Raw genomic sequence first — 144,179 nt, forward strand, 5'->3', positions numbered from 1 at the left:
AGCCTTCCCGGGCAGACGGTTATAACAAAATTCAGGCCATTTCAATAACAAATATTGTTAAAATAACAGAAAGTGTTATGGAATCTTCATGAAAAAATCATTTTTGCATACGGGTTTAATAACAGTTTATGTTATCATAACAAAATTTGTTATTGGTCTGATATTGGTTGAAATTTCAAAGTTTTTTTGGCAAAAAATAATAACAAAGATTACTAAAAATGTTATTAGTCTGTTATTAGTCTATTATTACAATAACAATCCAATAACAAAGAATTCACAACGACGAATGACAAATCTTGTTCTAAAAAAAATGAAATGTTATTGGCCTAGTATTTTCAAATATCAAAAAATGTTATTCCAAAGCTATTTCCGTCTGCTCGGGTTGGTTTGTTGAACTATTTGCTTTAAAAAAAAACCAGGGCTGTGGAGTCGGAGTCGGAGTCGGAGCCGGAGTCGGTGGAGTCGGGTCTTTTTGGAGACCTGGAGTCGGAGTCGGAGTCGGAGTCGTCAAAACTCGAACAGCTGGAGTCGGAGTCGGAGCCGGAGTCGGCTAAATTTTAAGAGCTGGAGTCGGAGTCGGAGTCGGAGCCGAAGATTTCTGATTACCCGGAGTCGGAGTCGGAGCCGGAGTTATCTTAAATTTAACAAAAAAACATGTTTTTTTTTTATTGTTCAGTATTTCCTATAGAACAGCTCAATTTACAAAACATCTTATATTTTTAATTGATTTATCAGATGACATTATGTTTTTGAAACTTTTTATTGTGATTGAAAAGCTCTAATTGTGTTATTACACTATAATCACTAAATGATAACCTCTTACCCAAGTTTGTAGTATCATAATTTAAAAAAAATATTAAAAATATTGGTTATGTTGTCAGTTTTTGAATGCTTCCTTTTGCCTATATTAATGTGCCTTTTCAATTCAAATTTGACAAAATTTCATCCAGTTATTTCTGAAAAAGTACACTCACAGTCATCTTTTACCCCGATAGCATGTGTCTTGGAAGTTTTAAGTTAAATCATTTTTTAGGAAAAAATTACGAGGTACATAAAAAGATTAAAAATAGTAATCACTCGAAAAAAGTCACTGACAGTTTAACTTTTGTAACAAATAATCAACGATAATAACAATCTCTTACTTGGAACTCAAAATGCACATTTTGTTTATAACTGAGTACAAGAAAATCAAAGTGTTGCATTTAAAACAATTGAAAGTAACAAAAAATATCAAAACAAGTCGCAACAAATTTTGAAATAATCATTGATTGTTGATGACCGAGCCACGTAGCCCAGTGGTAACGCTTCCGCCTCGTAAGCGGTAGATCGGGGTTCAAATCCCGGCTCGGACCAACACAACTGGTGATCTTTTCCCTTCTGGAATCGATTGCTTAGTAACGGGAAGGTAGTGTATCGTCACAAACTGGACCTTATCACGACATCTTAGGAAGACGACCTATGGAATGTTAACATCAACCTTAACATGTTAACATTAAGTTGATTAATAAACTGTCACTGAATCCGCTTTGTAAATCCCGGCCCCGATACTCTTCAAGGGTGTTCCCCTCAGGAACTGGGAAAGATTTACTATTGATTGTTGATGTTGATGTTGATTTTAGGTAAACTATTTTGATATCGTTGCAAATTATCGTTGAAAAAATCTCAAGAATTCAGTACAAAAATGAACTAATAAAAATGTGTAGAACAAATTATAGGTTTTTAATTTATTTTTCAAATATTATAAAAAAAAAACAAAATCAAAATAATTTTCTCATACTGTTTGTCACACGCCAATATGACGGAAGGTGATAATCATTGCATATCAATGTACCTGAAAAAATGAAATATTTGTGACCTAGAAAATATTTTAATTGAGGATATTTGTTTTTTATTATATTTTATGTTTTTTCATATATTTTGATGGAGGCGCAAGATCACTCATAAAGCTTCGTTTTAGGTGAAGATTCACGAAGTATCGTGCGCTTCCTTTTTAAAGTATAAAAAATTTAAAAATTAAAATAAATTAAAAATTTCCAGAGTAAAATATTTTCCATGTCACAGATATTTGAAAAGGACATCTTAAGCGTCCTTTCCACGAAGAAATTGTTTAGATACATTGATTTGCAATAATAATCTCCTTCAGCCATGGCATGATGTCCATTTACGTCTTAAAAAAAACAAAAAAAAATGTTTCGTTTAAAATTGACATTTTAAAACAACGTGCCTGTCACTGTGCTTCTAAAAAATGTCAGCCTGAAAGTGAGCAAATTGAATTTCAATTAGCCTTGAAATTTTTTTTTTCAAATTTGAGGTTAAGCAAATAAATCCAAATTTACTTACAAAACTGTTCTTCTCAAAATGCCTCTAAAACTGAAGATATTTTTCGATTTCTGTTTCCATAACGTATAAAACTTGTAACCTAGAAACTTTTTTCCGTTTATTTACTTTACTTCACTTTTACTTAACTTATTTTTCTTGAGAAAAACATGACACTTAGAGAGTATTTAAATAATCCTATTTATCAATGTTTTAAAAATAATTAACTAATAATAGTTAACTAACTTTTGAAACATTTAAAAATATATGGAGTCGGAGTTGGAGTCGGAGCCAACCATTTGTTGAAAGCTGGAGTCGGAGTCGGAGTCGGAGTCGGCTAGAGTTGGTAGGCCGGAGTCGGAGTCGGAGTCGGAGCCAACCATTTGTTGAAAGCCGGAGCCGGAGTCGGAGTCGGAGTCGGCTAATCTGAGAAAGCCGGAGTCGGAGTCGGAGTCGGAGTCGTTTGAAATATGACCCGACTCCGCAGCCCTGAAAAAAACAATGTAAAAAATGAATAAGTTATCAAATTGAATAACCTTAGCGCAAACAATTTCCAAAATAATTCAAAAACATTTTAAAATCGCAAAAGTGGTATAAAAATGTATGAAATTTATTCATCCGAAAAATGAACATGTTAAACTCCCAAAGACCCAACCCCATCTCTATAGAAATTTTTCACCAATTTAACTACATAATTTGAAATCTTCAAAAATCATTCGCAAGGAAAACTCTTTTTTATGACCCAGACCCAATGTCTCCCCTGATCAAGGTATGCAGAAACTTTAGTAATGTACCGATTTTATTTTTTTCACAGAGATTGTTCCGACTTGAAGCTTATGGTATAATTTTAACGGAGCACAAAACTTTTGTTTCAGACATTTTAGTATCTTCAAAACAACGGGAACTACCGATATGATTATTTGGTTCTAAAATTTTGGAATGAGACGACAACAATTTACTCAACAAAACTAAATCAAAAAAATTAGAAAAATACCCAAAACATCTTGAAAAATGGCTGGGAAATTAGGCTAATACAAATTTTATTAAAAGTTTTTGTCTCCCCCCCTTCAAAGGTGGCCCGAAAAATAAGGGGGCAAAATTTTTTTTTTCAAAGACCTTCAAAATTTCAATGGAAATTTAAGCGCAATCAGCTGAAATCAATTTTAAATGCATTCCTCTGCATTATGAATCGTTTTAAGCATGTTTGGGTTGATTTAAAGATCTTTAGAATTTTTGATGTTTAATATCGCAAAAAGTTTTTTTTCGTTAAATTTTTTGTTTTCGTCAAATCTTACATTTTTTGGAAACTAATGATTGTAAAACAACTGAACTAGTGTAAAATGCGTTTTAAAACGGTTTGTACATGCAAGTGTTAATACTTTGGCTTGTTATTTTAATATTTTTATTTTATTTTTTTGCCCCCCCCCCCTCGACCCCAGCCGGAGCCGAGGGACAAAAACTTTGAAATTTTTTTGCATCGGCCTTATGAAAAAAAAACAACAATCATTCAAAAGATAATGGTTGTAGATTGTAGAATAGGCCTGCTCAAATTAATACAAAAACAAGAGAAATGAAGTTTTTTGTACAAAAATGCTTGAAATGATAAGGAGGTCATACGGGAAAAATAAATAAAAAATCGGAAAAAGTTGCTGTGAGTTCCAGATGAAACTTAACTTTTAAATCAGCTTAATTTTTTTAATTCAAATAATTTTGTTATAACAAAAGTTATTTTATTTAGATGACAACAAAAATTCAAATTATCTATTATCTTCATTTAAGTCACTCCCGCCAACTGAGTAAAATCAAGACTACGTTCTTAATAAATACAGATTTCACAGCATTTAAGTTTAAAAATCAGTGTGTTAAATTAGTTATCATGTTCCTGTTTGAACCGAAATCAATGGAAAAATACTAAAACATTGTATAAAAGTCATTAAAATTGTCTAGATTCACCCGGTAACTAAGGTAAAAAAATGTTTGAACATTCGTTCCGAATTAAAAAATAAAATAAAACGTTAATACAATACCCCATTTTTTTTCAATGAATTAAGCCCAAAAATAAATATTTCACTGATCCACTATTTTCACAACAAAATCTTCAAATTCATACTAGAACGTGTATTTTTTTTTTCAATTTCGGGAAAAAACGGAACAAAATATTTAAAAAAATCGGGATCGGGAAATTTCAGGGAATTTGTCCGGGGAAATCTGAAAAACGACACAATTTTTTTTTTTGAATTTTTGATGCAGTGAACCGTTTTGAAGTTGCAGTCACGTTAAGGATAAAATTTTCATTAAATTTAACATTTTTTAAATATTTGAAAAAAAATTCCTATATTTTGTGGAAAATTTGACAATAAGTTTAAGGTCCACAAAAAATGTTGATTCGATGAAAACGAGTTTTTTTTAAGTGTCACCTAGTTAGCCAGTGATTTTCAACTGACAATATCTCTGAAACTATTAGTTCGAATTTCAGTGTTAAAAAACAAAATGTTGTGAAATTTCTGATCTGTTTTAAAAAAATAAAATAAAATTTTGAAATTATTTATACTGAAAGGATCAGAATCTGACCAGCCCGCAAAATTGTAAAGGAAAAACTAATGATGCTTCTTTTTTTTGACTGAAAGAATGTAGAGATATTAAAATGTTTAAAATCGGGAAATAATTTGCTAAATTCTAGAGAACTACTAAAAGGAGTTTTTTTTTTGAGTTCAGAAGCTGGAAAACTAGTAATTTTGAACAAAGGTTTTTGCAAGGCCTTTAAAATGATCAAAACATAAAATTTGACAACCCTTCTAAAAAGTTGATAGGTGCCTTATGGTGGATTAGTTAGAAAATGATCAACAAAATTGACACATTTCTGGAGTTGTTTTTAAAGGTCCAATAAACCAAATTTTGCAGTTTCTGCTTTTTGGGTGTTCTTGAAACCGCCTTGAGTCAGGGGTATTAAAAAACACCCAAAAAGCAAAAACTGAAAATTTGGTTTATTGGAACTTTTTAAAAAAAAAAACTCTAGAACTCCATGTTTAACTCCAATTAGGCCAATACAAAACAAAGTGAAAAAATTAAATTACTAGACATGGTTTATTTACTTCAAGAGCTATAAAAACAGCTATAACACCAGACCTGCTGTCTTGCAATTTTTAAGGGTTTGCAATCGTTTGCATAAGTTACTTTTTTATATTCATAGATGGATTTTATGCACATTATATTTCAAGTTTGCTAAATATAAACTCAACCAAAAAAAAAATAACTAAGCTCAACAAAATTTGCTACGGATGAAGCCAAACTTGTGCATTTCAACTTTTTAGCCGAAGCCGAAATGCAAAGATTGGAGCAGCAAACGTACAAAGGGAAACCTCTCCAAAATACATTTTTTTGCTGGAAGGTTGTGGTTTATTCAACCGTGTACTGGCAAAAGTCGTTTCTTTAATAAGAGTAAATTTTTTTCAAGAAATATACTCTAAAAAAATGGGAAAAAAGTAAACGAGAAATCAAATTCAATAACATAAAATGTAGCTGGTGTTTCGAAGGTTAAGACGTTTACTTTCACACAAGTGCCAACTTACTTCAACGAATCGCTTGAAATTCCTGATGGAAAATTCCACCTCCACCACCGAACCGCTACATCGTTGCACTTTGCACTCGGGGAAATTCTCCCACGTTTGCCTTAACTTTGGCTGGTGCCAATATATCGATATTCAGGTCAAACTGATTTCAAGTTTTGATTGGATTTTCCGCTTTCGCCAACAAAGTCACCACCACCACCATTATGAGAGAAGGTGTGTTGTTCTTTCCCGAACTTGGTTCATTTTCGTCGAGTTTTAAAGCTTTTGCTTAACTTATTTTGTTTGAAAATGAAAGAAAAAAAAGCGCACGCAATTCCCAGTGCACTTTTGCTTCGCGAGGAAGCAAATTTTCCGAAGTTGGTGGCTCACGCGAACGTCAGATTTAATAATATTTTGCTTTTGGGGGGAGCTTGATGTTATTTTGCTTCCCAAGAAGAAACTTTTTTTCTTTTTTTTTCTTTTTCTCGGAGGAGGACGTCCTCGTCGTCACCGGCATACACTCACTGCATAATAACGAAATTATGTTTTCGTCGTTGATTTATTGCCCCTTGTGGAATACGAGCCATGTTTGTGTGTGTGTGCGTGTGTGCTCAACTTGAGAGTGTGTTTATGCATGGAAAGTTTTTTTTACTGAGCTCATCTTATCTGGTGTGTAGGTGGTGGTGGTGGTGGTGGCACAGCCCAAGTAAACCAAAGTCTAGGCAGTCCTTCGTATCAAAACAGTTCTCCATTTTTTTACATCGTTTTTTTTGTTACAAGATGACTTACTTCATTCTCCGTTGCCACCATCATTTCATTCTGGCATTTGTTTGTTTGTTTGTTTTTTTTTTTTGACAAGTTGCTATACAGGAAAACTTCTGGGTTATTGGTTTTTTAAGTGAATAAAAAAGAACTATATAAAAAAGAAAACATGCATTCATGTTGCTCTGCATAAATACATAACATACTTAAAATACTTAAAAAAACTTAAAATACTTAAAATACTTAAAAAACTTAAAATACTTAAAATACTTAAAATACTTAAAATACTTAAAAAACTTAAAATACTTAAAATACTTAAAATACTTAAAATACTTAAAATACTTAAAATACTTAAAATACTTAAAATACTTAAAATACTTAAAATACTTAAAAAACTTAAAATACTTAAAATACTTAAAATACTTAAAATACTTAAAATACTTAAAATACTAAAAATACTTAAAATACTTAAAATACTAAAAATACTTAAAATACTTAAAATACTTCAAATACTTAAAATACTTAAAATACTAAAAATACTAAAAATACTAAAAATACTAAAAATACTTAAAATACTTAAAATACTTAAAATACTTAAAATACTTAAAATACTTAAAATACTTAAAATACTTAAAATACTTAAAATACTTAAAATACTTAAAATACTTAAAATACTTAAAATACTTAAAATACTTAAAATACTTAAAATACTTAAAATACTTAAAATACTTAAAATACTTAAAATACTTAAAATACTTAAAATACTTAAAATACTTAAAATACTTAAAATACTTAAAATACTTAAAATACTTAAAATACTTAAAATACTTAAAATACTTAAAATACTTAAAATACTTAAAATACTTAAAATACTTAAAATACTTAAAATACTTAAAATACTTAAAATACTTAAAATACTTAAAATACTTAAAATACTTAAAATACTTAAAATACTTAAAATACTTAAAATACTTAAAATACTTAAAATACTTAAAATCCTTAAAATACTTAAAATACTTAAAATACTTAAAATACTTAAAATACTTAAAATACTTAAAATACTTAAAATACTCAAAATACTTAAAATACTTAAAATACTTAAAATACTTAAAATACTTAAAATACTTAAAATACTTAAAATACTTAAAATACTTAAAATACTTAAAATACTTAAAAAACTTAAAATACTTAAAATACTTAAAATACTTAAAATACTTAAAATACTTAAAATACTTAAAATACTTAAAATACTTAAAATACTTAAAATACTTAAAATACTTAAAATACTTAAAATACTTAAAATACTTAAACTACTTAAAATACTAAAATACTAAAATACTAAAATACTAAAATACTAAAATACTTAAATACTAAAATACTAAAATACTAAAATACTAAAATACTAAAATACTAAAATACTAAAATACTAAAATACTAAAATACTAAAATACTAAAATACTTAAAAACTGAAATACTACTACTCAAGTACAATTTATTTTTAACTTTCCTAAAATATATTATTTATGAGCTTTAAAAAAAATATGGAGGTGTTGAAAAAACTTCAAAAAATTATAATGAATAAATTAAAAAAAATCTCTGAATAAAACAAACAATAAAATCCATACTCCTCGTCCGCCTGACTGTGGCAGCATGTGAGCAGCAGCAGCAGCAAAAAAGTGGCACGTGGTCGGCTCATCTTTCGAGATGATTTACTCTGATTTGCCAGTTTGTCGGTGCCCGGATCCTTCCACTCCGCTCCCCACACACACACACTCACAGTACCCAAGATTGACGGGTTGGATGGGAAAATCAGACATTGAGCCTGTCTGCTGTCAACGAATTTTTCATCTCGGGTCTTGTTTTTTTGAAGAACACTTTTTTTTTCTTGTTAACTTTGCTGTTGGTCGGATGATGGAGGATTGAAGTAATGGTTTTTTGTTTCGAAGATGATTTTTTGTTTTGCTGGAATTGAGACATGAGCTGATTATGCGCAAGATGAGATGACGATTGATGGTTGATGAGAATTTCTGGTCTGCAGCGATTTTGAGATGGTTACTTGTGATCTATTGTTCGAAGTAGAAGAAGCTTTCTAGCTACGTTTTTTTGGATGTTTTGGTACTCCACATTCCAAAACGCGAGTACGAATTCCAATCAAACATTTTCTCGTACACCTTAATCTTCGTCAGCTACACCGTTCTTTAGCGGTGTTAATTTCTCCGAACGTACCAAACAACAGCTTCTGCCCCAGCATCGCAACAGCCAAGAAGGAGTCACTTAGTGTGAAAAGCTCACGCCGGAAAGCTCCCACTCGAAGAAAATCTATTTCCGTTCGCTGGCTTTATTTGAAGCACTATGTTATTGGCAGCAACCCCGTACATATCCATTAGCTGGTGGATCCTGTAATCAGGAATTTTCATCCTGGCCACCCACGTACATACCAAACCAAACGTACTAAATACAGAAGGGGAGGAAAAGCTTTCTGTAAGCGCGCAAGAAGTTCTTCACTTGTTTCAATCGTATGAATGTGAGGTTGGAGAAGTCCTTCAGGGATTGATTGCTCTTGAGCGATATGTTACCTAGAGTTTCCATATCAGTTTTTATTTAATATTATTTTTTAACTTAACTTTCCACACCTGTACAAAAAATAGCAAGTCTCACCTTGAAATTTTATTTCTGAAAATAAATTTTGTATCATCAAATATCTTGGTCACCCTACTAGCAAAGTGCTCTCTGTACATCTGCTATCGATACCGTATACATTTCCTCCGAAGATTGAGCAGATATGTGAAAATCAATAACACTCCACCAACCAGTCCCAGCTCCAATTCTAGAGGTCTTAGAGAGTCAGAAGTACCAAGCAATTGCGCGATTCAATGTGGAATTAAATCAACCCCAGCGAAGATTAGCGAGCACGCGAGCGCTGGCTGACATTTCACTCCCCAGCAAAAAGTAGATTGATGTGGCAAATTATCCTTCACCTGGAGCTTGTCTCCTCTCTCTTTGGGTTATGGTTCAGGACGATGACTGAAGACGAGCTATAGCAGCTGTAAGTGGGATTAACCCAATCGAAATGGGAGCAAGCGATAAGATACATGATGTCGTCGTTGGGTGACAGGTTTTGGATCGATTTGATGGTTGATATTCGACATGGTTGAAGTTGATGTCAGTAAACGCTTTAGTATCGTCAAGGTATGATAGATTTGGGCTCCCTTAACACGCTTCAATAGACAACATTGAATTTCAGTGAATTTCCGGTGAAACAATAAAGTTGTAAAATTAGGATATAAATGCTATAAAATCATAATAAAAAACCAGGCGTCTCCATTGAATTACTCTTTCTTAGAATGAAATCACCATCATATCAATTCTATTCAAAATTTACAACTTTATCCTCTTGCAAGAAATTCACTAAAAATTAATTCTGTTGAAATGAGCCTCTTCAGGAAGCCCAAATCGACCATACCTTGATGAAACTGAAGCGTTTATAATCAACTTCAAAAATGTCGAGTTGTGTTTTTTTTTTCATCAAAATTTTAAAAATTGTCAAGATTATTAAAATTATCAAAATCATCAAAATTAACAAAATTATCAAAATTATCTAAATTATCAAAATTATCAAAATTATCAAAATTATCAAAATTATCAAAATTATCAAAATTATCAAAATTATCAATATTATAAAAATTATCAAAATTATCAAAATTATCAAAATTATCAAAATTATCAAAATTATCAAAATTATCAAAATTATCAAAATTATCAAAATTATCAAAATTATCAAAATTATCAAAATTATCAAAATTATCAAAATTATCAAAATCATCTAAAATATCAAAATTATCAAAATTCTGGAGCAACATTTGAAAGGGGTGGTACGACATTGCTCTTACGGCCTTTGATTACACGCGTTTAAATGGGACGAAAGGCCGTAAGAGCAATGTCGTACCGCCCCTTTCAAATGTTGCTCCAGAATTATCAAAATTATCAAAATTATCAAAATTATCAAAATTATCAAAATTATCAAAATTATCAAAATTATCAAAATTATCAAAATTATCAAAATTATCAAAATTATCAAAATTATCAAAATTATCAAAATTATCAAAATTATCAAAATTATCAAAATTATCAAAATTATCAAAATTATCAAAATTATCAAAATTATCAAAATTATCAAAATTATCAAAATTATCAAAATCATCTAAAATATCAAAATTATCAAAATTCTGGAGCAACATTTGAAAGGGGTGGTACGACATTGCTCTTACGGCCTTTGATTACACGCGTTTAAATGGGACGAAAGGCCGTAAGAGCAATGTCGTACCGCCCCTTTCAAATGTTGCTCCAGAATTATCAAAATTATCAAAATTATCAAAATTATCAAAATTATCAAAATTATCAAAATTATCAAAATTATCAAAATTATCAAAATTATCAAAATTATCAAAATTATCAAAATTATCAAAATTATCAAAATTATCAAAATTATCAAAATTATCAAAATTATCAAAATTATCAAAATTATCAAAATTATCAAAATTATCAAAATTATCAAAATTATCAAAATTATCAAAATTATCAAAATTATCAAAATTATCAAAATTATCAAAATTATCAAAATTATCAAAATTATCAAAATTATCAAAATTATCAAAATTATCAAAATTATCAAAATTATCAAAATTATCAAAATTATCAAAATTATCAAAATTATCAAAATTATCAAAATTATCAAAATTATCAAAATTATCAAAATTATCAAAATTATCAAAATTATCAAAATTATCAATTCAATTCAATTCAATTCGGTTTTATTGGTGAATAATCAAGATACAATGAGTTATTTTGAAGTGCATAACAGAGTTTTGGAGTTCCTTACAGCTGTGTGTTGCATCATAATCCATTTAGGAAAAATTATTTCTTTAACTAAGGCACTAGCAAGAGTAAGAAAAAACTATAAAAAAAAACTTACAGAAATTGCAAAGGAAAGGGGATAGAGGAAGAGAAAGCTTATATCTAGATCACAGATAATTTATCCTTTGTAGATGTGTTTGATCATCAGTTCCCCAAGGGCCAGGAATTGTTCTGCCTTGTTCCGGCAGCTCCGAAACCGCGTCATCATCTCTCCCGCGAGAGCAAAGAACTCCGGCAGGGTGAAGAGATCTTCCCCGGTGACTTCTTGCTGGGCCGTACTGCCGCTACCGGCAGCGACCACGCTGGCGAACGAACGCCCCCAACCAGGAGGGAACGTTGAGTTTTCCGCTGGAACCGTAAGCTGTCCAGCTGCAGGAACGGCTGCGCTCGTACTTCGCTGAGGAGAGTGGGACGCTGCTGCTTTCTTCTTTCTCTTTTCCTGCTCCTCGAGGTAGGCCTTGCGCGCGATGCATCCGCGGTAATTGCCGGTATGGTTACCGTCACAGTTCGCGCACTTTACGCGCGGCTTGGTTTGTTCTGCCTTGTCCCCCAAGTCCGCCTTTCGTGGCAGTGCGCACGCCTCCGAGAGGTGTGACTCACCGCACTTCACGCAGCGGGGCCGGAGGTTGCAGTTCCGCGAGCCGTGGCCGAATTTCTGGCAACGGTGGCATTGCGCTACGTCCGTCGGGTTCTTGGTGTAAAACCGCCAGTTTACCCAAAAACCGTCCAACGTCTTAGTCCGCCGCAGGTCTTGGATCTTGACGGTGCCGCGGTCGAAGTACAACAGGTACAGTGTGTGTGTACCTGTTACCGTTGTCTTGCGCGAGAGCACTTTAATCTCCCGCGGTTTTATTCCGGCGTCCGAAAGGTGACCCTTCAGGTCGGAGATCGGACGGTCTTGATAACCCTGCAAGACGATCTTAACAGGGGGCTTCTCGGGGTTGAATGTGTAGAAGTTGAAGTTGCTACGCTTCAATTCTTCAAACACCTGGTCGAAGCTCTTTTTATTCAGTGTGATCACTTGCACTGCCGACTTACCGATTTTCAGACAATATCCGAGGCCTTCCAGCAACTCGTCAACATCGTCCGCCAACGTGTCCAAAACAAAAATTGGAGGTGGTCTTCGTTCCGTTGGAGAATTATTCTTTTTTGGCGTCGGCACTTTTTTCCGTGCACGAACATCGTCATCGTCGTCGTCGGTAGTGGTGCTACCGTCGGTGTTGTTGTTGTTTTCTTCGTCGTCGCTCAGCATCTGGAACTCGTTCCTGATGGGAATGTTGGCGGATGTTGATGTGCCACTGGTCGTGGCACCGGAGGTACCCGAACGGGTTCGCACTGGTGATCTTGGAACATATCCGGGGTGTAGTAACTTTTTGTCGATTCCTTCTGCGCTCACGCTCCCCTGCGCGATGGCAGTCGACACGGCGTTGGTTTGTTTACCTTTTTGCACACGGCCGGTAGACGAACTTCGCGGGTTTTTCGAGGCCGCACTCGAACTGCCACGGCCACGGCCGGCCTTTGGCATGCTGGAGAAGCAAACTCGCGGGTAACCACAATCAATTACGGCGAAAAAAATCGAAAAAACGATGGAGCACTGAGCACTAGCTGCATGCTCTCGTGCGTACACGGAGGGAGCTGATCAAAATTATCAAAATTATCAAAATTATCAAAATTATCAAAATTATCAAAATTATCAAAATTATCAAACATAAAACATAAAACATAAAACATAAAACATAAAACATAAAACATAAAACATAAAACATAAAACATAAAACATAAAACATAAAACATAAAACATAAAACATAAAACATAAAACATAAAACATAAAACATAAAACATAAAACATAAAACATAAAACATAAAACATAAAACATAAAACATAAAACATAAAACATAAAACATAAAACATAAAACATAAAACATAAAACATAAAACATAAAACATAAAACATAAAACATAAAACATAAAACATAAAACATAAAACATAAAACATAAAACATAAAACATAAAACATAAAACATAAAACATAAAACATAAAACATAAAACATAAAACATAAAACATAAAACATAAAACATAAAACATAAAACATAAAACATAAAACATAAAACATAAAACATAAAACATAAAACATAAAACATAAAACATAAAACATAAAACATAAAACATAAAACATAAAACATAAAACATAAAACATAAAACATAAAACATAAAACATAAAACATAAAACATAAAACATAAAACATAAAACATAAAACATAAAACATAAAACATAAAACATAAAACATAAAACATAAAACATAAAACATAAAACATAAAACATAAAACATAAAACATAAAACATAAAACATAAAACATAAAACATAAAACATAAAACATAAAACATAAAACATAAAACATAAAACATAAAACATAAAACATAAAACATTAAACATAAAACATTAAACATTAAACATTAAACATTAAACATAAAACATAAAACATAAAACATAAAACATAAAACATTAAACATAAAACATAAAACATAAAACATAAAACATAAAACATAAAACATAAAACATAAAACATAAAACATAAAACATAAAACATAAAACATAAAACATTAAACATAAAACATAAAACATAAAACACTAACTCCTCAAGCCAAATTTTTTATGTTTTTTTTTCTTTTTTCCATGTAATTTTGTGTAATTTTATGCAACTTTTGTTTTACGAAAACATTGACTTCTTTTGTTTTGTGTTTCTCTTGTTTCATTTCTAGCATTTTTATTTGCATTTTTCTTGTTTTAGTTTCGGTTAGTATTTGGCTTTTCCTATCATCTCATAACATTGCCTTTTGCATTTTAAGGATTTTCTTTTTTGCTTTTTTTTCTCATTTTTTTCCATTGAATGCGTAGAGGCATAGTCTGGAACAATAAAAAAAAAATCTTTGCATTCTTATTTTTACATATAATATAGAATATTTTGACGTAAAACACAGCCAAAGTTGACCCCAGAAAAATCAAATTTTTAAAAACATTGGCAAGTCACATTAAACATGTTTCAATTCCAACCCTAGAAATTTTCTTAAATTTTAAGAGTTATTCTTTCCTATTCTTTTTAAAGATCAAAAGCTCGTTAAAAATATATTTTTGGCGAATTTTTCTATCAAAGCCTGCCTAGAGGCGGTACATCTGGTTTCTGAAAATTCTGTTTTTTGTTTACTGGAAAATTTCAAGCATCATGCTAAAGTTTTTTAAAAATATTTTTGGCCGTTGCAAATATTTTTTGAAGTTTATGTCCCTCAACTCTGGCCAAAGTCGAAGCGGGGGCAAAAAAAATAAAAATTGAAAAATTGAAATTTGCACCTGCCCAGTTGTTTTGCAATCATGAGTTTTCAAATCTACGTATTGAGGATTTTTTTTTTTCGCAAAAAAAAACAACTTTTTGTGGTACTGTACAACGGAATTTAACAAAAAATCAAAATATTTTTTATCGATCCTAGATGATTTTAAACGCTAGTAAAGGCATTTCAAACTGTTTTCAGTTGATTAGACTTTTATTTCCATTAAAATTTAGTTGTTTTTAGAGTAAAAAAAATCTTTTGGCCTCCAAATTTTCAGACCGATTTTGAACAGGGGAATAAACATAAACATTTTAAAATATTGTTTTGAATGAATTAAAAAATTAAAAAAAAACAGAAAAAAGTCAACTTTTATTTTTAAATAGGGCCGTTGCAAACATTTTTCAAAGTTTATGTCACCCCCCCCCCTTCCCCCCCCTTCCTTCAAAGTTGGCCTGAATAATCAGGGGGCAAAAAAAATATTTTTTCGAAAAACTTCAAAATTTTTATGAAAATTAAAGTTTAATCAACTGAAAACCAGTTAAAATGCATTTTCTCGCGTTTATAATCATATATAGCATGTTTGAACTGCTTTAAAACATTTTAAATTTTCATGAAAGACTAATGCACAGTCCCACGAAAAGTTTTTTTTTTTGCGAAAAAAAAATTTCGTCAGTACCTCGATATTTTCAAAGCTAATGATTGGAAAGCAACTGCACGCCTGTAAAATGCATTTTAAAACACTTTTTTCATCCAAATGTTGAAACCTAGGCTTCTAATTTCAATTTTTATATTTTTTTTATTTTTGCCCACCCCTCGACTTTGGTCAGAGCCGAGGGATATAAACTTCAAAAAATATTTGCAACGGCCTAATTATAATTATTTTACCAAAAGAAAATGTGTTAAAATGTGAAAATCAACAAAAACTCATATAAATTTTACCAGTTCCTGATGCAAAATTTCACGAAATATTTCACTTATCTTGTATGCAGGGGAGTGTGGGGTATTTTGGACACCCTAAGGAAATTGCTCTGCCACGGGCTGTATGGATATTTTAAAGGAATGTGGATGGCACCAGAGGATAATATAGACCATATTTTATGGAAAAATGTCATTTATTTCGATAAATTTTGATAAAAGCCCATTTTTATCGCAAAAAATAAAAAGGTGTCCAAATTACCCCCACATTTTTGTGTGGGGGTAATATGAACAACCCTATGGGGTAATTTGGACATGCCTTGTGGGGTAATTTGGACATGCCTTGTGGGGTAATATGGACATACTTTGTGGGGTAATATGGACACCTTTGTTGGGGTAATTTGGACACATGTTGAAGAATAAGTTTAACGTTTGATTTTTTGAGCATGTTTTATATTCATCAACCTGGTTTTGTAATTGCTTTATATTTTAAAGTGTTTTTTTGCTCACAATATTTCATCAAAAGTTTAAATACCGTAATCTAGGGTGAATCGGGACTACAGTCTGAATAGGGACAGCAGTTTTTAGAGCACTTAAAGCTTTTAAATTTGGAAATAGATGTACACATTTTGTTGGACTGAGTCTGCTCTAACCGAAACCAACCAGAAAAATCAAAATATTGTGCTCCAACATGGTTAAAACTGCTGTCCCAATTCGCCCCATGTGTCCCGATTGACCCCAGTTTACGGTAATGATTTTGTGATAGAACTATAATTCAATGGGATGATAACAAATAGTTCGGTGTATAATTTAATCATTCATTCTGATATGATTTAAACATTGATTCTGGATTAGGCACAAGTATAGTTTTTAGTGATTGAGGTATCATTTAGATTTATCCAAACCAATCTTTATATCAAACTAATTAACCTGAAACTTTCATTTTTTTTTAATTTCACATTCCGTAGCACTTCAATTTTAAATATTATTGTTATCCAGCATAAAGAAATTATAAATGTCAAGTAAATTAATTAAAAACAATAAACATTAGAGTTTAGTTGAACGCTAAATTTGCAGTAGCTAGATTTTCATCCATTCAAATATTGAAATAAATTTATCTAAATTAAAAAATAGGGGTTTTGTGAAAGTCTCATTGCTAACATATCTTTTTGAGTGTTTTGACATTTAAAATCCCTCTAAATTTAATTAAATCCCTTTAAAAACTCAACCGACCATGAAAGTTACTTTTTTTTGCCTGACAGGTAGACTTTCAGGTATGTCCAAATTACCCCACAAGCCATGTCCAAATTACCCCCATAGCATGTTCTATCAAAAATTGCAATTTTTGATGATAAAAATTGATAAAATGCACAATATTTATATATATATATATATATATATATATATATATATATATATATATATATATATATATATATATATATATATATATATATATATATATATATACAGCAATTCCCCACGAAAACAGCATGGAAAAAAACAAAAGTGCTCGGATCGGGCTCAAAATTTTTCTGGGGGTTCCCTGGCCGAAATAATTAGACCCGTATTTTTTTGTTTGGCCATTAGGGTGACCTACGGCGTGTTAGGGTGGTCTGAAAAATGGCCATTTTCGTCGATTTTCGCAAAAACCACTTTTTTCGAAAAATCATAACTCCTCGCCATTTTAACCGATTTCAATTGTCTTATACGCAAATGAAAGGTGATAAGTTGGCCTTTCAAAGAAAAATAGTAAGAAGTTTCAAAAATCTAGCCTAACATATGAAAAGGGCGTATGAAACTTTAAAATGCCGTTTTGACGGTGTCTGGACCAAAGAGCCTATGTCTGGAAATATTTTTATCGGATTCCCCGGACATTTTTACATAACATACTAAAAAATGGGAGGAGTTCATTAACAGGATTCCGAGATATAATTTTTTGAAAATAAAATCCGTGTTTTTTGACGCGCCGCGCGCAAAAACCGGAGAATGACGAAATTGGCAAAAAATCAACTTTTTTCACTAAAACTGCGATAACTTCAAAATTTCAGCGATGACCTATACATGTCTGGGTACCAAAAGTTGCGTCTTTTAATTACAAAAATTTTGGTACCCAAACATCTATAGGTCATCGCTGAAATTTTAAAGTTATCGCAGTTTTAGTGAAAAAAGTTGATTTTTTGCCAATTTCGTCATTCTCCGGTTTTTGCGCGCGGCGCGTCAAAAAACACGGATTTTATTTTCAAAAAATCATATCTCGGAATCCTGTTAATGAACTCCTCCCATTTTTTAATATGTTATGTAAAAATGTTCGGGGAATCCGATAAAAATATTTCCAGACATAGGCTCTTTGGTCCAGACACCGTCAAAACGGCATTTTAAAGTTTCATACGCCCTTTTCATATGTTAGGCTAGATTTTTGAAACTTCTTACTATTTTTCTTTGAAAGGCCAACTTATCACCTTTCATTTGCGTATAAGACAATTGAAATCGGTTAAAATGGCGAGGAGTTATGATTTTTCGAAAAAAGTGGTTTTTGCGAAAATCGACGAAAATGGCCATTTTTCAGACCACCCTAACACGCCGTAGGTCACCCTAATGGCCAAACAAAAAAATACGGGTCTAATTATTTCGGCCAGGGAACCCCCAGAAAAATTTTGAGCCCGATCCGAGCACTTTTGTTTTTTTCCATGCTGTTTTCGTGGGGAATTGCTGTATATATATATATATATATATATATATATATATATATATATATATATATATATATATATATATATATATATATATATATATATATATATATATATATATATATATATATATATATATATATATATATATATATATATATATACGTACATATCTCAGGCATCGTCCAATCAACCCCCTTAAACAAAAATTGACCACTTTTTTGCAATATAATTCCTGCAAAACCTTATTTCCCAACCCTCAAAAATTAGAACTTAAGGCAGTGCCAGCCGGCCTTTGGAAACATTTACATATTATTACAAAACTACTCAACTTATTCCAACTTTTTTGGCTTTTCCATTCTCCTAGGCCATTACTAGTACTAGCCTTATCACTTAAATTGCCGTTTTCACTTTATATCAGAAGAAAAGGTGATTTTTAAGGGGGTGTCCAAATTACCCCCACTGTCCATATTACCCCAAACTCCCCTAATATTATCATCATTTTTTCTGTATATCGGAGCAAAAAATTGAACACTCTACATTCGATTATCACCACAAATTGATGGAAAAACAAACATTATTCAAAATTGATAGCTGTCATTCACAAGGTCAACCGGTTCAATTAAAACATAATTTCAATCAGCAATCGTATTGCATACCAAAAATTTGATTTAATTTTTAGGTTTAAGCTCATTTTATTGCTGCATTTTTAATCATCCCAATAAAAACGTTAAAAATCATTGCATCCTCGAGTTTTAACATCCTTCGACAACCACACCCCCAAGGCCACAGTGTATAATTTGAAACTTAAAATCATAAATATTCATACTGATTCTCAGACACTTGAAAACAACTTGTCGTTTGTCAACTTTGGTCAGCACCCGGTGGTGCCTCATCAGGACTAGGAGGTTGAGGAGGTTGTAAATATTGTGATGCTCTGTTTTGCCACAAATTTGCATCTATTTTTGCTAGCCCATCCAAAAGAAAACACATAAACACAATATTCTAATGGTAATTTATTTCCTCGTTTTGTCTATTTTCAGCAGAACACCCCCCAGAAAGGCCTCTGAAGCATCCTTTGCTGAGGTGGTCTGGTCCAAGTGAATTTTGAAACATCTCTGTGCTGAAGCTTTTGTGCACTTTTTCAAGGACTTGAAGCTTGAAGGGTCATGAGATAATAATAATAACATCTAGCTAAAAAAAAGGAAGCAGGTGAACAAGTCTCGGTGGTCGGCTAGAGGTCCTTCTCCCCTAAGGGGTCAACGAGAAAAACCCGAGGAAAAACCAGAAAAAATCACCACCCATTAGTCACAATAAACTCCAAAGGCTGAAGTTGAAGCTTTTGCTGCTGCTGATGTTGGAAGGTGGTGGTGAAAACAAGGAATATCAAGTGTTTACCGGTTGAATGAGTGGAGGAAGAAAAAAAAACTTGAGTCACCTTGCCCACCTGGTCAAAGAGGGGGTGGGGCAAAGTTCGCAGAGGAAAATTGTGATTTATTTTATATCTGTGGAAAAGTGTTCCGTTTTTTTCTTCTTTTCATTTTCTTTTTGGCCTTCGGCCTCCACGACAAATGAGTTTTAAAAAGTGGGGCCATTGAAGAAAGGGCCAAGGGGCGCAACGAAAAAAAATTGCCAAGAAAGACGCGTGAAAATATATATCATTATTAATGCCACTTTTTATTTTGCCTAATTTGTTACCGGTCCCCCACGTAGAACCCTCTTCGTCCCTAATGAGGGCCATAAATTGACGCGAGCGGTGCTGGAGGAAAAACCGCGCGCCGGGGAAAAACAGTGTCGCGTGTCGCTGGGGGTGGAAAACAACTGCGAAACAATGACGTCGGCGCCCTAACGAAGTCACATTTATCACACTTTTTTTCTGAGGAAGGAAGAGAAATTAACAGTATTCAAATCAAAGAAAGTTTGAAAAAAGTTTCCCGAAAAAAACAACTCAGAAGAAAAGCAAAAATGAACAAAAACAAATCGCAACCCGGAAATCCGGCCAAGAGGACACTGGAGCTCGGGGGCGGCCCCCGACCAGCCCGGCCAAGTCTCCCGGTGGGCCTGCTCCTCCTGGTGATACTCAACGTAAACTGCAACTGGGGGGGTGCCCTCATGGTACGGGCGGACCCCTCGTCACGAACTGGAATTGATCATTCAGCAGCCGGCACCGCCGGAAGAGGCCCAGATGAGCACGAGCAACGAGTGCATCATTACGGTAAGTGATGCTTCTGCGCGAGATGATGAAGGGTTGGCGTTGACAAGATGGTTTGTACAGGGCAGGTTTTTTTTTCTGCAGGTCTTTAATTTCTTAATTGAGAACACTACACGGGGAGAACGGGCGTGAAGCTTGAAGTGTGCACTCTTTTTTTAAGACGGACGGTAATGGATTGGGTTGAAAGTTGCAGAAAATAAGCATGTAGAAATGCAATGAATTTCAACCAAACTTTAACTTACACCATTTCTTTTCGGGTAATCCTTCGTTAACTCACACGGAATTGGAAAAAGTGGACCCGACACTTCTTCAATTTGCGTGAAACTTTGTCCTAAGGGATAACTGTTGTCCCTGATCAAGAAACCGAAGTCCGTTTTTAGATATCGCGTGACGGAGGGGCGGTACGACCCCTTTGATTTTTGAACATGCGAAAAAGAGGTGTTTTTCAATAATTTGCAGCCTGAAACGGTGATGTTACGAAAAAAAACTTATTTTTTATCGAAAAAAAAAAACACAAAAAAATAAAAGCTCTGCCATCTTCCGTTACTAAAATGTTGAAAAAAAATTGGAACATGTAATTGTAAGGGAAATTTTATTTACTTTTCCAATCTACATTAACCCAGAAGGGTCATTTTTTTATTTAGAACAAAAAATTTCATTTTAACGTTCCGTGTTTTTTCTAACTTTGCAGGATTATTTTTTAAGAGTGTAATAGAATTCTACAAAATTGTAGAGAAATTTAAAAAAGTTTGACATTTAAGGGGTTTACTTTCTATCATCTCAAGTTAACGCGATTTTTAGAAAAAAAAAAGTTTCGAAAAAGTTGGTTGTGTCAATCCGTGCAGTGCCAATGCATGTCTGATTTTCAGAAATGGTCACTCATGGTCACTATTTTTTAAAATCAAAAAATTGCTAATATTTCGCTCAAATCAAACTATCGGTGGCTATATCTTGGAAATGGAGCCCTTTATAAAAAAATCTGTAAAGTTTTTGCATGAAACCTCGATTTTTTTCCAAAAATCACTTTTTTTTTCAAAAATTCATAACTCAGCGGCAGATTTTTTGACCATGTTTCTCTATGGCTCAAAAGTTGCAGATTTTTGTCCCCTAAAACATATCAAAAAATCTCGAAAATCAAAAAATACGTATTTTGGGAAATTGAGTTTTAGTGAAAAAAAAGTTGATAAAAATATTTACAATTTTTTTCCGTGAACCTATTTCTTTCAAAAGTCTTCAACAATATCTACAACTTTGCCGATGATAACAAATTGATCAGAAAATTCATTCAAAAGTTACATCTGTTTGAATATTTACATTTACATTTACAGCAGCCAAAATTGTATGGAGATTTGTATGGATGAACCAATCATACAAAATAGTTTATTTGGTCATAGGAAAGGCCCCCACAAAGTTTGAGACAAATCAAAAAATACAAATAAAATCCATTTCTGGTTTTGGTAAAGAATTGCTCTTATGTTATAATCCATTTTTTTTTGTAATTGTCTGCTCTATAACTTTGTTGAACATTGTTACACTCTAAAAAAATAATCCTGCAAATTTAAAACAAGCACTCTAAAAAAATAATCCTGCAAATTTAAAACAAGCTCAAAAATAAAAAAATGTTGATCTAATAGAAAAAGACCCTTCAGATTCGAAATGTACATCACAATTATCTTAAAATGACATGTTCCAAAATAGCAGAGTTCTAAAAACTTTTTGTTGGTTTTTCGATGAAAAATACGTTTTTTGAGAATTTTGAGTAAGCCATAAAATCGGGAATGCATTTTTAAGTTCCTTTGACACCAAATTTTTCATCACATCGCCATTTCAGGCTGCAAATTATTAAGAAACACGTCTTTTTTCCAAATGTTCAAAAATTGAAGGGGTTGTTCCACCCCTCCGTCACGAGATATCGAAAAATGGAGCTTGGGCTCGTCGTCAGGGACAAAAAGTATCTCTTAGGCCCTAGTTTCACGCGTATCGTAAAGGGGTCGGGGCATTTTTTTCCAATTTCGTGTGAGTTAGTGGAGAATTATCCAGGTATCAAATGATCGTATTTTATGCATATCTACATTTTAATAATTAGTATGCGTTTTTAAAATTACTCAATATTTTCACAAAAAAAATAAATAAATAAAAATAATAATAATTAATAAATGACTCTTTTTTAATTTTTCAGTCAATCGAAAAGTGCGCGAGAACGTTTTTAATGTTTTAGTAAACATGCTTGCTGACATCGTAATCTATCATTTGAGTAGTGAAAAGTCCTAATCACCTACAACTTTTCTGAAAAATACTCAAAATTTCACACACATTTTCCCACATTTCTATAATAATTACTTAGATCTTCAAAAAATACTATTTTTTTCAAAATAGGTTTTAAATGATTGGGAAATTCCTAAGTTTCGATAATTTTTTTTGTAAATGCTCAAAATTTTCACAAAAATACTAAAAATTTCAGTTTTTAACAACAAAAAATCCGATTATATACCCATATAACGAAAAAAAAAAAATTTTGTATGTTTTTTCAATGCACGTATTTCTGTAAAAAATTTGAGTAAAAAAGTTAAATCGAATTTAATGAAAAATTTACAACATTGTATTCCCATTTTGAAAAAAAAATCAAAATTTTAGTATTTAAACAAAAATACGTGGTTTAGTGAACATTTTGAGTATTTCATAAAAAAAATATTTTTATTATATTATATGCAAAATCCCGATCATTGCAAAAAAATTAATAAATTTGATTTATTTTTTTAAAAATACGTATTTTGTGAAAATTTTGGGTATTTGAAAAAAATGGTGTTATTACTTTCAAATGTCTGAAAAAAAAACCTGGTTTATTTGATACCCATATTGTAAACAACTGAAATTTTGAGCATTTTTCCGAAAATACGTAGTTATGTGATTTTTTTTTGTATTTTCTAAACTGTCCGTTTCAACCTTCGAAATGTATGAAAAATCCCGATCATTTGATACCCATGTAGCTAAAACAAAAATTTCGAGTATTTTTTCGAAAAATGCATTTTTAAAGTACAAGAAAAAAATAATTATGAGTATAATAAGTATATGAAAAGTATTTTTGTAAAAAATTTGTGTTAGTAAGTTCATAATTGCAATGGATAACTGACATCATCCCGATTCTAAAACACTATAATTTTTTAATGTTTGGATGATTTTTCATATGATTCTAGCCAACTGTCTCCCATATGGCAAATATTCCATAAGCTTTGTGCCTCGGTGTTGCATCCTCCAACAAAATTTACTGGACCTAATTTCTGTGAAAAATGAATGAATTGATACGCCAAAACCAAATGAATTAAATTTAAAAAATATCTAATCTTGGAATCCTGTTGACAGATGTTCTCATTATTTTATATGATACGTAAAACATTCTAAAATTATTTAACAATTATTGTCAGGCTCGTTGGTCACAAGACCTGCAAATCAGCAAATCAAGTTGGGTAATTCTCTACCAACTCACACGAAATCGGGAAAAGTTGCCCCGACCCCTCTTCGATTTGCGTGAAACTTTGTCCTAAGGGGTAACTTTTGTCCCTGATCACGAAACCGAGGTCCGTTTTTTGATATCTCGTGACGGAGGGGCGGTACGACCCCTTCCATTTTTGAACATGCGAAAAAAGAGGTGTTTTTCAATAATTTGCAGCCTGAAACGGTGATGAGATAGAAATTTGGTGTCAAAGGGACTTTTATGTAAAATTAGACGCCCGATTTGATGGCGTACTCAGAATTCCGAATAAACGTATTTTGCATCGAAAAAAACACTAAAAAAGTTTTAAAAATTCTCCCATTTTCCGTTACTCGACTGTAAAAAATTTTGGAACATGTCATTTTATGGGAAATTTAATGTACTTTTCGAATCTACATTGTCCCAGAAGGGTCATTTTTTCATTTAGAACAAAATTTTTCATTTTAAAATTTCGTGTTTTTTCTAACTTTGCAGGGTTATTTTTTAGAGTGTAACAATGTTCTACAAAGTTGTAGAGCAGACAATTACAAAAATTTTGATATATAAACATAAGGGGTTTGCTTATAAACATCACGAGTTATCGCGATTTTACGAAAAAAAGTTTTGAAAAAGTTGGTCGTCATCGATCATGGCCATCCATGGTCACCCGCGACAGACACGGACGACGAAACAAAGAGAAACGCAAAAAGTAACTTTTTCAAAACTTTTTTTCGTAAAATCGCGATAACTCGTGATGTTTATAAGCAAACCCCTTATGTCTATATATCAAAATTTTTGTAATTGTCTACTCTACAACTTTGTAGAACATTGTTACACTCTAAAAAATAACCCTGCAAAGTTAGAAAAAACACGAAATTTTAAAATGAAAAATTTTGTTCTAAATGAAAAAATGACCCTTCTGGGACAATGTAGATTCGAAAAGTACATTAAATTTCCCATAAAATGACATGTTCCAACATTTTTTACAGTCGAGTAACGGAAAATGGGATAATTTTTAAAACTTTTTTAGTGTTTTTTTCGATGCAAAATACGTTTATTCGGAATTCTGAGTACGCCATCAAATCGGGCGTCTAATTTTACACAAAAGTCCCTTTGACACCAAATTTCTATCTCATCACCGTTTCAGGCTGCAAATTATTGAAAAACACCTCTTTTTTCACATGTTCAAAAATGGAAGGGGTCGTACCGCCCCTCCGTCACGAGATATCAAAAAACGGACCTCGGTTTCGTGATCAGGGACAAAAGTTACCCCTTAGGACAAAGTTTCACGCAAATCGAAGAGGGGTCGGGGCAACTGCTGTGTGAGTTGGCGGAGAATTACCCAGTTGTTATTTGACCTTCATGTAAATTAATCTATTATCTATGAGCCAAATCTAAGCCAAATTTGAGCCAAATTTAAGCAAATTTGATTTGGATTTTGCTACCCGAGCAGATGGAAATAACCTGGGAAAACATTTTTCGATATTTGAAAATACTAAGCCAATAACATTTTAAGTTATTTAAAACACAATTTGCTATTCGCCGTAATGATTTTTTGTTATTGGATTGTTTTTATAAGAAAATACTAATAACATTTTTGTTAGTTTTCGAGCAAATCTTTGTTATTATTTTTTGATATTTTAACAACTAATCCGATCATCCCAATAATAGAGGGAGGTATTCTTCCACAACAAAAAATGTTGTACCAAAGTTGTTTTGACTTTCAACCAATATTAAACCAATTACAAATTATGTTATGATAGCATAACTGTTATTAAACCCTTATGAAAAAAAGTTTTTTTCAAGAAGATTTCATAATACTTTTTGTTATTTTAACAGTATTTGTTATTGAAATGGCATGAATTTTGTTATTACAGTCGCCCGGATCTGAATTTCAATGTGTGCAATAACGATGATTGATAGTGCAATCAGTATTCTACTGAAAATTCATGCTCTTTGTTCAAGATCATGCAATATCTTGCTGAATCATTGTGATTATCAATGGTAGAACTAAACTGGAGCTTAAGTATAATTACAGTTTCATTTTCTAAGATTTTCCAGAAGCCTTTCCTTCGTCTTAAGAACCTCTTCAATCGCTCTTCTGACTTTCCGAACGGCATCAAGAGCCAGAAGTAATTAATTTGCAAGTGGGTTGGGCTTTAGCCGTCCATCGGTTTATACAAAGAAAGCTATTCAATTTGAGACAAATGCTCTCGAGAAGACAGCAGATAATACCTGCTTGTTTTTAAAGTACGACATTGCGCAAAACTGTGTGTTTTGAAATACGATCTCAGACTGCCAGCAGCGACGGCGTCGAGCATCCAATTCCAGCTCCCATCAATATGCGTGCCATTCCACGGGAATAAACAAAATTGATAGCGACACTTTGGTTATTTATTGGTAAACTTTGTTCCGCCTTTGCCAAAGGTGATACGTGTTATCGTTCTCCATACGAAGCTCGGGGCTCGGGGAGCTATCCCACGTGAAGGGGGTTGTGGGAGCACCAGCATGCGAGGGTAAACATAATCACCTCTGCAAAGCGAGAAAGGATAACACCCACCCACATCCACCCCGAATGGTTTTCTTTTGTCTCCACGAGGGAAAATATGCTCGGCATCAATATCTCACCTTGCTGGATGGAAACCCGGGTTTGCTGGCAACACTGGGTTGGGTGCCGTGCACTTGAGAAAATTTGGAATGCTGTTTGATCAGTTTCCCGAGCACGTGAAGATAACTGGAAGATTTTATGTTTTATTACAACCAGAAGATTTATTAGGAAAATTCAGAAAATAATGAAAGTTTTAATATAACATAAATTTTGTCATTTCAACTTGCTCGGGACGTGTGTGATTTTGGAGAGTCCTTCCGAACGGGGACTTTGGGGAGCAGTTCAATTAGAATCAATTGTGTTTTATCACCATCTACACCAGAACTGTGCTCTTCTCCTGAGTTGGAAGAGAGCTGGATTTGGTATTCATTTCACGTTCGAGTGTTCCATTGAACGACTGGCACGACTGGAGTCCAGGTAGATAGAGCACAGATCATGGCGAGAAGAGGTACTTCATTTGTGTTCTGAGCACTCGTTAGAATCGGTGCTCATCAGGATCACCTCCACAATTATGCTCCTCTTGTGGAACAGAAATTAAATTTCACCAGTTTCGGATCCAACGCGAATAATTTTCCACCGGTATTGAAGTTAAAGTTCACGAACGTGATTCCAAACCCAAGAACTCAACTCCCAAGGATATTACCTCGGGCAAACATTTGCGGAAAGCCTAATCAAACATAGCGGCTAACTAGTTGCAATCGGAAACCCAGATCAAACTTCCGGGCTCGACCGGCAGCTGGCCAATTTTCAAGCACGCTCCGCCCCGCCTCAATGTAAATTGGCCAAAATTATGGGCGAGTAATTCAAAAAACAAACAACCACCACTTTTACCCTCCTCGCTTGCACCCTCCCCCGGCAGGGTGACATTTCCCGTCCTGGACGTTGCGAGACCCGGGGACATTACCCGGTGGCCTTGGCTGCTCCTACTTTGACTTTGTTTGACACGGAAATGAGAGGAAATCAACGGCAATTTGGAGAGGGGGGGCTGTTGGGACGGGGAGTGAAATCTAGTACAGCAGGGACAATTTTTGGTTTGGATAGTGGGATTCCTGAGAAAATTTTGGAAAAAATGTCATTCAATTTGAAAGTGTATTTGTGTGTATTTTAAAGTAATCTTCGGGCTGACAATAAATTGAACAAAGTGATTCTGTCTTAAAAAACAGAGCAAATTAGTTTATCGACTATCGCTCTCTTTTGCTGAAATTCTCAAAAAATAGAAGAAAATTTGACAATTGATGAATATTGCAATATTGCAAATCAAAAAATTTCCTAAAAAAAGATGTTGTTTAAAAGGCATTTAAATTCCAATTTTTTTTTTATTAAAGCTATTCACAATTTATTGAATCTAACCCTTTTTTTTTGTTTGTCCATTGTTTAGAAAATATTACTTCAAATATTTAAAAAAAATCAAATCACTACCGGATCTAAGACAAGAAAACAAATGTATTTCAAAGGGAAACCATTTGATCTGGACGAGCAAAAAGTATCACAAAATACTAAAAAAAACAACATTTATGTTAGTGTCAACTAGAGGTGGGCAAAATCGCTCTTTTTTAGGAGCCGCTCATTTTCGTTCGCTCATTAAAAAGAGCCGATCTTTTGAACGGCTCTTTCGCTCTTTTTAAAAATTTGGATGAAAAGGTTTTTTTTTAAGAATCGTGTGATTTTATAACACATTGGACTTCCATAAATTATTTGATAAAAAAAAAATAAACTGAAAACGAGAAGATGTCCTTGAAAACCATAAGTCTTGGTTGTCTTCATGTCAAGATTTCTACTCGACTAAACATTCGAGTAATAGAATGGCATAAAAACTTAAATCTAGCATGCCGGAAAAATTGCTTGTAATTTTAAAATTGTATTAATTTCTACATGAATTAAAATAATGCTAATATTTTATTTGTAGAAAATATTTTGTGAACTTTTTCTACATTCTGATTGAATCGATAAAATATTCAGTATTCAGTTCATTTTTGGTAAGATTTTAACAAATCATTTACTTTTGGGATTAATTTTTATAAGCATTGATATTTTGAAATTGCATTTCCAATTCTCAAAAACAAATTTAATACTGTTTTTTTTCGAAAATTCAATAAATTATATTTATATCAAAAATCATGCCATCTTGAAACAGTTCTTTCAAAAGACCGGAGATAAAAAAGAACCGCGGTTCTTTTTTTGTGAGCCACGGTTCGTTCGCTCTTTTCAGTGAATCGGCTCTTTGAGCGGCTCGCTCTTTTTTTGCCCACCTCTAGTGTCAACAATTTTGAAATATCTTTAGTTTTTTTTTCAAATTTATTTTAGAAGAATTCTGAAATTCTAGGAATTTTAAATCTCATCAGTTAATTTTTGAAATTATAACAACTGTTTGTCAAATTTTAATAAGAAAAGATTTATTTTTAGAACTTGGCAATTCTTTCGGGATTTTTTATTTAGTATTATTTTAGTTTTTACGATTTTGTTTCCATGTATTTATCAAATAAACTTTTCGCATCATTAGCTCATCCATACAAGTCTTCATATTAATTTGTAGCATGTTAAGATTTCTTACAATTTTCTTTTAAGATTTTGCTGGCTGGATAACTGGATGTTGAGATATAGCCTAAAAAAAATGATTTGGGAATGATGAGTTTTCTTCAGTTTATCTAATTTGCCTTATTTTTTCAACTGACGACATCTAAGGAACTTATGGTCCATCTATCTATGCCATAAAATAAAGCTTGCTTATGTAGAGTTTTCTGTAGTTTTTAAAATATTTTTTTATTTTCAATTCAAAAAAAGAGCCAAATTCTCAAAAAAGTTAAGATTTTTGTTTGAAGTCCTAATGATATGTTTCGCATGATTCTTAAATATTAATTTGAATTAAATTGAAAACAGCATGGATAAACCCAGGGATGTCTACGCCGTTAATTTTTTTTATCGATTTCATAGGGTGTTTATTGTAACTAATATTACAAAAGGGCGTTATATTAAATATTGGACCATTTTTGAAATGTTGGAGTTGATGAAAAAGATTCAAAAATATTTTTTCCTGGAAATCTGAAAAATATTTCAAAATTTGTGTTATTATTATTATTATTTTTGAAAATACTACAAGTTTTCAAAAAACATTTGGAAATACTAAATACTAAAAAAAATACTAAAAAATCAGTATTTTACAACATGGGTATCAAATGATAAGGAATTTTGGATACATTTTGAAAATTAGAACTCATGTTTTTTTTGAACAGTCAATTTTTTTTGAAAATACTCAAAATTTTCAAAAATACTCCAAATTTTAGTTTTTCACAATATGAGTATCAAATGATCGGGATTTTTCGATTCTTTTCGAAAGTAATAACAAAAAAAAAAGAAATTACTCAAAATTTTCACAAAACTATGAAGTTTCGAAAAAAAAGTACTGAAAATTTCAGGTTTTTTAAAACACATTTTTTTAAAATACCCATATTATCAAAAACAAAAAAATTAGTGTATTTTCCAAAAACACTCAGTTCTGTCAAAATGTTGAGTATTTTTAGAAAATTGTGCTTATGCTTTCGAAATGTATCTAAAAATCCCGATCATTTAATACCCATATTGTAACAAAACTGAGATTTGGAGTATTATTCGAAAATACGTAGTTTTGTAAAAATTTTGAGTATTTTTAAAAAAAATGTCATTGAAATGTTAGCAAAAATTCCGATCATTTGATACCCATATTGTAAAAACTGAAATTTTAGGTGTTTTTTTTTTCGAAAAAATTTAGTCCCATAAGCTCCGTGCTTCAGTAAAGCACGAATCCAAACCGGGGCATGACTGTACATATTTTTCTATGGCTCGAAAATTGAGGTTTTTTGTTCCCTAAAAATAACAAACAAAATTTAAAATTTAGAAAATACGGATTTTGGAAATTTAAGTTTTTGTTAAAAAAAAGTCATTGAAAAATTGTCAAAAAGATTTTTTTCCATCTATAATTTTTTTCTTGGTAGTCATCTATGCCTATATTTTTTCGAAGACACCACATTATTACAAAATTCCTCCAAAAGAAACATATTTTCGAATATTAATGTGAGCAACTCTCTACGAAATCAGCCGATTTCGACCATTTTTATTTTTTGTATTTTTTATTTGACTCAAACTTTGTGACCAAATAAGCTATTTTGCGTCATTGGTTCACCCATACAAGTCTCCATACAATTTTGGCTGCTGTCCATACAAAAATGGTATGTAAATATTCAAACAGCTGTAACTTTTGAGTGAATTTTCTGATCATTTTTGTGTCTTCGGCAAAATTGTAGGTATTGTTGAGGACTTTTGAGAAAAAAATAGGTACACGGAAAAAAAATTTGCAGATTTTTTTTATCAACATTTTTTTTACTAAAACTCAATTTCTCAAAATACGTATTTTTTGATTTTCGAGATTTTTTGATATGTTTTAGGGGACAAAAATCCGCAACTTTTGAGCCATAGAGAAACATGGCCAAAAAATCTGCCGCCGAGTTATGAATTTTTGAAAAAATAGTGATTTTTGGAAAAAAATTGAAGTTTCATGCAAAAACAAGTTTGACATTACTTTTTAATGCAAAATTGAATTTGCAATCGAAAAGTACTGTAAAGATTTTTTGATAAAGGGCTCCGTTTTCAAGATATAGCCACCGAAAGTTTGATTTTAGCGAAATATTTGCAGTTTTTCAATTTTTAAAAATAGTGACCATGAGTGACCATTTCTAAAAATATTTCTTTTTGAAAAGTTCAGAAAATTTGCTATAAAATTGTCTAGGAGACATTGAAGATTGGACCTCGGGTTGCTGAGATAGAGCCGCTTTAAGAAAAAGAAACACGAAAATTGAAGTTTTCTAAATCTCACCAAAACAACCCACCTTTTTCTAATGACGATATCTCAGCAATTAATGGTCCGTTTTTCAATGTTAATATATGTTACATTCGTGAAATTTTCCGATCTTTTCGAAAAAAATATTTTGAATTTTTTTAAATCAAGACTAGCATTTAAAATGCTAGTCTTGATTAAAAAAATTATATATATAGTTTTGATTTGTGTGTTAAAGCTTTTTTATATGTTTTGTTTGATTAATTAATGTATATAGAGGTCGTTGCTAATATTTTTCGAAATTCATGTCAATTTGATGTTTTTTTTAATATCTCATGTATTTTTTTGTGATTGTTAAAAAAAAGCTTTATATTTTTTTTTTAATTTTAAGGGCTTTTTGCAAAGCTCTTTATCATAGTAGAGCAATGCTCTGAGATTTTGTTCATTCGATTTTTTTTTGTATTTTTTAATCCGGCTGAAACTTTTTTGGTGCCTTCGGTTTGTCCGTATAATTTTCCATACAAATTTGGCAGCTGTGCATACAAAAATGATCGATGAAAATTCAAAAATCTGTATCTTTGGAAGGAATTTATTGTTCAATTTGGTGTCTTCGGCAAAGTTGTAGGTATGGATGCGGACTACACTGGAAAAAAATATACACGGTAAAAAAAATGTTGGTGATTTCAATAATTTGCAGCCTGAAAAGGTGATGCCATGGAAATGTTGTGTCAAAGGGACTCTTACGCCCAATTTGATGGCGTACTCAAAATTTTGAAAAAAAAAATAATTTTTCATCGAAAAAAACATTGAAAAGTTTTAAAAACACAAATGGCAGAGTTAATCAACTGTACAAAAATGGAACATGTAACTTGCAGGGAAATTTAATGTACTTTTCGAATCTACATTAACCCAGAATCAGAATGGTAATTTTTTGATTAGATCAAAATTTCGTGTTCTTTTTGTACTTTTGCAGGGTAATTTTTTAGAGTGTAGTAATGTCGTTCAAATAAGTATTCTTTATTATTCAATAATTCCAGAATTCTTCGAAGCATTTTTTTTTTAAATTATTGAATAGTGAATGATTAAATGTAAAAATTAAAAAAATATTAAAAATTCTCATTTAAACCACTGTCCCGCCCCGCTGATGACTACCGACGACGACCTACTGCTGGTAGCTAGGACCAGGGCACTCTCGGCTAAGGTGCCACCACCGCCAACGAGGTCGAGAAATGTTCGAAAATGGAGGAGAGCCCTCGCGCCGTTAGTCTCGTGCCGTTTGCGTGAAATGTCACACCTTGTGGGTGAAGGAGGCGGCTCGTGGAGGTGCCGTGAATTGCTCATTAAGAAGCGGAGATGACTCATAAGGTGGGTAATTGACGAGACGACACTCACACACGCACGCCCCATAAACTTGACTTGAGAGAGGGCGGCCAAACAAACAAGATGTTATTAAATGTGCTCGTTCTTCTTGAGCTGCCGCTACGAGGCGCTTGGATTTAATTTTAGAGGAAATAAGGAGCAGGGGAGGTTCCTTGCCATACTACCTTCAGGTGCAAAAACCAACAGCCGGAGCAAATTGTGTGAGTGATTTCAATCTGGAACGGCGCCATTTCACAACAACCAATGTGCGGGAATGATGGGTCGTTTTGGGGGTGTGTGTGTGTGTGAAGCAAGGTTTATTGTGTTTGTGCTTGGAACATTTTTGGCACCACACAACAGGAGCGTGCAAGAAGCTGTAACGTGGCCGGATAATTGCTGACGACACGCAGCAGCAGCAGCCTAGATTCCAAACGTGTGATACCGAGCTTATGGCTTGAAATTGCCGGAACAATCTACCGGAACCGAAATTGGGGGAATTAACCCGGTGGGACGGCGTAATGGTTTTTGATGACAATGTCGTAAACAATGTCTTTTGATGTTTAAGAAAGGAAAAAAGGTTTGAACTTCACAACCCAAATTTTCATAATTTTAACTATTTGCATTTTTTTAATAGATATTCTGAACCTATTGAAAATGCTTTATTTTTTAAACTGAGCATTGAAAAATAACAAATTTCCGACTGCAAAGTGCAGCACGAAGAGCTGCGAACAATTTCCATACTATTAACACTCCAATCAAATTCATAATTGAATTGCACTCGCTCTCGAATCTTCCCGCTCAACGATTCAATCAAATCAAGCTTCTATCAGCGTCAGCTCGCCAGAGACAGGAAAAAAACTGTTCCCGAAAAAAAACAATCCTTCCAATTTAAATTCCTCCCTTCAACCGCAAAACGCAATACCGAGGCTGCCCGGTTTTTCCCTTTTTTTTCTTTTTTTTGCAACACTTTTCCTCAGCACACAAGGGAGTTGCAGTCCAACTTTGATAACCTAATTATATCTGATGACCTAGTTTTTTTTTTTGCACTCTCTACAAACCGCACCAAATTGCGAAAGCTCGTCCCGAAAGTGCTGCACTCGCTGACTGAAACGGGCTAGTGTTGCCACTGGCAACACTGCTTTTTTCATATTTATTTCGCCAGCGATTTAAAATCTACAAAGTCAGCACCAAAACAGGTTCGTTTGCCCTTTCAACTGCGGTTGGAAGCTCTAAGTACCGGGGTATAACGCAACTGTTTGCCCTGGCAACCTCGCGCGGAAAAAATAGCTACGCAATCTTCAACTTCAAACGGTTCGTCGTCCATCTCTCGTTAGTTTGCGCCAACGTAACTAACTAGTTAAATAAATTGTAAAGTTTCACTTTGTGGATTAACAACAGTGAACGTTCCCTCGAAACACAAATGAGTAAAAATTCTGGAAAGGCAAATGGCAAATGTCGAAAAAAAAGCAAAACGGGGTTGACACTTTAGTTACTCGAGATATTGTGGCATCCGTAACTAAAATTCCAGTCATCAAATTCTAACCCACCTCAGTGACTGATGCTTTAATCACAAAACGAATTGCACAAGCTTTCTGTTTGTATTTATTACGCCTAAATGAATGCAAAAGTTAGGATTTTGCCTTCCTCACCTGAGGTAGGTGAGGAGGTCTTCAGAAACGTCATAGACCCACCTTCATGTTTACCTAGCGACTCAGAATCGAAGACTTAGCAAATGTCTGTGTCAGTTGGCATTACCGATTTTTTTTCAGACAGGTCGTATTCGACTCGGTTTAGTACGTCACAATTGAATGATTTGAAGTTTTGATAAGTACTTCAATAGTTATGTATAAAAATGCGTTTTCACAATTAACATTCAATTTCACATTGACTATCTGGCAACCCTGCCTTGAGTTATGACCACTTTAGTGATATTTGTGTACTTTTTTTTTATTCTGGATCAAAAAATGTAGATGAAATTTATGTCTAAATGTGTAAAGAGTGAGGAAGGCACCAGCCACATAGTTTATCAAGCTAAACTTATTATTTCAGTGGGTTTTTGCAGTCTTTACCCGAGCAGACGGAAATAACTTTGGAATAACATTTTTTGTTATTTGGAAATACTAGGGAGCAATTCTCTACCAAAACCGGAAATGGATTTTATTTGTATTTTTTGATTGGGTCAAACTTTGTGGGGGCCTTCCCTATGACCAAATAAGCTATTTTGTGTCATTGGTTCACCCATACAAGTCTCCATACAATTTTGGCTGCTGTCCATACAAAAATGGTATGTAAATATTCAAACAGCTGTAACTATTGAGTGAATTTTCTGATCAATTTGGTGTCTTCGGCAAAGTTGTAGGTATTGTTGAAAACTATATAGAAAAAATTAGGTATACGAAAAAAAAATTTGCCGATTTTTTTATTAACTTTTTTTCACTAAAACTCAATTTCCCAAAATACATATTTTTTTATTTCCGAGATTTTTTTATATGTTTTAGTGGACAAAAATCCACAACTTTTGAGCCATAGAGAAACATGGTCAAAAAATTTGCCGCCGAGTTATGAATTTTTGAAAAAATAGTGATTTTTTGAAAAAAAAAAAAACTAAATTTTATGCAAAAACAAATTTGACGTGGTTTTTAAATGCAAAATTGAATTTGCAATCGAAAAGTACCGTAAAGATTTTTTGATAAAGAGCTCCGTTTTCAAGATATAGCCACCGAAAGTTTGATTTTAGCGAAATATTTGCAGTTTTTCGATTTTCAAAAATAGTGACCATAAGCAGCCATTTCTAAAAATATTTTTTTAAAGTTCAGAAAATTTGCTTTAAAATTGTCTAAGTGATATTAAAGATTGGACCTCGGGTTGCTGAGATAGAGCCGCTTTAAGAAAAAGAAACACAAAAATTTAAGTTTTCTAAGTCTCATCAAAACAACCCACCATTTTCGAGTGACCATATCTCAGCAACTAATGGTCCGATTTTCAATGTTAAAACATGAAACATTCGTGAATTTTTTCGATCTTTTTAAAAAAAATATTTTGAAAAAAATTAAATCAAGACTAGCTTTTAAAATGGGCGTAATATTCAATGTTTGGCCCTTTCAAATTGTTAGTCTAGATTTAAAAATTTTAAAAATATTTTTTTCGAAAAGATCGGAAAATTTCACGAATGTTTCATGTTTTAACATTGAAAATCGGACCTATAGTTGCTGAGATATCGACATTAGAAAATGGTGGGTTGTTTTGGTGAGACTTACAAAACTTCAATTTTCGTGTTTCTTTTTCTTAAAGCGGCTGTACTTCAGCAACCCGAGGTCCAATCTTCAATGTCTCTTAGACAATTTTATAGCAAATTTTCAGAACTTTTCAAAAAGAAATATTTTTAGAAATGGTCGCTCATGGTCACTATTTTTGAAAATCGAAAAACTGCAAATATTTCGCTAAAATCAAACTTTCGGTGGCTATATCTTGAAAACGGAGCTCTTTATCAAAAAACTTGTGAAGTAATTTTGCATTAAAAAATAACGTCAAATTTGTTATTGCATGAAACTTCGATTTTTTCCAAAAATCACTATTTTTTCAAAAAATCATAACTCGGCGGCAGATTTTTTGACCATGTTTCTCTATGGCTCAAAAGTTGCGGATTTTTGTTCTTTAAAACATATCAAAAATCTCGAAAATAAAAAAATATTTTTTTGGGAAATTGAGTTTTTGTGAAAAAAAAGTTAATAAAAAAATCGGCAAATTTTGTTACCGTGTACCTATTTTTTTTCCTCAATAGTTCTCAACAATACCTACAACTTTGCCCAAGACACCAAATTGATCAGAAAATTCACTCAAAAGTTACAGCTGTTTGAATATTTACATACAATTTTTGTATGGACAGCAGCCAGAATTGTATGGAGACTTGTATGGGTGAACCAATGACGCAAAATAGCTTATTTGGTCATAGGGAAGGCCCCCACAAAGTTTGACCTAAATAAAAAAATACAAAAAATAAAAATGGTCGAAATCGGCCGATTTCGTAGAGAGTTGCTCTAGGCCAATAACATTTTATGTTATTTATAACAAGATTTGTTATTTTTCGTTATGATTTTTCTGTTATTTGATTGAACATTTTAAGTAATTTTTCGAACAAATCTTTGTTATTATTTTTTGTTATTTTAACAACTAATTCGATCATCCCAACAGTTGGAGGTATTTTGCCATAACAAAAAATGTTATTCCAAAGATGTTTTGGCTTTCAACTAATATCAGACTAATAACAAATTTTATTATGATAACATAAACTGTTTTTTGACTCTTATGCAAAAATGAATTTTCAAGAAGATTCCATAACACTTTTTGTTACGGCATTAATTTTGTTATTACCGTTTGCCCGGGAATAACGTTATTTTCATTATTAGCATAAAATTTTGGTCAATTTCTGATATTTGTCGCACTCGTTATTTTTGAAGCAAATAATTTGAATTATTTCTGAGAGTTTAAGTACGAGAAGTACCTATTTTAATTTTGAGCTTATAATTTACAATACGTATTGTTTCTTCAGCACTCCTTCTACAAATTTGTTTTTGTGGGTGACAAGATAGCACTACAGCGAAGAAATGACAAAAATCATACAAAAAGAAAATGTTTAATGCAATTTGGCACCACCTCCATTTGACGAAAAGACGTTCGAAAAATGACCGTCTGATATTTTCTGAATATCACAAAGCGGTCGGAATCGATCTTATTACTTTTACTCCTTAATTTAAAACATGTTCCATAAATAACACTACTCGACAAAACAAAACTTGTGTCAAGGGATTGACGATATCTCATCCGTTCCTGAGAGAAAAGGCATCCCCGAATCCGATGCATTCGACAGAATTTGATTTTATGTCCACGCGGACTGATGCAAATCTGGTAAATTTTTTAACATAAAAAATCGAACAATTTAAAAAAAACCATGCGTCTCCTCCCAATTATATGAGCCATCTACAAGAATATGGAAGCGCCTGGTGCATAGCCATTTCCTTTAAGCACAACGGAAACAACCAATACAAATGTATAAAAAAGTTGTCAAGTTCTCGGGGGGTCCACAGCTAGCATTTTTTGTACGATTATAAAAAATAAATATTAAAAGTTTAAAATTAATTTAATTAAAAAACATATTTTTTGATTTATTTGTTTACTAAAATTTTATGTATCTTAAAGGTCTTAAAGGTCATCCAAGGACTCCCTGGAGTTAAGATCTACGAGTCTACCGCCGTAACAAGCAAAAGGTCGTGAGATTTTGACCCCGGATCATGTGCGTATAGCATCAATGGATATGGTAGACTACTATATGAATGTGTTGGGATGTTCATGGTCATCCAAGGACTCCCTGGAGTTAAGATCTACGAGTCTACCGCCGTAACAAGCAAGAGGTTGTCGGATTTTGACCCCGGATCATGTGCGTATAGCATCAGTGGATATGGTAGACTACTGTATGAATGTGTTGGGATGTTCATGGTCATCCAAGGACTCCCTGGAGTTAAGATCTACGAGTCTACCGCCGTAACAAGCAAGAGGTCGTCGGATTTTGACCCCGGATCATGTGCGTATATCATCAGTGGATATGGTAGACTACTATATGAATGTGTTGGGATGTTCATGGTCATCCAAGGACTCCCTGGAGTTAAGATCTACGAGTCTACCGCCGTAACAAGCAAGAGGTCGTCGGATTTTGACCCCGGATCATGTGCGTATAGCATCAGTGGATATGGTAGACTACTGTATGAATGTGTTGGGATGTTCATGGTCATCCGAGGACTCCCTGGAGTTAAGATCTACGAGTCTACCGCCGTAACAAGCAAAAGGTCGTGAGATTTTGACCCCGGATCATGTGCGTATAGCATCAATGGATATGGTAGACTACTATATGAATGTGTTGGGATGTTCATGGTCATCCAAGGACTCCCTGGAGTTAAGATCTACGAGTCTACCGCCGTAACAAGCAAGAGGTTGTCGGATTTTGACCCCGGATCATGTGCGTATAGCATCAGTGGATATAGTAGACTACTGTATGAATGTGTTGGGATGTTCATGGTCATCCAAGGACTCCCTGGAGTTAAGATCTACGAGTCTACCGCCGTAACAAGCAAGAGGTCGTCGGATTTTGACCCCGGATCATGTGCGTATAGCATCAGTGGATATGGTAGACTACTGTATGAATGTGTTGGGATGTTCATGGTCATCCGAGGACTCCCTGGAGTTAAGATCTACGAGTCTACCGCCGTAACAAGCAAGAGGTCGTCGGATTTTGACCCCGGATCATGTGCGTATAGCATCAGTGGATATGGTAGACTACTGTATGAATGTGTTGGGATGTTCATGGTCATCCAAGGACTCCCTGGAGTTAAGATCTACGAGTCTACCGCCGTAACAAGCAAGAGGTCGTCAGATTTTGACCCCGGATCATGTGCGTATAGCATCAGTGGATATGGTAGACTACTGTATGAATGTGTTGGGATGTCCATGGTCATCCGAGGACTCCCTGGAGTTAAGATCTACGAGTCTACCGCCGTAGCAAGCAAGAGGTCGTCTTATTTTGACCCCGGATCTTGTGTGTATAGCATCAGTGCATATGGTAGACTACTGTATGAATGTGTTGGGTTGTTCATGGTCATCCAAGGACTCCCTGGAGTTAAGATCTACGAGTCTACCGCCGTAACAAGCAAGAGGTCGTCGGATTTTGACCCCGGATCATGTGCGTATAGCATCAGTGGATATGGTAGACTACTGTATGAATGTGTTGGGATGTCCATGGTCATCCGAGGACTCCCTGGTGTTAAGATCTACGAGTCTACCGCCGTAGCAAGCAAGAGGTCGTCTTATTTTGACCCCGGATCTTGTGTGTATAGCATCAGTGCATATGGTAGACTACTGTATGAATGTGTTGGGATGTTCATGGTCATCCAAGGACTCCCTGGAGTTAAGATCTACGAGTCTACCGCCGTAACAAGCAAGAGGTCGTCGGATTTTGACCCCGGATCATGTGCGTATAGCATCAGTGGATATGGTAGACTACTATATGAATGTGTTGGGATGTTCATGGTCATCCAAGGACTCCCTGGAGTTAAGATCTACGAGTCTACCGCCGTAACAAGCAAGAGGTCGTCGGATTTTGACCCCGGATCATGTGCGTATAGCATCAGTGGATATGGTAGACTACTGTATGAATGTGTTGGGATGTTCATGGTCATCCGAGGACTCCCTGGAGTTAAGATCTACGAGTCTACCGCCGTAACAAGCAAGAGGTCGTCGGATTTTGACCCCGGATCATGTGCGTATAGCATCAGTGGATATGGTAGACTACTATATGAATGTGTTGGGATGTTCATGGTCATCCAAGGACTCCCTGGAGTTAAGATCTACGAGTCTACCGCCGTAACAAGCAAGAGGTCGTCGGATTTTGACCCCGGATCTTATGCGTATAGCATCAGTGCATATGGTAGACTACTATATGAATGTGTTGGGATGTCCATGGTCATCCAAGGACTCCCTGGAGTTAAGATCTACGAGTCTACCGCCGTAACAAGCAAGAGGTCGTCGGATTTTGACCCCGGATCATGTGCGTATAGCATCAGTGGATATGGTAGACTACTGTATGAATGTGTTGGGATGTCCATGGTCATCCGAGGACTCCCTGGAGTTAAGATCTACGAGTCTACCGCCGTAGCAAGCAAAAGGTCGTCTTATTTTGACCCCGGATCTTGTGTGTATAGCATCAGTGCATATGGTAGACTACTGTATGAATGTGTTGGGATGTTCATGGTCATCCAAGGACTCCCATGAGTCTACGAGTCTACCGCCGTAACAAACAATAGGTCGCCGTTTGGCTTAAGTGGTAAGCAAGGATATACGCACAAGATCCGGGGTCAAAATAAGACGACCTCTTGCTTGATACGGCGGTAGACTCGTAGATCTTAACTCCAGGGAGTCCTCGGATAACCATGGACATCCTAACACATTCATATAGTAGTCTACCATATGCACTGATGCTATACGCACATGATCCGGGGTCAAAATCCGACGACCTCTTGCTTGTTACGGCGGTAGACTCGTAGATCTTAACTCCAGGGAGTCCTTGGATGACCATGAACAACCCAACACATTCATACAGTAGTCTACCATATGCACTGATGCTATACACACAAGATCCGGGGTCAAAATCCGACGACCTCTTGCTTGTTACGGCGGTAGACTCGTAGATCTTAACTCCAGGGAGTCCTTGGATGACCATGAACATCCCAACACATTCATATAGTAGTCTACCATATCCACTGATGCTATACGCACATGATCCGGGGTCAAAATCCGACGACCTCTTGCTTGTTACGGCGGTAGACTCGTAGATCTTAACTCCAGGGAGTCCTCGGATGACCATGAACATCCCAACACATTCATACAGTAGTCTACCATATCCACTGATGCTATACGCACATGATCCGGGGTCAAAATCCGACGACCTCTTGCTTGTTACGGCGGTAGACTCGTAGATCTTAACTCCAGGGAGTCCTTGGATGACCATGAACATCCCAACACATTCATATAGTAGTCTACCATATGCACTGATGCTATACGCACATGATCCGGAGTCAAAATCCGACGACCTCTTGCTTGTTACGGCGGTAGACTCGTAGATCTTAACTCCAGGGAGTCCTTGGATGACCATGAACATCCCAACACATTCATACAGTAGTCTACCATATGCACTGATGCTATACACACAAGATCCGGGGTCAAAATAAGACGACCTCTTGCTTGCTACGGCGGTAGACTCGTAGATCTTAACACCAGGGAGTCCTCGGATGACCATGGACATCCCAACACATTCATACAGTAGTCTACCATATCCACTGATGCTATACGCACAAGATCCGGGGTCAAAATAAGACGACCTCTTGCTTGTTACGGCTGTAGACTCGTAGATCTTAACTCCAGGGAGTCCTTGGATGACCATGAACATCCCAACACATTCATATAGTAGTCTACCATATCCACTGATGCTATACGCACATGATCCGGGGTCAAAATCCGACGACCTCTTGCTTGTTACGGCGGTAGACTCGTAGATCTTAACACCAGGGAGTCCTTGGATGACCATGAACATCCCAACACATTCATACAGTAGTCTACCATATCCACTGATGCTATACACACAAGATCCGGGGTCAAAATAAGACGACCTCTTGCTTGCTACGGCGGTAGACTCGTAGATCTTAACACCAGGGAGTCCTCGGATGACCATGGACATCCCAACACATTCATACAGTAGTCTACCATATCCACTGATGCTATACGCACAAGATCCGGGGTCAAAATAAGACGACCTCTTGCTTGTTACGGCGGTAGACTCGTAGATCTTAACTCCAGGGAGTCCTTGGATGACCATGAACATCCCAACACATTCATATAGTAGTCTACCATATCCACTGATGCTATACGCACATGATCCGGGGTCAAAATCCGACGACCTCTTGCTTGTTACGACGGTAGACTCGTAGATCTTAACTCCAGGGAGTCCTTGGATGACCATGAACATCCCAACACATTCATATAGTAGTCTACCATATCCACTGATGCTATACGCACATGATCCGGGGTCAAAATCCGACGACCTCTTGCTTGTTACGGCGGTAGACTCGTAGATCTTAACTCCAGGGAGTCCTTGGATGACCATGAACATCCAAACACATTCATATAGTAGTCTACCATATCCACTGATGATATACGCACATGATCCGGGGTCAAAATCCGACGACCTCTTGCTTGTTACGGCGGTAGACTCGTAGATCTTAACTCCAGGGAGTCCTTGGATGACCATGAACATCCCAACACATTCATACAGTAGTCTACCATATGCACTGATGCTATACACACAAGATCCGGGGTCAAAATAAGACGACCTCTTGCTTGCTACGGCGGTAGACTCGTAGATCTTAACACCAGGGAGTCCTTGGATGACCATGAACATCCCAACACATTCATACAGTAGTCTACCATATCCACTGATGCTATACGCACAAGATCCGGGGTCAAAATAAGACGACCTATTGCTTGTTACGGCGGTAGACTCGTAGATCTTAACTCCAGGGAGTCCTTGGATGACCATGGACATCCCGAAGTACCCATAGACCTTTGAGATACATAAAATTTTAGTAAACAAATAAATCAAAAAATATGTTTTTTAAATAAATTAATTTTAAACTTTTAATATTTATTTTTTATAATCGTACAAAAAATGCTAGCTGTGGACCCCCCGAGAACTTGACAACTTTTTTATACATTTGTATTGGTTGTTTCCGTTGTGCTTAAAGGAAATGGCTATGCACCAGGCGCTTCCATATTCTTGTAGATGGCTCATATAATTGGGAGGAGACGCATGGTTTTTTTTAAATTGTTCGATTTTTTATGTTAAAAAATTTACCAGATTTGCATCAGTCCGCGTGGACATAAAATCAAATTCTGTCGAATGCATCGGATTCGGGGATGCCTTTTCTCTCAGGAACGGATGAGATATCGTCAATCCCTTGACACAAGTTTTGTTTTGTCGAGTAGTGTAATTTTTAATGTTTGAAAATTCTCCCATTATCCGTTACTCGACTGTAAATATTTTTTGGAACATGTCATTTTAAGGGAAACTTAATGTACTTTTCGATTCTATATTGGCCAAGAAGGGTCATTTTTTCATTTAGAACAACATTTTTCATTTTAAATTTTTGTGTTTTTTCTGACTTTGCAAGGTTATTTTAAAGATTGTTACAATGTTCTACAAAAATGTAGATCAGACAATTACAAATATTTTAATATGCATGCATAAGGGGTTTGCTGCTAAAAATTACGAGTTATCATTTTTATAACTTTTTTAGTGTTTTTTTCGATGAAAAATTCGTTTTTTTCGGAATTTTGAGTATGCCATTGAATCAGGCGTCTAAATTAACATAAAAGTCCCTTTGACACCAAATTTCTATCTCATCACCGTTTCAGGCTGCAAATTATTGAAAAACACCTCTTTTTTCGCATGTTCAAAAATGGAAGGGATCGTACCGCCCCTCCGTTACGAGATATCAAAAAACGGACCTCGGATTCGTGATCAGGGACAAAAGTTACCCCTTAGGACAAAGTTTCACGCAAATCGAAGAGGGGTCGGGGCAACTTTTCCCGATTTCGTGTGAGTTTGTAGAGTATTACCCAAAAAGTAAATTTCAAAAAATACAAATTCTTGGGATAATTGCTCATAAATGAAGACAGGTCTGGGAGGAAAATTAGCAAGTTCAATTATCGAGTGATTTAAATTTCCTCATGAATAATTTTGTGTGTCAAATGTTATAATGATTCTTGATTCCGTTCAAGTGAAACATTTTTTTTATAAATTTATATTTTATTATTTTTTAAAAGATATGTGAAACTGAACTGCTAAATCAAATCAAAATCAAATCTTCAACTTAAACTTAAGTCAAAAAGGAGGTTAATCTGCTGTCAACCTGGCACCAGGAGAACAACGCCGAAGCAGAAATAGAACACAGCTGTAAGCTCTTTGCGAGACCAATATTGGGCCCATCATCATCGAAATCACATCACTCTAACGAGCAGACAGAGGCTGTGCACCGGGGAACAGAAGTATCATAATCATCATCAGCAACTTTCGCAACCAAGGAGGGGGGCTCATTGCTTTATCGGTTTGCTTTTTTGTAGAAATACACGGAAAGACATTAGAAAACAATAGTTCAAAGAATGATTTGGAAAAAAACATGTTACTTTGATTGAATGTAGAACATTTTCAAATGTCTTTGACACAGGCCTTTTTGGCCTCTCTCTGCAGGAGTCCGTTACGTTCTGCTCACACGCACCCCCCGCCACCACGTGGCGGTAAATCAATAAAATATTGATTGCAAAGTTATGGCGAGCCCAAAAATGGATTCTAACTAACTTTTGCCAGTGTGCCAGTGCGTGTGTGTGCAAGCGAGTCCGCGCTATGAATGGAAATGGTGCTCAATGGTTTCCCTTGCCGATTTCTTTTCGCCACTTCGAATTGCTTTTGCGTGTTTATTTTTTTTTTCAAAAGAACGTTTCGAAAAGTGGGGTGACTTTGACCCGACCCGGCAAACTCTCGACCAACAGAAAAAGTGTCTCAACTTGGCACTCTTTTGAAGCGGTGAAAACCATCCTGCGTTTCCTGCGAATAAAACTCAATCAACAGTGTCGGTGGTGGGGTGGGCGAAATTTTGCCTCGTTTTGAAGTTTCACAATTGGATTTCTATTTATCGGTGCCGATTGGCGGTGGGAGAATGAGTTATCTTTATCTACACGTATGAGTTGAGGAATGGGTAAAGTTCTGAGAAAAGGATTCGTTGCTGGTGCTGACAGGGCACTCAAAGTTGCGGACCAACTTAAGTGATTCGATGTGTGAAGGAATTGATACAAGGTTTTTCTGACTCTAGCTGAAGCTGTCAAGGGTAGCATTCTCAGAATGATAAGTAATCATAACTTCATAACAATACCTTTGATTGATTTTTTTTATCAATAACCGTGATATTTTTAAAAACAATTTGAAACCTGACATACCTTAATGGTAATCAGTTAAATCACACCTGTTGCTTTTTTAAGTGCTAAAATTTTCTAAAACGTTATGTACGCAAACTTGTTTTTTAGACATTTTGATATAAACGTTTTAATTAATTCAATAATTTTCGTTGGTGTTAACAACCATATTCCATCTTTTTGTTTGTTACAGACTTTCAAAATAAGTAAAAAAAATCACTTTTCATACAGAAAACTTAATTAAAAAAACTTAACTGTGATAAATTTAACATAAAAAATCAATTCGCAATTTGATTTTTACAAGTGACGTTGTCTATGTACGGATTTTTGAATCTACTCGCTGATTTTTAAAAAGCAAAATTGCTGATGAGACATTTTTTTGAACTGTCAGTTTCATTTTTAAAGGACAATTTGAGTAGCTCTCCGGTTAGGCTCGGTTCTAATAGTTCTAATCATATTTTCTATTAAAAACACTCAGAACGATTTTACTCTTAAAAGCAAACTTGACACTTCGTAAACTTGTAAACGTTCAACAATTGAAAAAATATAGTTATTTGATTCTGCAAATTACGGCTTATTTTAAGATTGTTATTAAAACGTATTTTAATCCGGCTGAAACTTTTTTGGTTCCTTCGGAATGCCTAAAGAAGCCATTTTGCATAATTAGTTTGTACAATTTTCCATACAAATTTGGCAGCTGTCCATACAAAAATGATATGTTTTTTTTTTTAAATTCAATAATCTGTACCTTTTGAAGAATTTTTTTTTTTCGATTTGGTGTCTTCGGCAAAGTTGTAGGTATGGATAAGGACTACACTGAAAAAAATTATGCACGGTAAAAATTTGGTGATTTATAAATTTACTTTTTGTCACTAAAACTTGATTTGCGAAAATCACTATTTTGTTTTTTTTTAAATATTTTTTTATATGTTTAAGGGAACATAAATGGTAACTTTTCAAAAATTGCCAGAACGAGTATAAATTCTTTGTCCGAGTTATTAATTCATGAATCAATGCAAATTTAAATTAAAATCGAAATATTGGTCTTAACGATTTTTCAACTTCATTTTTCGATGTGAAATAGAATTTGAAATCATAAAGTACTTTAGTAAAATTTTGATTAAGTGCATCGTTTTCAAGTTATAGCCATTTTCAGGTAACTTTTTTTTTGAAAATAGTCGCAGTTATTCATTTTTTTTTTACATTTTGCCCTTGTTTGCCCACTTTTTAAAAAAATATTTTTGAAAACCTGAAAAAGTTCTCTATATTTTGCTTTTTTTTGAAAAAATCAGTTCAAAATTGTTTGCACATTCTGAAATTTTCAGAAAATTTGACATTTAATGTCCCCTAAAACATATCAGAAAATAGAAAAAAATAAATATTTTTTTTTTCAAAACAAGTGACGAAAAGTTAAATAAAAAACACATTTTTTTTAACCGTGTAGCCCTTATCCATATCAACAACTTCGCCAAAGAACCAAATTGATCTAAAATTTTCTCCAAAAGATATAGATTTTTGAATTTTCATTTATTATTTTTGTGTGGACAGCTGCCAAATTTGTGTGGAAAATTATATGGACAAACAAAAAAAAAATACAAATTGAGAATTGCCCAGCAGAAACTGCCTTGGTGAAGTCGCTGGTTGGCAGTTGGACTCACAATCCAAAGGTTGCCAGTTCGAATCCCGGGTTGGAAGGAAACTAGGTATAAAAAAAGGTTTGAGTGATCTCCCCATTCAAGCCAGACGCATAAATTCGTTTAGAAATCTTGCAATTGAGTTCACTAGGACTTGTGGGTTACGTACTCAGTCAGTCACTTTACAGTTACTAATTTCAGTTTGATTTAAAAAAAAACTAATCAGCAAATTGCGCGCAAAACTTTCGCTTAAATTTTGCGCCCCCTAGTTTTGTGTTTAACTTTCGCAATCTAGTTCAAATCGAGCGAAACTTTTCCGCAAAACTGCAACTATCCACGTGTGGAAATGCTCGAGTTTCCTCACCACTGTTTTCCCGCGAACTGCTACACGTGCAATGTATGTTTCATTTGCATACCACCACGTGTACACATTCACACACCCACAGAAGTTGAAGTTGAACACAATGTGTAGCACCGAGCATTGGTGTGCACAGTTCCGGAAAAGTTTAAATCTCACGTGTTTCAACCGCCACTTTTGTGACGACGACGACGACGACGACTGTGTTTTGTGCAAAAGGCAAAGCTTTTCCGCTTATGCACACACCCTCACATGACGGGGTTTTTCCTGCGGTTGGGAAAATAAGCTGTTCGCTGCCGAGCAACTTTTTCTTCTCTCTGTGCAAACGCAGCAGCAGCAGGGTGTCGACTTGGGGGCTGGCAAAAATCTGGTAACCGCAAACCGGATAAGCAGTTGTTCAATTTTCCCTCATCTGTTATTCAATTTACCAACCAACCTCGTCCTGCTGCTGCTCTTGAGGAAGTTTTTCCCCCACTGGAGAAGCACACTTGTTCAAACATACAAACATTCACATTCGTACAAACGCCGCGCTGAGAGGGCCCTTGAATGTTTGTGCAAAATGTAACGCAAATGGGGAGCAAACTTTCAAGTGTGTGCGCCAAATGGATTCGTTACTAGCACTGTTGTTGAAGCTGCATGAGTGTGTGTGTTTCGAGCTTGGTGCTTTCCATAAATCTCGGCGGGTCCCAAATGGCGGTTTTACCACCACCATCACCACAGTTGAAATGCTGTCACTGCCGGGAGTTTGTGTCAGACCGGATATGACAAAGCAGCTAATCTCGGCTTTGGGGCTTCGTGCATGGTGCCGCCGTGGGATCAACGGGGGTGTGACACATCCGTTGGCTTGCCAGGATATTGTGCGATGTAAAAAGTTGTTCTTTTTGCCGTTGTTGTCTTTTTTTTCCTTCTGAAATAAGTGAATCTTCCTTCTTACTTCTTACTTCTTACTTCTTACTTCTTACTTCTTACTTCTTACTTCTTACTTCTTACTTCCTTCTTCTTACTTCTTACTTCTTACTTCTTACTTCTTACTTCTTACTTCTTACTTCTTACTTCTTACTTCTTACTTCTTACTTCTTACTTCTTACTTCTTACTTCTTACTTCTTACTTCTTACTTCTTACTTCTTACTTCTTACTTCTTACTTCTTACTTCTTACTTCTTACTTCTTACTTCTTACTTCTTACTTCTTACTTCTTACTTCTTACTTCTTACTTCTTACTTCTTACTTCTTACTTCTTACTTCTTACTTCTTACTTCTTACTTCTTACTTCTTACTTCTTACTTCTTACTTCTTACTTCTTACTTCTTACTTCTTACTTCTTACTTCTTACTTCTTACTTCTTACTTCTTACTTCTTACTTCTTACTTCTTACTTCTTACTTCTTACTTCTTACTTCTTACTTCTTACTTCTTACTTCTTACTTCTTACTTCTTACTTCTTACTTCTTACTTCTTACTTCTTACTTCTTACTTCTTACTTCTTACTTCTTACTTCTTACTTCTTACTTCTTACTTCTTACTTCTTACTTCTTACTTCTTACTTCTTACTTCTTACTTCTTACTTCTTACTTCTTACTTCTTACTTCTTACTTCTTACTTCTTACTTCTTACTTCTTACTTCTTACTTCTTACTTCTTACTTCTTACTTCTTACTTCTTACTTCTTACTTCTTACTTCTTACTTCTTACTTCTTACTTCTTACTTCTTACTTCTTACTTCTTACTTCTTACTTCTTACTTCTTACTTCTTACTTCTTACTTCTTACTTCTTACTTCTTACTTCTTACTTCTTACTTCTTACTTCTTACTTCTTACTTCTTACTTCTTACTTCTTATATCTTACTTCTTACTTCTTACTTCTTACTTCTTACTTCTTACTTCTTACTTCTTACTTCTTACTTCTTACTTCTTACTTCTTACTTCTTACTTCTTACTTCTTACTTCTTACTTCTTACTTCTTACTTCTTACTTCTTACTTCTTACTTCTTACTTCTTACTTCTTACTTCTTACTTCTTACTTCTTACTTCTTACTTCTTACTTCTTACTTCTTACTTCTTACTTCTTACTTCTTACTTCTTACTTCTTACTTCTTACTTCTTACTTCTTACTTCTTACTTCTTACTTCTTACTTCTTACTTCTTACTTCTTAATACTCAAAATGTTCACAAAACTAAGTGTTTTGCCTTCCTCACCTCACTGAGGCAAGGCTATAAAATCACTCGAAAAATGAACTTCTGAAATACGACTCCTAGATATACCTTCACGTATACCTATCGACTCAGAATCAAATTCTGAACAAATGTCTGTGGGGATGTGTGTAGACATGATTTTTTTTCCACACGATTATCTCAGAACTGGCTGTACCGATTTTGGCCGGACCCGCCTTATTCGGTTCGTTTTGGGGTTCCCTAAGACCCTATTAAATTTTATTCTGTTTAGTGAAGTACTTTTAAAATTATGCCAAGAAAAAGATTTTTTGGTGCTACAGAAAAGGGTGATTTTTGCATAACCTCAAAGGCCGGGTCTTTTTGCTTTTTTGACTTTTTGACCACGCGGGGGATTGGCAGCCACACCCCCTTGCATGCGTATCACCCGGTTGCCACATCGCTTAAGCAGTGTCTGCGTCTCTTCTGGAAAAAAATCTGTATTAATTATGTTGCTGCATCATTTTGTCTCGACAAAGATTTACACGAACTTTTTACTGAAATATATAACTCATGAGACTTTTCACCTTAATTTTGAAGAGTTGGTAAAAAAAGAATTGAAAATTGCATTTCAAGTAAAATCAATAATTAAAAAAAAAACAAATGAAAAAAAATAATAAAAAACTCTTAAATTAATTTGTAAATACCACCTAAAATACAACATGAATGCGAGGAAGGCATCAACCAACTTAAGGTGGATTAAATAACGTTTTTGAAACAAAATTCTCAAAATTTCAGTTTTATAATATAAGCATCAAATGATCGGAATTTTTCCATACATTTGAAAAATAATAATACATTTTTTTAAACACTAAAATTTTTTCATAAAACAAAATGTGTTATGGTATTTTTTTATTTTCTTACATTGAACATCAATTTCAAATTCTACAATCCTACTTTGATCAAATTTGAATGATTGATTGCCAATAAAAAAGGCATTTTTCAAAATTTCATCAGCGCCATTTTTGATTTCAAAAATCTGAATAAATATAAATAGATTTTCCTGATTTACTGAAAATTGCAGTTTTTTACAATTGAATTTTGAGTATTTTCAAATAAAAAATGTTTTTACTCTCGAAATTCATGAAAAAATCTCTATCATTTGATACCCATATTCATAAATACTGAAATTTTGAGAGTGTTAAAAAAACGATGTTTTAGGACAATTTTGAGTTTAAAAATGTGTTATTACTCTCAAAATGTATTAAAATCCCGATCCTTTGATACCTATAATATACAAACTAAAATTTTGAGTATTTTTTTCAAAAATACATAGTTTTGTGAAATTTTTGAGTGATTTCAAAAAAAGTGATTGCGTACGAAATCTATGACAAAATCCCGATCATTTGATACCCATTTTGTAAAAACAGAAATTTCGAGTTTTTTTTTTCGAAAACACGTTGTTTTTTGAAAATTTTGAGTATTTCAAAAAAAAAATGTTATTATTTTCGAAATGTATGAAAATTGCGATAATTTTATACCCATATTGTAAAAACTGAAATTTTAAGTTGTTTTTTCGTAAATACGTTGTTTTGTGAAAATTTTGAGTATTTTCAAAAAACAATGTTATTACTTCCGAAATGTATGAAAATTCCGATCATTTTATACCCATATTGTAAAAACTTAAATTTTGAGTTGTTTTTTCGAAAATACGTAGTTTTTTGATTTCAAAAATCTGAATAAATATAAACAATCAAAAATAAGACAGCGAAACCTGGACTGTATGAGTATAAAATGATCGGGATTTTTTATACATTTCGAAAGATATAACACATTTTTTTTAAAAACTAAAAAATTTCTCAAACCTACGCGTTTAAAAAAAACTCAAAATTGCAGTTTTTTACAATTAAATTTTGAGTATTTTCAAATAAAAAATGTTTTTACTCTCGAAATTTATGGAAAAATCTCGATTATTTGAAAGCCATATTCTTAAATACTGAAATTTTGAGAGTGTTTAAAAAAACGATGTTTAAGGACAATTTTAAGGTTAAACAATCTTTTATTATTTTCTAAATGTATAAAAAATCCCGATCATTTGATACCTGAGCAACTCTCTACGAAATCGACCAATTTCGACCATTTTTATTTTTTGTATTTTTTTATTTAACTTTAACTTTGTGGGGGCCTTCTCTATGACCAAATAAGCTATTTTGCGTCATTGGTTCACCCATACAAGTCTCCATACAATTTTGGCTGCTGTCCATACAAAAATGGTACGTAAATATTAAAACAGCTGTAACTTTTGAGAGAATTTTCTGATCAATTTGGTGTCTTCGGCAAAGTTGTAGGTATTGTTGAGGACTTCTGAGAAAAAATAAGTAGACGGAAAAAAATTGTGATTTTTGGAAAATGTAATTAATACATGAAACATTCGTGAAATTTTCCGATCTTTTCGACAAAAATATTTTGAAATTTTGTAAATCAAGATCAACATTTTAAAAGGGCCAAAATTTCAAAATATTTTTTTCGAAAAGATCGAAAAGTTTCACGAATGTTTCATGTATTAAAATTGAAAATCGGACCATTATTTGCTGAGATATGGTCATTAGAAAATGGTGGGTTGTTTTGGTGAGTTTAGGAAAACTTCAATTTTCGTGTTTCTTTTTCTTAAAGCGGCTCTATCTCAGCAACCCGAGGTCCAATCTTCAATGACTCTTAGACAATTTTATAGCAAATTTTCTGAACTTTTCAAAAAAAATATTTTAAGAAACGGTCACTCATGGTCACTATTTTTAAAAATTGAAAAACTTCAAATATTTCGCTAAAATCAAACTTTCGGTGGCTATATCTTGAAAAAGGAGCCCTTTATCAAAAAATCTGTAAAGTACTTTTCGTTTGCAAATTCAATTCTGCATTAAAAAAATAATATCAAACTTGTTTTTGCACGAAACTTCGATTTTTTCCAAAAATCACCGTTTTTTTTCAAAAAATCATAACTCGGCGGCAGATTGTTTGACCATGTTTCTTTAAGGCTCAAAAGTTGCGGATTTTTGTCCCCTTATTTTTTTCCATGTACCTATTTTTTTTCTCAAAAGTCCTCAAAAATACCTACAACCTTGCCGAAAACACCAAATTGATCAGAAAATTCACTCAAAAGGTACAGTTGTTTGAATATTTACATACCATTTTTGTATGGACAGCAGCCAAAATTGTATGGAGACTTGTATGGATGAACCAATCACACAAAATATTTTATTCGGTCATAGGGAAGGCCCCCACAAAGTTTGAGCCAAATCAAAAAATACAAATAAATTCCATTTCCGGTTTTGGTAGAGAATTACTCCATTTTTTGCACTAAAAATTAAATTGACAAAAAACATATTTTTAACTTTCAAAATTTTTGATATCTGAAGTTTTTTTTTTTTTGATATGGTCCAATTGCGTGTAAGTGCTTTAAAAATTATGAATTTCTAAAAAAATTTTTTTTGGAAACATCAAAACCTGGACAAAAAAAATATTGAAAATCATTTTAAAGGCAAAATCGAAATTGCAATCGAATTTTTTTTTCCAGTATTTTGAAAATGCAAATTTCTTAAATTTTTACGAAACGACGTATTTTCGAAAAAGTACTCCAAACTTTAGTTTTTACAATTTGGGTATCAAATGGTCGGGGTTTTTTTCATACATTTCGGACGCAACAACTTTTATTCAAATACTCAAAATGTTCACAAAACTACGTGTTTTTGAAACAAAATTCCCAAAATTTCAGTATTATAATGTAAGTATCAATTGATCGGGATTTTTTCCATACATTTCAAAAATAATAATATATTTTTTTAAACACTAAATTTTTTTCATAAATTAAAATGTTTTGTGTGTAAATGTAAATGTATTTTTTTTTTATTTTCTTACATTGAACATCAATTTCAAATTCTGCCATCCTACTTTGATCAAAATTGAATGATTGATTGCCAATAAAAAAGGCATTTTTCAATATTTCATCACTGCCATTTTGGATTTAAAAATCTGAATTAATTTAGACAATCAAAAATAAGACAGCGAAAACTGGACTGTATGGGTATTAAATGATCGGGATTTTTTCAAGCATTTCGAAAGATATTACACATTTTTTTTTTGTTTTGAAATACTCAAGATTTTCCTGATTTACTGAAAATTGCAGTTTTTTACAATTGAATTTTGAGTATTTTCAAACTAAAAATGATTTTACTCTCGAAATTCATGAAAAAATCTCTATCATTTGATACCCATATTCTTAAAGACTGAACTTTTGAGAGTGTTAAAAAAACGATGTTTTAGGACAATTTTGAGTTTAAAAATGTGTTATTACTCTCAAAATGTATAAAAATCCCGATCATTTGATACCTATAATATACAAACTAAAATTTTGAGTATTTTTTTCAAAGTTTGAGTTTTTGTGAGTTTTGTGACAATTTTGAGTATTTTCAAAAACTGTGTTATTATTTTCGAAATGTATGGAAAAATCCCGATCATTTGATACCCATTTTGTAAAAACAGAAATTTTGAGTTGTTTTTTCGTAAATACGTTGTTTTGTGAAAATTTTGAGTATTTTCAAAAAACAATGTTATTACTTCCGAAATGTATGAAAATTCCGATCATTTTATACCCATATTGTAAAAACTTAAATTTTGAGTTGTTTTTTCGAAAATACGTAGTTTTGTGAAAATTTTGAGTATTTTCAAAAAAACAATGTTATTACTTCCGAAATGTATGAAAAAATCCTCCCAATCACTTGTTACCCATATTGCAAACACAATGATTTAGAAATTCTCCTTCGAAAAAAAATAGCATTTTGAAAATACGTGTTTTTGTGAAAAATTTCATTTAATTATAATTGCAATGGATAGCAGATATTTTCAAAGTTTTTGTCCCACTGCGGAAAATAAAAAAAAAGTATAAAAATGTAAATAACAAGCCATAGTCTCAACATTTTAATGCAAAAAGTGTTTTAAAATGCATTTTGCACTAGTTCAGTTGTTTTGCAATCATTAGTTTAAAAAAAAGTGAGATTTGACGAAAACAAAAAAAAATAGCAAAAAAAAACTTATTGCGATACTAAACATCGAAAACTTTCCAAAATTCAAAAGATGTTTCAACCAACCCAAACATGCTAAAAATGATTTTAAACGCAGGGGAATGCAAACCAAGGCATGTCTGTAGCTTGTTCATGTTTTACATCTTCATTCAAACTGTGGCTTCAAAATTTATTTTTTAAAGAACTTAATTTAGCTCGTTTACAGTTTTGTTGATATTTATATCTTTTGCATCGAAATTCAGAAAATTTTAAATGCTTTTGACTACTCAAGAACTGATTAAATGTGAATATTTCAAAAGGACACTTTTCTTTCCAAACAACTCGATATGATTTTGAAAGTTGCTCAACATTTTATTTAAAAATAAATCTCAAACACCATTAACATTGCTAATTGACTCTACCAACAAAGGACGACTTAAGCCTCGATCTTCTCCGCCTTCTCGGTGATGACGGTTTCGCCGGAGGCCACCGACTGCGAGTCGTCGGCGGAGTCCGTGCAGGACAGCGCCGGGAACTTCTTGTACAGCGCGGCGCGGTACTTGGGATGGCTGATTCCGTACACGATCGGGTTGTAGACGGCGTTGGCCTTGGCGAACAGCGAGCCCCAGATGGTGGCCAGCGGGGTGATCGGGGCGGCCTTGAAGATTCCGGTGTAGTTGATGATTAGGTATGGAGTCCAGGCCATGAACCAGAGGGAGATGGTGACCAGGGCGACCTTGGCCAGCTTCATTTCCGTGCTGGTGTTCTGGGCTTCCGACGATCGGAGCGAGGCCACGTTCATCTTCTTGGCCTGTTCGCGCATGTTCTTCTCGTGGGCGGCGACGGCCTTGATGATGAAGATGTACGAGTAGATGATCAGGAAGAGCGGGGCGAAGTACACGAACACGGAGTACATCAGGATGTACGAGCGGCTCGAGAAGGTGTCGGTGAGGTAGTCGGTTCCACAGGCGCTCATGTTGCCTTCGGGGACGTACCGGTTCCAGCCAAAGAACGGAGCCAGAGTCCAGGCAAACGAGGTGGCCCAGATGGCGAAGATGCGGATCGTGGCACCCTTGTTGGTGAGTGGCTCAGCCGAGATACCGTTGACGATAACGTTGTAGCGATCGAAAGCAATCATAGTCATGGTCCAGATCGAGATACAGCCGAACAGTGATCCACACATAGCGTAGACCTCGCAAGCGAACGGGCCAAAGACCCAGGTCTCGTAGTAGCAGTTCATCACCATCGGCGGTCCCATAGTAAACATCATCAGGAAGTCCGAGAAGGCCAGATTGACCACTAACAGGTTGGATGGGGTTTTGAGCGTCTTGGTGCTGGTGAAGATGTTGATAACCATTCCGTTACCGATCAGCGAGATCAGGCACAGGAAGAAGATGGCCCATCCGAGCATCGCGTGCCACAGCGGGTTCATCGGCGGAAACTGGTACCAGTGGGCGTCCACCATGTGCAGCATATCCGCTGGCACCTTGTCCACCACGGTCAGGTTCATCGCCGCACCCACTCCAGCCTTGACTGCGGTCCATGCTGCGTAAGATGCCATTGTTCTGGAACTGTCCGTTGAACTTCACTTCACACAATTCACCAACAAACTAACTTGGATGGACTTGTTAGAGCTCAAGCTGAAGAAATTTCGCTACCAGGGCGAACTACTTCAGACTTGTAGAACCAAGAAACGACTCGATTCTTGCCAAAAAAGTGACACCCTTTTATACCCGCGACCCAACCGTACCGTCCAACAGTTTTGGGTAATCTAATTAGCTCTATCGACTGGAAGCGTGCATTCATAATTTCATAAACTAATCCGTCTGTTTCGTTCGGCAGGTGTGCTTCCAGGAAATTCCTCACACGTTAACGAGCTTGCCAACACGGCGTGACCTTGTTCGTCCTCCTCAGTTCAAATTAACTTACCGGATATTCCAAGGACAATGAATCTCATGAACGCAAGTTAAATCCCACTTATGAACAACCAGTTCGACTGTTTTCAATCAACCTGATACCTACTTATAGCCTCGATTTCATAAACCGCTTAAACCTCAGCCCGCGCTCCAGGAAACCTGCGGAAAATCCGGCCAGATATTATCGCCTCCAGCACCCCCTCACTCTGTCAGAAGAGAAAAGCAACCGGATCGGATGAATTAATTTGCATTCGTTAATCAGACCACCGCGGTACAAACAGACTCATGATTATCGGTCCGCTGAATGGTGCTTCGGGGCGCTTCGGTGTGCGGTGGGCGGTTTCCAATCCGACAGGCCCATGTCAAGAACAATTTAACGCCAACACGGCGGGCACGGCATGGGTTGCGGTGGTTCCGGTCACGACGACGCGTGTGGCCACCACCGCAGGAAGGGTCCGCCCAGATCGTGTAACTCCTACGTGTGTTCGGCCAGTATCGGTTCACCGATTATCATCATCATTATTTTCGGAGAGCGGAGTACTTGAACATGGGCTTTGGTGGGATAGGGAAGCCATTGTTGAGCCGTATCAACTTGCAGCAGTATCAACGAGACCATCGACTGCGGAACCTGGCTAACTCTTTTTCCTACGTGAATAATAGCCATGCCATGCCATGAAACAACTATCAGCTAACATAAGGATAGCCCTGAGTATGATTTGTTTTAGTCAGATACAGTGAACTCCCGTTCTTGCTGATTTTTAAGAAATAGGTTATTGTCTTTATTTACAAGCCTTTCAGCCACAAACACTGGTTTGACTTTTTCAAAAATAATTCAATGAAATTTGAAAATACATTGATTAATTTTATAACCCAAGAAACCCTACTAATTTGGGGAGTGACATTTTTATATAGACATCATTTACAAGTTCTAATAAAAAAAACAAAAAAATCTTGAAAAATAAATAATGAATTCTAATTTGATAAAAATGTTGAAAATAAATGAGTTATTTTCAAAAACCGATCTCAGTCAGAAAGCGGTTCCACACTTTGGCAGTGTGCCAATTTTGGAGTCAAAATTGAATTTTAAAATTATGATTTTTTACAACTGCAATAAAAAAATGTCTAGTTGTAAAATCAAAAATTTAAATTACAGAAAATTCGAAATCACGCTACATTTTCAGACTATAGTCAAAATAATGATAATTTTTTTATAAATACTGGGATTTTTGACCAGGGTTGACTACCAAATAAGAAAAAATGTCGTGGAATTCTCCAATCTTTCGAAAAACTCAAAACTTAATAAAGCAATTCCATGGCAAATAGGAAATCATCAACAACCTCTTCGATCTCTTTTTTTATAATTTGAAAAGTGGTCTAAACGTAAAAATTCTCTAAAGGTAATTAGATTTGTACCGAGCTCCAAACTTCATTGTTATATGTGAGCAATTCTCTGAGATTTCGCAACTATAAATCCGATTTATAATGTTAAAACATGAAACATTCGTGAAATTTTCCGATCTTCTCGAAAAAAATATTTTCAAAAGTTTGAAATCAAGACCAACATTTCAAATGGGCGTTATATTGAATGTTTGGCCCGTTTGAAATGTTAGTCTTGATCTTAAAATAAGTTTTTTCGAAAAGATCGGAAAATTTCACGAATGTTTCATGTTTTATCATTGTAAATCGGACCCATAGTTGCTGAGATATCGACATTAGAAAATGGTGGGTTGTTTGGGTGAGACTTAGAAAACATCAATTTTCCTGTCTAAAAACCATTGCATGTCAATATCTCAGCAACTATGGGTTGTATCAACAAAGTTCAATAAAGCAAAATATAGAGAATTTTCTCAGCTTTCCAAAAACATTTTTTCAAAGGTGGGCAAATATGGGCACTAATTTACAAAATGAAAAACTGCGACGTTTTTTTCAAAACAGTTACCTAAAAATGGTTATAACTTAAAAACGGTGCACTTTATCAAAAATTCACTAAAGTACTTTTTGATTGCAAATTCGATTTTACATCGAAAAATGAAGTTGAAAAATTTTTGCGAACAATATTTCGATTTTTTGAAAAAATCTGTATTGATTTAAAAAATCATAAGTCGGTCAAAGATTTTTTGCCCATTCTGGAAATTTCTGAAAAGTTGGCATTTTATTTCCTCTAAAACAAATTTTTTTAACCGTGTACCATTTTTTTTTTTTTCAGTGTCGTCCATATCCATATCTACAACTTTGCCGAAGACACCAAATCGATCAAAAAATTCCCTCAAAAGATACAGATTTTTAAATTTTCACATATCATTTTTGTATGGACAGCTGCCAAATTTGTATGGGAAATTATATGGACAAACGAATGATGCAAAATTGCTTCTTTGGGCATACCGAAAGCACCAAAAAAGTTTCAGCCAGATTAAAAATTGCAAAAATTAAAATTAAAGAAAAAAGACCGATTCCGTAGAGAACTGCTCATGTACCAAAAAATGCACAAGGATCTGGCCTACACGCCAGTGATGTTGACGATTCAGTGGCTAAAGTGCCTCGAAAATTGTCATTTTTTAAATCTTTTATAATGGGATATTCATGGTTTGAAATTAAAAAAAATATCATATTTAATTATTTTAAAACATCGGAATCTTTTGCAAATCAGGACAAATCTATCGAACTTGTCCTTAAGCCAATTTTTTGCGTATTGTTTTTTTATTCATTACCGTAAAACGGGAACAGAACAAAAAAAATACATCGATTTCCAAATTTTGTGCTCTAGAATCTTTTGTACCTATTAAGGCTGTAGTCCCGATTTTTCCCAGTTGGTGGTAGTGACATAAAGATAATTTATAAAATATTTTTAAAATAAAAAATGTCTAGATTTATTTCAAATTGCCCATGGATTTGTTTCCATTTTTTGATTTTAAGAGAATTTTATTTAAGGTTTTCTAGTTATATCATATAAAAAATATGTATTAGAGACTTATTTAATTTCAATCACATTGAATCAGAAATTTTGGTGCGTTTTAATTCAAAGCCCAACAAAAAAAAAATGTAGACTATCACCAATTAGGGGAACGGCATCTAATTCCAGCGTGCCTCTAATGTTGGCAGGTCAGAACTTTGACATTCAATTAAAACTAATTAAAAGCGTTTTCAACTGAAATCGAGTGATAAATAGCTCATTGAGAAGCGAGCAAGCAAGTTTCTATCAATAGTTTTGCAAAATTAGTTGTTTAAATAGTGAATATCAGCAAATTGGATGGAATTAGGAGCGAGTGCTTAACCTGCCAAACATACGAGAATTTCCCCTAGTAGGGTTGAGGAACTTCCGGGATCTTAAAAATATTTTTCCCGTTTCCCGGTAAATTCAAAATCCGGAAAAAATTTGACGCCCTGGTTTTAAAAATATAGGTGTTGAAAAAACAGGTGATTTGACCATGTTTCGGTGTTTATTGGCCATTTCTATAGGAACTTGATTTTTCAGTATCAAAAAAAAGTTTTTTAGAGTTTTTAGTGGCTTTATCTTGTGAATTGTGAACGATAAACAAATGTATGTCTGTAAAGTACTTTTCAAGAGGAAATTTGAATTTTTCTAAAACTGAAATCAATGTTTGTTTTAATTCTTTTTCCACAGTTTTTGAAATTCCTGATATCTACGAAAAATTTGCAAAACTGTAAAATGAATTTTAGCTCAAGGTGACATTTTTGTAAAATAAATCATAGCAAAAAAGAAATAATTTTCAAAAAAAATTTAGGCCGTATCGGTCGAATTAAAAATGTTTTTCTTCTGCGAAGTCCTTAACAATACTTGCAACTTTGCCGACTGGTGTCTTCGGACCAAACATTCCGTTCTTAAAATTTTAATTTTAGAATATTCTCACAGAATTTTTGTACGATAACTGGGCAATCACAAGAATTGTATGGAGACTTGTATGGTCGAACGTGTGATGCGAAATATCTTCTTCATAGGTCATAAAAAAGTACACTAAATTTACAATACAAAAAAATCAATATTTTTATGTAATACTTGGGAGCATCGATCTAATCTTATCTTATCTAATCTAATATAATCTTATCAAACCCTAGCACAGCCAATCTTTCGAAGGGATCCTGTAGAATTTACCTTTTTGTAAAAAAAATGGCATTTTTGCCGCAACAAAAAAAAACCCAAATCCATTAAAAAATAGGAATAATTTAAATTTTCAAAACTATTTTCATTGTAGGCATATCAAAAAAATCAAATTATTCGCTCTACAGCATTGCTTGGCGTTCCCGATTTCGGGATTCCTACTCGAAACTAGGTGTCCGAAGGCTTGATTGTTGAGGCAATTGCAAACCTCTTTTTACACCTAAGCTTCCATCCACCCCGGGATTCAAACTGACGACCTTTGGATTGTGAGTCCAACTGCCTACCAGCGACTCCACCGGGACAGGATCCAGGGAGACGACTCCTATACCTGGACTAAGCTATCGACCTAACCTCTAGGTTAGATCGGGGCCAACATTTACTTCCCCATCCGACGGAAGGCGTGATCAGACAAATCTCGTCTCAAAATTTGCCACTGGGACCTTCTGGGATCGAACCCAGGCCGACTGGGTGAGAGGCAATCACGCTTACCCCTACACCACGGTCCCGGCTACACTGTAGGCATATAATTTTTCAAATTGAAAATTGTAATAATTGCTTCCTAGCTTCAATTCAATTGAAAAGTTAGGCCTTATGAAGTGTCACCGAAAACTTTGTTTTCACAAGTTTTAAACTTTGAGAATATATATCTCTGCAACCAGTGGACCGATGAATCAAATCTTAAATGAAATTTGAAGGATATTTCTGAAATCCGAACGAAAAAAAAAAGAATATTTTCTCAGATTTCGATTTTTCTTTATTTTAGTGTCTTAAACTTAAAAACATAATTTTCAATATTTAATTTGAACTTGGACCAAACTTTTGAAATTCAAAATTTGTGTGACCGTATGATTGATATTTTCCAGAAATCACATCTTTTCAAAAAAAAAAATGAATCTGTGGTACCTCATCCTAAACCAGAAGAAGAATTTTTGGTCCCTTAAAATATATCTACGTATTTTTTTTTTTATTTGGATGAAACTTTTTCCATGCATTCCCTATGTCAAAAGAAGGCGATTTGGTGTATTCGGCAAATGTTAGATTGTAGGTTATGACTTTTCGGAAAAACAGGTACACTGAAAAAAAATATATTTTTTTATTAACTTTTAAAGTTAAAATGCACAAAATAGAGATTTTTTAATATATTCGAAATTTTATAAGGCCGTTGCAAATATTTTAAAGGTTTATGTCGCCTCCCCCCCTCCCTTCAAAATTGGTCCAAAAAATCAGGGGGCAAAAAAAATATTTTACCAAGAAACTTCAAAATTTTCATGAAAATATTAGTCTAATCACACCCTAAAATGCATTTTTCTGCATTGATATTATGTATTTTTATGAAATTCCAATGCACAGCATAGCAAAAACATTTTTTTAATTAAAAAAAAAAATCGTCTATACTTGGATATTTTGAAACTAATGATTGCAAAACAAACTGGAATGGTGTATAATGCATTTTTAAACACTTTTTTTTTATTGAAATGTTGAAACCATTGCTCTTAAATTCAATTTTTACACTTTTTATTTTTTTTTAAACTTATTATTCTGCACGAAAAAACGTACGTCGACAGTACAACGCTAGACTTTTTTTGATTAGGTTCTAAAACATATGAAAGACTAGCTTATAGGACCTTTTTTAAAAAAAATAACTCTGGAACTCCTCCTTTTCGAGAAATTGCCCGCCCATTCTTGCTGCCGGCCCCGGTAATGGGTGTACCTTACATAAGCAAACATTTTGCTGATATGAAAGCCAAAGCATAACTTGTTCTTGCTTGTTGGCTCAAATTGAGGGGTGGCCCGACTTGGCGCTCGGTCTCTTCGTCGTCGTCGTCGTCCAAATTGCTTCAAATCCTTTCGCCTCATTTTCTCAACTTTGACCAAAGCAAACATACTCGCACACACACACATGCACACGTGAGGAGAGCGAGCCACTTAACCCTTTCCGTTTCGCTGATCCTAAAGTTTTTGTGCGAAACTTTCGGCGTTCGGGGTTTGGGTGGGTGGGTCCGCTTTGGAGGTCGTCGTCGTCGTCGTCGTCGTACAGACCAGGAAGCAGGAGCAAAAAAAAAAATTGTGGGAAGCAAAAACATTGTATGTTATTATGGTGCTTTCGGTCTAGTTAAATATGCTCTTGCCCCATTTGTTTGTTGACGGGGAGCTCAGCCAGTTTTTTTCTTCTTTTTTGGCCGGCTTGTTTCGAGGCTCTGCGAGGATGCGTCGTCTGAGTGAATGAGCTTAACAAGGCTCAACAATGTCTTTTTTTTTCCCTGGACCTTGTACTGTTCTCTGTTGGAAATGATTAGAACAATATAATTGCTTTAAAAAAATAAAAAATTGATACCATCATAAAATTTAAAATGCTCGAAAAAAATAAATAAAAACTGCAAAATATGAAAAGTCAGTAAAACCAACAATATCCACTAGGTAGATTACACTTCCAGTGCCATCTCCTTGAACTTCTGAAGGTTGCTGCAGCCTCTGAACACCGAAAAAGCTCAAACAATCAATTTAATTCGTGAAAATATGCCAGAGAAGGGCACGGGCGTGGGTGGAGGATAAGAGTCGCGCACTCACACACTGTCTGTGGAGAAGATCATCGCACGTGGAGCAACAACAAAAAAGCGAAAAAACAGCATCCCCCCGACTGTACGTGCCTCGAGAGTGTGGGTGGAAGAGTGTTGGGAGAGTGCTCCGTAAACACATAAAGATCACAATCTCGCGGGAAATTACCGGGGTTGCCGGATGTAGGTGGAGGCGTTCGGGAGGAAACTGAAGTTCCTAGTAACGCTGTGGACGTTAAAGTTGGAAATTTTGGCATGTTTTGAAGTTTGAAAGAAATAAGCTTGAAGTTTTTGTATATAACACTTCTCGATTGGTTGAAAACCAAATTTCAACATTAAAAACGAAAAAATAGTAAAATAAACATCAAACAACATACAACAAACAACAAATAACAAACAACAAACAACAAACAACAAATAACAAACAACAAACAACAAACAACAAACAACAAACAACAAACAACAAACAACAAACAACAAACAACAAACAACAAACAACAAACAACAAACAACAAACAACAAACAACAAACAACAAACAACAAACAACAAACAACAAACAACAAACAACAAACAACAAACAACAAACAACAAACAACAAACAACAAACAACAAACAACAAACAACAAACAACAAACAACAAACAACAAACAACAAACAACAAACAACAAACAACAAACAACAAACAACAAACAACAAACAACAAACAACAAACAACAAACAACAAAAAACAAAATATTCATACATGTTAAGTTTGCTTTTTCGTTGATACCGTGACCTTGTATTAAGGTGAAGCGGGATGTCAGATCTTGGACAACTGCTGTTCCACTTTAACCATTTTCTGAACTCGACAGATTGCTTGCTAATAATTTTCTTGGCATCTGCAAAATCAGAACTTCGTAATTTACGCCATTTTTCATAAAGTGGCTTCCCAAAATTCGAGTTGGGGTCTCAATGGCGCTTCCTTCCCGTTTCACCTTAAGAAGTTATCTCATAATGAAAGCAGACAGCATTTTCTGGAAGTTTGTGTAGTAGAAGTTCATAATTTAATCTCTCACACAAAAACATGCCGGACTTTGTAATCACTAAAGCTACTTCAGCTTATCTACCCCCGAGCAGTCCGAGCAAATCAAAACAGTACTGTCAATTCAGAGAGAGAGATGACTGCCTAAGGAAACATCATCGATTGTGTAACTTGCTGACAAAACAAACACTGCCGCTTTTGCTACAATAATTGTGTTTATCTGTTCAAGTCCTTCCGGCTTACCGGAACAACAGCAATCAAACGCAATCGGCACACACACACACACAATCAAAGGAAAATGTTTATCTTTTCACAACGTTTGGCAACACTGTTCCGAGGGGTCAGGTATCTTCCGTTCCCGAAAATTCCCAGTCCTCTGAAGCCCAGCTTGTTGACTTTCGTCGTATTAAAATTTCACTCGTCACTAGCTGCTCCTCCTACTCCTGCTCTAGGAAGGAGGTGCTTTATCGTGTGTTGAGCGTACGACACACACCAGAAAAAGGTCCTTCTGTCCTTAAATTTCCACACCCCACCTCGGACACAAATTGAATTTTTGGCACACTTGAAGCATCTTGTGGTGTACCGGCGCCTGAGGGGAGACTGAGACTGAGGGGAGTTTTATATTGGATGCTCAGCAGAGAATAATTTATGTTTAAGGGGGAAGAGGTTGGCAACACTGCCTTTCAACGTTCATGTTCTAGGTTATGTTGGTACCAAATGGCTCGTGTACTAACTAACACACTGTTTGGCACTCGTTGTCAGCAGAGGGGATCCACATCCTGTGCGATAGCTCGGGCCAGCTGGCCAGAAAGGTTTAATTTATTAAATTTTGCACGCATCATTTGGCAGTGTTTTCTCAGATGGAAGTATTGAAAATTTGTCGGACCCACCGCAAGGCGGTTAGGAGAAATCATAAATTTATGGTGATACTACGAGTTGAGACAGATTTTCAAGCTAAAGAGGTTCTCGTTACATTACAAACAGAATTTCTCAGCCGGGAAGACGAACTCTTCTTCTAAATTCAGCAAATAAAAAAAAATACAAAAATTACAAAAATGACAAAAATGACAAAAATGACAAAAATGACAAAAATGACAAAAATGACAAAAATGACAAAAATGACAAAAATGACAAAAATGACAAAAATGACAAAAATTACAAAAATTACAAAAATTACAAAAATTACAAAAATTACAAAAATGACAAAAATGACAAGAATGACAAAAATGACGAAAATGACAAAAATGACAAAAATGACAAAAATGACAAAAATGACAAAAATGACAAAAATGACAAAAATGACAAAAATGACAAAAATGACAAAAATGACAAAAATGACAAAAATGACAAAAATGACAAAAATGACAAAAATGACAAGAATGACAAAAATGACAAAAATGACAAAAATGACAAAAATGACAAAAATGACAAAAATGACAAAAATGACAAAAATGACAAAAATGACAAAAATGACAAAAATGACAAAAATGACAAAAATGACAAAAATGACAAAAATGACAAAAATGACAAAAATGACAAAAATGACAAAAATGACAAAAATGACAAAAATGACAAAAATGACAAAAATGACAAAAATGACAAAAATGACAAAAATGACAAAAATGACAAAAATGACAAAAATGACAAAAATGACAAAAATGACAAAAATGACAAAAATGACAAAAATGACAAAAATGACAAAAATGACAAAAATGACAAAAATGACAAAAATGACAAAAATGACAAAAATGACAAAAATGACAAAAATGACAAAAATGACAAAAATGACAAAAATGACAAAAATGACAAAAATGACAAAAATGACAAAAATGACAAGAATGACAAAAATGACAAAAATGACAAAAATGACAAAAATGACAAAAATGACAAAAATGACAAAAATGACAAAAATGACAAAAATGACAAAAATGACAAAAATGACAAAAATGACAAAAATGACAAAAATGACAAAAATGACAAAAATGACAAAAATGACAAAAATGACAAAAATGACAAAAATGACAAAAATGACAAAAATGACAAAAATGACAAAAATGACAAAAATGACAAAAATGACAAAAATGACAAAAATGACAAAAATGACAAAAATGACAAAAATGACAAAAATGACAAGAATGACAAAAATGACAAAAATGACAAAAATGACAAAAATGACAAAAATGACAAAAATGACAAAAATGACAAAAATGACAAAAAATGACAAAAATGACAAAAATGACAAAAATGACAAAAATGACAAAAATGACAAAAATGACAAAAATGACAAAAATGACAAGAATGACAAAAATGACAAAAATGACAAAAATGACAAAAATGACAAAAATGACAAAAATGACAAAAATGACAAAAATGACAAAAATGACAAAAATGACAAAAATGACAAAAATGACAAAAATGACAAAAATGACAAAAATGACAAAAATGACAAAAATGACAAAAATGACAAAAATGACAAAAATGACAAAAATGACAAAAATGACAAAAATGACAAAAATGACAAAAATGACAAAAATGACAAAAATGACAAAAATGACAAAAATGACAAAAATGACAAAAATGACAAAAATGACAAAAATGACAAAAATGACAAAAATGACAAAAATGACAAAAATGAAAAAAATGACAAAAATGACAAAAATGACAAAAATGACAAAAATGACAAAAATGACAAAAATGACAAAAATGACAAAAATGACAAAAATGACAAAAATGACAAAAATGACAAAAATGACAAAAATGACAAAAATGACAAAAATGACAAAAATGACAAAAATGACAAAAATGACAAAAATGACAAAAATGACACAAATGACAAAAATGACAAAAATGACAAAAATGACAAAAATGACAAAAATGACAAAAATGACAAAAATGACAAAAAATGACAAAAATGACAAAAATGACAAAAATGAAAAAAATGACAAAAATGACAAAAATGACAAAAATGACAAAAATGACAAAAATGACAAAAATGACAAAAATGACAAAAATGACAAAAATGACAAAAATGACAAAAATGACAAAAATGACAAAAATGACAAAAATGACACAAATGACAAAAATGACAAAAATGATAAAAATGACAAAAATGACAAAAATGACAAAAATGACAAAAATGTAAAAAATGTAAAAAATGACACAAATGACAAAAATGACCAAAATGACCAAAACAGCAAAAATACAGAAAAAAACAACTAAACAAAACAGCACAAACAGCAAAAAAATACGACAAAAAAACAACAAAAAACAGCAAAAATACACCAAAAATGCTGCTTAAATATATCAAAAATATAGCGAAAATGTAGCAAAAATCCAGCAAACACACAGCAAAAATACATAAAAAATGCAGCAAAAATATAGCAAAAAATTCAACAAAAATACACCAAAAATACACAAAAAAATGCAACAAAAATGCATTAAAAAAAATTAAAAAAAAACAGCAAAAATACATCAAAAATACAGTTAAAAAACAGCAACAATACAGCAAAAATTCAGCAAAAATACAGCAAAAAAACCGCTCATAACCATAAAAAAAACACACATACAAAAACAACAAAAAACAGCCAAAAAAATAGCAAAAAAATAGCAATATAACAACAAATATACAGTAAAAATGCAGCAAAAACACAGTTTAATACACAGCTAAAATACAGAACAAAACAGATAAAAAAAAAGCAAAAATACAGCAATAAAAACGACAAAAAATGGCAAAAAACAGCAAAAATATACCAAAAATGCAGCTAAAATAAAGCAAAAATACAGCAAAATCATAGCAAAAATTCAGCAAACACACAGAACAAAAACCAAAAATGCTGCAAAACTATAGAAAAATACAATAAAAATACAGCAAAAATGCAACAAAAATGCATCAAAAATAAATTAAAAAAACAGCAAAAATACAGTTCAAATTCAGCTAAAATACAGCAAAAAACAGCTAAAAAATCATCAAAAAACAGCAAAAAACGGCAAAAAACAGCAAAAATACATAAAAATAGCAAAAATACAACAAAAATACAGTAAAAATACAGCAAAAAACAGCAATAATACACTACAAATACAGCTAAAATGTAGCGAAAATACAGCAAAATTATAGCAAAAATACAGCAAAAATGCAGAAAAAACAGCAAAAATCAGAAAAATTACAGCAAAAGTACAGCAAAAAAAACAGCACCAATACAGCAAAAACCAGCTAAAAATACAGAAAATACAGCTAAAATACAAATGAAGAGGAAACCACTGTTCGAAACCAAATCTGCCTAACAGCATCTCAGAAAACGACAAATGAGTGCACTACCCTTTCTGGAGCGATTTGAAGTATGTTTACCGACTTTCCCTTCCAAAAAAACCCTTCAAGTCCATCTCTCCCGTTGCTGGCCGGCGGGACATTTTGTGACCCGTTCCCGGTGATTAATGGCACCGAGGAACCGACTGGCAAACAACAATCACTTATCTCGTTTATCCGTATTATTCGTTTAGCTGTCATAATAAACAATAACGCTAGCCAGCCAGGCTCTGTGGCTCTCGAGCCTTGGCTGATGATGACAAAAACAGCAACTTTCGCTGGCCAGTTTGTTCGCTGGCTTTTGTGTTGCGTTGAGCGGCTCGACGAGAGCTTTCGGGAAAAGCTCTCCCACAAATAACGGTCCCCGTCCCCCATCCGATGAGGCGGAATCCTAACAAAGAATCTAGCCTAAAGTAGTCCTCCGGCTTTACTTGCCGAGGCGAAGCGCTCGATTTCGTTCGCTCTTGATCTGCACTCGGTACCGTTGCGTTGCGGGACTTTGATTTGTTTTTTTTTTTTAATTTGACAGTTTGAGCTTTTGACCCTGAAGATGGTCGCAAATGCGAGTAAGCCGAAACGTTCGAAACAAAAATAAATAAAAAAATTACAAAATCCCAAAACGTCACAGTTTGCGGCCTTATCCCAACACTGTGTGGCCAGCTACTTTGCTCCCTGGTCGGGCAGAAACAGGCCATCAACAGCCGACGATGCTCAACTTCAGGCTGGAGTGTACATAAATCCGTTTGTCCTCTGCTCCGCCGTAAATCAAAACGTCCACCACCAGCAGCGTCATGCAAACGCTTGCAAGCTCACTCACTCAGTCAGGCAAGCAGGCTGCGCCGGGTGCCTTTTAGGGCGTTCTTGGGGTCCTCGATTTCCTGTGAAGACACCATCACCATCACCCGGACAACCGAAAAAGAAATGATAAATTTATCGTCATCGGGCTGGTAACTCTTCTGGCAGGGGTGTCACAATTTGGGTAATAATAGAACATCTCGTATTCAAAATTAGTCCAATTCAACGAATCATCTCTGCGGTAAACTTTACGTAGTAGGCCTGGCCGGTTTAACGTTTGTGATGTTTCAGTGCATTTTAATGCAAATGCGCAGTTACACACCACTTCGAATCTTAACTCAAAGATCATTCAATTTCTTCAGATGTGCTGCCACGGGCATTTCATCCCTGCCCAAAGCAGTAATCGAGGGCAAATTGCTGGACCTTTCCCACTGGGCACTAAATGCAGCATCCGCGCCCAAATCAACCGGCCTCCAGCAGGGCCAGACCCAGAACCTAACCACCACCACTCCTCCTGCCCACCCTGCGTAGTGTCTTTCCCAGCCGAAAAGGATTCAGCCAAATCAGCATCATTTATTATCAACGGGAGATAATCGGAGTCCATGCCGGAGATCCCTTCCAAGAACCATAAAAACAAGACACGCATATGACGAGTTGCTCGCCGGGCCATCTTCCCCGCTCCGTCCAAAGTCCACAGGACCAGGGATATCATTGCTTTATTACACATCGTTGCCTTTTCTAACCAGCAGCAGTGAGTCCGATATCCACTCCAGAAGGTAATCTTTTGCTCGTCCCAAGATGTTGTTAATCAAAAACACTTGTACCACCCGAAGGGCTCGGCTCGACCCGGCTGTGGTGAATGGGCTCACTCTGTGGGCAAACCTTCACGAGGTCGGGGAAACGGGGAAGGATTCTGTCCCAGGATGATGGAACGTACTTTATCATACAGCACGGGCTGGCTTGGAAAAGCCAGAAGTTACTGCGGCGAGGCTAGAGATAGACAGATCGTTATCGTTAACCACATTTGCTGTGTAGGTATAGTGGGCTGGGTTGCTGTTGAGTAACATGCTCGCTACTTATGGACGACAATAAAAAGTAGAATATGTTGGAGAACAAGATTGTAATCGTATGCATTTTTATGGAAATCCCTCCGAGCAGTTTTAGTTACATCATGTGAATAATTCTCTAATGTGTTCTAGGGACCATCCATTGCCCACATGGACACTTTTTTCGAATTAGCACCAAAAGTATCGATGACTCTAAAGAACTAATTTTTGAAGATTTGAGTTTGGAGTTTTCAGAAAAATTGTGCTCAAAGATCAGAAATCACTCATCGTCGAACGCATCATTGCCGACTAAAGCGCGCAATCATTCACGAGCGAACACGACTCGCTAGCTGCCAGCTCCTTGGCCAATTGCTCCACCCAGCGAAACAAATACTTCGTGAATTTCTTTGCCCACTCCGTCCGTCGTCATGAGTCACAAAAGAATACAGTCATGCCCCGGTTTTCCACGCCTCGGTTTTGCACTGCCCCAGTTTTGATTCGTTAAGCTGACTCGGTAAGGCACGGCCTAGAGCTTAACTGAAGCACATAGCTTATGGGATTTTGGCTATATGGGAGACATTTTTTTTTAATTCATCATCCCGGTACGAGAATCGAACTCACGACCTCTGGATTGGAAACCCAGCATGCCGCTAGTCGAAACCCATCCCCTACCGGTCAATATTCCCAGTGAGTAGAATTACTCTTTGAAGGGATCTGACTTTGCCGAGCCAGACAGGAATCGAACCCACCACCTTCCGCTTACAAGGCGAAACCCGTAACCTCACGGCCACGGAAGCTCGGACATTGACTATAATCGTATGAAAAATCATACTAACATCTAAAAATTATAGTGTTCTGGAATCGGAATGATGTCAGCTATCGATTGCACAATACATGAAAATTTTACAATGCAATGTTTCTCGAAAAAATACTCAAAACTATTGTTATAGCAATATGGGTTTTCAAATGATCGTGAAACATTACATAAAACTACGTATTTTTTGAATAAAAAAATACTCAAAATTACATTTTTAACAAAGTGGGAAACAAATGATCGGAATTTTTCAAACACTTCGAATGTAATAACAACATTTTAAAAAAAAATATTAAAAAATCATCACAAAACTATGTATTTTCGAATAAAAACTCCAGGATTCAGCTTTTTTTTAATATGGGTATCAAATGATTTAAGTTTTTTTCATACATTTCGGATATAGTATCATTTTTTGAATAAACTGATAATTTTCACAAAACTACATATTTTCGAAAAAAAAAACACTCAAAATTTCATTTTTTTACAATATCGGTATCTAACGATCAGGAAATTTTCATACATTTCGAAAGTTGTGTAATTGTGTTTAAAATATTTAGATTTTTCCCAAACTACGTATTTTAGGAAAAAAAAATGCTAAAAACTATGTATTTATATGTATAACTCCTGGTTTCAGAATTTTTTCAATATTAGTATCAAATGATTTGGGTTTTTTTTTTCATACATTTCGGATATAGTATCATTTTTTTGAAAATACTAATAATTTTCAAGAAACTACATATTTTCGAAAAAAATACTTAGTTTTTTCCCAAGCTACGTATTTTAGAAAAAATGCTCCAAATTTCAGTTTTTATAATATGAGTATCAATTGATCGAGATATTATAATAAATTTCGATAGTTTTAATTGTTTTAAATATTTTTTTTTCAAAACTACGAGTTTTCAAAAAATACTCACAATTTTAAAGTTTCAAAAATGTTTTCAAAATGTTTGAAAAAATCCAATCGTTTGTTACCTAACTGAAATTTTGAGTTTTTATTTTCGAAAATACGTTGTTTTGTGAAAATTTTGAGTATTTTCAAAAAAGGTTGTCATTATATTCGAAATGTATCAATAAATTCCGATCATATGATACTCATATTGTGAATAAATGAAATTTGGATTTTTTTTTTTGTAAAAACGTAGTTTTGTGAAATTTTTGAGTATTTAAAAAGAATGTGATTACATTCTTAATGTACGAAAAAGTCCCGATCATTTGATACCAATATTGCAAAAATCTTAAATTTTGAGTATTTTTTCAAAATCACGTTGGCAATGGTCCTGATTGCTCAAAATCAACCACTCCATTCGCGAGCACAAATAGCAGGCGACGCGATACTGCCCTGATGAATTCCTACCGTTTGTCACTCTATCACCATTCGCTCCCGAACACTCTCTATTCTACTCTCCTTCTCTCTCTGCTCGGCTCAGTCTCCGAACGGCTCCGGCAGGCCGATCGTCTCCGATCACTCTTAACTGAAAACATTTTTTCTCTGATGCAATGCGTTATACTCATTGATTTGGGTGGCTTAAAATCAATGTTATCAATTAAATTTTGCATTTATTTTGATTTCATAACATTCTAGACACCATTCAAAGAAATTACCACCAAGAAAAAATCAAATTGATGGCAAACTGAGGGCGTGAAGACAAAAAGACTGCCGCTCTGGCATTTTGTGAGAATGGCTCTTCGCTGAGCATGGTAGTGTGTGAGTGTCGTCGAGCGACGGAGTAGGCAAATATTTTCACGATGTATTTGTTCGCTGAGTGAACAGTTCGGGCCACTCGCTGGTTGCTTGCGAGACTCATTCGCTCATGAATGCTAGCGGGTTGTAATAGGCGACGAACGGATAGGCGATGAGTGAGTGGTTTCTGTTCATTGAACCGAAAATCAGGACCCTTGCAAGTAGGTTTGTGAAAATTTTCAGTATTTTCAAAAAAAATAATGACATTCGAAATATATGACAAATACACGATAATTTGATACCCATATTGCAATAACAACATTTTGAGGTTTTTTAAGATTAAAAAATTGCATTTTCAAAATACAGGTTAAAAAACATATTTATTCAATACTTAAATATAACATATTAACATATTTATTCAATACTTAAATATTCAGAAAACTTATGATTGGATAACTTTTGGGCTTGTGTAAAATGCATTTCAAAACAATTTCAATTTTTTTTGTCCCACTTTCTCGACTTTGATAAGGGTCGAGGGACATAAACTTCAAAAAATATTTGCCACGGCCTTACCTTATTAAGTATTTCAGGGTAACTTTTCTTAATGTTTTGTTTAAATGACTGGCACGAAAATGCATTCTGGATGAAATGTATATTAAATATTGTTTTTTAAGCATCCATTTTAGAACATTTTGAAATTATCGTTTAATAAACCCTAAATATGATTATGCAAATAATTTAAATTTCAAAAACTGTCTTTTTTATTATATATTAATTTTTTGGACTTATTTTTTTCAAGTGCGTCCCATTTGACTCTACATTTTCAATCCATGATATCTGGTTAACATTGCTCCTATTTTGAATGTGAAAAAGGGAAACTCGTGTGAAGTTCTGTAAGCATTTCGAAAAAAATATTTTAAGATTTTTTAAATCATGACTTTTATTTTATACGGGTCACATAATTCGATGTCGGGACTTTTTCAATCTGACATCATGTTTTTCAATAGGTTGAGAAATTTTCACACTACCTCCACTTTTTGACAGTAAAATTTGTTGTACAATCCAGCTGCATTTTTTAGAATTTTGATGATTCCAGAAATTTACTATTTAATGTTAGTATTTCTAGATTCTACTATTTCAAAGCCGTTGAAAGATGTTAAACCATCGTATTGCTGTACTGTTTAAAGACACAAAATAAGGATTTGATTTTCAGTTCATTCTATTCAATTGAAAAAAATTCGAGATCAATAGAATAGCTATCAATAAACTTAATTCAATGGTGATTATTTTTTTTTAATTTTTTTTACTGAGACTGATTTAGTTGGTAACTATTTTTTTAAGTGTTAGTGAGGCCTTTGCTAATACCACGGACGAACGGACATGACACAAGGAACAAATTTTCTTCAAATTTCTGAAGCAAACTATCACTTGCGCCATCTACATTCAAGTTGCCGAAGTAGCATCGCGCGATTACGCATGATTTCTCAAAATGTCTTATGCAATAATTAATTAAAACATTTAGCATTGGTATGGTGCTAGTAACAGTTATTTTGACATTAAGTTTGTCTTTATGATTCTGTGTAATTTATCATGGACACTAAAATTGCCGAAAAATTGATAGAAATTGTATTTTTAATATAAATTCATACGACCATTTCAAAAAGTACCCATGATTTTTCATCATCAGCTGGCTTTGTTTACGTTTTAAACCACGTGGCGTGAAGATTTCGACATAGGCGATCTCGCTTGCGCAGGTTTTCACCAAGAAGAATTAAAAGAAAACCAGCATCACTTTTTAAAGCCCCGTGTCATGTCCGTTTGTCTGTGCTAATACTAAGTATTTATCTCTTTTCAAGTTTTATTCCACATTTTCAGTCTAGACATAAAAGAGGTAAAATTGAACCTTCAAGAAATTTATACAATTGTACTGTGCAGGAAAAAATGTTCCAATCAATCAATTTGATGTGGTGTTTTGTGGATCAAACGAAAAAGTTTCATTAAAAACCGCCTGTCAATTTCTCCGAAACCATCTAGCGCGCGTAATTCCGGGTGGCCTATCAGTTTCATCGTTCAACAAAGCGGACCCACACAGTTGATGCATATTAACCCAACGTCGGTCGGTTAACCTTCCAATCCTCATCAATCTCGCCATCACACCACCACCCGGAAGTGTTCCAGTTGTTTCTCAAACACTCGACATGAGGTTGATTGACAACCCTCCCCGACCCCCGTGCCGTCACTCTCTCTCTCTCTCTGTCTTTCCCCAATTATGAACCCCCAACCTGTGTGACGCAGAACCCATTTCCAGTCAACGCCATAACAAGGTGGAAGAAAAATGATTATCACATTAATTGGTGCCACATAAGGCGCCCACGTGGGTTTGTGTGTGTGTGGGAAGTGCACGTGTTTTCTGCCACCGTTTTGAGGGGGGGGGAGGGGGTTGACCACACTACCGGAATACCATACCAGGAAGGGGGTGATGGAATTAATAGGATTATATGCACGAGGGGGAGGAAGTGGGGATCTGCTTTTAATGAATTGGATCATTTGCTAGGGAAAGTTAATGTCTCGACTCGCATTGCGGGTGAGTGATGGGTGGAACTAGATTTATGACCGTAATTAAAATAAAAAGGGTGGATCGAGAAAGGTTTCTTGACTGGTGACAAGCTTGGTTTAGTTTATTTGTAAATAGTTTGACTTTCTATGCAAAATTTAGTCAAATTGAGTATATTTTATTATAAGTTTTCAAACCAAATTAACCAACTCATATTTTTCAGTTTCCTGGATGCCCTCATCCAGGAGCGATCAGTTTAGTACCCAAATGTAGAAAAGCAATTTAATTTTTGTAGGAATTTTCTAGAAAAACCAGTTGAACTTTATTTTTATTGTTTTTCTTTATTTTTTTCTTCGTGTTTTTTTGAGCAACTTTTGTCTACGAAATACTAGACCTTTTCTGTTTTATTTTTAACCTATGAATACTATCCTAGTCCCTTTTTCAATTATTTGCTTGATGTTAACAATTTCTGCCATAGACCGATAAATTGTTGAAAAATTGAAATGCTTATATCTTATCAATATTAATTATTCTTTCCAATGCTAAATTGTTTGAAAAACAACCTAGAGTCTATTTTTCATTGTTGTTTTTTTCATTAAATGATGAGTACATTTTTATGAGAATTCTTAAAATCATAGCCCTCCCATATTTGAAAATTTGAAAATTTGAAGATTTGAAGATTTGATGGAAGATTTTTAAGATTTGAAGTTTTGAAGATTAGAAAATTCGAAAATTTGAAGGTTTGATGATTTGAATTTACCATTTTTTGCCAAAACAACAACAATTCAAAATTTTTAGCAAATTTTGAGGTCCCATTAGAATTTAAAAAATGCTTCTGATCTGATTTTTTTATCCTTTTCAAAAATTAAAAAAAAGCTATGCTTGTGCCATTAATTATCTAGATGCTTTGTTGGATAATCTATCAATCTAGCATTAATATTTTTATTGATATCTTTTTAATTATTATGCACTGAAGGTGGAGCCGACGTTATTTTCAAAACAAACTGAGCACTACTATTATTGCATATTCTATTCAACTTACAAAAGGTCTACACTAGGCTTAGTGATTTTTCACGCTCGAAAATAGCAAATTTCACGGGGACCTCAATTTCACAACACCAAATTTCTCGCAAATTTCACGGAACGTGAAAAATGTCTAAAAAAAACTCTGAAATTGTTTTGTTTTTTGAAACAGAAACATCTTTTTATGCTTCATTATATATTATTCTTCAACTAAAAAAAACTTTACTAAATTTGAACGTGACAAAAAAAAATCTCATAATTTTCATAAAAGTTTCCACCTGGTTTATGGATGAGCTCTAATTATATTTTGAAACAAAATGTAGGGCATGCGTATAATCATTTATTGAACTACTTTTCAAAGCAAGATACAACAATCTTGTCCAGCCAAAATGAGTAATATAGTTTGAATTTTCTGCGATATTTAGCCCATTCAAAATATTTTTTAGGGATTTCATCTATCTTTTCAAAAACTAAATTTAAAATTAATAGGCAAAAATAATGTACTTTGTAACGAAATCGATTTTTTTTTCAAAATGAGAATACAAAACAAAAAAAATGTGGCATTTTTTAACTTTCACGGGAATTATCCACCAAAATTATCAAATATCGTTAAAATTAAACAGGAAAAATCTGAAATGTTTTTAAAGGTGTTTTCAAAGATAAAAAAAAGCTCTTCATTTATTTTCGGATAAAACAAAGCTTATTTCGTTTAATTTCTGTTGAAATTTAACATTTTAAATAAAATAGTAGTAAAATATTTACTAAAGCTAACAAAATATTACTAAATCTAAACAATTCTTCAAATGGTTCGTATCAAGCTTTTCAATTGAAAACTTTTAAAATTTACGTTAATTAAGAAGAAAAAATTGATTTGAGAAAATTTATAAATTTAAAGAATTTTACAAAATTCGCGAAATCATCAAAATTCAAAATATCAAAAAAAATCAAAATTCACAAACCTTTTATTAGTAATTGTACAAGGGTATTCACTCACTTAATTCTACAGTAGTTCATCAAATTATTTTTATTCCTATTTGAGTTTGATAAAATATTTTGAGAAAAATCGTTACACTTTCACACAAACATAAAATTTCACGGGATTTCGCGGAAGAAGAAAAATTTCACGGATTCAACGCTGTCCGCGAAATCGTGAAATTTCACTAACCCTAGTCTACACTAATTTTAGTTATTATAGTGTAATATTTTATTGATAAGTAAGTAGTTTTTTTTAAGTATAATTTTATCAAACATTGAAGTCTTTGTCAACAATCATTGAGCATTAGAGATAATAGGAAAATCGTGATGAAAATACATTAAAATGAGTTTGGCATTTTTATATAAAAAAGCCGAAAATGTCTCAAAAGTCTAATTTTTACCATTGATCAACGAATTTAGATAAATAAGGCGAGTGCTGAAAAAATCAAGTTTTGCAACGAGTTACTTGCAACATTTTTTGCAATTCCGAAAAAACGCTTCAAGAATGAAATTTTATATCAAACATTCATGTTTTTAGTAAATTCACCGTCCAAAATGAATAATATTGAAAAATGTTATTTTTTGATACCAGTGTTGAAAAGTTCAGCTTTAAAAGTAGAACATTTTTTTTAAATATTTTACATTATAGAAAATTAAAAGTTTGGATTAATAAGAAACATTTTGCTTAAGATTTCTTCATCAAATTACCCCCAACATTTTGAAAATGCCGGTTTAAAATATTTTTTAAAGCGCTTGGCATTTTTCTAAGAGTTTATCTGATGAAATACCCTTATCAGCCAAACATAGTTGAATGTTTAAGCTTTCAATTCATGCAAAAAGATCATAGTTTTGTGAGAAATTTACAGAGTTATGTGCGATACAAAAAAGGGGATCAAGTCTCCCCACTCTCCACTACAGCAAATGGCTCAGAGAGACCGATTGCGTTCTATCGCTTAAACTGCTCAAAATCAATGTTATCAAAAATGTTTGCAATTTCCTCGATATCACAACATCAAAGACATATTTCAGCACTGGTATCGAGAGGTGTTAATTTTTCATTCTGTTATTTTTGGTACAGAAAAGTAGGCCGTTTCGTTTCTCCAGAGGGACAGGAAAAGTTGACAGTTTCACAGCGGAATTGCAAAAAAATAATTTTTGAGAATCGCTGTGAAACTGTCAATTTTTTCTGTCCTTCTGGAGAAACAAAACGGACTACTTTTAACTATCAAAAATAACAGATTTTAAAATCAATACTTTAAAATCACAGTGCTGAAAAAACTTACTTAGCGAAACTAAAATGCGTGCTGAAAAGTTGAACTTTATAACACTTGTATCGAAAAGTAACTTTTTTTAACACATGAATGAATGACATAAAATTTCATTCAAAAGTGTTTTTTGAAATTGCATAAATTGTTGTAAGCAACTCGTTGCCAAACTTGTTTTTTTCAGCACTCGTAGTATTTAAACAACTCGGTAAACCTCGTTGGATAAATGTACGACGATGACATAAACTACTTCTTTGTCGGGATGAAAAAAAAAGTATCGTTTTTTTTAATTTAAATTCAGCAACAAATTCTTATAATTCAAAAACGACGCAATTAATCAAAAAGAAATTGAAATCCTTTAGATTGCAAATTTAATTTTGCAACTAAAATTGCAGTTAAGAAGCTTTGAAAAAAAACGTTATTTTTTTTGTGCGAAATGCCTTTTTATCCAACGAGGTTTACCGTCAAGATAAGTGTCAAACCACAATTTTTGCAACCAGCCAAAAAACTTATTTAGTACGAACAACCCATAACATTGAGTAGAGAATGGTTTGGACGAACCAATGATGCATAATTATTAAAATGACTTTAGAAATGCATGGACAAAAATTCATCAAAATAAAAATAATCGTGATTCACTTTTTCACAAAATTCGCAATATCATTAAGCTGTTCAGTGCAGTGTTCTTTGTCCAAAAATCCAATAAAAACATTTCATGCTGGAAGGAATTCTATCTTTGCATTTAGCAATTTGTATAATTTAACAAGTTTAATTATAAATAGGAAAGCTTTTTGTATTCTTCAAAAACTTGAAAACATACAAAAATGAAACGGACACAAATCGCTCAAAAAAATGAAAAAAAATACTTTAATCGCATTTTTACCAGATTTTTAATTTATGTTTGAGAAAATCTCTGTTTTTGCCCTAAGTTAATTGAAATTAAAAAAAAAATAATGGATCTCCGAAAAATAAACATAAATTAAGTCAGCCAAAAAACCCAGCCCAAATTTGTTAAACCGCGTTTTTTCAAAAGCTCAGAAAGCACTTCAATGCCCAATTTTCTCTTGCAGGAAACTCATCTCGCTCATTGACTCCAACATCCAAACACAAAAATTCGCTTGTGCTCGTTAGTGGCATGTGTTTAATTTATTAATTACTGGGGGGAGGTCACTCCCCAAAGACCAACATAACTGTAAATTGTGGAATTTAAATAAAATGTGAAGTAAGTGATACGAATTCTAACTGTTGTTTCAAATTCCATCAAAACTATAATTTCATTAAAGCCACCCTACTGTGAAAGTGTCACACTTTTCAACACTCTGAGGGCCCATTTTTAAATTGTTGAAAAACACAGCGTGTGGACTTAATTAACATGCCACCCACCCGGCTGAAGTCACACACCCTGCCACGGAATACGACCTTGTTTCTTGCATTTTTTTTGTGCGCTTTCGCGCTGGCTGTGACAGTTATGATTATTATTTACATCATCACCCATGCGGGGCACAGTGAGGGGTCTGTAACTTTACACACAATTTCCAGTGGGGGTTGAAACAGTTAAAAAATGGCGTGTTTTTCTTTTGCATGGGAAATTGTGGGAAATTCCACACCCTGGTATGTTGAAGGTGCAAAATTTACTGAGTGTTATTATCCACATTTTTAAAATTTCGCAGATTTTCTATATAATTAATATCTTTAATGAAATTTTTATGAAAATCCATCCAGGAAGTGCAAAGTCTCTCACAAACAGCAGAATCTTGCTGACGTTTCAAGTTTACAATTCCTCCTAATTCTCACCCTCACCCTGCACAGAGGGTCAAAAGCTGCAAGACAGGTGAAAAGTTTTATAATCTGTATGCTAATTAGGCAGCCATTTTTTTTTTCATTTCGTGTGAATTTCACTTTCAGTCCCGCCAGAAGAGATCTGCCAAGGTGGAAAAAGTGAAAAGCACCTGGAAATGGATTTTCCATTTTTAGCCTCGAATCGAGCACCCTTTTCATCTTCTCAGTTTTGCGTTTTATTTTTTCCCAAGAATCTCCTCCGGGAAGGAATTATCCTGCAATGATAACTCGTAATGAGTTTTCCTTGTTTCCGTTTGGGTGCACGGCAAAATGATAGCCAGCTGCTTTCCGGGGAAAATTCTGCAGTGAACGATTTTATGGTTGATGAAAAATTGCAATGTTCTGGAGCTCAAGAGCAGCAAGTGATTATGTCTCGAGGGAGGAATATTTCAGGAAAAATATTTGACGCTCGGCTGAACACTCAAGCTTTTATTGATAAAAATGGTAGATTTCAGTTTTTGTTCATTTGTTTCGTTATTTAAGCACAACACTAAGCTGAATTATGGATCACCTTTCAACAGCTGGCTAATTCAAAATAGAAAGAAAAGTTGGCTGTTGCTTTATGGATCGAGTAAATTAACTGAAAAAAAAACAATTCAAAATAAACCTTAAAATATTGATCGATAACAAAAACAAAACGTCAAATTTGTCTTCCAAAAACTCATACATATTTTTTTGCCAATAGAATTGCTTGACATAAAACATAAAACATAAAACATAAAACATAAAACATAAAACATAAAACATAAAACATAAAACATAAAACATAAAACATAAAACATAAAACATAAAACATAAAACATAAAACATAAAACATAAAACATAAAACATAAAACATAAAACATAAAACATAAAACATAAAACATAAAACATAAAACATAAAACATAAAACATAAAACATAAAACATAAAACATAAAACATAAAACATAAAACATAAAACATAAAACATAAAACATAAAACATAAAACATAAAACATAAAACATAAAACATAAAACATAAAACATAAAACATAAAACATAAAACATAAAACATAAAACATAAAACATAAAACATAAAACATAAAACATAAAACATAAAACATAAAACATAAAACATAAAACATAAAACATAAAACATAAAACATAAAACATAAAACATAAAACATAAAACATAAAACATAAAACATAAAACATAAAACATAAAACATAAAACATAAAACATAAAACATAAAACATAAAACATAAAACATAAAACATAAAAAATAAAACATAAAACATAAAACATAAAACATAAAACATAAAACATAAAACATAAAACATAAAACATAAAACATAAAACATAAAACATAAAACATAAAACATAAAACATAAAACATAAAACATAAAACATAAAACATAAAACATAAAACATAAAACATAAAACATAAAACATAAAACATAAAACATAAAACATAAAACATAAAACATAAAACATAAAACATAAAACATAAAACATAAAACATAAAACATAAAACATAAAACATAAAACATAAAACATAAAACATAAAACATAAAACATAAAACATAAAACATAAAACATAAAACATAAAACATAAAACATAAAACATAAAACATAAAACATAAAACATAAAACATTAAACATAAAACATAAAACATAAAACATAAAACATAAAACATAAAACATAAAACATAAAACATAAAACATAAAACATAAAACATAAAACATAAAACATAAAACATAAAACATAAAACATAAAACATAAAACATAAAACATAAAACATAAAACATAAAACATAAAACATAAAACATAAAACATAAAACATAAAACATAAAACATAAAACATTAATAAACAAAAAAAATAAATTAAATTAGGTAAAACACGCTTTAAAATTATTTCTAGCTTAAACCGTGGTGAGATAAATATTTTGCTCGATTTGAAGGCATTCTAAAAATTTTGAAGGAATATTTTCCTTCAAAAAAAAAGTTCTCAGAATTCTGAGATACATATTTTTCTTCAAAAAAAAGTTCTCAAATCTCTGAAAAGTATATTTTCCATCAACAAACGTTTAAAAAAAAAGTTTCGAAATCGTTGTCTTCTGCCGTTACTCATGCTATGTAATTTATAAAAAATTTAATTACAATTCAAATTTGCAATAACTCAGGGAGGTAAATTTATTAACATAGCTTATCAGCAACAAACGCACGGTAAAATGATTGGAACTAGGTGATTAATCAATTAAAAAGGTTTTTTTTTTGTAATTTTAGCTATCTCGTTCACATCAACCCGCGTATTTTTATTTGACTAAGTGCACTATCCTGGCTTGAACCAAGACTGTCCCTCAACTCATCGCAACGTCTCATCAATAATTCATTGCAGGCCTTACCACAGAGTCCTTGGGGTGAGAGATTTTCCCCGAACCTGTTTAATTTCGCACCCACAATGAGCTTTCGCTCTGCTTATTTTAAAATGTTAACGACTCCCTCCCATTCGCTCGGCCACTATCGTTCGATGCAATTCGTATCCAAAGACGACGATAAACTCATTAAGCTTTCTCGCCGGAGCTTGTTAACATAATTTATGAATGACTTTGAGGTCAGCGGAGAGGAAAAATGCGAATGTGGCCAGGATTCGGATCGCAAATGGGTTGGAAAAATGTTCAACCCGCACGGGAGCTGCCCGTCACCAGTCGTTTGTAATTAAAAATAATGACTTTGGACGAAAGAGCGAGTGAATAATTAATTGCATCTGAAGTTGAACCTGGGCGAGAAAGGGTCGAAAGGTTGCTTTTGAATGCAATCCGAAGAAGCACTTCTCGCAGCAAAAAAAGGGGCAAGACAGGCAGGCAGCAGCTTGTCATAACGCTGGATCATCGTAAACTTTTCGATGGCTGCCGAAAAGTTGCTGAATCGAGCAGAAAGATATCCGAGGCCAACAATGACGTTGAGCTGCTTTCATTACATTCCGATAGAGAGCCGGCGCTCCATAAACTTCCAATCAATGTCCCCCCGGGGTCTCTCTCTCTCTCTCTCTCTCTCTGATTCTCTATCGTTTGCCCCGATTCCGGAATCTTAATCCAGCCAGAATTTGGCCTCGTTTGCTATGGCTCAGGAGATTGAGCCGGATATCTCTGGCCTGCATCGTACCGAAAAATATCAAATTCTTGTGGAAATTCCCGAGCAGGTGAAAATCACTGGAAAAGTTCAAATTATGTTATTGTTAGGGGATCATGATTTGTTTTGAAGAAACTTTGATTTTTTTTGCTTGAAATAAGATCATTTGAAAGATTTTTCAGAAATTAATAAAGATTTCAACTGAATTTGTTATTCAAGACCTTCGTTTTGTAACTTCCATCTGCCCAGGAAGCAGCATCCTTTCAACAAACAATCTTCCATTGATCCGTTGTCAGGCGGGGGCTCCACGGGGAGACATTCGAGCGAACTTCAACCAAGTTACAAAGGCAATGGCCCACAAGGACCCCCAAACGTGGTACCCTTAATCCAATCGTCTGCTATCAGAGTCGATCAAAATCATGTGCGGCAGACGGGAATTGTAACATCAAAAAGTAACCGAAAATATCTTATTTCCTTCCTCTCCTCCTCGCTCTGTACTCCTCAGCCGTCATGTCGATCACTTATTCGAGGAAAAACAAAACCCCTTTTTTTCCTCCATACGCTCTTGCTCCATGGGAACGATAAACTGATTGAATATTTTCATACCTTCTCCACTCCACATGCTACTCGGGGGAACAAAAAGTGCGTATGTCGAAAAATTTCGGCACTAGAGATGTTCAGAACGTCATGTTTTCATAAACTAGACAAAGCACCAAGTTTGAAACAAAAAAATAATCCGTACTATCATAATGGGTTCCCCCCAACAAGCTCTCTCGAAACAAAACAAGCCCTTCTGTATTGGCTTACACTCAAGAACAAGTTGCAAAATAATGCCGTATGCTGGATGAGCCTTCCGGGGAAACAACTAACGACCATCAAAAAAGGTTTGCGGAGATAGTGGCTACATCTGGGGTTGGATTCCGTTCCAAGAAGAGATCCTTTGTCTAGCTAGAGATTCACGTGAACCCGGTTGTGTGTGTTTTTTTCAGGTTTAACCACACACAATAGTGTTTAGATTGGGGTTGTGGATTCAAATTTCATTGTTTTACTGGAAATTGCGTGTTATCGTTTGTCTATTGTGTTGATTTTGACGTTGAGCACTGCATCAAGAAAATCTGTAAAACAATAAGTAGATAGAAGCACTATTGTTACAACGAGTTCGCCGAACAAATCAACGCCAAAATTTTGTAATAATGTTACAATATGACATAGAAGCCTGTTGGCATAATCTCTTCACGGTTTTGAGCTGGAAATCGTTTTAAAGTGTATCAGTAAAAATTCAAAAAATAAATAAAGTCGAAAATGGAGTCATTCACTCATAGGGCAATGACTGTCCATGAATATTCTGAATAAATGCTTCTACAAACAACAAAAAGAAAACATTTTTTGTTTGATACATTCTGAATCAAAATTAGAACGTTTTTTTTTACAACAAACATGGCCGCAAAATGGCCGACCGGGAATGATACCTTACCATGGACAATCAGGGACAACAGTTACCCCAGGATTTTTGTTTTTATTTTGAATTTATTTCCCCGTGTTCATTAGGTCAATTTGAACAACTTTTGTTCTACGAAAATTTTTATTTCTCTTGTTTTATGTTTTATTTGTTTTATTTTTAGTACTTTAATTTGCCTTAATCTTGTTTAGTTTTTTCTTTATTTTTGGTAGTATTTCGTCGCCGTTGTGCTAACTTGACGTACGTGCAACTACATATAAAAGAAGTTTCAATCATGTCGTGCTATCTTGTCATTCCCTGAAAATTGATCTAAGTGCGACAACTGTCCAAAGGGATTTCAGGTCAGAATTCGCGTTTGACGCACGTTTAAGTTAGACTACCGTAAACATTTGTAATTATAACTCGGGACTCCAGCAACCAACTTTAACCAACAATTGAATATTCAGGACAATGCACGGAATGGTCAGCCAAACAAAACGTGTTTGTTATTGTTTACATTGCGTGCTTTCGTTTTTGTTTATTCAAGGTCATACATTAAAACGCATTTTTTTCGGAACGTCGAAATTGCTGGTGCGACAAGAGAGCACAACGACGTCGATTTGGCCTATTCTTCCACCTTCTATCATTACATTTTGCCTTTCTAATTTGTTCATGTTTTACAGTAACTTTTTCATTTTTTTGCTTGTTTTCACATTTTCTGCTATAGAATGACAAAACTATCGTTTAAATTGTTTAAAAAAATGCTTAGAAGCATAGTCTGGGACCCAACAAAAATTACTTCATGTTTCTTTTTACTTAAAATATGTAAAATGTAAGTAAAACTCACAGCCACAATTGACCCCTTAAAAAAGACCTTTTGAAAGCCCATTGACAAAGTGACAGTCAAACTTCCAAGCCTAATATTTTCGGAAATTTGAAGAAAAAAATATTTTTGGCAAATTTTGTTATCGAAGCCCATTTAGAGGCGGGGTTGGATTGTAGAGGGTTAATGTTTTTAACTCTCTCTTGTTAAGCTCGAAAAGGGGAGTGGAAAAAAAAGAATATTTAAAATTTTCCAACCCAACCGTCAAAATTTTGAAGCAAAATGTGTCCCCCCCCCTTCCATCAAAATTTGCCCAATAAATCGGGGGGCAAAAAAAAAATAAAAAAAAACTTCAAAATTTCAATGGGAATTTAAGTGCAATCAGCTGAAATCAATTTAAAATACATTCACCTGCGTAAATAATAATTTTTTGCATATTTGGGTTGGTTTGAAAATTACTAGAATTTTTGAAAATATTCAATGTTAAGTATCGCAAATAGTTTTATTGTTCACTTCAATTTTTGTTTTCGTCAAGTCTTAATTAAAAAAAAAACTAATGATTACAAAATAATTGCAATAGTGTAAAATGCATTTAAAAAAACTTTTTGTGTTGAAACTCCGGCTCCTGTTTTTTTTTTTGCTTTTTAGTACTTTTTTTTGCTTTTTAATACTTTGGCATTTTGATACCGTGCTTTTTTATAATCTTTTCTCTTTTTGATAATTTTTTATTTTGGTATTTTATTTTTTAATTCCCAAAAAAAGTTTTTTGTTTTTTTTGAACATTGTGCTTTCTTTTTTTTTGTTTTTCGCATTTTTACTGTTTAACACTTTTGAGCAGTTCTCTACGGAATCGGTCCTTTTTCTTTAATTTTAATTTTTGTATTTTTTAATCCGGCTAGAACTTTTTTGGTGCCTTCGGTATGCCCAAAAAAGCCATTTTGCATCATCAGTTTGTCCATATAATTTTCCATACAAATTTGGCAGCTGTCCATACAAAAATGATATGTGAAAATTCAAAAATCTGTATCTTTTGAAGGAATTTTCTGATCGATTTGGTGTCTTCGGCAAAGTTGTAGGTATGGATATGGACTACACTGAAAAAAAAAATTATACACGGTAAAAAAAAATTTGGTGATTTTTGATTTCACTTTTTGTCACTAAAACTTGATTTGCAAAAAACACTATTTTTATTTTTTTTATTTTTTGATATGTTTTAGAGGACATCAAATGCCAACTTTTCAGAAATTTCCAGAATGGGCAAACAATCTTTGATCGAGTTATGATTTTTTGAATCAAAACTGATTTTTTCAAAAAATCGAAATATTGGTCGCAAAAATTTTTCAACTTCATTTTTCGATGTAAAATCGAATTTGCAATCAAAAAGTACTTTAGTGAATTTTTGATAAAGTGCACCATTTTCAAGTTATAACCGGGCCAAACATTCAATATTACGCCCTTTTGAAATGTTAGTCTTGATTTTAAATTATTAAAAATATTTTTTTCGAAAAGATCGGAAAATTTCACGAATGTTTCATGTTTTAACATTGTAAATCGGACCTATAGATATCGACATTAGAAAATGGTTGAATGTTTTGGCGAGACTTAGAAAACATCAATTTTCCTGTTTTTTAACCTTTGCATGGCAATATCTCAGCAACTAAGGGTCGTATCAACAAAGTCCGAAAAAGCAAAATATAGAGAATTTTCTCAGCTTTTCAAAAATATTTTTTTCAAAGGTGAGCAAACATGGGCACTATTTTTAAAAAATGAAAAACTGTGACTATTTTCGAAAAAGTTACCTAAAAATGGTTATAACTTGAAAACGGTGCACTTTATCAAAAATTCACTGAAGTACTTTTTGATTGCAAATATGATTTTACATCGAAAAATAAAGTTGAAAAATTTTTGCGACCAATATTTCGATTATTTGAAAAAATCAGTATTGATTCAAAAAGTCATAACTCGGTCAAAGATTTTTTGCCCATTCTGGAAATTTCTGAAAAGTTGGCATTTTATGTCAAAACATATCAAAAAATAAAAAAAAATTAAAAATAGTGTTTTTTTGCAAATCAAGTTTTAGTAACAAAAAGTTAAATTAAAATCATCAAATTTTTTTACCGTGTATCATTTTTTTTCAGTGTAGTCCATATCCATACCTACAACTTTGCCGAAGACACCAAATCGATCAAAAAATTCCTTCAAAAGATAAAGATTTTTGAATTTTCACAAATCATTTTTGTATGGACAGCTGCCAAATTTGTATGGAAAATTATATGGACAAACTAATGATGCAAAATGGCTTTTTTTTTCTTAACTAATTTTTATTAGGTCCTTTTAGGTGCTGTGACCAGGTTGGGACCGAGGATCGTTAAATAACTTATATATAACAAAAAAAAACAACTCCTTAAACTCCATACTTGGAGATCATGTAACTGACCAGGGTTACTTGGTCCAAGCGGGTCTTACAGGTCTTGAACCTGCCGATGTACTCGGAGAAAATGCCCCACAGCTCAACCGAACTGTAGAGCACCTCCCCGGCTTCAGGTGGGAGAAGTTATCTAGTAATGTACTAAAAAGTTATCTAGTAAAGTACTAAAACTTGAAAAACATCGCCACTAGATAACTTTTTAGTACAGAAGTTATCTAGTAGCGATGTTTTTTTTTTTAAACATAGAATTTACTAGATAACCAAGCTACTAGATAACTTCTGAAATATTTTAAGTTACTAGATAACTTCGGAACATTTTTCAATTTTTTTCTGAATTTACTAGATAACCATGCTACTAGATAACTTCTCAAAAAAAAAATCGCCAGCTAGATAACCGAAATTCCACCAATATTTTTTGGCTTACTAGATAACTTCGGAACATTTTTAAATAATTTCTGAAATTACTAGATAACCAAGCTACTAGATAACTTCTCCAAAAAAAATTCCAATATATTTGGTTTACTAGATAACTTTGGAATATTTTTAAATAATTTCTAAAATTACTAGATAACCAAGCTACTATATAACTTCTCCAAATTTTTTTTCGAATATTTTTAGCTTACTAGATAACTTTGGAATCTTTTTAAATAATTTCTGAAATTACTAGATCACCAAGCTACTAGATAACTTCTCCAGAATAATTTCACCAACTAGATAACCAAGCTACTAGATAACTTCTCCAAAAAAAAATTCCAATATTTTTAGCTTACTAGATAACTTCGGAATATTTTTTAATAATTTCTGAAATTACTAGATAACCAAGCTACTAGATAACTTCTCCAGAATAATTTCACCAACTAGATAACCAAGCTACTAGATAACTTCTCTAAAAAAAATTCCAATATTTTTAGCTTACTAGATAACTTCGGAATATATTTTAATAATTTCTGAAATTACAAGATAACCAAGCTACAAGATAACTTCTCCAAAAAAAATTCCAATATATTTGGTTTACTAGATAACTTTGGAATATTTTTTAATAATTTCTTAAATTACTAGATAACCAAGCTACTAGATAACTTCTCCAAATTTTTTTCGAATATTTTTAGCTTACTAGATAACTTCGGAATATTTTTAAATAATTTCTGAAATTACTAGATAACCAAGCTACTAGATAACTTCTCCAGAATAATTTCACCAACTAGATAACCAAGCTACTAGATAACTTCTCCAAAAAAAAATTCCAATATTTTTAGCTTACTAGATAACTTCGGAATATTTTTTAATAATTTCTGAAATTACTAGATAACCTAACTACTAGATAACTTCTCCAAAACAAATTCCAATATTTTTTAGCTTACTAGATAACTTCGGAATATTTTTTAATAATTTCTGAAATTACCAGATAACCAAGCTACTAGCTAACTTCTCAAAAAAAATCCAATATATTTGGTTTACTAGATAACTTCGTAATATTTTTTAATAATACTAGATAACCAAGCTACTAGATAACTTCTCCAATTTTTTTTTAATTTTTTTTTGCTTGCTTGATAACATCGGAACATTTTTTAATAATTTCTGAAAATGCTATACAACCAAGCAACTAGATAACTTCTTTAAAAAAAATCCAATGTTTTTGGCTTACTAGAAAACTTAGGAATGTGTTTTAATAATTCCTGAAATTACTAGATAACCAAGCTACTAGATAACTTCTCCAAAAAAAAATCCAATATTTTTGGTTTACTAGATTACTTCGGAATATTTTTTAATAATTTCTGAAATTACAAGATAACCAAGCTACAAGATAACTTCTCCAAAAAAATCCAATATATTTGGTTTACTAAATAACTTTGGAATATTTTTAAATAATTTCTAAAATTACTAGATAACCAAGCTACTAGATAACTTCTCCAAAATTTTTTTCGAATATTTTTAGCTTACTAGATAACTTCGGAATATTTTTAAATAATTTCTGAAATTATTAGATAACCAAGCTACTAGGTAACTTCTCCAGAATAATTTCACCAACTAGATAACCAAGGTACTAGATAACTTCTCCAAAACAAATTCCAATATTTTTAGCTTACTAGATAACTTCGGTATATTTTTTAATAATTTCTGAAATTACTAGATAATCAAGCTACTAGATAACTTCTCAAAAAAAAATTAATATTTTAGCTTACTAGATAACTTTGGAATATTTTTTAATAAATTCTGAAATTACAAGATTACCAAGCTACTAGATAACTTCTCCAAAAAAATTTCCAATATATTAGGTTTACTAGATAACTTTGGAATATTTTTTAAGGGTGCACAGCAGCGAAGGAAGTTGTTGTCTTCTTATTCCAAAATTGTCAAACTTACGGACCCAATCCTGCTTCTACGTGATTGTAAAAATAGTCAAACTTTGTTGTAAATTACTTTGTGGGCAGTACATTAGGGGATGAATATAAAAATATTTCAATAGTACCCGTAGTTTTGGAGATACTAAAATGTCTGTAACAAAAATCTGGGTGCAAAAGCGGACCCAGATTGTTGGTTGATGTGCACCGTTAATGATTTCTAAAATTACTAGATAACCAAGTTACTAGATAACTTCTCCAAAAAAAAATTTCGAATGTTTTTAGCTTACTAGATAACTTCGGAATATTTTAAAATAATTTCTGAAGTTACTAGATAACCAAGCTACTAAATAACTTCTCCAAAAAAAAATCCAATGTTTTTGGCTTACTAGATAACTTCGGAACATTTTTTAATGATTTCTGAAGTTACCAGATAACCAAGCTACTAGATTACTTCTCCAGAATAATTTCACCAACTAGATAACTCAGGGATGCTCAAAGTTTTTGAATGCAGGACCAAATTTTAAGCTTTAAAGAGCTTGTTGACCAAATGTTCAAAATATTTTTTTTAATAAAATATGTAACTTTATTTTTATTTAAAATACAGAAAGGTGTATAATTTCGACGGTTTTGTTCGAACGCGAATCAGTTCAATACGGAGCGTCGTATCTAGGTGCTCTTTGTTGCTTTAGCTTTTTCTTTCTAAAAGCTATAAAATAGATGTATTTTTCAGTTTTCCAGTTTTTGTCCTCCACTCTGCCCAATAAAAAATATAGAAAAAAATAATTACAACCCAGAAAATTTCAACACTTCATAAAAAAATAAAATAGAAAATGTATTTATTGTAATTTCTTTTTAAATTTTTTTTTGCTTACTTGATAACTTCGGAACATTTTTTAATAATTTCTGAAATTACCAGATAACCAAGCTTCAAGATAACTTCTTCAAAAAACATTCAATGTTTTTGGCTTACTAGATAACTTCGTAATATTTTTTAATAATTCCTGAAATTACTAGATAACCAAGCTACTAGATAACTTCTCCAGAATAATTTCACCAACTAGATAACCAACCTACTAGATAACTTCTACAAAATAATTTAAATATTTTTAGCTTACTAGATAACTTCGGAATATTTTTTAATAATTTCTGAAATTACTAGATAACCAAGCTACTAGATAACTTCTCCAAAAAATAATTCCAAGATTTTTAGCTTACTAGATAACTTTGGAATATTTTTTTAATAATTTCTGAAATTTCTAGATAACCAAGCTACTAGATAACTTCTCCAAAAACATAATTCCAATATTTTTAGCTTACTAGATAACTTCGGAATATTTTTTAATTATTTCTGAAATTACCAGATAACCAAGCTTCAAGATAACTTCTTCAAAAAACATTCAATGTTTTTAGCTTACTAGATAACTTCGTAATATTTTTTAATAATTCCTGAAATTACTAGATAACCAAGCTACTAGATAACTTCTCCAGAATAATTTCACCAACTAGATAACCAACCTACTAGATAACTTCTACAAAATAATTTAAATATTTTTAGTTACTAGATAACTTCGGAATATTTTTTAATAATTTCTGAAATTACTAGATAACCAAGCTACTAGATAACTTTTTCAAAAAACATTCAATGTTTTTGGCTTACTAGATAACTTCGTAATATTTTTTAATAATTCCTGAAATTACTAGATAACCAACCTACTAGATAACTTCTCCAAAATAATTAAAATATTTTTAGCTTACTAGATAACTTCGGAATATTTTTTAAATAAATTCTGAAATTACTAGATAACCAAGCTACTAGATAACTTCTCCAGAATAATTTCACCAACTAGATAACCAAGCTACTAGATAACTTCTCCAAAAAAAAAATTAAATATTTTTAGCTTACAAGATAACTTCGGATCATTTTTTAATAATTTCTGAAAATATTAGACAACCAAGCTACTAGAAAATTTCTCCAGAATAATTTCACCAACTAGTAACTCAGGGCTGCTCAAAGTTTTCGAATTACAACCCAGAAAATTTCAACACTTCATGAAAAAAAAAAATAAAATAGAAAATGTATTAATTGTAAGTTTGTTATGCAAAGTAAGTTTGTGGCTTGGTTATTATGATTTTTGAATTATAATTACATACTTATATTTTTGCATTCATTATAGTTTTATATCTAAGTCAAATTTGAACATTTTCAAAAATGCATGATGAAAATTTTGACGATATTTACTAGTTTCACTCACAGTTCATTGTTTCAATTACAAAGATTTTTGAACAGAATATTTTCGTTTTTATCCTTATTAAAACTACGAAATATATTGGAATATTTTTTGAGTTTTCTAGATAACAAAGCTTCTAGCAATCTTCACCTGAAATATCAGCAATATTTTCGCTTACAAAATAATATCTTTTAAAATCAAGAAACATTTTCTAGCTTCGAAATATGTTTGAATAATTTTATGTTGAATTACGTGATAACTACTTCTAAAAATTCCAGCAACATTTTCGCTAGCTAGTTAGTTTCAGTATGTCTTTAATAATTTTATTTTTGCTGGCAAACCTTGTTGCTTGATTACTACGGTTTATATTTGAATATTTTCTTTTTTTTTTTGAAAACTTTTTACAGATCAGATACAAAAAACCATACAAATAAACTTGTAAATTGGAGTGTAAACATTGACCATGCGATGATTTCAAATTTTAGAACATTTTAGTACATCTATGGAATTACACTGATACAAATCTAACTAGTCAGTTTAAAAAAACTGCTTTATCGATGAATTGATATTGACGTTTATTCTACTATACCTTACAGTGATTCGAATGATTGTTAGTACATTGCGGTATGGAAACATTGCTTTAGCTTTCAATTAATCAACTGAATCGTGTTTTGTTTTATAGACAATTTGTTTGACAATTAGAAAATATAGTTTATTTCACATGCTTTCTTGCAGGAGTGTACGGACATTTATATGACACACTGTATGCTCTGATGGAAACCTACTTTACCGAATGGTCAAACTTTATGTTGACGTTAAGCTTACGATGATTTTAAATTGAAATGATTCAACAGAGATAAAATAATATAGTCTTATAACCAAAATCGTTACTTTCTTGTTTTGCAATGACAGATTTTTTGTAAGCATTTGCTCATTTTTGCCTCATATGTCGCCATTCTATTATTTCATAAAATTATTTTTTTTATGTAGCCATTTTATTGAGTGGCCTATATCGGCTAACGACCTTCTTTCGATTAACGAACCATAGTGGCCCATACAGTTGAAGTGCATTTCTATAGGCGTTTATCTTCTTTCCTCCATCATCGGTCTGATAGCCGAGCGGGCTAAGGCGCGAATCCGCTCTGCGAGTGATGGATTTGATTCCCGTCAGTAAAATCTTTTTTTGCGTGGGGAATAACTGTTAATGCAGTGGATTTTTTTTTTGCTCAGGTTGAGACAGTGGCTAGCCTTAAGGCTAGCAAACCGACATGCTGCTGCAGAGAAACTTCATGTTTAATTACACAGCAACAAAACCAATGGTAAAATCTCTTGCAAAAGCATGCACAGCACCTCTGTGAGCCAGAGCATGAAATATTGTATGAGAAAACGTGTACAAAAAAAGAATATACTATAGAAAAAAAATTGCTTTCCCTGAAAAATAACATCGACTTGGCGAGGCACTTCTAAAAAAAAAGACCGCGACCCAACCCTCTCGGCTATCTCATCATCTACAGATTTATGGGATCAATACCGATGTAGCAGTAATTTGTCCATACACCATATACAGTTAATACAGTATACGACGTACGGGAAACCTACTGGTGGATGTGTGTTGATCAAAATGTTTACAAGACGGTGAAATAAACGAGAAGGTTGGGGCGCAGACTGGGTTATTTGGAAGCGACTCTCTCCGATATTATTTTGGGGTGTGCAATATAGTTTTTTTTTCGTATGTGCAACGTGTACCACGTTGTTTCATAAAATATAACATGTGTTTGCTCAAGAATGTGATTTTACAAAGATTTTTTACAGAGTAAATATTGTTCAGTTAAAATCGATTCGGCCTTAGACAGCCGGCTGTGGAAAACTGAATCAAAGTAACCATTTGGGAAATTTTCGAACAAACATTCTGCTTGAACAAACTCGAATGGACCGAAAAGCAGACACAAACTGACTTACACTTAATCACTATTCTACTTTTTTCTTAAATTAACGAATCCGAGAAATCAAGATCAGTGCAATGAGTATAAGGCTTAGCAGTCTCCAGCTAACCAGAACAATAAATAATTATTTTTATTTACACATTTTAAGATTGAGGCTTTTTGAAAAATAAAGTATAAAAAAGTTAACCCTTAGGACAAAGTTTCACGCAAATCGAAGAGGGGTCGGGCAACTTTTTCTCGATTTTATGTGAGTTCGTAGAGAATTACCCCTCTACTGTTTGGAAACTTTCCATGACTGTGGAAAATCGAATTTGAACTGTACATAAATAAAACCTGTGTTTTTTTACGAGCAAAAATAAAAAAAAACATAATTTATTTTTTTAAAAGCCTCATTCTTGAAATGTGTAAATTATAATAATTACCATATTGTTCTTGTTAGCTGGAGACTAATAAGTAGGGTTAGTGAAATTTCACGATTTCACGGACAGCGTGAAATCCGCGAAATTTGGCTTTTTCCGCGAAATCCCGTGAAATTTTATGTTTGTGTGAAAATGTAACGATTTTTCTCAAAATAATTTATCAAACTCGAATAGGAATAAAATAAATTTATGAAATACTGTAGAATTAAGCGAGTTAAATTACTGATATAGGTTAGTGATTTTTGACGATTTCGTGGACGGCGTAAAAATCTCAAATTTCATAAATATTTCATCAATAAAGACTATTTAATTACATTATATTTGTTTTCAATTGAAAAGCTTGAATATGTCAAGTTGATATAAACCATTTGAAGAAATGCTCAGATTTTTTAGTTTTTTTTTAACTAGCTAAATTTAGTTATATTTTCATTCGATGAAATAAAAATTGTACTGCCTTTTTAATTTGAAAGGAATAATTTCGAAAAGATTAAAAGAATCAAACTTTGTTGTTTTCAAAATAAAATGGAGAGTTTTTTTATCTTTGTTATCTGGGATAGCCATTTTGGGGTTTTATGGGAGTGTTTTCACGTTTTCTGGTGATGTGTTTTGTTTTGTGGTGGCGTTGGTGGTTGATTCCGGGTATTTATTTATACGTCGGGGGGGTTGGACGTGGCGCTGGGTTTATTTGTAGGGATAGGGGGGGTTTATGTTTGCTGGGTGTACTTGGGTGGTATTTGTTTGCGTGTGGTTATAGTGTGCGGTATTTCCTTGTTTTTTTGGAGGGTTTGGGCGTTTGTCGACTGTTTTGTCATGGTTTGGTGTCTTGGTGGGCTGGTTACTTGTGTGTTTTATGACGTGCGTGGGTGTTGTTGGATTTTTATGTGTTTATGTGTGGTGTGGGGGGGAGTTGTTGGGGTGTAGCGGTTGTGGGAGTTGTGGACATTGGTCTTGTGTGAAATGCGTGTTTTAATGGTGGTTTACGTGGGGGTTTTGGTGTTTGTGGGGGGGGGGGCAGGGTTTTGCGTGGTATGGGGGGAGTGGGGTGGTGATGTTGCTTAGGTGCCCAAGTAATTTTTTCTAGTTTATTGAAGAATAATTTATAATAAAGCGAAAAGATGTAGTTTCTGTGATTTAAACATAGGATTTTCAGAGTTATTTCAACATTTTTCTCGTTCCGCGAAATTTGCGTGAAATTTGGTGTTTTGAAATTGAGGTCCCCGTGAAATTTGCAATTTTCGAGCGTGAAAAATCACTAAGCCTACTAATAAGGCTCACAGAAAAAAAAGATGGTAATATTCATCAGGAAATTGTGTCAAAAAAATGAATTTTACCTCAGAAAATGATGAATTTTCATCAGTTATTGATGAATATTCATCAGGTTCACATTTTTACACATTTTTTATGTAATATTACTCAAAAAAGAGGTATTATTTAACCTACCAAATTTTCCACATTCCAAAATTATTTTTTTTTCTGTGCTCTTACTTATTGCACTGATCTTGATTTCTCGGATTCGTTAATTTAAGAAAAAAGTAGAATAGTGATTAAGTGTAAGTCAGTTTGTGTCTGCTTTTCGGTCCATTCGAGTTTGTTCAAGCAGAATGTTTGTTCGAAAATTTCCCAAATGGTTACTTTGATTCAGTTTTCCACAGCCGGCTGTCTAAGGCCGAATCGATTTTAACTGAACAATATTTACTCTGTAAAAAATCTTTGTAAAATCACATTCTTGAGCAAACACATGTTATATTTTATGAAACAACGTGGTACACGTTGCACATACGAAAAAAAAACTATATTGCACACCCCAAAATAATATCGGAGAGAGTCGCTTCCAAATAACCCAGTCTGCGCCCCAACCTTCTCGTTTATTTCACCGTCTTGTAAACATTTTGATCAACACACATCCACCAGTAGGTTTCCCGTACGTCGTATACTGTATTAACTGTATATGGTGTATGGACAAATTACTGCTACATCGGTATTGATCCCATAAATCTGTAGATGATGAGATAGCCGAGAGGGTTGGGTCGCGGTCTTTTTTTTTAGAAGTGCCTCGCCAAGTCGATGTTATTTTTCAGGGAAAGCAATTTTTTTTCTATAGTATATTCTTTTTTTGTACACGTTTTCTCATACAATATTTCATGCTCTGGCTCACAGAGGTGCTGTGCATGCTTTTGCAAGAGATTTTACCATTGGTTTTGTTGCTGTGTAATTAAACATGAAGTTTCTCTGCAGCAGCATGTCGGTTTGCTAGCCTTAAGGCTAGCCACTGTCTCAACCTGAGCAAAAAAAAATCCACTGCATTAACAGTTATTCCCCACGCAAAAAAAGATTTTACTGACGGGAATCAAATCCACCACTCGCAGAGCGGATTCGCGCCTTAGCCCGCTCGGCTATCAGACCGATGATGGAGGAAAGAAGATAAACGCCTATAGAAATGCACTTCAACTGTATGGGCCACTATGGTTCGTTAATCGAAAGAAGGTCGTTAGCCGATATAGGCCACTCAATAAAATGGCTACATAAAAAAAATAATTTTATGAAATAATAGAATGGCGACATATGAGGCAAAAATGAGCAAATGCTTACAAAAAATCTGTCATTGCAAAACAAGAAAGTAACGATTTTGGTTATAAGACTATATTATTTTATCTCTGTTGAATCATTTCAATTTAAAATCATCGTAAGCTTAACGTCAACATAAAGTTTGACCATTCGGTAAAGTAGGTTTCCATCAGAGCATACAGTGTGTCATATAAATGTCCGTACACTCCTGCAAGAAAGCATGTGAAATAAACTATATTTTCTAATTGTCAAACAAATTGTCTATAAAACAAAACACGATTCAGTTGATTAATTGAAAGCTAAAGCAATGTTTCCATACCGCAATGTACTAACAATCATTCGAATCACTGTAAGGTATAGTAGAATAAACGTCAATATCAATTCATCGATAAAGCAGTTTTTTTAAACTGACTAGTTAGATTTGTATCAGTGTAATTCCATAGATGTACTAAAATGTTCTAAAATTTGAAATCATCGCATGGTCAATGTTTACACTCCAATTTACAAGTTTATTTGTATGGTTTTTTGTATCTGATCTGTAAAAAGTTTTCAAAAAAAAAAAGAAAATATTCAAATATAAACCGTAGTAATCAAGCAACAAGGTTTGCCAGCAAAAATAAAATTATTAAAGACATACTGAAACTAACTAGCTAGCGAAAATGTTGCTGGAATTTTTAGAAGTAGTTATCACGTAATTCAACATAAAATTATTCAAACATATTTCGAAGCTAGAAAATGTTTCTTGATTTTAAAAGATATTATTTTGTAAGCGAAAATATTGCTGATATTTCAGGTGAAGATTGCTAGAAGCTTTGTTATCTAGAAAACTCAAAAAATATTCCAATATATTTCGTAGTTTTAATAAGGATAAAAACGAAAATATTCTGTTCAAAAATCTTTGTAATTGAAACAATGAACTGTGAGTGAAACTAGTAAATATCGTCAAAATTTTCATCATGCATTTTTGAAAATGTTCAAATTTGACTTAGATATAAAACTATAATGAATGCAAAAATATAAGTATGTAATTATAATTCAAAAATCATAATAACCAAGCCACAAACTTACTTTGCATAACAAACTTACAATTAATACATTTTCTATTTTATTTTTTTTTCATGAAGTGTTGAAATTTTCTGGGTTGTAATTCGAAAACATTGAGCAGCCCTGAGTTACTAGTTGGTGAAATTATTCTGGAGAAATTTTCTAGTAGCTTGGTTGTCTAATATTTTCAGAAATTATTAAAAAATGATCCGAAGTTATCTTGTAAGCTAAAAATATTTAATTTTTTTTTTGGAGAAGTTATCTAGTAGCTTGGTTATCTAGTTGGTGAAATTATTCTGGAGAAGTTATCTAGTAGCTTGGTTATCTAGTAATTTCAGAATTTATTTAAAAAATATTCCGAAGTTATCTAGTAAGCTAAAAATATTTTAATTATTTTGGAGAAGTTATCTAGTAGCTTGGTTATCTAGTAATTTCAGGAATTATTAAAAAAATATTCCGAAGTTATCTAGTAAGCCAAAAACATTGAATGTTTTTTGGAGAAGTTATCTAGTAGCTTGGTTATCTAGTAATTTCAGAAATTATTAAAAAATATTCCGAAGTTATCTAGTAAGCTAAAAATATTTAAATTATTTTGTAGAAGTTATCTAGTAGGTTGGTTATCTAGTTGGTGAAATTATTCTGGAGAAGTTATCTAGTAGCTTGGTTATCTAGTAATTTCAGGAATTATTAAAAAATATTACGAAGTTATCTAGTAAGCTAAAAACATTGAATGTTTTTTGAAGAAGTTATCTTGAAGCTTGGTTATCTGGTAATTTCAGAAATAATTAAAAAATATTCCGAAGTTATCTAGTAAGCTAAAAATATTGGAATTATGTTTTTGGAGAAGTTATCTAGTAGCTTGGTTATCTAGAAATTTCAGAAATTATTAAAAAAATATTCCAAAGTTATCTAGTAAGCTAAAAATCTTGGAATTATTTTTTGGAGAAGTTATCTAGTAGCTTGGTTATCTAGTAATTTCAGAAATTATTAAAAAATATTCCGAAGTTATCTAGTAAGCTAAAAATATTTAAATTATTTTGTAGAAGTTATCTAGTAGGTTGGTTATCTAGTTGGTGAAATTATTCTGGAGAAGTTATCTAGTAGCTTGGTTATCTAGTAATTTCAGGAATTATTAAAAAATATTCCGAAGTTATCTAGTAAGCCAAAAACATTGAATGTTTTTTGGAGAAGTTATCTTGAAGCTTGGTTATCTGGTAATTTCAGAAATAATTAAAAAATATTCCGAAGTTATCTAGTAAGCTAAAAATATTGGAATTATGTTTTTGGAGAAGTTATCTAGTAGCTTGGTTATCTAGAAATTTCAGAAATTATTAAGACACATTCCGCCGTGACGATGCAACGCTTTGACTTTTCTTTTTTCAGTATTTTGGCTGTAACTCAAAAATTACATTGAAAAGGTACATATGTTATTACAGATTCGGAAAGTACATTAAATTTCCTATAAGAAACAATGTTGAAACATTATTTTAAGCGAATATTCTATTTTTGAGAGGGGAATGTGTAGCGTGACGTTGCAACGCGTGACTTTTTCTTAATCCTGACCCAATTCATGTTTCGCCATTAACTCTGCTCTGTTAATCGAAAAATTTGGAATTCTTCTTCCATTTTTAGTGTAAAATTGGCTAACAAATCGAATGCAATCATTAGTTTTTCGAAAAAATTAAACCTCGATTTTTAAAGATCACTTACATTTCGTGACGTTGCAACGCTCTGTTTTTGAAAACAGGGTTTTTCGTTGCGTTGCAACGTCACGAAATTTTGGTTTAAAAATAAATCATAGTTTTTGTTAGGCTGAACAACTGTAGGTTAAGATTTGATTATAAGACATTAATAGACAGTACAAGGACATAAGAATTGATTAGCCCGCCCATGTTAGACACCCCCCCCCCCTCCCACTATACCGCTTTCACAGTAGCAGTACGATTTACGAAGTTTTCCAAAGCGTTTTCAAAATATTTTTTTTTGTATTATTCCATTATCACGAAGGATACCCCCTCCCCCCCCCCCTCCCGTCCTCTATCCATGTAACGGGACGTCCATGCATTACGTAACGCCGTAATATCAAGGGGGAGGGGGGAGGGTTCGAGGATTTATACAAAAAAGTGTATCGGAAATGTATTATCACGAGGTGGAGGGGGTCTAAAAATATTAATGTTTTGTTACGTAATGCAAGAACGCTCCCTTAATATTTTAATGATTTTGGGTAATTTACAAAACACGTGGAAGTTTTAGAAGGGAGGTAAGGAGCTTCAAGTTTTTAGGAGGGCTGGAATTTATATATAAAGTGCCCATATCGTTTGTTTACCCTAAGGGATGATCTGCAAACAACGTAACTTATTTTGTTGACTTTTGTGCTTTTTAAATTAAATTTGAGGAAATATTAAAATTGTTTACCTGCGCAACATTAACATTTTTAATTGCGAACAACTAAACGTTGCATACAACTTATTTAAGTAAGGGTTCGTCCAACAACGGAGTGACAAAAGTTTAAAAAAAAAAATCAATCGAATCACGTTATTTTTATTGTTTAATGAATTTCACTGTAATTTGACTTACATAAGGGTGTGGGATTAAAAAATCGTTGCGTTGTATTAGAATGAACCCTCACTTAAATCAGTTTATCATAAAGGGGCCATCCAGTAACCACGTGATTACTTTTTTGAAAGTTTTAGAATTTTCCTCCTTGTGAACATCGGTCTATTTTGATTTGTTCAACAAGTTTCATAAAATACTTTTTTTTCGAGTTGCATAAAAACTTAAGTGACGGAATTTTTGAATGAACCATGTACAATTCTTCTGAAAATATGCTCGGAAACATTATATAAAAAATATATAATATTTAGAACCCTTTTATCTTCAACAACCAACTACGCATACACCTTTTTTGCCATGTGACCAATATGATTTAAAATTTCGTGACGTTGCAACGCAAACTTAAACCTGTTGTAACTTTGGATCTAGACAACCAATTAAGTCGCTCTAAGTTGCATTTGAAAGCTCTTTCCAAGTACAAAGAGTATCCGAAATATCAAAATGATTGAATTTTAGTTTTTTGTTGACATAAACAAATGTCCCTTTTTCGTGACGTTGCAACGCAATAAATAGGTAAACTTACACTAGTTTGAAAAAATACTTAACTTAAGATAAACTGCAAACCCATGACATTTCCGTTTAGTACAACTAAAAACCTACAAAATGCAATCAAAAGAATAATTTTTGGATTTTATTTCGCTGAAAACCAGGAGTTTTTACAAAAATGTTTTAAAATGATGATTTTATCACGAATTGATGCATAACTTAACCAACTTGTTCAAAATGATATTCAAATGATCAATAAATGAATACCATGATTTTTGAAGCTTCAAGTAGTCTAGAATCGAGGAAAAATATCCAAATAGCTCATACACGCTTTTCAAAATTTCATTCTAAGGTGTACATTGCCGGAGAATGTGTCTTAAAAAAATATTCCAAAGTTATCTAGTAAGCTAACAATCTTGGAATTATTTTTTGGAGAAGTTATCTAGTAGCTTGGTTATCTAGTAATTTCAGAAATTATTAAAAAATATTCCGAAGTTATCTAGTAAGCTAAAAATATTTAAATTATTTTGTAGAAGTTATCTAGTAGCTTGGTTATCTAGTTGGTGAAATTATTCTAGAGAAGTTATCTAGTATCTTTGTTATCTAGTAATTTCAGAAATTATTAAAAAATATTCCAAAGTTATCTAGTAAGCTAAAAATATTGGAATTTTTTTTTGGAGAAGTTATCTAGTAGCTTGGTTATCTAGTAATTTCAGGAATTATTAAAAAATATTCCGAAGTTATCTAGTAAGCCAAAAACATTGAATGTTTTTTGGAGAAGTTATCTAGTAATTTCAGAAATTATTAAAAAATATTCCGAAGTTATCTAGTAAGCTAAAAATATTAAATTTTTTTTGGAGAAGTTATCTAGTAGCTTGGTTATCTAGTAAATCAGAAATTATTTAAAAATATTCCAAAGTTATCTAGTAAGCTAAAAATATTCGAAAAAAAATTGGAGAAGTTATAAAGTAGCTTGGTTATCTAGTAATTTTAGAAATTATTTAAAAATATTCCAAAGTTATCTAGTAAACCAAATATATTGGAATTTTTTTTTCGGAGAAGTTATCTAGTAGCTTGGTTATCTATTAATTTCAGAAATTATTTAAAAATATTCCGAAGTTATCAGCTAAAAATATTCGAAAAAAATTGGAGAAGTTATATAGTAGCTTGGTTATCTAGTAATTTTAGAAATTATTTAAAAATATTCCAAAGTTATCTAGTAAACCAAATATATTGGAATTTTTTTTTGGAGAAGTTATCTAGTAGCTTGGTTATCTAGTAATTTCAGAAATTATTTAAAAATGTTCCGAAGTTATCTAGTAAGCCAAAAAATATTGGTGGAATTTCGGTTATCTAGCTGGCGAATTTTTTTTGAGAAGTTATCTAGTAGCATGGTTATCTAGTAATTTCAGAAAAAAATTGAAAAATGTTCCGAAGTTATCTAGTAACTTAAAATATTGGAGAAGTTATCTAGTAGCTTGGTTATCTAGTAAATTCTATGTTTAAAAAAAAAAAACATCGCTACTAGATAACTTCTGTACTAAAAAGTTATCTAGTGGCGATGTTTTTCAAGTTTTAGTACTTTACTAGATAACTTTTTAGTACATTACTAGATAACTTCTCCCACCTCCCGGCTTCCTCCTTCGTGGCTCGACCGTCTCGGGAGCCACTGCTTCCTTGGCTTTTTCCTGCGGGGCGAGGGCGATCCTTCGATTTTCCGTCCGGAACTGCGCCCGGCAGCGGAGGGAACTCCGCCGGCGTGAACGCCGGAACTGCTGGACTCTGCTTCTCCGCCTTCCTTGCCGGCGATTTCGGTTTCGACGCCTGCTGGCGCCTCCAGATGAAGTCAGCACGCTTAGGGCAGCTGCGGTCCGTGGCTTCGTGGGCTCCAGAGCAGTTGGCACACCGGCTTCGGCTCGGCTTCTTGGACTTTGCACTCGTCCGTCTTGTGGGGACCCCCACAGTTGTTGCACCTGCCTTTCAGGTGACAGTTCCTGGATGCAAAATGGCTTCTTTGGGCATACCGAAGGCACCAAAAAAGTTTCAGCCGGATTAAAAAATACAAAAAAAATCGAATGACAGAAATCTCATTGAATTGCTCTTTTAATTTTTCGTTTTGTTTTTTTTTTTTTTACTCTGTGCCTTTTTAACATTTTGCGTTGATTAGCGTGGCTGACGGATTTATGAAAAAACAAAAGTGTCCAATTTCGAACGCAATGACTGACATTAGCAATGTGGCCTCAGAACATAGCCTGAAATTTTGAGTGCATTTTGTTAAGATTTAGTACTTCCACCATTGACCTGAAGCTAGTATGGAACTTCTAAAAATTTACTTTGGGAAATTTTCACTTTTAACCTTAGAACCTCTTCTTGGAGAAAGTTTCCCAAAACTCAATCAAATTTTCGTATTCTCAGGTTTGTTGTAGGTTTTGATCCGGGGAACAACTTTGTAGAACATCGCAAAGCCCTAGGAATTAATCCCGAAAAAATACAGAATATTTTTTGGAGTACGGAAAAAATCTAATCTGCTCTAAAAATTTGCCTCAATCTTTCCGGCATTAATTCCAAGCACTTTGTGATGTTCTACAAAGTAGTTCCCCAGATCAAAACTTACAAGAAACCTCTATTATGAGAAAAAAAATCATAGGGTATAGTAAAACTTTCGAGAATACGAGTTAAAAAGTTGAGAATAAATAAATAAAATTTATTGAAGTTTCTTTATCACTTCAGGTCAAGAGTGGAACAACTAAACATTAACCAAATGCGCTTTCAGGCTAGCTTCTGGGGCTATAATGCTACAAAATTCCGGTCGAAGCGTTCGTAATAGAACACTTTTGTCATTTTCATACATCCGTGAGCCATGCTAGCGTTGATGCTTTCTTGCATTTATTACCTTTATATATTTTATGTTAAATTTTTTATCTTTTTTGGTTTCCGGTCAATTTGGCTTTCTTGTTTTTTTTTTGGTTTTTTTTTGCCTTTTTTTAAATTATGAATTTTTTGTGTTTTTCTTTTTTAGTTTTTCGATATTTTAGCTTTTTTTTATTTCGCTTTTTTGTTTTTTATTTTCGTTTTTTCCTTAATTTATATTATTTTTTTTTGTTTTATGTTTTTTTTTGGTTTTTGCTTTTTATTTTCGTTTTTTCCTTAATTTATATTATTATTTTTTTGTTTTATGTTTTTTTTTTGGTTTTTGCTTTGAAATTTTTTTGCACTGAGGTAATAAACCACGTGCACACTTTTCTGAAATCGCGTTCACAGAACACCGTTGGTTAGGTAATGGAAAGAAACTTCCAAACGAGTCAAAAACATTGAAGATCTGGCAACCCTGTCTCAAGTTATGAGCACTCAAATGATAATTATGTACTTTTCTGAGGCCGAATCTCACTTAAACATATGTAAATTATGTTTGGATTAATCATCCGTCCAATCCTTGGTAAAGTAATCGAAAAACCTTTCCAAAGAGTCCAAAACATAGAAGATCTGGCAACCATGTCTTTAGTTATGAGCTTTTCAGTTGTATGTGTTTTTTTTTCTCCCGGGTCTAAACACAATTAGACGAAATTTGTGTCCAAACACATCTAATAAACATAGATTAAATTTGTGTCCAAACTCATCATATCACCAACCACATAGGTGCTGTAAAAATCATATTAAGCATGTTTAAGATTAGGAGTTTAAAGGTGACCCGAAAATTCTCCATGAACCGGAAAAATAATTAAAGCTGAACCACGAGAAGTTTCAACGAATATCATTTGAATATTCATTGAATGATCGCAAAAAAATAAATAAAAATAATCCTGTGCCAATGCTTTCGACACAGCCGAAAATCCCGTTCCCATTAACTGCTAATTGAGTCCTTTCCGCGAAGTATCTCCATAATTTTGCCCAAGCTTTCACCACTCAACTAAAAACGCGCGTTCACACATCCCACCCTCACTCGGTGAGGAAGCTGGCCTAATTGAACCAACTATAGTGTGAGGAGGACTTCGAGGCGCGTTCGACAAGCTTGTTAATATTCCAGCGGGCTCAAACGTCGACGGACCCCCACACATTTCGTCACGAATTCCCCCCTCCGGTTCGGGGTCGGCACAAAATTAAAACAATTAGCGTCCGTCCTGGGCAGAATGAGAAGGAAAGAAAGGGTGGGAGCACTTCTAAACGATCAAATAATTACGGCACCGTGATAATTTCTTCGCTAACGTTTTCATTCAACCGTCGCCATGCCAATTCTTCGGGACAATTGTGTCGGTCGGAGGGTGGATTCCCCCCAAAAACGAACGGACGGACGGCGTTGACGACTGCTCGTGGACCGTTTCGTGGGAAAATTTATGAAAATGATAGCACTTTATATAACCCCTGCAGCAGCAAAAAGTCCCCCCCGACCCGACCTGCCAGAATCCGGCGGCCCGCGCGTAGTGCTTTGTCTTAACAACCCTCCGGGCGACTTCATCGGACTCTCCGGACAATGCTGTCTCTGGACAGGGTGGATTGTCCAGGTCTGGTCGCGCCGGCTAGGGGATGTTGGCCAACGGTGAGGCTCCCCGGACTTCATTTTAAGCTTTTTCGTTGAGAGACTAACATGTCACTATCATTCCCCCCCTAAAATGGGTGCCTTTGTATGACCCGGTTTTGACAATAGCAGCAGCCTACCCATTTGCCTCCCCGTCCTGTGGAGGCGTCACAGAGCTTTGTGAAGTCAGTATAGACAGTGGGTAGCGAGTCGAGTCGGTATCGACGGCTTTCTAATTGGAATTGAATTGCTTTCTTCGGGGGCTTCATAACGGGCAAGTGGGTTGAGTTTTAACTTCCAGATTCTTGCGAGTGGTCCAAAATCAATTGAGAGAAAGAGAATGCTCTTGCACTTTAGGGTGGTCAATGACTTTTTACTTTTGGAATTTGGAATGGAAAACTGTAGTTCTTTCTTACTAAACCATGTAAATTTGAATTCTGGCGCAGAATGCATATTTCCATGGTAGTTTCCTTTTGTTTATACATCAGAAATTTGTTGTAATTGTCTGCTCTACAACTTTGTAGAACATTGTTATACCCTAAAAAATAGACAAGCAAAGTTAGAAAAAACACCAAATTTTAAAATGACAAATTTTGTTTTAAATGAAAAAATGGCCTTTCTTGGTTAATGAAGATTCGAAAAGTACATTAAATTTCCCTTAAAATTACAAGTTCCAAAATTTTTCACAGCTCAGTAACGGAAAATGGCAGACTTTTTAAACAAATATTAGTGTTTATTTTATGAAAAATACGTTTTTTCGGCATTTTGAGTGGTCATAAAATAGTGTGCATAAAATCATTATTTTTTCAAAAATTTATGATCGTATTTCACCATGACTATGAAGTAGCAGGTTTTGATTCCCTGAAACATATAAAAAAATCTCGAAAATAATGAATTGACCGATTCTTAGCGAAGCTACACCAGAATGTCACTTTTTCAATTTTCAATGTGATTTTTTATATGAAAAATTTTATTTTAATTATGATCTAGTAATTGCAATGTTCTTTAAATGCGTTTTCTTATCTGAAATACCAAAAATATTGACCAAACAAGGTCTGCAAGTCATTGAATGGAAGAGGAGTTTTTTCATAAATCTGCTCCTTTCGTTGTCCCGTCACGAAAAGAAATGGCTGGCAAAAACTCAAATCTCAACCAAATCTTTCAGTTCAAGGAGCAAAGATTCGTTTTTCAATTTGTGATAATGTGTAGAAGAGCAAAAGTTCTAAAAAATCAATCTGGCAAAACTATGTCGATTTTTTTGGTGTGCCTTTTAAAATTCCAGTTTTACGATGTTGTCCCGTCACGCTACATTTTCATTTCAGGAGAAGCACAGGTATAATATTGTTCATTATGCATGTCATTTCTATGATGGAAAATCAATTATCTTTTCAAATATATATAACATTGGGGGGTTTCTTCTTTAATTGTGCCACTACAGCCAAAACGCTGAAAAAAACTTGGGATTTTTTTGAAAAGGAGCCGACGAATCGGTCAATTGCAGATTTTGGGAAATTGATTTTTTGTGCAAAAAAATTAATTTAAGAAATAGGCATTTTTTCCGTGTACCTATTTTGTCTGAACAGTCCTCATCAATTGTATGGCGAATTGTATGAGTGATCAAATGAGTTTGAGCAAAATAAAAAATATATATAAATGATCGAAATCGGCCGTTCGCCCAACCCAACACACGAACAGATATTTTCAATGAATCTGATAACGTCATGATCCAAAATGGCAAAAAATCATGTAATAAGTTGGAAATGTAGATACATTGTCATGATGTAATATAAACTGTCTGCTTTAAGAGAATGCAAATTATGTCTTTTCTAACGATTTTTCATCAGAATTTAAAATTAAAATGACTTGTTGTGCTTCAAATCCCGGACACTGATGAAAGCTGATTTGAATTCCGGACACTCGTTTTTGCCTATGAATCGCACAAATTTGGACTGAAATGTGAAAGGCATTCTTTAGGCCTCAAATCAGATGTGTTCATCAAAACAATCGATATTTTATATAAAAATTTGCTAGAATTTAAGGAAATCAAAATCTTAATTTTCTGATTTGCCTTCCCGGTGCTTCGGACGCCTATGAAATATTTCAGTGAAATGTTTCATTTTTTTTTGGTAGACTTATAATTTTATTTTATTTTATGGTTTTGGCACTAACTACAGCGTTGAAACAAACTTTAAACGAAAGTCGATGTTAGAGATCATCAAATAACACAGTATTGACATTCATAATGCGAACTTATATCCAAATAATTGATAAACAAGATGATGTGTCCTGGTTTCAAAACGTCCGGGAAATCGAATCATGACGTTTTTGAGTAATTTTTTTATTTATTTTTTTCGAAATGAAAATGAATGATTCATGTTTGAACATTAAAAATTAATTTCAGAGACAACGGTATTAGGAAATGTTAAATGTTAATTTCAATTTTCCAATTATTCATCAAAAAGTACTTTAGATATTTTGTTAAAGTGCACCGTTTTTGAGTTATAGCCGTTTTTGGGTTAAATTCATTTTTAATTTTTAATTTTTCAACATATTGTCGCTTGTGTGCTTTCTTGTGATACGTCTTCTTTAAAAGAAAGGACGTGTCACAAGATAGTATACTAGCCAACGATTTTTTCCAAATTAAGCCACAATTTTCAATTCATCCAATTTTTCAATGTTTAAATGTGAAATTTGGCTGAAATTTTCTCAACTCCACGAATAAAATATGTTTAGATTTTTTAACACGATTTACATTTCAAAAAAAAAGCTTAAATAATTTTATTTTGCCCTTTTGAAATATTAGTCGCGATTAAGAAAATGCTTAAAAAACTTTGTTTTAAAGATTTAAAGAAAAATCAAGTTATACTTTTTAACATTGAAATAAATATAAATAAAATAATATGTGATAAAACCAAATGTATGACAAAATTCTTTAAACATTGTTACAGTTATACTTAACATATTTTTTTTTTGCAAGATATCAATTTCCCTAAACTAATCCGATCGGTGGTCCCAAAATTCAGAAATTAGAAAAAAAGTCTTCATGTGATTAAAGATGCATAAATGGGCGTATTCATAATTAAAACCAAATTGAAAACCAATTTCAGCTCAAAATTTTTTGACGCTTAATTTTCTGGGGTTATTTTCTAAAGTAAGGGGGGGGAGGTAAAGACTTAACACTTTTTTATGGTTTTTCAAAATATCAGAATTTAATAGTATGTTAATCCTTTAACTCTAGCTCAATTTCCTTGTCTTTTTTATAAACTCTTTTAATCTGATTTTTAGCTGATTGTATGGGAACTGTGCCAAGCATCTTAGAAACAAAGCTTGAATGAACATTAACATGACTGAAAAACGTTAAATGTGTTTTTAAAGTTTCATAAGCTATAAAGGCATCATTGAATTCATCTATTTTGCCATTAAATTTAGGCTTGTTCAGTATTTGTTCTGACTCGATAAGAAAAATAAAAAGTTTGATTGCATTTATTGGTTCAACACGTTCTTTCACTATGTTTTAGTCAAATAACATTTCAAAAAAAAACTACCCGATCAGACGGTAATAACAAAATTCATGCCATTCCAATAACAAATATTGTTAAAAGAACAGAAAGTTTTATGGAATCTTCTTGAAAAATCATTTTTTGCACAAGAGTTCAATAACAGTTTAAATTACCATAACAAAACTTGTTATTGGTCTTTTATTGGTTGAAAGCCATAACAACTTGGGAAAAACATTTTTTGTTATGGACGAATACCGCCAACTGTTATTGGGATGATCGGATTAGTTGTTACAATAACAAAAAAATATAACAAAGATTTGTTCGAAGAATAACTAAAAAATTTATTAGTCTGTTATTACAATAACAATCCAATAACAATAAAATCATAACGACGAATAACAAATCTTGTTATAAATAACATAAAATGTTATTGGCCTAGTATTTTCAAATATCAAAATGTGTTATTCCCAAGTTATTCCCGTCTGCTCGGGTATGTCCATGTTAAAGTTAGAAAAAAACACAAAATCACAAAATCTGGAAAGATAACTGCAAGATATTTCACTCAACTAAGTATAATTCCATGGACACCCTAAGGCACACCCTCAACGGCATCCAAACTCTGGCAGTAGTAGATTAAAAACGACAACATGGCTTCGGGGGGAGTCCATTACGGTTATAGGCATTTTCATTGTACGAGGCAATACCGATGGGGAGAGAGGAGATTGAGACCAGATTCTTCTACACAATACAGAGGAGCAACAATGTGGCAATTATAATCTCGTTTATTAGAATTTCGACGACTTTTGGCTCCCAAGAAGTGTGGAAAATTGAAAAATTATTGAATGTTGGATTCGCTTGGAACGGGGCAAATGACTTTCTGGAAATCTTTAAGGAATGTGAGCTGTATGAAATTGAAGCCATACAAATACTGAAAACCAAGAAACATCGTCATTAAAACTTGCAAAAAGAATATGTTTGTAACGATAACTTTCAATAGAGGATCAAAGAAAATTTTCTGCATAAGGCTCTTGAAATTCATTACCTTCCAGCCATAACCACTTTCAACAGTTTCCTAACGAGTTTTTTACCTCCGGGATCGTCCCAACCACTTCTGAGGGGCCCATAAAGTGATGAGTTTTGTGACCAACCCCCTTCTCCGGTTTCCGCCCCATTTAAGTCAATATAATGGTAAACGCAATAAACCCCCTTTTCTGCCCTCTGCATGCGACATTTATGCTCTTGTACGTAAAGTACACAAACATCTGCTTTCACAACTCCATCCGTCGTATATTTATGACAGATGAACTTGTTCGTCCTGTTCGGTTTTGTCCCGGGAATTTCTCCGCTCTTCTCCCGAAAGCTCCTTCCTTCCTGCCTTCCTTCCTTTCACCCCGGCGAAAGCAGCAAGTCAATATTGAAACAATATCAACTAGCGCCTTCTCGTGTCACCTTCAGCCCCGCCCCCCCCTCCCTCCACCCACCCATCACTCACACATGCTCATTTACGAGCAAATTAAATTTAAACGGCTTTTGCCCCATCAGCTTGATCAAAGTTACGACGTTATATTTATTTATGAGCACACGACACTCAAACTCTCCCCCCCACCAGGCTCTCACGCTCTCTGGTTCTGGCTAGCAACTGTGCAGCCAACAACGTCTAGAAATACTTGGTATTGGTAATTTCACCACCCACCCCGGCCAGGCTGGGCCAAAACGCTTCCGGCGATTTTCCATCCTCAATGCGAAAGTCGCAGTTCTGCAGCAGGCATCAATACAGCGCAGCAACCGTTGGCGTGGCAATTGTTCGGGGGAGTGATATATTTTTGGAGAGTTGAATTTCATTTTTACAAGAAACATGAAAAAGACCACATCAAAAAAAAACTGTTGGAAATAAAAATTTTAGCACAACTAGTCATATTGGCAATTAAAATATTAAAATCGGAGTTGTTTCGAACAAACGAAGGAAGTGAATCATTAAGTAGAAGCCTTCTTTCATTATATTTTGTCATCGTTGTCCCGAACAGACGGTAATAACTGAATTCATGCCATTTTAACAACAAATACTGTTAAAATAAAAAAAAAACTTGTTATGGAATATTCTTGCAAATCCATTTTAGCATAAGAGTTTAATAACTTTTTATGTTATCATAACAAAATGTGTTATGGGTTTGATATTGGTTGGAGGCCAAAACAAATTGGGAATACTTTTTGCCATGGAGGAATACCTCCAATTGTTATTGGGGTGATCAGATAAGTTGTCCAAATAACAAAAAAATAATAACAAAGATTTGTTCGAAGAATAACTGATATTGTTAATAGTCTGCTATAACAATAACAATCTAATAACAAAAAAATCATGGCTACGAATAACAAATCTTGTTATAAATAATATAACATGTTATTGGCCTAGTATTTTCAAATATCAAAAAATGTTGTTTCTAAGTTATTTCCGCCTGCTCGGAGTCTGAAATCGAATTATGTATGTTTTTAATTTCAAATGCAAACTAATTAAATCTAATAAAAATGTAGCAACACAAAATAGAAAAAATAATAATCGTGCTAAAATTCTCTATAGTTATTTAAACTTACAGAATATCTGAACCGGAACGAATCAGCATCTGAACAAAAACAAATGCATCTCTCAAAAATTGTGTAATTTTATATAACAGTAATTGGCGTCCTGGAGACATTCTTTGGTGTGTTTCATATTTTGACTAGGAAGGTGATTTTTTTTGTGTCCCGGTATATCAAAAAAAAATCTGAAGTGCGAAAAAACGTACAATATTTTTGTATTAAGCATCCCATTTGAATTAAATTAAATCGTTTCAAAAATCACAAAAAAAAACATTAAAAAATAATGTAGGCAAAGCCTAGGAAAATATGTTTAGTGAAATAAACAATTTTGTTGAAAGCAAAATATGGAAAAATCCTTTTCAAAAAGTGGTATTCTTCGTTTTAATTTACTGTCATCAAAGCCGTTGCTGTCATTTTTGGGAAATATGATAAAACTTTTTTTATATCAATAGAAACAGAAATGCAGTTCATTCACAACAATTTATAAAACGTTTTCTAGCAATGATATTTTATTTTATTCGTGTTCGTCGTACTGTTTTCAAACTGTTTGATTTAACATAACTGTAAATAGTCATTTTTCAAGTTACAGAGTTGTTCTTCCAATGCTGCATTAAAATTTGCAATTTTGTCACTCTACACTAAAATATTAAGCTTCATTTGTTACAACTTTCTCAAAAACCCAAAATTCAATTTTATCTATTTTTTTCAGTGAAAATTGCTATGTTGCTATGCCAGCTTAAAATTTGCTACTTTAAAACAAACTTTTAAGCCAGCAAATTTCCAGTAGTTTGAAAAATGTGTTGTTATAAATACCAGGTGTTGCGACGAGAATAACGTTCCACTACAGGTTTAGCCGAGTGGGAACAAATCTTTCTTAAGGGCATTACCAACTATTGGAAATGCAGAAAGGAGAAGTAAAAAGTAGGAAAAAGAAGATCGATAGAAAGGCAAAAGAAACGACCAGAAATCACAAGTACGACAAAGATCCGGCCAAGCCGATGCCATTTGAGAATTAACGTAGAAGTTGGTAAAAAAGTAATTCGCTAACTGTAAAATTGTAAGTAAAGCTTCTACTATGATTGTATCCAAACTAATGAATTAAATAAAGTTTTAGCTAATCACCAACTAAACACGGTTGCCCAGATTTGCTCAAAGAAATTCAGTGACGCTGACTCTTCCTAATCTCAACACCAGGAATTTTTTAATGTCAATATTCCCAAAGAAAAATGTTTTCAACAAATTATGAATCCTTTTCAAGAAATATGAGACCATTGCAAATTTATTTCAATTACCGCCCCTCCCCCCCTCCCAACCCCAACCATTAAATTGTTAAATTAAATTGTTAATTTTTATGAAAAAAAATGGACCATCGATCGTAAATAACTCAGAATATACACAGTAAAAAATTCATTTTGGAAGGGGTACATATTTCATGTCAGAAAAAAATGTGTAATATCACCTCTGAAAATGTGTAATTTTACCGCTTTCCTAGTGTAAAGTCACTTTATCAATCAAAGTTAAGGTAAAATTACATCATAAAAGAGGTAATATTCAACCTTCTAAAATTACACCTTCCAAATTTACACATTTTTTCTGCGTATTGTAATTTTTTTTTTTCGAAAATTTCATAAAATTTTACAAATGTTTAATTTTTAAACATTGAAAAATAGACCATTAGTTGCCGAGATATTGCCATTTGAAAATGTGGGAATGTTTGGATGAAACTTTAAAAAAAAACTTCAATTTTATTGCCTTTTTTCTTCTTTTATGTTGTGTATTTCAGCAACCAGAGGCACTATTTTATTGTAAATTTCCTCAACCTCTGGAAAAAATTTCCTGGACGGACGGAAACGGGAAATCGTAACTCAAACTATGGCTCAAAAGTTGCAAGTTTTGTTCTTCTAAAAAATATAAAAAAGTATAAAATAAAGATTCTGGGAAGTTGGATGTCTGTAAAAATAAGTGATTTTAAAAATCGGCAAAATTGTTATTTTTTTAATAGTCCTTATCAATACCTCCAACATTGCCCAAGACACCAATTCGATCAGAAAATTCCTTCAAAAGTTACAGATATTCTAATATTTACGTACGGTTTGAACCAAATAAAAAATTAAATCCATTTCCGGTTTTGGTGGAGAATCGTTCTTATTATGTTTTGCAAAATTTCTAATAAGTGATAAAAATATTAACTTAATACAATAAATAAAAAAAGTGATTCTACATCATTTACACTCGGATCTACTAGCTTGTCCATTGTTTGCACTTTTGAGTAAAGAAATGTTATTACAGTCCAGATTCGATTATCAAAAGGCCTTGGAAAAATTTCACTTGGATAATAGAATCCAAGATAAAATCACATTTTTTTTGTAATTTGTCTTATTTTTGATTGTTGAGCTTAAGATTTTTTAAATCCAAGATGGCAGTGATGCCAAATTGAAAAAAAAATCAATTTAATGTGTAATTTAATAAGCAATCAACTATTAAAATTTGACAAACATAGGGTCGCAGAACTCGAATTTGATGTTAGAAGAAAGGAAATTAAAAAAACGCGAAAAAATTTGTTTTGTTCTTGATTCGAAGTCTTATACAAAATTTCGGATAATCAAACTTTTTAGTCTGGACAACAATTACAAATATGTTGTTTTAGATCAATAACTCTCTCGGAAAAAATGAAACCTGAAATTTAACTGCCTTTTGGGAAAATAAAAAAGAAATATCCTAAATTCATTAACAAAAATCGCTGGAACATAAAGAAACTTTGGGATTCGTATTGAAATTCTATTTAGGAGAAATTGTCACATGTTTGGCAGGTTAAGGATTCCGTATGATTCTTATTATGTAAATAAATTATTCAGCAAAGCTTTTGATGGAAACTTGCTAACTAATTTAAAGAGTTATATTTTATTCAATTTCGGTTGAAAACGACTTTAGAAGCAGTAATTGAACGCCAATAACAAGATTTGCCTATTTTTGATGCCGTTTTAGACAGAATTTAATATTTACATTGAAAAATATATTTTTCTAATATATGAAATGAAAATGTTGCATTTTGCTTGATATTTAAAGAAATACCACAAAAATTATTCGAAGTTTGTAGATGTTATATGGGATGACTGTAAACGATGTAACTATTCAGTTGTTTGATTAAAATTTACTCAGCTCAACATCCCAACAATCAAACTACCCTGATCCCACTATGAATCGTCATCACCGTCCAAACCGCCCTACTTGGTGTGAAAATGGCATCACAGAGAGTGAGCTCGTCAAGGCGAAAACCCGTACCCCCCTACAGTGAGTGAGTGAGTGTTTCTTATTGCACGGTCGTAAAATGCAACCGACAGTGAAATGATCAATCTGTATGCGGTTTTTAGAGGCCTATAAATCTGGCGGACCTTCCCAGCACCAGGATTCGATCCGTCCCGATTCCGACTTGGCACTGCAGCCACAAAAGAGCCGACTGCTGCAGCGCCATTTCGGACGAAAATTGCGCCAAAAGTCAATGCGCGCACACACATGAACTCTCAATATTGGCACCAACACCATTCTACGAGTGTAACTGATGAAGGTGGCAAGTTGGGGATGGAAAGTTGGGTGGCGGTTGGCCGGTTTGATTGCTGGTTTCATAAATTTACAGCACCACCATTGCCACCTCGAGAAAAGGGGGGAAAGTGAACTGATGGAGTGAATGTGTTGGTTTGTGGCATCCAATTTGGAAGATTTGGGCAAGTTCATGGAGTTTTATATTTAGCTATTTGGGTCCTAATAATGGAATAAATTTAGGGTTTTACATATTGAGCTTCTGAGATGAGAAATCGAAATCTGGAAATTTATGTCATATTGAGAACAAGCTAATTTGCAATAATTTACCTGTTGTAAGGCAATTAATCATGGTCAAAAAAAGACAACCTACAATTTGTTTATTTTTTTCAACACAGATTTTTTAACTGAAAAATTAAAATAATCTAAAGTTTTCGAAAGAGAATCGCTTCAAAAGAGTTTTGATGAAAGTTTGGGTAAATTATTATCTATAAGCATCATTTTTAAGCTTCATTATCATTATCTTTAAGAAATTTTAAAAAGCTTTGAATAAAATCTTCATCATTGAATTTCACAAAATACCATTTTTATAAATGCTCTAATTTTAAGAATTTTGCATGCGCTTTCACTGTTATGGTTTTTTTATTGAATACGAAATACTCAAATTAAAAAAAATATAAAAATTGAATTTACACGCATAGCTTTCAACATTGGAATGAAAAAAAGCGTTTGCGTCCAGCGTCCAGTTGCTTTCCAATCATAAGTTTTCAAAATTTCGATGTATTGACTGATTTTTTTTGCAAAAAAAAACAAAACTTTTCGTGGGACTACACATTGGTATTTCATGATAATTTAAAATATCTTCAAAGAAATTAAAACATGCTAAATAAGATTATTAACACAGGAAAAAGCATTTTAACTGGTTTTCGGTTGATTAAACTTTAATTTTCAATAAAATTTTGAAGTTTTTCGAAAATAGATTTCTTTTGTCCACTGATTCTTCAGGCCGACTTTGAAGGGGAGGGGGGAGAAGGCTGACAAAAACTCTGAAAATATTTGTAAGGCCTTAGAGTTTTTTTAATCTGTGAAATCTACAACAGTGAAAATGCATGTAAAACTTTGAATCGTTTGATTGCAAATTATTTAAATTTGAGTTATTTAGAAAAGAAACAGCAAAAAAACAGTATTTTGCGAAAATTTTAGTTTTTCGTTCAAAAAACTCTAAAATTGTGAAAATGCAGTCAACATTCCGAACCGATTGATACCCGAATTGCAGAGCCGAATCAGCCTCCGGCTGTTAGCTCATTAATAAAAATTATGAAAATTTGTCAATCTTTGGAAAAAATACGGTATTTAGTGACTTTGTTTGTTTTGATGTTTTAAAACCGACTAAATTTTTATTAATCCGTGAAATTTGGCATTTTCCGCAAAATCCCGTGAAATGTTATGTTTGTTACGATTTTTCTCCAAATAATATATCGAACTCAAATAGGAATAATAAAAAAATTATGAAATACAGTAGAATTAAGCGAGTGCTTGTTAAATACCCTTGTTTAATTACTAACATAGAGTTAGTGATTTTTGACGATTTCGTAGACGCCGTAAAATTCGTGAATTTTATCAATTTACTCAAATCTCTTTTTTTAAATAATAACATAATTAATATTTCATCCATACAGACTATTTAAGTAAATTTTATTTGTTTACAATTGAAATGCTTGATATGAACCTTTTGAAAAATTGCTCCAAATTTTCAGTTTTATTTAGAATCTAACTAAGTTTAGTAATACTTTCATTTGCTGTAATAACAATTTTACTGCTGTTTAAATTGAGAGGTAAAGTATAATAAGAAATTAAAAGAATCAAGCTTTGCTTTATTCAAATTAAAAAAAGGGAATTTTTATCTTTGAAATAAACGTTTAAAAACATTCCAGATTTTTCTGAATCCTATTTAATTTTAAGATATTTAATTATTTGGTGGGATGATTCCCGTGAATGTAAAACAATACTCCTTTTTTTGTTTTTTTTTCATTTTGATTAAAAATTTCGATTTTGTTAAAAAATTCATTTTGTTTATTTTTTTTTCAATTTTGATTTGAATTGGGAGATGAAAACCTTTAAAGTTATTTTTAATGGGCTAAATGTCGCAAAAAATACAAATTATTTAACCCATTTTGGCTGGACAAGATTGTTAAATCTTGCTTTGATATGAAATTCAATTAAATGAAGCAAATCAATGAAAACTTTTTAGCTTTATTAGTCGAATGTTAAAAAAAGCAGTTCAATAAATGAGAATACGCATGCCCTACATTTTGTTTCAAAATATATATAGAGCCCACCCATAAACCAGGTGGAATCTTATTGGGATTTTTTCTTTAGTTTATTTACATCCGAGCAGACGGAAATAACTTGAGAATAACATTTTTTGATGTTTGAAAATACTAGGCCAATAACATTTTACGTTATTTATAACAAAATTTGTTATTCGTCGTTTTGTTTTTTTTTTTTTGTTATTGGATTATTATTGTGATAACAGATTAATAACATTTTTAGTTATTCTTCGAACAAATCTTTGTTATTATTTTTTGTTATTTTAACAACTAATCCGATCATCCCAATAACAGTTGGAGGAATTCTTCCAAAACAAAAAATGTTTTTCCAAAGTTGTTTTGGCTTTCAACCAATATCAGACCAATAACAAATTTTGTTATGATAACATAAACTGTTATTGAGCTCTTATGCAAAACTGGATTTTTCAAGAAGATTCCATAACACTTTCTGTTATTTTAACAGTATTTGTTATTGAAATGGCATGAATGTTGTTATTACCGTCTGCCCGGGCATATAATGAAGCATAAAAAACAGTTTCTGTGGTTTAAAAATAATATTTGCAGAGTTATTTTAATATTTTTTACGTTCCTTGAAATTTGCGTGAATTTTGGTGTTTTTAAATTGAGGTCCCCGTGAAATTTGTAATTTTCGAGCGCGAAAAATCACTAAGCCTAACGATAGTTTGTACTGCTTAAAATTTCTGAATGTTTTTAAAAAAGCAAATCCATGTTAAATTTGATTTTTCATGCTAAAATGAGTACTTCAGATTGGTTTCAGTTGATTAGACTTCCATTCCTCTTATTTTCAGATCAATGTTGAAGTGGGTGAGGGGGTGGAGAAAGAGGGGAGGGAATTATAATCTTACTAAAAAAAATTGCAACGGCCCACCATAACCTTATATAAAAACTTAGAAAATTTAGCACAAGCTTTTGAATCGTTTGCTAGTTCAGCACATTTTGCTAACAAAATCCCACCATTATTTAAAATCAAAATTAAACGATTCTCTGATAAACAAAAAAATCAAAAAGAGTAACTCAAATAGTGCCAATATTTTTTATAATAAAATGCTTTATTTTAAAGATTGCCTTCTTTCCCAAAAATAGTTGCTTAAAATAACTTTCTAAATATCTTTTACCCTTGTGTGGTTTGACTGTGATTATGGTGTTTACATTTTTTGTTTCGATTCACAGCCCTAACCTTCTTATTATCTTTGAATTTGAACAAAACACGAGAAAGGCTGCTCACTGAGCAAATGATTAAACGATAAGTCAACAGCATGACGTGGCTTTTTCGGATCTCTGCCATGACAGTCATCAAATCCATATCCTTTGTAAAAAAAAAACATCAACCAGATGGTCCCAAACGGTTGCAATAAAGCAATTACAGTAATCTGTTCCTATGAGTCGACCAGCACACAAGCACAAGCAAACGGGTCGTCCTGGCCGGGATGACAGCAATTTAATGGGCAATCCGTCCGCACCAATCGCTCCAACTCTTCCGCCCGGAATGACACACAAACCATTTTCAATTTCCAAACCATCAAAGCTGTCAACCGTTTGAATATTTAATTGAATTTATTTCATCGCACTAATTGTCCCACTTTTTGCAGGAATCACCTCGTCGTCATCGCTGCCCTCGCTCGGGGGAGCCGGGGTAGGAGGAGGAGGCACCGGTTACAGTGTTGCCAGTGGTGGGGCCGATAAGCCGTACTTTGACGATGTCAACTCGCGCAACGTAACGGCCATCGTCGAGGACACGGCCGTGCTGCGGTGCCGCGTCAAACACAAGGGCGATCGAACGGTGAGTTGGGGAAATTTGAATTCCGCAGGACAACGCTGCACGGACGGTATTGTTCTTCTGCGCCAGTGTCCAGTGGGCTGAAATCGATTTAGAGTGACGGTTCGCGCTGGGAAATTTTGCGCTGGGAATGGTTTTCTGGGACAATGGAATACTTTGCACTTTCTACGTAGTATAAGGTTAGAACTACAAAATTAAAAAAAAACATTTTTGATTGGCTAAACGAAAATAAACAGAAGAAAAAACTTAAAGATACCTATCTTAAACCGGGGGTACCTTAAGTACCTAGAGTACCTTAAACCGGAGTGACTTTGATATGATTTCAATTTGTTTTTGGAAAATTTTCTAACAGGTAGCGTTTTTCTCAAGATTATTATTTCAAAAATATGTACTGGGGTAGGCGACACAAAGTCCACTCATTATTTTGTAAAAAAGGTTTTTTTTTCAATAGTGTTTAGAAAAAAAATTACGTTGAAAATTCTTGGTTAAAATTCCGGGGTGACTTTTATAGTCATAGATTTTCTTCATAAAATCATATTTAAGATGTTCAAACTCAATTTGTACGTTAAATGTACCATCACTAAAGTAGCTGATATAGTTTTTTAAGAAAAAAAAATCAGTGTTTATATTTAGTTAACTAAGTTTATACGCTTTTTAAAAAAATACATATAAATTTTAGGAAATTGTTAAAAAGTCAAAATTTTGCCTGAAATTTGTCACAATTAGTTTTGTTTATGTAATTTTCGATTAATAATGCATTTGATACTGAAATCGAAGCAGAAATCAAAAGTTTTCATATTTTGCCTGAAATTTGTTAAACTGAAATTGCTTATAAATTTGGAGATATTTTTAAATGTGTTTTAAAAACACATATTATTTATAATTTACAAACTTATTTAAAAATTCTCCAACCTATAAAAGTCACCCCGGCTATCAAAGTCACCCCGTTTTACGGTACCACAAAATGAAGTAAAGCAGTCATGGAACTAATAAATTTTCTTAAATTTATTTTTTTTCCAGTCTGTGGTTACAAAACTCATAACTTGTATAAAGTACAGTACAGTTGATATTCAATAATTAGTTTAAAAAATGTAAAATTTTACCTCAAAAACTTTTTGCGGTTATGTAAATTGAAAATTCAACAAAATTCATTATTTTTAATCAATTCAACAAGGTAAAAATTATTCTCAGTGCAGGGGAATGCACTTTGCAATCTGCAATCTTATTTCATTTGATTGAAGCAATCAAATGAACTTAGATTGCACCTGAATTAAAATTATTTTAAAATCTAATTTACAATCGAAATTGACTTTTCACATTTTTAGCTATAATGCACCGTTTCATAAACATTTTCTAGTTGAAATTTCAAAAAAGTTTTTTTTTATCAAATGCATTACTGATAATATTATCATCAAAAAGCTGAGTAATTGAAAAAATTAAAAATTTGCTTTGCTTAGTGTCACCTCTAATTTATCAAATATCTCGAAAACTTCTGGATCAGTTTTCATTGTCAAAATATGAAAAAAAAACATTTTTTTTTATCTGCTCATTCAAAAATATTTTCGATTTTTGGCAAACTTTTCAAAAGTTTGATACAACTTATATTTGAACTTTTGAAAAGTTAGACTACATTTCATTTCATATCATTTGAGCAGGGCGTAAGTTCTTTTAAAATTTTTTTTTTTTTTTGCTGAAAAATGCACAAAGACTCACGAAAAACGCAGGATGGTACGTTTCTCCTAAAAAAATACAAAAATCATTTATTTAAATAATTTTTTTTCCGAAAAGTGGACTTTTTCAGCACTCGTCGTACGACTCGTGCTTGAAAAATCTTCATTTTTCAACTTGTTGCATAAACTACTATTTACCGGAAAGCTCGTCTAATTTCCCATAAGTTTTCCTGTGACAACTTTTTAATTTGACTCCTTTTAATATTTACCTAAGCTTATTTATCCAGGTTTCTACAACACAGAAAAAAATATACTTTTTTCAGTTATAAGCAATGTAATTAAGCTTATATCTGTAAGCCCAAACATCCAATTGAAATCATGCCAGAGGCAAACTTATGGGAAATCAAGTCAAGGCGTTCTCAGTTGCGAGATTCCTACTCGAAACTAGATGTCCGAGGGCTTGATTGTTGAGGCAACTGCAAACTTATTTTTACACCTTAGCTTCCATCCACCCCGGGATTCGAACTGACGACCTTTGGATTGTGAGTCCAACTGCCTACCAGTGACTCCACCGAGGCAGGACCCAGGAAGACGACTCCTACACCTAGAATGAGCTATCGACCTAACCCTCTAGGTTAGACCGGGGCCAACATTTACTTCCCCATCCGACGGAAGGCGTGGTCAGACAAATCTCGTCTCGAAAAATGCCACCGGGACCGTCTGGGATCAAACCCAGGCAAACTGGGTGAGAGGCAATCACGCTTACTCCCCAGCACGGTTCCCGGCAAAAAGTCAAGTCTGTCACATAAAAATTGCCAAAACCCACCAAAAGACCAATTTTTTCAACATTTTGCCTTTCTTACTAAAGAAAGGTATAGGTTTTACTTTAAGCCAGGACGTCATTTCCATCTTCGTAAATATGTCGATTCAGCATGAATTTTAATCGGAAAAATCGCCAAAAAATCACACTGCATCGATTTTCGACGCTCTATCGATTCACCTTGACAGAACTCGTCTATCTCGAACCCTCGAATTTTGAGAAAATAAATTCCGTGGAGGTCGAGTGATGTTCGTATGTGGTAAAATTTTGCTAAATTTTGTGTCGCGCCGTTCTCAGCTCCCATGTATCCGATTTCGATTCTTCTAAATGCAGATGAAAGCTAGTGTGCTGAACCTGGGCGAGTTGCCGCGCAAATTTCGAAATATTCATCTGTTTTCGGATGCGGCCATACTTTTCAACAAAATACACAGTTTTCAAATGAAAATATGGTCGAATTTTTTCATTTTCATATATTTTATTTATCTCAAAAATTGCATTTTTCGAGCCCTACAACCTCCCAAATTTTCATCCAGATTCATAATATGGTTCTGGAATTAGAGCCGTTTGATTGACCTACCATAAGAAAAAAAAATCCCTAAAAAAGGTAAAAGCCCACCTGGTGACCTTCGCCAACATTTTTCATTTCTGATTTTATTCAAAATTTCTTGCTACATTCATAGTACAGACCATGAGTGAGCATCTGAAACAAATTCGACATCGATCGGCAATCCCGATCAATTTTTAGAACGATTTACTTTTTGCCTTTCTTACTAAAGAAATGTATAGGTTTTACTTTAAGCCAGGACGTCATTTCCATCTTCGTAAATATGTCGATTCAGCATGAATTTTAAGCGGAAAAATCGCCAAAAAATCACACTGCATCGATTTTCGACGCTTCGTCGCCAAGTCGACAAGTTGTCAAGTTGAGCTTCGAATACTGGCGCGAGAATGCTGGCGCATCTATTTTGTGGCTCGACTTATACTCATTTTGTAGTAACTTGTCTACCGATGTTTCCTTCAATATGTAAGATATCGTAGCTTTTCGGTTTCTTTTGCCCTGTCCGTTTTTGCATAACTGTCCAATGTTTATGCAAAAACCTTTGTGACATAGGACATTCATCCGGCTTGTTTCTCGTGCGCTTCTAAAATCGCCTAAATGTAGACTTCATTTTCGTAAGTTTATTTAACAGGGTTCATTGGATTCCAATAGGAGCTTTCTAAGCTTTTCATCGTTTATATCGTTTTCAAAGTGTTCAATGCTGGCGACTCCAATGGCTTTCTACCTAAGGTTCTCGCGATTGAGTGTGTAGTGGTGCGGTTGTTAAAAATAGCTATCTCTGACTCTGTCACTCTCGTAGAAGCTAAAAGGCTAGCTTCCCTGCACCGTGCGGCACTCGCGGTTCACTTGTACCTTGTCTTGGTGCGCTGGTACGATGAACCAAAACACCAACACAGTCACACAAAAGGGCTCGTACCGAAACTAGAAAACCAAAACCGCGGTGTGCGTTGTTGGGAAGCTTGCTATGATCGCGTTCGTCATAATCGCTTGCTTGATTAGAAACGTACAAACATATTGTACGATTAAAAATATTCTTTTGGTGAAAATTGCGTTTTTTATTTCTTTTGGAAATCATATCATTCATAATACTCATAATATCATCATAATACTTTGCTTTCATCATAAGACTTTCTTTTGTGCTGACGTTATAAATAAACAAAGTTGATGTTATTAATTGAAAGAAGTTCTACCATTGTTATATTCTTTAGTAAGAAAGGCTCTTTCTCACCCCAGGTGGGATTAAATCGGGTTTTTATTTTTAAAGACGCTGTATTTTTAAAAGAATTCGACATATGAGAATGGTCAATATGGAGACTTTTACGTAAAATTGATTCCCACTTTCGGTTTTTGAAAATTTGGACGTTTAGACCTCTTTAAAAAAAAACAGATTTTTTAAATGATTTTTATATTTTCCAGGAGAGGCATACCATCTTGCATTTTTAATGAATCTTTCTTTAAAAAATGCTTTTCGATCGAAAAAAAAATCGTGTCATCACCTCAAAATTTAACTTATAAACTTATAAAATCTCATAGAAGTGGCGTGTATTTTTCTTTCAGTGTTTTTTTATTAAGAAAGCCCGTCCAATTTCTTACAAGTTTGCCTTTCACCACTTTTTGATACGATGCAACGGCTTCGTGATACAGTAATTTTAAAATTGCAAAATACAAAAATATTTAATTAACTTACGCCCTTCTCAAATGTTATTTTCGAGTACAATTGGCTCCATATACACAAAAATCGCTTATATGGGCCTAGGATAACATGTCTACAAAGTTTTATTGAAATCGGAGAGGGTCGGGTACAAAGTTCCAGAAAAAATCCTGATTTGAGCTGGAATTGCTACTTTATAGACAAGATTTTCGTTTTCTCTATTTTATTTTCATTGAAACGAGCAGAAAAATCAAGAAAGTTTTATTTTTTTATTCATCATAGTTTCCAAGATATCATTAGTTCAAATTGAGTGCTTATTAGATGACAATGGAAAATTATCTATTGTTTCACAAAATTTCAGCCTAAAATGGCTGTATCTCAGTTACCAGTATTCCGACTAACAAGTACAAATAAAAAGTGTAGAAAATTTACTCAGCTTTTCAAAAATACCTTTGGCAGGGATGCTTTTCCCTTACGAGGTATTTTTCAATAGCAAAAAACTGAACCTTTTATCAAAAAATACATTCAAATTGCTTTCAAATGCTTATAATTTGAAAACGATGTATTTCATCTGAAAATGTGGTAAGAAATATTTGGTTGAAAATTTAATATGGCAGCAAAAGGGCATTTTTATTTTTTAATGAAATTTTAAATTTTAACAATATCTTTTTTTTCAAAATATATAACTTGGTACCAGATTTTGCACCATTCTTAATTCTAGTGCAAGAGATGTCGTTTTTAATATCCTTTAAAAATCTAGAAATTTTTAAAAATTCGTTTTTAATGAATACCAGATTGCCTTCATGAAAAAGTCCAATTTTTTTCGGCGTGCCATTCTATTATCTGAAAAGTCAAAGTAATAATTTACAACTTTGCCAAAGACACCAAATCAATCTGAAATCCCTTTTCGAATAATTACATTAAATTTTTGTATGACAGAAACACATTATTCAAAATGTCTTCATATGACATACTACATTTTTTAACTAAAAATCTAAGGGCAAAAAAGCTGAAATTTGAAAAAAATAAAATTGTTAAATTGTTGATTGTAAAATATAAAAAAAATACATTGCAGATACAGATAAGATTTACTTTTGTTTTATTCAATCAACTGGGACACATTTGGGCTTCATAAAAAATTTAACTGTTGGAACCACAGTTTGGATCAAGACATAATGCTTTGGGAAATTTCCAAAAAAATATCAACGATTCTGTATTGTCCGTGCCTTTTTTTTTTTTTTATCAAAAAGAAGCTTTTTATATAAATAAAACGTCAATAAAAAATAAATTTATTTTTGGAAATTCACTTTTTTAATACAAATTCAACCCGAAGTGTACAAATCTTGAGTTTAGACAAATTAATAATGATGGAAAATGTTTTTTTGAAAGTTTCGCAATAAAAAAAGTATTTAACCAAACACTCTTCAAAAAAATATTGGTTGTAGGTCACTTGTGTTTACGTGCAACGATGATTTCAGCGCATTTTTCCATTTTTAATATTGTCAATGTTTTGTTTAAAAAATTAATTTCAATTAAAAGCGACTCTCCCCTGAGCAAATATTTGCAACGGCATTATTATTCAACTGTTCAATTGCGTCATTGTATAAAACGGTACATATTGAACTGCAATAAATTGATATTTTCAAATTGAAAAGTTTGCCTCCCCAAGCGTCAAATGTGATTTTCGTGTTTGTTATGTTCAAATGTGTAACGATTTCAATAATAAAACACGATTATTGAATGTCAGTAAACACTGCCATAAACCTGTTCAATCAAATCAAAGCACTTTTGTTTTGTAAAACTTCAATGAAATCAAATAAAAGCGTTTGATCTGTAGGTACCTTTTTCAACCGTTTTTTTTTTTTTTCATCACTCAGTTGAACAACAACAAAAAAAACGAGGGAGAGAGGAAAAAAACAAAACCCAGGAAATTAAGCAAATATTTTCCAACCCGCTGGCTCGATTCGTACAGAAAATGCATCCAAACACACACACAGACACACTGGGCAAGCCATTCTGCAAACAACGCCGCGATCCCAACGAAACGCAAACATCAATCGATCCACATCGTATATGTGTGTGAATTTGTGTGTGTGTGACGAGGGCACGGAGGGCACACCACAGAGCTTTTTTTTTCTTGTTGCTCTCGCAGAGCTTTTCTTTGCATTTGAGAGTGTATTTGTTTATCCCCGGCGTAGCTCGGTGCACTTTTGAGTGTTGTGCTCTGACAGTGTAAAAATAAATATTCAATTTTGTGCGCACGCTACTCTATTTGTACATCCGATTCCGGCGTCCTCGACGAGCTGTTTGTACGCGTCGTGACACATCTGAGGCAACAATTGTAGATTATTTATAAAATAGGAAAACCAAATTTGTTATAAATAAAATAAAACTAGAAAATTAGCTTCATTTGATTACATGGTAATCTTTTGATCTAATTGGAAAAATTGTTTAAATTTGCGAATCAAGCCCTGTATTTGATACAGAGAGAAAAAAGAGTTCCCAAAATCATGAACAAGCGATCATGAATGTGGGGACCACGAACAATGTTTTCAAATGTCATGGTACATTTTTCAATAACGTACCATGGAATTCGAATAATTTGTTCGTGTTTCCCATTTTCATGAACTCTTGTTCACGATTTTCGGAACTCTTTTTTCTCCGTGTATAGTCCTAATAATACTAATTTGAAAACTTGGTGGGGGTTTTACAATTAAATGACATAGTTTTTTTAATCAGTTATCTAGGAAAACATAAATTGACAAATAAATTCATCAACTTATTCAGAAGCTAAACATCAAAAATAGCATTTGACTGGTTGTTTGTGCCAAAAGTTGCGAATTGTTTCACCAGCCTCTGCACAATTGGCCCCAGAAGATCAACCAAGCAAAAGTCAGCCCACACACACCAGCAAACCCAGTCCATAAACGGGGCCTCAGGAATCGCAAGGAATGCCTGCCCCGCTGAACTTCCAGAACTCCAGGGCAGTCATTCCGATCATAAATCTCGTTTTAATTCTGTAGCAACCGAAAAGCCGGCTTCTTTCCACCAAAAGGCACAACTTCTTTCGCTGGGATAAACTTTGGCCATTAACGCGCGCAGCAGTGCAGGCAGACTCGGGAGCAAGTGGCACCACAGGACAACTGTCAGTTCCCGTCTCGGGACATCAAAAGACGAATGGCAGCCTGCTGCCGCTGCCGCTGGTTTCGAAAGACATCATAAACGTAAATAGAAATTTATTTTATTGCTGTTTCCAAAACGAATTTCGGCATCCCGGCTTGGTGGCACTGATTTTGTTGGGGGAGGTGGGGGGGGGGGGACCGTGACCCCCTCACAAGTCGGTGGAGGTTGTTCTGATTTATTACCTAGACACAGATTAACATTTTCGTTGTTGGTGCTACTGGCCAGGGTGTGCGCCCGGTGGTGGTGGTTCCCTACACTGAAAAAAAATAAAAGTACCAAATTCCTAAATTCTAGGAATTTTGGCTCCTTTCCTTATTAAGTAATCCAAAAAACCCGATTACTAAATAAGGAAAAGAGGCAAAATTCCTAGAATAAAGGAATTGGGTACTATTTTTTTATTTCAGTGTAGTTACTCTCTCCCTCTTTCCCCCATGTGACTACCCATTTTGGTTTAACAATGCCCTCCATGCAATCTGAACCACCTTTTCATTGCCCTCCCACCGCGGAAAGTTGCTTCTAGCGAGGATCGTTGCACAATGGAGAAAAAACGTCAATTACAAAAAAGAGATTTTTTTTACAGATTTTGCCGAAACTACAAAATTTCAAACCCTCAATCAAAAAAAAAATAAAGATACTATAAAACCATTTGTGTCAGCGCAGTTTCACCGGGACGTAATGCGCGGTCGGTTCAAAATAGTTCACTCGCGTTCATTCTCTGCGGTTTGCCGAGAGAGATTGAAAGACTCAGCGGTGAGAGCGCGCGGATGAGGTAAAGAGGAAGAGTAATAGCAAACGAATGCTCTTGCTGAGAATCACGAGACGAAGAAAGAGAACTCGCAAGCTACAGTGACGGTTGCTATACTCTCTGATATTTTGGTCGAATCATGAAATGATAGTTTTTTTTTCTATCACTCGTTTGCAACACTGCTAAATGAATAAAAAACTTTAGGCAGCTCATTGCGGCTATGAAAATCGATTTATAGATCTCAATCCTCCCAAATAATGCACAGCAAAACATACCTAGAAAAAGAAATCTGATTTTGACATGATACACTATAGGGTGGAATCGAAAATTGGTTTCTTCAGCAACACATTTTTTGGGTCCCTTTTAGGGTCCCAAACAACCTCTCAAAATTTGGGAGCGATTGGTTAAACCCACGATTGGCGCAAAGCGAATGAAATTTGTATGGAAATTACTATGGGGAAACACGCATTTTCACATTTTTGAAATTACAAAATTCATGTTTTATTATTTTATGAAACTTACACCGTAGAAGTATAGCCCTCAAGGTCCTTAACAACCCTCTCCAAGACAGTATGGTGCTAACTTGCTTCTAACAAAAGTTACAGAGCGTTCAAGTGAGTCATTTCGGAATACTCTGTAAAAATCATACATCTTGTCAACACTGCCTAGTCAAGTGGAAACTTTCGTAAACTATAATATATTTGAGGAATTGGGGTGCATTTAAACTAAATAATGTCTTCTGAACATTTTTTCATAACGATTTTACGTAAGGCTCATCAAAATATAAAAACAATCGTGTTTATTTTGTATTTCATGATTCCTTCGGCAATGTTGGCAAAAATTGTGAGATTCACTGATTATTTCAATACACTACTTTTAAAAACTCTGTATCTTTTTTGTGACGCACTTTACCACCATACTATCTTTGGGAGAGTTGTTCAGGACATCCAGGGCTATACTTCTACGGTGTTAGTTTCATAAAATAATAAAACATCAATTTTGTAAAATCAAAAATGTTAAAATTCAAGTTTCCTCATAGTAATTTCCATACAAATTTCATTCGCTTTGCGCCAATCGTGGGCTTAACCAATCGCTCCCAAAATTTGAGAGGTTGTTTGGGACTCTAAAAGGGACCCAAAAAATGTGTTGCAGATTGGATTTTTGTCATTTAAATTTTTTCCATATAACTAGATTCCACCCTAATGATACACGGATAGAAATCCTGCAACAATTCAAATAACTCTATGTTGTCGAATCTGTAAATATATAATAGTTTCGAAAAGTTCCAACATTTTTTTTTAATTTTGGAAACAATGTTGTCCATCTTAAAAATAAAATTAAGAAAAAAGCGATTTTTGAATCATTTCAATGTTAACAATTTCGACAACACAAAGATGCAGGATTTCTATCCGTGTAGAGTAACATTAAAGTGTTGTTTAAGTTATTGGAAAAAACTAACTTAATCCACCTATGTGGTTGATGCCTTCCTCACTTTTTACCAACAATGGATAATATGAGTGGTTTGGACACATATTTAAGCTATTTTTTTTAGGTCCAGAAAAATAAGTACATAGATATAACTTAAGTTGTCATAACTCGGGACAGGGTTGCCAGATCTTCAATTATGTGGACTTGTTGGAAAAGTCTCTTGATTACCTAACCAACGATGGGTCGGATGATTGTTCCGGACATCGTTTGTATACCTTTAAGTGAGATCCGGCTTCAAAAAAGTACATAAATATCACTTAAGTGGTCATAACTCGAGACAGGGTTGCCAGATCTTCAATGTTGTAGACTTGTTGGAAAGGTCTTTTGATTACCTAACCAACGATGGGTTGGATGATGGATCCGGACATCGTTTACATGCATTTAAGTGAGATCCGGCTTCAAAAAAGTACATAAATATCACTTAAGTGGTCATAACTCGAGACAGGGTTGCCAGATTTTTGATGTTGTGGACTCGTTGGAAAGGTCTCTTGATAACCTAATCAACGATAGGTCGGATGATGGATCCGGACATCGTTTACATGCATTTAAGTGAGATCCGGCTTCAAAAAAGTACATAAATATCACTTAAGTGGTCATAACTCGAGACAGGGTTGCCAGATCTTCAATGTTGTAGACTTGTTGGAAAGGTCTTTTGATTACCTAACCAACGATGGGTTGGATGATGGATCCGGACATCGTTTACATGCATTTAAGTGAGATCCGGCTTCAAAAAAGTACATAAATATCACTTAAGTGGTCATAACTCGAGACAGGGTTGCCAGATTTTTGATGTTGTGGACTCGTTGGAAAGGTCTCTTGATAACCTAATCAACGATAGGTCGGATGATGGATCCGGACATCGTTTACATGCATTTAAGTGAGATCCGGCTTCAAAAAAGTACATAAATATCACTTAAGTGGTCATAACTCGAGACAGGGTTGCCAGATCTTCAATGTTGTAGACTTGTTGGAAAGGTCTTTTGATTACCTAACCAACGATGGGTTGGATGATGGATCCGGACATCGTTTACATGCATTTAAGTGAGATCCGGCTTCTAAAAAGTACATAAATATCACTTAAGTGGTCATAACTCGAGACAGGGTTGCCAGATTTTTGATGTTGTGGACTCGTTGGAAAGGTCTCTTAATAACCTAATCAACGATAGGTCGGATGATGGATCCGGACATCGTTTACATGCATTTAAGTGAGATCCGGCTTCAAAAAAGTACATAAATATCACTTAAGTGGTCATAACTCGAGACAGGGTTGCCAGATCTTCGATGTTGTAGACTTGTTGGAAAGGTCTTTGGTTACCTAACCAACGATGGGTTGGATGATGGATCCGGACATCGTTTGTATACCTTTAAGTGAGATCCAGCATCAAAAAAGTACATAAATATCACTTAAGTGGTCATAACTCGAGACAGGGTTGCCAGATTTTTGATGTTGTAGACTCGTTGGAAAGGTCTCTTGATAACCTAATCAACGATAGGTCGGATGATGGATCCGGACATCGTTTACATGCATTTAAGTGAGATCCGGCTTCAAAAAAGTACATAAATATCACTTAAGTGGTCATAACTCGAGACAGGGTTGCCAGATCTTCAATGTTGTAGACTTGTTGGAAAGGTCTTTTGATTACCTAACCAACGATGGGTTGGATGATGGATCCGGACATCGTTTACATGCATTTAAGTGAGATCCGGCTTCAAAAAAGTACATAAATATCACTTAAGTGGTCATAACTCGAGACAGGGTTGCCAGATTTTTGATGTTGTGGACTCGTTGGAAAGGTCTCTTGATAACCTAATCAACGATAGGTCGGATGATGGATCCGGACATCGTTTACATGCATTTAAGTGAGATCCGGCTTCAAAAAAGTACATAAATATCACTTAAGTGGTCATAACTCGAGACAGGGTTGCCAGATCTTCGATGTTGTAGACTTGTTGGAAAGGTCTTTTGATTACCTAACCAACGATGGGTTGGATGATGGATCCGGACATCGTTTGTATACCTTTAAGTGAGATCCAGCATCAAAAAAGTACATAAATATCACTTAAGTGGTCATAACTCGAGACAGGGTTGCCAGATTTTTGATGTTGTGGACTCGTTGGAAAGGTCTCTTGATAACCTAATCAACGATAGGTCGGATGATGGATCCGGACATCGTTTACATGCATTTAAGTGAGATCCGGCTTCAAAAAAGTACATAAATATCACTTAAGTGGTCATAACTCGAGACAGGGTTGCCAGATCTTCAATGTTGTAGACTTGTTGGAAAGGTCTTTTGATTACCTAACCAACGATGGGTTGGATGATGGATCCGGACATCGTTTACATGCATTTAAGTGAGATCCGGCTTCAAAAAAGTACATAAATATCACTTAAGTGGTCATAACTCGAGACAGGGTTGCCAGATTTTTGATGTTGTGGACTCGTTGGAAAGGTCTCTTGATTACCTAATCAACGATAGGTCGGATGATGGATCCGGACATCGTTTACATGCATTTAAGTGAGATCCGGCTTCAAAAAAGTACATAAATATCACTTAAGTGGTCATAACTCGAGACAGGGTTGCCAGATCTTCGATGTTGTAGACTTGTTGGAAAGGTCTTTTGATTACCTAACCAACGATGGGTTGGATGATGGATCCGGACATCGTTTACATGCATATAATTGAGATCCGGATATATGTGAAAACACATTTTTATACATAACTTTTGAACTACTCATTGAAACTTCAAACAATTCAATAGCGATGTATGGGACCCTAAACCAAGTCGAATGCAACTGATTCGATCAAAATCGGTTCAGCCAGTGCCGAGAAAACTTGGCAAGATTTTTGAACACATACATACATACACACACACACACATACACACACACAGACATTTGTTCAGTTTTCGATTCTGAGTCGATATGTATACATGAAGGTGGGTCTTCGAGCTTTTAATAAAAAGTTCATTTTTAGAGCAGGATTATAGCCTTACCTCAGTGAGGAAGGCAAAATAGAAAAAATCATCTAATTCATAATATTCTTCTAATATTAAGATAATTCATATGTCCAGGAAAAACCTAGAATTAAAAAAAATATATAATTTTCAAGTAATAACGCAAAAGTATCTATCACGAAAATAAAAAGTTTGGCAGCTTATTTGATTTTTTGATTTTTTTTTTCAGGATAATTTCAAGTATTCGTTTTAATATCTTATACATTTTTTATTCGGTGACTTAGGGCTGGCCAAACATTTATATATTGAGTTGTTTGAAAGACGTTCCAAAAAATGTGAGATCACGAAAAAAAATCTCATTTTTAACTTTTTTAATTTTGGTTTTTTCATTACGTTTTTGCTAGTTCTAAAAAAATCTTTTTTTTGGGAACTGAAGTCATCATTTGCAAAACAGTTTTGTATAATGAAAAGCTGTGAGTTTTGAAAAAAATATCTGAAATTTTTTTACACAAAAATTTAAAAAATATTTTTAGATTCAGAATCAAATCTGAAATTGGAAACGTCTTTAGATTTTTTTGATAAAGTGCACCATTCTCAAATTAAAGTCATTTTATCATACTTTATTTTGAACAAACAAAATAGGAATTTATTGCTCTGTAAAAATACTGAAGGAAAAGCACCCCTGCGAACAATGTTTTTAGAAAGCTGGGAAAATATCCTACACTTTTCTTTTTTTAGTTTGTTTATCGATCGATTTTTGATAATGATAATTCCGAAATTGAAATAGTAATTTTAGCTTTTGTAACTTCTAGGTTAACTCAGCAAATTTCGTTCTGTCTATTTTGTTCTATCTTAAAAAATGAGCAACTATTTCCAATATTTACAGATTTGGAAAAAAATATTGATATTCGTTGTATTTGACTGGAAGCTGTATCACAGAAACCCTTAAATGTTTTTATCAGTTAAAAACAAGGTCAAAATTGACCTCAAAATTGAACATTAAGCCTGGAAACTCGATTCCTCAGCATGACTGAAACTGATTTGATTTTTGTTCTTCAATTTAACTTACAAATATTTATTCCACTGTTCACCTCTCTCCCCTCACTTCATCGGCCCACCAAAATACGTATTTAACTTTTAGTGCCAAAGCAGTTTGCGAAATCTGGATTTGCTCCGAACAAACAACGAACCCCCCTTCCTTCGCGAGAGGGTGGGTGCCTGGAAACAACCTTGAGGCCACGTGGCGTGGCGTGGGGAGAAAAATGAAATAACTTTTGTGCAATAAATACTGGAAAAGAATCGTAAATCGTGCCCAACGCGAGAACCTCGAACAAGCACGCGAGCCAAGAGTACACACAAAAGATTCTTTTTTTTTCGGGTGGGAAATTCATTGCGACGACGTTTGGCTCGCGAAGAGTAAACGAACGAACGAATAATGCTCTTTCGCTCGCTTATCAGAGTATGTTGATCCTTTCGTAGTTCGTCGCGTCGTCGTTTTGCGAGCCAAGTCAGTTTGTCAAGGTGGTGACGCAGATTGAGCTTTTTTTCTTTTCTTGCTTGTTCGCTGATGTCCTTGCTACCTAAATAATGAAAATGGCTTGATTATAAACGTGTGCATGGGGGAGGGAGGGGATTTTGAAGAGAGTGTGAAATGAAGGTGCTTTATTGCATCCCGACGTGTGTGCACGTAATAAACTAGTTTGGGTCGTTTTTTCAAGCTGCAAGCTATTGAGAGTTGAATGAATGCGTTGCCATCAATTGACGGAACAATGTAAACGTTTGAAGATACGATGTTGTGGACAAGAAAATATCGGTTCAGTTTAATCGATTACATGGGTTCACAACTTAATAATAAGCAATAATTGCATACAAGTTCTGTAGAAATATACAAGACAAAATTTGGAAAATGCTCAAACTAAAAATGGTAATCAAATTGCCCTTTTCACTGTTATACACAAATCAATCTGCTAAAATCCCATTATGGAAGTCCCGATTTTCAGAATCTCAGGAAAATTAAAACAATCAGGCTTTAAACAATAATGATACCCATTTTTAGGTAACTTTTAAGTCGCAGTTATTTTTTTTTTTTTAATAAGTGCCCATGTTTCCCCACATTTGATTTTTTTTAAAGGCTGAGAAAATTATTTATATTTTTCTATTTTAAACTTTGTTTATACTAGAGGAGGGCAAACCTGCTCTTTTTTAGAAGCCGCTCATTTTCGTTCGCTTAGTAAAAAGAGCCGCTTTTTTCAACGGCTCTTTCGCTCTTTTTCAAAATTTGGATCAAAAGGTTTTTTTTTAAGAAACGTGTTAATTATTAAATAAAAAATAAAAAAGTTTGAACATTGAATTTACGAGCCATGATTTCAACATTTGAATGAACAAAGTGTTTAAAAATACATTTTAGACCTACCCAGTTGATTTGAAATATCAAAGTATTGACGAAAATTTATTTTTCTGCAACAAAAAATGTTTTGCGGTGCTGTGCACTAGAATTTCATAAAAATTCAAAATATTTTTAATCCAGCTCAAACATGCTAAATATGATTATAAATGCAGAAAAATGCGTTATAGATTGTTTTAAGTTGATTTGACTTCTATTTTCATTAAAATTTTGAAGAATTTTGAAAAAATATTTTTTTTTACCCCCTGATTTTTCGAACTGATATTGAAGAAGGGGGGGGCGCGACATAAACTATGAAAAATATTTGCAACGACCTAAAATTAAATGAAAATTAAACTTAAGAAACCGGCCTGTGAAGCCATTTCATCCGGCCCGCGACGGCTTTTAAAAATAGTTCTATGACCGGCGCTTAAGGCTGTTCATGAAATATTAAATAAATTAATTGATTGTCTCAAATAAGCAAAATAAGTTTGAGATCAAATTTTAACATATTTATACAACATTCTTCATGTTTGAATTTATTTTTTATAATTTCTTTATTGATATTTTTAAACTGAAAACTTGTCCATTTCGTTAAATTGAGAAATTTATGAAAAAACTTGGATTGTTGTCTAAAAATGTACATAAAGACACTAAATTTAAATATCTTTCAGTTTTAACTGTGTTTTTTTTAATATTGAAGTTGTTTTCTATTTTTTTAAATAAATATGTAAGCAAAAACTAATGTATTTTCCAGAACAACTTTTCACTTTGAGAAAAGCTTTAAAATGCAAATTATTCATACTGAGTATAAAAAATCTCAAAATGAGTCAAGCAATTAGGGAGCAAAGAATATATTTTTAATAAGCTTTGAATCTCGAAGAAAAGCGAAAAAAATATTTAAAATGATTTTAAAAAACATAAATTTAAAAAGGTACTAAAAAATATAAAATCATTTATTTTTTTCTTTTTTAAATTTGTGTTTTTTAAAATCTTTTTTTTTATTTCAATAAAGGTGCACAACAACGTGAAAAGATTTTTTTTTGTAAAGGATATTCGAATCCAAATTTCGTTTGAATAAATTTTACCATTTCTCATTATTTTTTTTAAATTGTAGTGTTAAGGAAATTAAACTAACACAAATTGCAACGACCATGAACATTAGAATTTTTTTAATATTATATCAAGGTATTTAATTGTACTATACAATTTTAAACTAACAAAAATAAGTCAAATAAAAACATTTTTGAAAGTTATCATTGTTTTTCATTCTTTAAATCAAGATTTATGAATCTTATTTATATTTTTTCAACTTTAATCAAATATTAGTTCTGGCCCACCACTGTTTAAGAAAACCCAGATCTGGCCCGCAAGGCTAAAAGGTTGGGCACCCCTGATTTAGGCCCTTAAAAACGCAACCCACACTCTTAAAACCGATAAATATTCAATTTTTAATTCATATTTTGATCGTCAAAAAGCATTGAAAAGAAGAACTCTCAATGATTGAATATACTTGAAGCTCTTATACAGAGAAACCTCTTTTTACGCGGTGCGTTACGTTTTTCTAATTTGTTTATTTCTCTGGAACGACGCAACAGTTTTGCAATCTTTTAAAAGCAATTTGTAGGTTTTGTTTAGATCTACAAAATGCTTTCTGAGGCTTGCAAAAATATTGTATGGTTTTAGAGGAATTGACGAAATTAAAAACGTAACCCCACCGCGTAATAGAGGTTTCTCTGTAGTGCATGACAACATAAAAAAAAGAAGTTTAAATAAACGGTGTGACACTGATTGATTCCTCAGCAGAATCCAGCATCCACATTCAGTCCAAAAGTAATTGCATTGAATATGCTGCTAAGATTATTGCCTCCCAATTGAATTCTCTCCAACACTCTCTCTCTCTCTATCTCAAATCATGAACCTGACCTTGATTATCCGGTTCCAGAGCTCAAGGCATCATTGTTGTCCCCAGGTCACACCCGGCACTGCCGATAAATTGGGTGTAAATCAATTTTTGCCAACTCCTCGCCGCCATCGTCGTCCTCCCCAAGGCCTTGCACTGGAGCCCCAAAAACCGTGCAATTTTCCATCAACATTCCGTTGGTTTTCCGTTTCTGTTCTGTTCTGTTCGCTTTTGCGCCGCGGAATTGTCCGACCATCGCCCAAAGTGTGATAGTGCAAGTTTTGTGGTCGATCTCGCCCGTCGTCGTCCAACTGTCACCGATGTCTCTGTGCCGCGCTGGAAAGTGACACAAAGTTTCGTGCCGAAATTAGATTTCGCCAATTTGTAGCTCGGTGTAATTCAGCAGCAAACGAAATTAGTACCTGTCACGGTGACACACTGCTGGGCTGCTGGCTTCTGCTGTTGGTGATGGACCAACTTTTCGGAACGGGTGGGCTTTTTGTGTCGTACTGACCGAGTCCGGGCACCATGGCTACCACGGTAAGGTCCAACTTCTGCGTGAGTTTTGAGCCCTGATGAGCTGTGCAATGGAATGACTTCCGGCTCAACTCCAGCAGCACCAACACTCATCCATCCTCGTCCATCACGGCTGCTGCCTTGGGTGTAGATCGTCCGTAGTAACGGGGTCCATCGGACCATCAGGTTTTGGTGTTTTTCGTTTGTCCGCAAAATTGAAACTGAAACCGGAAGGGCAATTTCTCTGTACAGCGAGCGAGCCTGTCTTTCTGCAGTGGTCGTTGGTTGAAGTGCAAACTAATGGATCTAGACGTCCTACAACACTAAATTGTTTGCCTAGGGGTGTCTTCTAACTTTATCAACTGACCTTCCATGAAAGATTATGCTTTATTTAACAAACATAATAATTAAATTGCTTGATTTTTTCATCACAAAAAAAATAAACAAAAAATATCATCCCTAAGTTAAAAGTATAATATTCACCAAACTGAAGGATTACAAGCAAAGATCTAACAAAAAAAAATAGATGGAATCCAGGGAAGGGCAACGAGAGGGGCAGGAGAATGTTTCAACCAAGTACAATAAAAATTTCAACTCCTGATGAATTCTCCCCTCTGGCTATTAGTGAGCACCCAACTCGATGGGCTCGTTAGTGCGGGAAATTTGAGCCGGATTTTGGGGCATTCCGACGGATGTGCTGCATTTTTGTTGGGCCAAGTTTGACTTTGAAAACTGTGAATAACATTGAAGGGAGGGAAGGGAGATCAATTGGGCAATCAGAATGATCCCTTTTTTTTTGGTGTGATTGTAAAAAGTGTGCAATTCGTGAAAAACGTTGACCTCCGTCTGATTGACTGTTTTTGATTGATTTAGTAGGTTCTCGGAATTACAACTTTTATGAGATTAGAAATTGACAAGACTATGAAAAAAACATCATAACACTACTACTAAAAATAAATACCCAAAAATATTATTTTATGTTTTATGTTTTATGTTTTATGTTTTATGTTTTATGTTTTATGTTTTATGTTTTATGTTTTATGTTTTATGTTTTATGTTTTATGTTTTATGTTTTATGTTTTATGTTTTATGTTTTATGTTTTATGTTTTATGTTTTATGTTTTATGTTTTATGTTTTATGTTTTATGTTTTATGTTTTATGTTTTATGTTTTATGTTTTATGTTTTATGTTTTATGTTTTATGTTTTATGTTTTATGTTTTATGTTTTATGTTTTATGTTTTATGTTTTATGTTTTATGTTTTATGTTTTATGTTTTATGTTTTATGTTTTATGTTTTATGTTTTATGTTTTATGTTTTATGTTTTATGTTTTATGTTTTATGTTTTATGTTTTATGTTTTATGTTTTATGTTTTATGTTTTATGTTTTATGTTTTATGTTTTATGTTTTATGTTTTATGTTTTATGTTTTATGTTTTATGTTTTATGTTTTATGTTTTATGTTTTATGTTTTATGTTTTATGTTTTATGTTTTATGTTTTATGTTTTATGTTTTATGTTTTATGTTTTATGTTTTATGTTTTATGTTTTATGTTTTATGTTTTATGTTTTATGTTTTATGTTTTATGTTTTATGTTTTATGTTTTATGTTTTATGTTTTATGTTTTATGTTTTATGTTTTATGTTTTATGTTTTATGTTTTATGTTTTATGTTTTATGTTTTATGTTTTATGTTTTATGTTTTATGTTTTATGTTTTATGTTTTATGTTTTATGTTTTATGTTTTATGTTTTATGTTTTATGTTTTATGTTTTATGTTTTATGTTTTATGTTTTATGTTTTATGTTTTATGTTTTATGTTTTATGTTTTATGTTTTATGTTTTATGTTTTATGTTTTATGTTTTATGTTTTATGTTTAATGTTTTATGTTTTATGTTTTATGTTTTATGTTTTATGTTTTATGTTTTATGTTTTATGTTTTATGTTTTATGTTTTATGTTTTATGTTTTATGTTTTATGTTTTATGTTTTATGTTTTATGTTTTATGTTTTATGTTGTATGTTTTATGTTTTATGTTTTATGTTTTATGTTTTATGTTTTATGTTTTATGTTTTATGTTTTATGTTTTATGTTTTATGTTTTATGTTTTATGTTTTATGTTTTATGTTTTATGTTTTATGTTTTATGTTTTATGTTTTATGTTTTATGTTTTATGTTTTATGTTTTATGTTTTATGTTTTATGTTTTATGTTTTATGTTTTATGTTTTATGTTTTATGTTTTATGTTTTATGTTTTATGTTTTATGTTTTATGTGTTTTTTATGTTTTTTTTATAATTTTGATAATTTTGATAATTTTGATAATTTTGATAATTTTGATAATTTTGATAATTTTGATAATTTTGATAATTTTGATAATTTTGATAATTTTGATAATTTTGATAATTTTGATAATTTTGATAATTTTGATAATTTTGATAATTTTGATAATTTTGATAATTTTGATAATTTTGATAATTTTAATAATTTTAATAATTTTGATAATTTTGATAATTTTGATAATTTTGATAATTTTGATAATTTTGATAATTTTGATAATTTTGATAATTTTGATTATTTTGATAATTTTGATAATTTTGATAATTTTGAATTTTTTGGATAATTTTGATAATTTTGATAATTTTGATAATTTTGATAATTTTGATAATTTTGATAATTTTGATAATTTTGATAATTTTGATAATTTTGAAAATTTTGATAATTTTGATAATTTTGATAATTTTGATAATTTTGATAATTTTGATAATTTTGATAATTTTGATAATTTTGATAATTTTGATAATTTTGATAATTTTGATAATTTTGATAATTTTGATAATTTTGATAATTTTGATACTGTTGATAATTTTGATAATTTTGATAATTTTGATAATTTTGATAATTTTGATAATTTTGATAATTTTGATAATTTTGATAATTTTGATAATTTTGATAATTTTGATAATTTTGATAATTTTGATAATTTTGATAATTTTGATAATTTTGATAATTTTGATAATTTTGATAATTTTGATAATTTTGATAATTTTGATATTTTGATAATTTTGATAATTTTGATAATTTTGATAATTTTGATAATTTTGATAATTTTGATAATTTTGATAATTTTGATAATTTTGATAATTTTGATAATTTTGATAATTTTGATAATTTTGATAATTTTGATAATTTTGATAATTTTGATAATTTTGATAATTTTGATAATTTTGATAATTTTGATAATTTTGATAATTTTGATAATTTTGATAATTTTGATAATTTTGATAATTTTGATAATTTTGATAATTTTGATAATTTTGATAATTTTGATAATTTTGATAATTTTGATAATTTTGATAATTTTGATAATTTTGATAATTTTGATAATTTTGATTATTTATAGCGGAATTAAAAAGAACAACTCGTCTTTTTGTATAATTTTGATAATTTTTGCAGCTGTCCTTATATAATGCTGTAAAAATATTCGGACCTTTCCGATCAATTTTATTTCACTTTTTAACGTAATGGTTCGTATGAAGAATTACTAAACTCTCATTTCCATTCTTTACCTTCTCAACTCGAATTTGCCTTCCCTATCACCATCATTGATTCCTTAACTCTGCAAACTTTGAACAAAACCACCTTCACCACCACCAACCAAATTGAGCACGCTTCGTCAATTAGGCAAATTTCTGGCATATCAGGGGGGGTGTACGATGATCAACCAAAAATTGTGAAAGTCAGCTGGCTGCTGGCAACACTGCTGCTTCTACCACCATTATATCACTGACGCATCTCGATGTGCCACGGAGAAACGAAATTATGGCTCGGAAATGGATCTCACCGGCTGTGAGTTGGAACCGAGCCCGGTACATCTGAACGCCGGCACACACACACAAACTTTATAATTCTTTGATTGATGATCTCAAATTGAAAGGAATAAATTTTTCTGGCATTGCTCCACCCCCCACTCCCAACCACCAGTTCAGCTTTGTTCTAGGCTTCGATTTGCGCCATTTGGGTTGAAGTTTTATCTGCGTCTGCCTGTGCTGTGCCGGTCGTCGTCGTGGTTTTGTGAGCCAAGTTTTTGGCTTGTTGGCCAAAATCGTCCTTTGTTTAACAGGAGGGAAGATTGATTTTTTTCCATCCCACCTCCCACTCCCACCCACATTGTGTTGGATCATCCCCAGCAGCTTCGTCCGTCCCTTTCCGGGCGAAAGATTTAATACCGCAGATTTGCCAATGCTTTCCGAGGAAAAAAACGAAACTTTTCCAGTTGTTCGCTGATGGAAAGCAAAGTTTTTCATCATTTTTTGGATGAGGGAAAGAAGGTGGGGGGAGGGAGGGGGAAAGCTTGGTGCTCATCGATCTGGAACGCCCCGTCGATCGTGTCAGGTACGATGACAGATTCCGATGAAATCTCGCTCTCTTTCTGGTGTCGACTCATTTGCTTCCGAGGAATGTCTTCGAGTTAGAGGCGGCTTGAATTGATGCCAATCTTTGCAAGTTGTGGGTGGTAAGTTGGCAAAACTTTTCAAGAGTGACATTTAGCTTTAGCTAGCGAAGATGCGTTGGCGAATTATTGAGCTGGAAGTGGTTCAAACGTTGCAGAATTTATTGCAAAGTTGGGATAATTTAAGCATGAAATTTGTGTTTGGCGTGCGGTAAACGAAGTTATTTCCTTGGTTGAAATAACAAACATAATATTCCAGTTAAATTCTTAAAACTAATAAAATCAAAACTGTGATTTAAAAATGAGCCAAAACTTCCAATAAAAGAATTACCCGGATTCGGACCACCCTTGTGGGCACTATGGGTCATTCCACCTGAAGTGTGCAAGAAAAAATGCAAATTTGTAAATTACCATTTCCGATTCTGCTCAAATTTGGCAGAGCTGTTGCAACTATCAAAACATGCAAAAATCCCGAATTTCATCCAAATCGGACCACCCCCTCCATTTTTGTACCCTCCCAAAAAATCGACTTTTTGGCGATTTTTGAGCGAAACCCCTTTCTTCAAACGCCGATAACTCAGGAACCACAAATCTTAGAGTGTCGGTCTTAGACTCAATTTTAAAGGAAATTCATAATTTTGAACACGATAATGTATCGTACACATTTTTTAAGTGTTACTTACAAGATCAATTGCAATTTCCTGCTAGCTCTGCGGGAATTCAATTCTAATCTGTATTCTCAAATAATTAAAACTTTAAAATTCGATATCTCTGGAACGAAACATATTCCTTTTTGTCGATAAGTGATTCTTATGTAAAATTGGCCGGGTGAGGTCAAATTTAAAAAATAAATCGGGCTGTTTTGAGATGCGACCATTTAAAGTTTTCAATTGCGCAATACAGGTAGAAAAAATATTTTAATCCGAATTTTGATCACGGAACTGGATTCTACGTCCAATTTCCTTTAAAATTGAGTCTAAGACCGACTCTCTAAGATTTGTGGTTCCTGAGTTATCGGCGTTTGATGAAATGGGTTTCGCTCAAAAATCGCCAAAAAGTCGATTATTGGGGGGAGGTACAAAAATGGAGGGGGTGGTGCGATTTGGATGAAATTCGGGATTTTTGCATGTTTTGATAGTCTCAACAGCTCAGCCAAATTTGAGCAGAATCGGAGATGGTAATTTTCAAATGCTGTTCCGCTTCAGATGGAATGACCCCTATAGGGAATGGGGAAGTGGGAGTTCGTTTTGGCCATTTTGGACGTTTTAAACAATTTGAGAATTTTGGTAGATTGGATAATTTTGGTCATTTTGACCGTTCTGGTCGATTCCGATTCGATTTGATCTTTTTGGTAATTTTGGTCGTTTTGGCAATTTTTTTTTGTTTTGGTCATTTTGATCGTTTTAGCCATTTTGTTCAATTTGGACATTATGATCGTTTTGGCCATTGTGGTGTATTCCGTAATTTGGTAGTTACGGCAATTTCGGTCGATTTGGTCGTTTTGGTCAATTTGATAATTTTGGTAGTTTTGGACATTTTCCCAAATCACATTTTTGGCTCTATCAAAGCTGTCACAACCGC

At 33.4% G+C, this 144,179-nt stretch overlaps 2 protein-coding genes across 2 annotated transcripts; one reads left to right on the forward strand and one right to left on the reverse strand.

Annotated features, from left to right (window-relative positions):
* The first annotated feature begins 19,385 nt into the window (after positions 1-19,385).
* Positions 19,386-120,407, forward strand: LOC120421439 (uncharacterized). Its single transcript, XM_039584646.2, has 2 exons — positions 19,386-20,691; positions 120,085-120,407. Exons 1-2 carry the CDS (start codon positions 20,442-20,444, stop codon positions 120,354-120,356), a joined length of 522 nt encoding a protein of 173 aa, XP_039440580.1. The 5' UTR covers positions 19,386-20,441; the 3' UTR covers positions 120,357-120,407.
* LOC120421438 (opsin-1-like) lies at positions 55,042-56,396 on the reverse strand. Its single transcript, XM_039584645.2, has one exon. It carries the CDS (start codon positions 56,249-56,251, stop codon positions 55,127-55,129), a length of 1,125 nt encoding a protein of 374 aa, XP_039440579.1. The 5' UTR covers positions 56,252-56,396; the 3' UTR covers positions 55,042-55,126.
* Positions 120,408-144,179: the final 23,772 nt, after the last annotated feature.

This window comes from Culex pipiens, chromosome 3, assembly GCF_016801865.2.
Source record: "Culex pipiens pallens isolate TS chromosome 3, TS_CPP_V2, whole genome shotgun sequence".
NCBI lineage: Eukaryota > Metazoa > Arthropoda > Insecta > Diptera > Culicidae > Culex > Culex pipiens.

Bases quoted from the DNA above. Each gene is read 5' to 3' on its own strand.
- LOC120421439 (XM_039584646.2), top strand. From the start codon at position 20,442: ATGAACAAAAACAAATCGCAACCCGGAAATCCGGCCAAGAGGACACTG. The intron at 20,692-120,084 runs GTAAGTGATGCT...CACTTTTTGCAG, and splicing joins GCAACGAGTGCATCATTACG to GAATCACCTCGTCGTCATCG.
- LOC120421438 (XM_039584645.2), bottom strand. From the start codon at position 56,251: ATGGCATCTTACGCAGCATGGACCGCAGTCAAGGCTGGAGTGGGTGCG.